This window comes from Haemorhous mexicanus, chromosome 12, assembly GCF_027477595.1.
Source record: "Haemorhous mexicanus isolate bHaeMex1 chromosome 12, bHaeMex1.pri, whole genome shotgun sequence".
Classification (NCBI taxonomy): Eukaryota; Metazoa; Chordata; class Aves; order Passeriformes; family Fringillidae; genus Haemorhous; species Haemorhous mexicanus.
Window position 1 is genome coordinate 3,727,735 of NC_082352.1, and position 142,181 is coordinate 3,869,915.

Below are 142,181 nucleotides of genomic sequence, written 5' to 3' on the forward strand. Positions count from 1 at the left end.
AAAAACTAGAGGGTTATCACTTTGTCTGGACAAAATAGTCTGCCATTACCAAAGCCCTGAGATGATCTCAGTACATCATTTGCTAAGCTTATATTTGGGCTGTTACTGGCTCTGCTCCAAAGCACACAGAATGACCAGGAAGAAACTGCACATTGCATTCTGTTACTTAGGCTACACATCTCAGACTTACATCATTAGCAGCACGCAGGAACCACTCTTTGGCTGTTTCTGCATTGGTGATGGTTTCCTGTGTGGTGAAGGTCTGCACAGTGAAAAACAAATTAGTAAAACAGTGTTCTTAACATGGAAACAACTTCAGGTTACTACAGCATCACATGTTCAGATAATTAGAGCAGAGTGATTCTAGATGTTCATAACACACAGCTGCTGCCAGATTACAGAAAAAAGCAAGCTTATGAATCTAGTAAACACATACTGCTAGATTTACCATCTATTTTTAAGCTAGTATGTATCTGAAATTGGAATAATTATTCCCCACCTCCCACCTTCCCATTCCCCAAACTGTTTTGCAAAACCTTGAGACTAAAGTCTCCTACTTTGATTTTTTAGTAAAAGACTAAAGCACTACTGTTCAACTAAAAACAAACTGAACATCTAAACAGGATAGCCCAGCTGGACTGTCCTATTGTTCTTCAATTCCTATTTTTTCATGGAAGAGCATTCATTTCTGCCAAGACTCTTGTCATAATTTTTCTTTTGCTGATTAGAGGAAAACATTTTCCTGCTTTATGAAGTGTGCACAGAAGTTCAGTCATGCAGTTTTGAAAGTATCTACAACCATTCTGATTTACTCAGCCATCAAAATTTAGCTTTAAGGGTGACCACTAGACTCATCCTACTCTCATCCATCTCCAGAAATACTTCATTATGAAACATAAGCCTGTTATGGAAAGAAAAAAATGCCATTCATCCTCTTCCAAATATATCCAATTAGCTAACTCCAGTCTGGCAAACAAACTCAAGTGTTACTTTTTCAATCTGGCAGTTTTCTAAGCCTTTGAACCGTGATCCCTGGACTCAATTATTGCAAGTGACCATTAGTATTACTTTGTGCAGTTTCCTTATTGCTCCATAAGCTGTTGCTCAGCTGCAGCAGAGCCAAGATAAGCTAATGATTACTGTGCAGAGCACAGCCAGCACTGCACACACGTTCATTTGCTGCAGATTGCCTCCAACAGCAGAAAGATTCTACTGTGCTTGACAAACAAAGGCAACCCAGGTTACATAACCATGAAGTTTGTCTCCACCTCTTTCCTCTGCTCAGACAGAAGCATTCCTCAGAGGGAGAGGGCTGCTGGCAATTATTGCTTACAGACTAAGTTTCTTAGCAAGGCAAGACTTAAAGGCAGCTATTCAGTCTGCAGTCAGAAATACGGGTCATCTTATGAAGTAGCAGCAGACTATCTCTACCTCTTTAAGTAAAGCAGCTTAGCATTTATAGTGCTCAAGGAACTCAGCATTTAAATTATTTAGGTGAAGGTATTGTGACTACCCAATAAAATGGAGATTCTTAAAGTACATGCAATTCATTAAGGCAAAAAACCCAAACGTTTAACAAATACACTGTACTTAAAATAAAGGATCAAAATTTCTTTAGGAATGAAATAATATCCAGACTTTCAAAGAAATAATTACATTGGATCCTACATTCCACCTACAGAGAAATGCAGGAAAATAAACTTTTGTGAATAAAGCTAAAACATGCATTGACTGAAAAATAAACCCCAGACAACATGAAATTGTTCATGTATCTTATTTAGGTTAAGTAATTCTCAGCATTTGACTTACAGATCCCCAAGGATTTCAGCACAACCTAGTACTGCAGGTTTAGAAAGAATCACAACAGGCCTGTTTAGAAATAATCCACACTGGAAGTCCCTGATCTAGATATTCCTGTGGACAGCCCTCTCTTCTGACTAAACTCTGTATCAGCAGAGCAGGCCAAGGCAGTGCTTGTATCAGACATACCTTTGATGCAATGATGAAGAGAGTAGTGTCTGGTTTGAGTTCAGCCAGGGTTTTGGCTATATGAGTACCATCAATGTTGGATACAAACCAGACACGAGGGCCTCCCTTGGAATACGGTTTCAGGGCTTCAGTTACCATCAGAGGGCCCTGGATAGAAGCCACAATTAGATTTTATCCTCACTGTAAGCATGAACACAAAGATGGGCAGGGTGTACAGAAGTCAAGGGCTTACCAAGTCAGAGCCACCAATCCCAATATTGACCACATCAGTGATTGCCTTTCCAGTGTAGCCCTTCCATTCACCACTGCGGACCCTCTGTGGCAAAAAAAAAAACAAAACAAAACAAAAGACACAATGACCATTTAATACTTACACTAAAGCTACTGATGCTAACCCAGAACCAGGAAACAGGCTTTGTTTTCAGATACTGTTGTAGAAAGTTGCCAAAGACAGCTCTCAAGCCTCTAGACATTAAGGCCAACACTCAGAGCTACCTTCTTAGCTAGACATTGTGTTATGTCTAAGATAGAAGCAAAACCACACTGAAACATCAAACACTTCATGAAGTTAAAACTCTCCCCCTACTGTGTGAACTGCTGTAGCATTTACAGTGTTTGCTAAGGCAAGAGACATCTATCCAAAAAAGATAAAATCTTGGGCATTAAGCTATGTGCAACAAGTATTCAAACCTGAAGCCGTTCTATAAGTATCTTTAATTAGAAAGAGCTTCACTAACTAAGCTGGGAGACAGTATGAATAAAGCCACAGAGATAAGAGATTTATTGACAAAGCATTCTAAAAGCTTTTCTCTTGCAAGTGTCCTTTGCATTAGGATTTATTTCTGGGCTGCACTTTAACAGCACATGGTCTAAGTTCCTGCTCTATTCCTGTTCTTTAACTTCACTGAGCATTCCAAAACAAAATTCCAATCATGAACCAAAACTCTACATTGAATTTTGTCCATCATCTACCACCTATGCATTCAATCTGTTCCAACCACAAAAGCAATCTTTCTGGTATCATGAATACTTCCAAGGACATTCCCCAATTCTGCAGCAATTTTTCTACATAGCACTTAGTTATCCTGAAACTGGCTCTCCTTTGCTACAAATGTTTAAACTTCTCATTTTTCCAAAGAGAAAATTCATTTTTACTAACAGCATTCCTGTACCCCATAGATGATATTGCCACAGTCTTAAAATCCCATCTGCTAAGTCAACTGAAACCAGCATCTTTGTTAATATTGTTAAATAAACTGCTTAATGTGATTTTTATTTTGCAGAGAAGACACATCCACATGACAGTGATATTCACAGGTTCTGATCATTGAAACCATAGAGCAAACAAGAGGATGGCACCAGTGAAAACTCTTGTTTTGCACTACCAAAACCTTAATCAGCAAGAAATTCTACAGTGCCAGACACCACAGAATTTCCATGGCCATTCAAGTCTCACAGCATATGAAGAAAGGACCAAATCCACACCAACTGGTGTCAGTTATTGTGGTTTTGGCATTTATCATTAAGAACAGAACAGAATGCAAGCTCATTCAGCATAGATTAGAAGTATGAGCTGGCAGTGAAACAAGGCTCTGCCACCTGGCTAAGACTCACAACAGCAACCAAGCAGGTCCAGGTCCTCACAGCCTTGTTTAAAATGCATTAGAACTACCCAGGTGGGTATTCTGCAAACAGAATAGAATCAAAGTAATTTGACCTAAAACCAGAAGTTCCTTAAACTATTTAAGAAGAGCATAATCAAATTGCAATGGAGCTGGGAACTTCTACCTCCCTTCTGATTTTACACAAATGTTAAGAGGCAGTTTCTACCTGGTGCAGCCCATTAGTTGAAAAATTAGCAAGAAATAAAGTAATATTTGAATGGTACTTAATGATTTACAGGACTTCCAAAGTACACACAAGATTACTGCTGAAGGAACAAAATCTAGGGAGCCCATTAAAGAAAAACCCAACTGGAAGCAAAGAGAGAAAAGTGAATCCATAAAACCAGCTCCAACTCCATGCTTGAGCCACAACTATTGCAAACCTCCAAGAAGGACACAACTCATGTGAGCCAGTTTACAATCCACATGTAAGAACCTGGCTGGATATAAAACAAATACCTAAAAAATAAGCTGTGGTGGTACTATACCTGACAGAAGCGTTTCATTTTGTCCAATACTTTGTTGACTTCTGGAACAACATCCTTCCCATCCACAAGGATTGGCACATTGGAACGATTTCTCAGAGCAATGTGAAGCACAGCTCGGTTCTGAAACAAGGGGAAAAACTGAGATGAGGCTCTTTCCAAGTTACACCCCAGGGCCTCAGATGCCTCATCCAGAAGGCAGTACAGTCATCAAGATTTAAAAATCCCTTAGATTAACTGGGATTAGTAGAGCAGTATTTTCAGGGTGTGTGCATACACACATCAGGGCTACCTCAATCACCTTCTCACTTCACTGACTCAGTGGAGGGGGTTCACAACAGCATTATATGCAAAGTAATAGTTTACTTGGGAGAAAAGGCTCAAAATCCCCTTAAAAGCATTTAAAGATTGAGGTTCAGAATCCAGCAATATTCATGACCCAGTGATCTTTATTTTGGCATGCTTTAGGCATTCAAGAATGAAATTGTTTCCTATTGATGACAGTACTAAAAAAATCAATTACAACAAGCAGCTGAAGTTATTTTCTCAGGCATCTTCTCAATGATCCTGAGTACTCCATTTAATATAGGAAGAGAAATAATTTAAACATTTGACAACAAAAGATACAATAGCCACATCCCTCTATCCACTGCCCACAATTAAATGCTGCCTGAACACTTGCACACCAAATATATGCAGTAGTTGTACTATAAGAAAGAAATCTCTTAGCATGCAGGATTTATGTTACTTCTCCTCAGCTGCACATAAGTCAAAGCACTGAAATCTGCCCTGTGGTTCAGCTGTTTAGGAGCTTAACAGTTTTAATCCAGAATGAAAGAATTAGGCAATACTAATGAACAAATTAAAAAATTAGTCTGCTCTACCTCATTGTTCCCCAGTGAGAGGCACTGTGAGACAAAGATAACACAGACAATATGAACTGCCAAGTTATGATTTAAATACCAAATGCTAATTCAAAAATCATTCAGTTTGTGGTTACTGACTTGGAATACAAAAAAACCTCTTTCACTTGCTAATTAAAGTATACCCACTTAAATTTGGGATGAACAGAGAAATCTTTTTGCAGTACTCAGCCATGGAATGGTATTTGGTAAGTACTGCTCACTATCAGGCTTGAAGGATGCTTTATGTGATCAAGAGGAAGAATACTTGACCTGATCTCTGTGGTTAAGCAGAAGTATTCTCTAAACACCATGCAGGCTATAAAGGCTGTCCCCATGATTGGTCAGATGAGTTACCTTGTAATGCTCTTTGCACCATATCAAGCTCCAAGTTTTAACTCGTCTGGGACAAACACCTGGCAGTGACACACATGGGTGCACTATAAAGAACTTCCACATAGGCACACACCATGCAGCCAATGCCTGCAGCACCAAACACAGACAAGTCTAAAATACTTCAGACAAATATCCAAAGAATGTGCTGAAGCAGATCAAGAGTCGTGGACGAGTCAGCTCTTGCCATCAAAAAGCTCCCTCATGTCTTACAGCTTTAGGTTTATTCATGCTGTTTGACAGCATCCTGCTTAACATCTGACAATTCCACAGTCCACATGCTCCTCTTCCAGAGCCAAAAAAACCCCAACCTGATGAACTGGAAGGAAGTAACTGAGGAACAGCCTGATAAGAAAAGAGACGTTTCTAGACTTACAAGATACATGAAGTGGTATCAAGACAGCAGGAAAAGAGGAAGCTAGCAGCAGAAACCGAACACATCAGAGTTTGATATTGTGTTTAGGTGCTTTCTGTGCAAATTGCACCCTTCTGAGACTTCAATTGCTGCACCTGCTCTCAATACACAATGAAGAACAACTCCATAACATAGTCAGAGATAGGTAAACCCTGGAATAAATTGTGTTGCACGAGGCTAGTGAAAGGCAGTATGAGACAAAACAACCCTCCAGACAGATTTAAGACTCCTCACCCTCTTTCCCTGCTTTCTTTTTTCAGTAGCTACATCTGTGAATTGAAGGCATTAATACATAAAGAAGAGGAACCCCATCTCCAGTGAAACTATATTTCTTTCTGTCTGTGCCTTTTCACAAACATGATTAATTCACAAACAATACAATGTCCAACTGCTGAGTTACTTTAAGCAAACAGCTTGTGCAATAGCTAAACCAGTCAATAGACAAGTCAAAGGAAATACTGGTTTATCTGAATTTGCCTCAAACATACTAAGTAGCCTTAATTTTTAAAGCAGACTAATTAAACCCACTGTACTGTGGAGTTCCCAGTTTCCATCCTATTTTTAATATCAGAAAAACTACAGTTTGCTTTTTATGTGTTTTAGTAAAGATTTAATTGTAACTAGAACCTTCAGATTTACAAAAGGAGGAAGGTACTCATCCTCTTACTGAAATACATGGCTAGTTTCCCAAGACTGTGTATATTCTCAACTGTTAACTGCACCAAAGACAAGCAGCATCACAGCCCGAAAGAGGAGGTCTTACACAATCCTCCCTTCACACCCTTTAGGAAGTTTACTGAGCTTTATAAACACTAACACTAGGCAAAAGCATGTAAGGGATACCTGGAATGCAATACTCTGCTCCGTGTCTTTTGCAAGGTCTAACTCATCTTCCTCTCCACAAAACAAGGAAGAGGAAAAAAAATACCACCAAAATCTCTAAAATAAGATGTACTGAAGGAAGGAGTTATTTTTAGTAAGAGCTGTAAAATTTTCTCTTCAAGTAGTGTAGCAAACATTACAATCACTCAGGATTTCAATGAAGTATTTAAAGTAAATTTTTTCAGCCTTTGCTTCCACAGATGCATAAACATCCATAAAAAGCACAACTAAAGTGGAAAGAACCATGGACAGAAATAGCCTTACCTCAGTGAAGTTGATCTTCTCCCCACTAAACATGCGCTCTCTGGCACTTTCCACACCCCTTGACTTTGCCTGAGAAAGGTAAATATAGATTCCTCTTAAAATAGTGGAAGTCCACATGTATTACAAAGGTCCAGTTACATTAACACAAGACAGGGAAACAAAAATTACGATAGATTAAAAGACCCACTAGATTCTAGGTTAAAAAAAAATCCTTTTCCTTTTTCAAAGCACATTTTTATGCAGAGAAGCACTGAAAAATGGCTTTGTAACTCGGGGCTAGATGACATTGCAAGAATTTGAATCCTGCCAAGACTTGTAAACAGATGCCTTTTAACTTAAATGTTAGCTAACGTTTTTAAACATGCTAGAATAGTGAGTTGCAGGTAAAAGTTATTTTGTTTATTAATGCAAGATTTTAAATAGTTACCAGTTCCATCAGCATTTTCATCACTTCTTCCGTAACAAGGTTCTTGGAGTAATCCAGTAGGATATCCCCATGGTCAGTATTCAGGGTCAAGCTGTCAAAAACCAACAGGTTGTTTAATTGCACGTTCCTGAGGGGTGACTGTTTTAAGGAAGACAAAGGTAACTCTGCTATAGATTACAAAAATCCTAATTAGACTAAGTTAGTAAAGAAGAGTGACCAATTTGCCCAAAAAGTTTCATAAAATGACTGCTGTTTTTTTGAAAACCATGTTTTTCACAGTGTCCATTTTCTGCTTGTCAAAACACAAACACAATTAAGTATATTTGATGCATAGTTGGACAATCACACTGTTTCCACCAGCATTCTCTAGCAATAATCAGCTTTTTCCTAATACATTATCAAAGTAAAAAGCTTTTCACATTCTTCTGCTGCTGGAAAATTAAACTGTCTTCCTACAGATCCTGTCATTCTTTCATACAGAGTCTTGAACAAGACTAATTTAAAAATCTATACAACATTGAGAACAGAAACATTGTCAACTACTATGCAGAATCAAACCCCATTTGTGCATGGTTTAGTCTCACTATCCTCATTGCTTCAGTGGAGGTCTCCAAATTATTTAACAAATTACTTGTAAACTACAGCCTAACCCATCAGAATACAGGCACTCTCACATCTGAGAGGAAACAGAGCAATAGTAGCCCAGCAGAAACCAAGTGAGCCCATTTGTATTTACTATCCTTGTATCTATGTGATAGGTCCTACAGTTCCTCTAGTCCTTTACCATATTGTATTACCAATTTCCTCTTTGCAATAGTTTCCAACCAAATCTTTACAATTACTCTAACTGAAGAGCTGAATTCTGTCAGTCAGTCTGATAAGAGCACATCTTACTCTCCCTGTTGGTCCACACACAGCCCCCACAGGAAATTGCAGCCATCTAAATTCTCAGTGTTTCTGCCCTGTTCATTGCCTCCCCTGCTGCTTCTTCCTCAATACCTGAGCACAGAAACATGCTGTTATTTTAGCCACCACATATGCCAGAGACTTCACAGGGACACACCACAGCGTAATTGCTATTCATACATAACATGACAGAGCAGGCAAGATTCTTCAAAGGAAGAATGGAGCTGAACTCACAAGAACAGTGATAACCAGCAAGGCCTTAACATTTCAGTGGTTTCACTTACTGTTAACTTCATTAACTGCTCATTAACAGTAACATCCTTCTTATGGTCTTAAAGTATAAGTGTGAATAAGGAAAGGAAGGTGACTTCGAGCAGTCTTAGAACCACATTTCTCTAATAAGTGAGAACATAGACAAGCAAGGAAAAGCAGCATCAGTGCTGTTAACAACCCTTCTCCTCAGCAGGCTGCCAACAGTAATCCTGAAACCCTGACCCCCCAGCACCAGGATCCCTGAAATATGGCTAGCTAGTGGAAGGGCTGGTTTGGCTCACCTGCCACAATTATTACTCAGATACAGCATGGAAGAAAAAAAGAACAAGTCTCTGATATTTGATGCAATTTATTTAAAGACATCTCAGACTTGAACACATTTCACTAATGATACAGCAAGACCATCAGCATATTAACACTTTTTCAGTTTTCTTCTTGAAATTCTCCTTCTACATTAAACTGCAGCTGATAGCCTTTCCCAGTGTTCTACTCCACAAAGAAAAGGATTTCATGTTTACTTGAAATGTCTTCTACCTGCAATTCATTACTTTACATATATGAATGAAAATCAATCTCACTAGACCAGAAGACAAAATATCTCATGAAATTATGGCTGGATTCAAGACACTGCTCATTGGAAGAAACTGCAGAAGTGTGCTACCCAAGACTTTTCAGGCAAAGCCAAATCAAGTAATGGCTACCAGACTTAACTTCCCACACACAAGGTGGAGCATAGAGTGTACAATGTAATCCTGGGTTAAGACCTTATAGCAAGGGATCCATCCACCTGTTTAAACAGAAGCCCCAAGCTCTGCAGCTGAGCTGTGCCCTGCCCAAGTACCCACTCTGCAATGCAGCAGCTCGTGGCAGCACTGCTGGGGGGGGACAAGAGCCTTGTCACGTAGGCCACAGCCACCTCCAAGTGATGCAGCCCTTCACCTGCAGCATCTCAATGCTTGCATCTCCCACCACATTCTCCATTTACACCTACTTTCCATTTACTCTTATCCTTGACAATGGACAAGCCAAGCAGCAGGAGTGTCAGAATTCTAACACTTTCTATCTGCACCAGGGGTACCTTTGTCAGCACCCAGACATCCCTTTACCTGCTGAGTATTATGATGGCTGCATCACATCTCTTCTAACCCTTTCAAAACCAGCAGTTTCCAGTGAACAGCCCATGCTGATAAGAACTCCTGTTCCTACAAGGCCTTTCCTTACCACCTTGGGTGGCAAAGAAGGCAAAGATCTCTTACAGGTGTGGCTTCACTCCTTGTCAGGAAAACAGGACATACAAATTCTGAACTAGGAAAAAAAGGTCAAAAGGAAGAAAGGCTCTTCTGTATACATATCTGATAGGATGAAGTTGGTGAGTGTAAGGTTCTTCCAATAATATTAAATAGACACTTGTGCCCAGATATAAAATACTCAGATTAAAAACTATCCACCAGTCTGAAATTCCTCCAGAACCAGTATCAGGAAGCACTTTCACCTGGGTAGTTTCTCTTTTCCTTCTAAAGGAAGGAAGTCAATAATTTTACAACACCTAGCATAACTAAAAGATGCTTTTAAATCTTAATCTCATGTGAGGGAAGTCGCAAACTACACAGGACCACGTGGCCAAACCCGCAGATTACAGTTTTCAACAGATATTAACTACCATCCTCCAGCTGATCTGGCTCAGAGCAGCCAGCACTGGCAGGAGTACCAGTGAAGCTATCAGCTCTGCAACTGTACTTTACTATGAGGAAGTTCTCCTGGACTAGAATGAGATGCCTTTTCAGGAAACAGGACTGAAATAATTAAAAGAAAGGATCAAGACAGATGAAGCAAACTTGAGACACTTGAACTGTTTACTTATGGGCAGCACAAAAGGACATGAATTAGAGGAGCTATTTGAAATAAATAACCACAGTAAAGGCCATTTCACCAAAAAATACTTGAGAGAAGGAAAACTTGCAATGGGAACTAAGTTTATTCATGAGGATCTAGCAGATTTAATAAGATATTACTGATCAATTTCTTAAAAATATAAGAAGTCCCATTAAAAGGGCCAAGTGAAGTCGGTAATTGAAAAATTCAGCATAATTTTTCCATCAATTCAAATTATATTTTATCTCACATATATACGTATATGATATGCAGGACTTCATACACAATCTTTAATTACAATTTTCTAATGAGCTCAAGAGGGGAAAAAAAAATCTCTTTACGCAGGGCAGCAATGAAAAGCTTGATGCAAGCAACAAGTCTTATCACAACACTCTAGAATGGAAGGTCAATTTATCTCTATTACTCAGGCTCACTTTAAAACTCAAATCTGAGATGCATCTCATAATATTAGACTTTTCCGACTGCTGCTGTAGTACAACAACGTAACCACACACGCGCCTTCTCAGCACGGTCTCCAGCAAACAGAAAATACGTGTCCCACTTCACAAGATGAAGGCGCTGAACATCATCACGCTGCCTCCACTTGTTACTTCCTCCTCTACGCGCTGCAAGGCATTTTCTGCAGCAGCGATCGCGTGAGGCGAGGGAGGGCTAAACCTCCTCACCGCCCCCCGCTGCCTGTCTCAGGGCAGGGTCCTACGGGCGGAGGGGGCTCAGGGGGATGCGCGGCCCCTCGCGATTTTATCGCGGAGCTTATCGTGACTAAGCACGGCGTGCGAGAGGCTGCGAGTGCCGCCCCACAGTGCGGCTGTGCGAGCGCAGCGGGCGCTGTGCTGCCCGGCACGTACCCTGCTGCAAGGATGAGTCAAGGGCAGGCGGCGCGGCCGCCCCTCGGGGGCTGCGAGGAGCTCCCCCCGCCGCCGGCCCGGCCCCCCCGGCGCATGTGTCCGGGCCGCCATCGGCCTCGCACCGCCCGGCGCGGCCCCGCCGTGGCAGGCACGGCACCGCGGGCCGTGCGCCATCCGCTCCCTGCCGGCCCCGCTCCCGCTCGGGGCTGCGCGAGGGAGCGAGCGGAGCGGGGCCACGCGAGCCCTGCCCGCCAGGCCCGGCCGCGCCGCGCCCCTGCGGCTCCCCGGGCCTCGTCCGCGGCACCGCCCGGGCGCGGCAGCCCCGGGGCCCGCGGCCGCTGCCCCGCTCAGCCGTGGGGCCGCCCGGCCTCACCTGAACTTCTGGAAGCGATCCTTGTCGGCCTCGAAGAGCTGCCGCAGGATGAGCTTGGAGGAGTTGGCCTTGTGCCACTCCACCAGTTTCTTGAAATGGGGGTCGCCAGACAGCGCCATGTCCGTGGGGTGAGCAGGCAACGCGGGATGAACCGGGCAAGGCAGCAGAGCTCTTACCGCCGCTTCCGCTTTTTATAGCGGCGACGCGGCCTCCGGCGGCCGCCCCGCCCCGGCCGGGCCCGGCCCGGCCCCCTCCCCGCCCTCCGCCGTGGGATTCCCTCCGTGCCGCGCCAGACGGGGGAGGAGCGGCCTGCGGGTCCCTGTGCGCGGGTGGCGGCGGTGGGGACCGGAGCCGGAGCCGGAGCCGGAGCCGGAGCCGGAGCCGGGGCCGGAGCCGGGGCCGGAGCCGGAGCCGGGGCCGGGGCCGAGGCCGAGGCCGAGGCCGAGGCCGGAGCTGGGGCCGGGGGCCCTGGGGAACGCGCAGCGCTCCCGGTTGTACCTCTCGTGTGAGGGAATCGCGGCGTCCCCGCTCAGCGCCCCCCGGGGCCGGTGTCGGCCCGCGGCTGTACGGGGCCGCTGCTCGTGTAAGTGCACGGTGAAAATACCGTTCCTTGTCGGGCCGGTTTTACCCCGGGCCGGCCCGCGGCCCGTCCTGCGCCAGCGCTCGAAGGCGGCCTCAGCACCGCCTGGGACAGGGCTGGCTGACACCCGCGCTGCCACAGCCGCGCACGCTGGGGCAGCGGGTGCTGCCCTGGGTGCCGGACCCCTGCCTGTGTCCCTGCATCCCAGACCCCTGTCCGTATCCCTGTTGCCCTCATCCCTGCCCGTGTCTCTGGATCCCAGACCCCTGCCGTGTCCCTGTTGCCCTCATCCCTGCCCGTGTCCCTGCATCCCAGACCCCTGTCCGTATCCCTGTTGCCTTCATCCCTGCCCGTGTCTCTGGATCCCAGACCCCTGTCCGTGTCCCTGTTGCCCTCATCCCTGCCCGTGTCCCTGCACCCCAGACCCCTGTCCGTGTCCCTGTTGCCTTCATCCCTGCCCGTGTCCCTGCATCCCAGAGCCCTGTCCGTGTCCCTGTTGCCCTCATCCCTGCCTGCCACCCTGTCCATCACACCTGGCTGAGCGCTGGGCAGGCCGGGGCAGGCAGAGCAGCAGCTGTGCCATCCTTAGAGGCAAAAGCTGTTCTGGCCATAAAGTAGGATGTTGTTTAAACATGAGTCTATAAGGGAGTTTGTCAAATTCCAGAGATTGCATTCTGCAGCTTAGGGTAGCAAATCCCAGTTAAATCATGTTTTAAGTACCTAAGCTCCTTTATGGATCTGGGCCCAAATCAGAGTCACAGAGCATGAACTTGACTCAGAGCACTAAAATCACAGCCCAAGTCTTAAGCTGCAGAATCAGCATCTTGTCCTTGTTGCAAAACAAAAAGCATTCATAATTGATCCTTAGCAAAAGTCCTTCCATACCTTACTCTTGCTTATTTCTAAGGTTTGCTTTTTCAGACTTAAAATAACTGTTTAATAGACCAAAACATTTTTCTTTGGCAAAATAAATCTTAATCACTTGATATATTCTCAGGGTTTTTTTACATTTTTGGAGGCCACTCAGCCTTGCCAGTCTTAGGCTTGGACATCTCCAAGACAAAACTGCTTCTTTCATGCACTCAAATCTGCCTGGCCATTTTTCACTGCATGTGGTTCCCTGCATGCCTTCATGTAAGGCAGGAAAATAAAATGGCAAAAATTAAACTTTGGAGTTGATTCCACAGAGGAGAACACAAGGGTCCTGTAAGTCTTTAAGAAGACATATCATGCAGACTGCCATGTCACCTTTACATATTTTCCTTCCTGTCCAAGACCTTTAGGATACAACCCTGAATAATCACAGACTCCTGTTTCACTCAGAAACTGTAACCCACTTGTAACCTGTGATGTAAAGTTCTTTGGCTTAATAAATATTTCCTATTAGTCACAGGGAGAGAGCAAATACCATTTTAAAAAATGTTAATATTACTGACAGGATTTGATATTCAGCCATGAAACACTCCTGACTCACTTGTCAGATTTTTCTCAAATCAGGGGAAGCAGAATTCACTAAAGTGTTCTTCCCACATCCCTATCAAATCCAGGGGTCTCATACACAGATTTTCCAAAGCTTCTCTGCTGTTGTTAGCAGTAGGCATTGTTCTCAGAGCACCTTCACCTCTTTCTACAGATCAGCCAAAGGCCTGCTGTGTTTACACACTAACAATCACTTCTCCTGCAGGTCCTCCCAGCTATCCTGTTGTTTTTTAATTGATAATATCTCAATTTGCACCAACTTTTCCACCTTTATTATTTCAAAACTGGCAATTCCCATCCTGCCTTTCACTGTAAAATTTGGATGGTGTCTGAGCTGCTACTTCATGTTCAGGATTTCACTGTTGGGTTACAAGACCTGCTAAAAGGTCTTTTGACAATTCTTAAATCCTCATTCGTTACTATACTTCTGTTTTCTGGCCACCTCACTTTTCCACTTTCTTTCCAAACTACAGAGCCACATTAGCTTCTTACTGCTCTGATCACAAGAATTGTTTTTATTGAAATAGTTCTTTCCTCTTTCACACAAAATATGAATCCCATGGCCTTGTGCCGCACAGCAGCCCAACTGTATCTCAGTCCAAGTCTGAATTTCAGTTCATTCATTTTTGACTGGGACACAGGTCTCAATTTTGTTTCCCTTTCCCTGTCTTATTTTATCATAGTTCTTGCACTATTTGAATTATCTCAAAATCCTCCATCTCTTAAATAAGATCTTCAATTTTATCTGACTCAATCCCAAAATAAGCAGGATTTTGTAAACTTTAAATTCCAAGTCTACAAGCATTCTTAATTGTATCTGTGCAAGTATTTATAGGTTCAGGTAATCAATAAGGTAATTGATAATCTATTGATTCTAGTCAACAGTTAACAAACTGACTGTGACATCACAGTCACAGGTTTGGTAGTCTGGCTACCAATTCTGTCTTCTAGGACACTGATTTGGTTACCCATTTCTAATGTGCCTGCTGCTCACATAATGTATATTCCGTTGTCTTCCTTTTGTAACATTTTATTCTAAGATTTCTTTCTCATTTCATTAACATTCAATTTTATAAATTGTCTGCCATTCATATTTTCTTTCCTTAGACTCCTTTCCCTAGAATCCCTTGGTTCCAGGCCTTTCTTACTTCCTCTCTTTTTTTTCTCTAGAATGCAGAGAGTTCTAGAATTCAAACTATTCCTGCAGCAGACTATGCAAATTTTATGACATATGAGGAAGATAAGCAGGCCAAGGTCCTGGTTCTAATTCTGAAGGAGCACAGGGCAAGGTTTGTCTCTCCATAAGCTGTGCAACAGCTGAGCACCACAGGGACGGCAAGGCCTGTCCCCAGTGAAAGCACCAGTTGATTTCATTGTGGAAGGTTTGGACTGGGTGTTCAGCAGGTGAACCAGCTGCTCCTTTGACAGCTGAGAGCTGTCATACCACTTCCCTCAGGATTCATTTTCAGGCGGCTCTAATGCAGATAGAAGCAATAATGTGAAGTCAAGGCAAGCCCTTATCTCATGGAAGGCAGAGAGTGTGAACACAGTGGTGCTTCAGCTCCTGCAGGATAACCCACTGAAACACATTCCCAATGCAGAAAAGGCCAAAGGCTACCACAGTGAGGAATGACATCCTTTGGGGCCAAGAAAGGGCATTTCAGTAAAGGATATTCTGTAATTGATGGAGATCAATTTTGTGGCTGATAGGGTACAATGGTGGATTTACCATTCCACAAATGCCAGCCTCTTTAACAACAGCTGCACAATGACCTACTTAAAAAAAAAGACAAGTGAAAATTCCATTTTGGAAGACAGCTGCCTAGAAATTAATATTTCCAAATTAATGTGGAGAGCCTAAATACTACTGCCTCAGGCACTTATGCCAGAAAGGTTAAGTACCACGTTTAATAGATAATCTCTATGATTAATTTATCAGAAAGAACCAAGTGGCTAATTTCCCCTAATTGAAATTTTCTGGCATGATAAAAAATCTTCATATATAATTCCACTTCCATTTAAATCCATTGTACTAACTTATTATATGAAAGCAAACAAAACCACAGTCTTGAATCCTGCTTTCTTCTTCCAGTAATGGAACAAAGTTCTTCCATGGCCTCATAGAAAGTCATAGAATGGATTTTCCTGAGGAAGGACAATAAAAAAGGGATCAAACATTCAAATCCAGTTCCTGGTTTCAAAGACAAAAAAGGACTCAGATTTGCAGAATGCTTCACAGCCATCAGCTTTTGTTTTTAGCTCAGGGATAAACCTGGCTGCATCTCCCTGTGGGGAGTTGGGTGGACTGGGGCTCGCTGAGAACACTTTGGAGGGATTGGAGCAGCTGTGGGGCAAAAGCACAACCTGAGGGGGCTGTGTCACTGCACTAACTCAGAAGTACTTGAGCTGCTGGTCAATGCCTACATTTTTAAGCATTTCTGATAAAGTGTCCTGCATTTTCAAGGGTGGGATGATTTGCAAAGAGAGGTAATCTCTTTTCCCAGACTGCGATGTTCAGATATTAACTCCTCTTCAGATGTGGCAGAGAAAGCAAACTTTATGCTAAGCACAGACATGAAAAAATTGCTCTGAATTTAACTTTGCTTGGTAAATCAGTTAGACAACATGAGGGGGGAAAGAAATGGGTACCTGGCACATGCAACAGTGGAGGAAACTTGCAAGGGGGAAAGTAATGCTGATCTTATACAGAACAGAGAACAGCAGTTCCCATTTCCTTTGGGCCACGAGGTGATTTGTATGTGGAAAATGCCATGTACTGTAAGATCAATGTCTCCATTGTATCCATGTTGTCATTTTTGTTCCTGGGCCTGTCTTTGCAGAATGCTTTTTAAGGCTTTCTTGGTGGTCAGGAGAGCAATCACAGGTGGTGCTTACTTTGATTAAGGCTCCCACTGCTAATTGTGTCTGTGTTGCTCGTCTATTGGAATTAATTTCTGTATGAAATAATTGTTTGGTTCTAGTAACTGTGTTGTTCATAAGGCTCTTATAAGGACTTCATTAGATAACAGAACATTTTGGGGTGTCCAGGTTTAGGAGACAAGGATATTGGTGGATCTTGTGCAGAGTTCAGCACCTCCAGAACTTTGAATTCACTGTACAGATCCTTGGCACTCCTGACACTCGCTGCAGAACAGTTCTGTGTGGCAGTGCTGAGAAAGTGAACCTCTGCACGGTTCTCTAAAGGTTCCTGGTGAGTCACTGGGACTGGGACTCCACATGCCCCATCCCAGTTCTTGCACCACATCTTTTGTACTTAAAAGTACAGCTGTCGATTAGATTAGATTCGTGATAGGTAAACATGTCTTGGCTAGAAAGAAGAGCTGTGTTTTTAATACTCTTTTTATCTATCACAGGTTTTACAGGTTTGAAAACTCACGCAGAGAAGTTCTGCAGATTACACTCTCTCGGAGGGGTGGGGGATTCTTAAATATTCCTGTTACAGACCTGCCGGGTGTCGGCAGGCTTTCCCAGGGAAGCAGCCCCCGGTGTGGAGGAGGGTGTGAACAGTGCGAGCAGAGCTGGAGCCCCGGGCCCGCCGTGCCCGGCAGTGCAGGGCAATTCCTGCCGGGGAAACGCCGCCTCCGGGAGCAGCCGAAGGGAATGGCATCCAGCGAGGCGGGGGAGCCCGGGAGCACCGAGCGTGGGCTGCGGGAGCGCGGAGAGCAAGGGCGAGGAGTGCGGAGTGCAGGAATAGCGAGCGCGGGATGCGAAGTGAGGGATGCGGAGTGCGGGATGCAGGGACGGGATGCAGGGTGCGGGATGTGGAGTGCGGGATGAGGAATGCGGGATGTGGAGTGCGGGATGCAGAGTGCGGAGTGCGGGATGTGGAGTGCGGGATGTGGAGGGCGGGATGTGGAGGGCGGGATGCAGAGGGCGGGATGCAGAGGGATGCAGAGTGCTGCGGAGTGCGGGATGCGGAGGGCGGGATGCAGAGTGCGGGATGCAGAGGGATGCAGAGTGCTGTGGAGTGCGGGATGTGGAGTGCGGGATGTGGAGTGCGGGATGCGGAGTGCGGGATGTGGAGGGCGGGATGCAGAGTGCGGGATGCAGAGGGATGCAGAGTGCTGTGGAGGGCGGGATGCAGAGTGCGGGATGTGAAGAGCGGGATGCAGAGTGCGGGATGCAGAGCGCGGAATGCGAGGCCGCTGCGCTGCTGCGCGGAGCAGGACCGAGAGATGGCGGTACCGCACCGAGAATTCGCCACCCGCGTGTGGAGCCCGCCCGGTCCTTCCCTGCCCGGGAGCTGCCAAACGGTCCTGAAAAGGAATTCCGAACTTCCCTGCTGTCGCTGTTTACCCAGCGATGGTGCTTTTGGATGCCATCAGGGCGGTCTGTCTCGTTACCACGGCAGGTAACGGGAGAGCCGGTGCTTTCACTGGGGGTTCTCTTAATAACAAACATTTTTTAAATATGTCACCCTTAAAATACTAGAGATTTGTCCAAAGCATGAAATTATTTTTTATATATATAAAACTCAGTTTCTGAAGTCTGAAACTGTATTTTTTTTAGCAAGATATTGTCCTGGTTTCAGCGGGGGTAGAGGTTTGGGGGTTTTTTTGGCAGAATGGGGCTATGTTTTGAATTTATGCTAAACACAGAGTTGATAGTATTAAAATGCTTTTGGTTTTGTTATTGCTGAGGTTACACAGAGACCTTTTCTACTTTTTGTACTGCCACACTGACAAGGAATTTGGGGGTACCTGGGAGGCTTAGGGGGGGCAGAGCCAGGACAGATGACCCCAACTGACCACAGGGGCATCCCACGCCTTATGGCATCAGTGTATGAAGGGGGGAAGGAGGAAGAAGGGGGCACGTTTGGAGTGATGGAGTTCATCTTCCCAGGTCACCCTTCCAGGGGATGTGGCCCTGTGGCTCTCCTGGAGGTGCTGAACACCTTCCTGCCCATGGGAACGAATTCCTTGTTTTGCTTTGCTTGTGTGCACAGCTTTTGCTTTCCCTATGAAATTGTCTTTATCTCACCACAGGAGTTTTCTCACTTTTCCCTTCCCCATTCTCTGCCTGATCCCACTGAAAGAGAGTGAGCCCTGCGAGGGGCTTGGGGGCTGCTGGGGTGAAACCACAATGAGCCATGGAATCAGAGACTGTGCTGAGCTGGGAGGGACCCATCTGAGCCATCCAGTCCAGCTCCTGGCCCTGCACAGACCCCCACAATAATCCCCCTGTGCATCCCTGGAAGTGTTGTCCAAACACTCCTGGGGCTCTGGCAGCCTCGGGGCTGTGCCCATTCCCTAGGGAGCCTGGGCAGTGCCAGCACCCTCTGGGGAAAGAATTTTTTCCTGATATCCAACCTAACCCTGCCCTGGCCCAGCTCCAGCTGTTCCCTGAGCTCCTGTCCTGGACAGGAGAGTGAAGAGATCAGAGCTGCCCCATTGTGAGGATGCTGAAGACCCCAGGGAGGTCTGGCCTCAGTCTCCTCTCCTCCAGGCTGAACACACCAAGTGCCCTCAGCTGCTCCTCACTGAGGGCTTCCCCTGCAGACCCTTCCCCACCCTCAGGGCCTCCTCTGGGCACTCTGCAATGCCTTCCTGTCTTTGTCCTGCTCTGGTGCCCCAGAGTGCCCCCAGCACTGAAGGTGAGGCTGCCCAGCCCAGAGCAGAGCAGAACAATCCCCCCCGGCCTGGCAGAGCTGGGGCTGATGCCCCAGGACAGGGATGTCCCTGCTGGCTGCCAGGGCACTGCTGGCTCAGCTCCAGGACCCTGGCCAGGAGCCCCAGGTCCCTTCCTGCAGCTCTCTCCAGCTCTCCCTGCCCCGTGCCCCCACACAGCCAGGGCTGCCCCGGCCCAGGGCAGGGCCCAGCACTGCCCGGGCTGGACGGCACCTGCCTGGGCACTGCCCTTCTCTGCCACTGCCTGGGGCTCTCTGCAGGGCCCCTCTGCCCTCCCAGGGCCCGACAGCTCCTCCCCATTCAGCGCCATCAGCAAACTCCCGGAGGGCTCCTCTGGCTCCCGGCTCCAACCCAGGAATGAGGGGTTGGGCCCGGGGCTGAGGGTGGAGCCCTGCAGAGCCCCACTGGTGACAGGCCCCGGTCTGGTGGCACCCAGCCGCTGCCACCCTCTGTGCCCAGCCCTGAGCCAGCTGCTCACCCACCCCACGATGTGTTTGTCCAGCTGTGGCCTGGGCATTTTGTCCAGGAGGATCCTGGCAGAGATGGCATCAAAACTTTGCTGAAGTCCAAAAAGATTCCATCAAGTGGCTGCCCTTGATCAGCCAGCTGGGTTCCCCTGCTGCAGGAGATCAGGTCTGACAGGCTCTGACTTCGTGGTCCTGGCACACCCTCAACACCTCCCAGAATAAAGTTTTCAGTTATTTTAGCAGGCCCTGAAGTGACACTGACAGTCCTGTAGTCTCTGGGGTCTTCCTTCTTGCCCTTCTTGAAAATCACCAGCTTCCAGTCAGCTGGGACCTCTCCAGATTCCCAAGACTGCTCAAAAACCTTTCTCCTTTAAAGAAATCATTATGTGGGCCAAACCCCCTGTAACATAGGCAGCTAAGAACATAAATTCTACTATTGTGGGGAAATCAATCTGATTCTGTATAATAGAGGTATTTCCTATCAGTTTCTCTTTATTACAGATAGCTTTTCATCTCTGGAAAAGGGAGCCAGAGTAGAAGTGAGCTTTAATCTACCATGTTTTAATTACTTGCCATTCTAAAAAAGGGAATGGCTACTGAAGTGTAAAACACAGGTAGAAAACAGGCTAACTTTCAGAGAGACATAAAATTGTCAAACTAGAGATTTTTTTATATTGGAATTATACCAGCAATTATACTAAATAAAATAATAGCTCTCTGTGATTTAGCATATTTATCACTGGTTTGGATAAAAGTAAGATTTGACAAGGGAGCAGCAAAATCTGTAGATGAAAGGTTATTTATGTGAGGGTTAGAGAGGCCTAGAAAGAATTTCAAAAGACCCACTTGGGTAGCATTACCTGGGCAGGCTGATGGCACACAGAACTCAAATTTGTTAAGTACAAAGCATTGAGTTATGGAAGGCAAGAAGATGAGTTACTTTAAATGGTCCCTACTTAGAGAGCAGACTGAGGTCATGTTTAGCTATGGTCAAAGCAAGTAAAGAAATATTGGTGTGCATAAAAAAATTATAATTACGAAGTTAAAGAATGTTAGATAAATCAGTATTTTCATATGGAAGGAAGTGTAATGATATGAGGGGCAATGATCTCAATAAAGGATACCTCAGGGATAGGTGAAATTAATAAAAGGATGAGAAGAATGACCTGGGCAAGGGAAAAGACAAAGTGAAAGATGTTTGGTTTTTACCCTAAAAATGAATCAGGCATGAAAGGCCTTGATAAAAAAAAAAACCAAACCAAAGCAAACCAAACCAACCAAAACCAAACAAAAAATCCCCCCAAAAAACCCCACAAACAACAACCATAAAAATTGAAGCATATTACAGAAAAGGTAGATCTTGAACCTCAGTCCTTGCTGTCTTGTAACAAGAAACAAAGCAAAATTTGTTGTGAAATGAAAAAATAACAATAATAACATAAACATGTAATTATGTTACAAAACCGAATTCTTAAGAAAAATCATTGAGACCAACAGTTTCACAAGATTCAGAAGAGTTTCAGTGGCTAAATTGCTACCTGTGGGACTGGAAAGCAGTCATTTCTTTGACTAAAAACTTGTGGGAAGTATATGAAAATGTCATGTTTCATGTTTTTGCCATACAAACAGATTTAAGACTGAGATCTAATGCATACAGCACATTATTCTTTACCTATGGGTCTTCTACATCTTTCCTCTAAATTATCTGCTGGTGGCTTCCATTGGAAACAAAGCATGAGGCTGTGTGTGCACTAGGTGAACAAATTCTGTACCCACACTGCACAACATTTCTGGGGTGAGTTGTGTTTTGCAGTGATCCTGTTCTTTCATTATACTGAAACCACAAACAGGTTGCAGCAAGCCTGAGATGCAATGACCAAACAGTGGCTTCCTAATTTGCATATTATTTATCCTGAATTATAAGAGCAGGCAGCTTCCTGGGGAAAAAAAAATTACTTAAAGTGATGCAAACCTTTACATTTCTGCAGAGCAGCCAAAAGTGTCTCTGTTATTTTCCAGAGCATGCAACTTCTTCAAACCCTTAACAACACTGCCTAGCTTCTTAGCTATCAAATTTGAGCTCCCAAATACCCAACACAAAGCTTAAGGCTGCAGAAACATCCTTCTTTAGGTACTGCTGAAATTGTTCCATCTCTCCGAAAATTGTTGCTGTTCATTTTGGGCTGACTTGATTGAAGATCCATGGAGTTCAGTACTGCATGAACAGTTAACATCTCTGTAAATACCTTGTAGGGAACACACATGGAAGAGAACCCCAATCTCATTCTCTCTGGAAAATATAATAATTCCATGCTTTGGTTATCAGCCCACAAAATGAATGTAATGGTAACACTTTATTTGAATGGTAATGAGTTAATTAACATTTCTCAAAGTCCTAGAACCTCAGATTAATAGTGCTCTGGAGTATAAAGACATAATATTATTTCATTGAGCATTTGTCATTTAAAAAGCTCTGTGCCTAAAGCTTTAATCAAGCTCTGTAAGATGAGAGCAATTTCCTTTTTGCCACATTTGGGTCTCATCTCTGCTAAGAAGCATGTGTAGTTAAACCCTGTATTCCTTGGAGAGGAGCATGGGTACCACTGTTTGTATGATCATGGGAGGCAAATCCAGCAGTAGAATCCTACACTTGAGAAAGTTGAAAGAGTTATTTTAGGAGATGCTTTTTCTGAGTTTACAAATTGTGACAATAAATTGCTTCTATTAGCACAGAATAAAATCTCTTCAATTAATTATTGTTTTGCTAAAGTTACCAAGTAATAGAGTTTCTAAAATGTCTTTTTTTCTAACAAAGACTGCTATTTTTTGCTAGATGAAACAAATACTGGCTACCAGATAGAAATCTGTTTTGGTAGCCCAGGAATAGATTCATTTTGGTACAACTCCTCTTTACACAATGGAGTTTAACCATTGTGTAGGAAATTAATTCATAATTTACCATTATATCAGAAAGTAAGGATACTCTTTTGAATAATAAGCACACAGCCACGAATTTTCAATAACACTGCTACAGAAGGCAGAGCTTTCAGTGGTGGTCAAGAATACTTATTTGAGTTGCACAAAGTCCCTTCAGGTATGGATGTGCGACAGGAGGCTGAAATTCCACGGTCACTTGGCAGCTGTGACACCGCCACTGCCGGAGGAGCCCGGCTGAAAGCGCCGCGACCCCGCTGGCTGCGGGCAGCCCAGCCAGTGACACTGCAGCGCACGGGGGCTGCGGAGAGCTTTCCCTTTTCCATAAAAACCTGGCAAAAAAGACACCACAGAGCTCCAGGTGTCACCCGAGTGCCACACCGGCCTGAGCGCACGGTGCCAGAGCGGTGCCTTGGCCAAGCCTGGTTTGCAGGTCTGTGCCCAGCTCGGTGGGAATGTCCCTCCCTCTTGTAGTGTGGTTTTATGTTTTATAATAGTTTTATAATGGTTTTGCCTTTGTATCCCCTTATTTTCCCCAAATGGTTTACCCCAGATTGTATCCCCTCCCTCTACCTGTGTAATCCCTCTCCTTTGCTGACATCATCCCGAAATCCCCACCCTGGCTCTCTGTCAGTCACTCAGCATCCCATCCCCTCCATCTAGAACTTTCGGTCCAGGACGTCGAGTGATTAGCCAGAGGCCAGGGGTCAACCCCCCAAGTGTTACCCCATACGCTGTCCTAAATGTCCATTCCCCCAGTATCCACCCCCTAAGTTTCCTTTTTGGTCAGTAAATGTTATCTACTCTAGGTTTCCAGCTCCCTTGGCACCTCTCTTGGGGCTCTCAGCAGGAGCCCCCTGAGGTTTGTAGGGGCTCCCCGGAGCTCCTGAAATAAACCTTGGATTAGCCCCTGCTAAGAGTCGGCCCCTTCATCTTCCGCCGTTGTCACCAGCGTGTCCTCTGATGCAGGCGATCAGCCTGGCTGCCTTCCGTACCCCCGGGGATGGGGATCAGCCCGGCTGCCCTCTGTATCCCCCGGGATCAGCCCGGCTGCCCTCCGTACCCCCGGGGATGGGGATCAGCCTGGCTGCCCTCCGTACTCCTGGGGATCAGCCCGGCTGCCCTCCGTACCCCCGGGGATGGGGATCAGCCTGGCTGCCCTCCGTACTCCTGGGGATCAGCCTGGCTGCCCTCCGTACCCCCGGGGATGGGGATCAGCCTGGCTGCCCTCCGTACCCCCGGGGATGGGGATCAGCCTGGCTGCCCTCCGTACTCCTGGGGATCAGCCTGGCTGCCCTCCGTACCCCCGGGGATGGGGATCAGCCTGGCTGCCCTCTGTACCCCCGGGGATGGGGATCAGCCCGGCTGCCCTCCGTACCCCCGGGGATGGGGATCAGCCTGGCTGCCCTCTGTATCCCCCGGGATCAGCCCGGCTGCCCTCTGTACCCCTGGGGATCAGCCTGGCTGCCCTCCGTACCCCCGGGGATGGGGATCAGCCTGGCTGCCCTCCGTACTCCTGGGGATCAGCCTGGCTGCCCTCCGTACCCCCGGGGATGGGGATCAGCCTGGCTGCCCTCCGTACCCCCGGGGATGGGGATCAGCCTGGCTGCCCTCCGTACTCCGGGGATCAGCCTGGCTGCCCTCCGTACCCCCGGGGATGGGGATCAGCCTGGCTGCCCTCCGTACCCCCGGGGATCAGCCTGGCTGCCCTCCGTACCCCCGGGGATGGGAGAGTGCACCCCCACGCTGTCCACCGCGTCGGGGCTGGCCGGGTTCCCTCAGTGGCACTCAGAGGGACTCAGTGGCATTCAGAGAGACCAGAACACCTTCACCTTCCAAAGGGTGTGTGCGGCGCTCGTCCCCTGCCAGGGCCGGCTCCGAGCGCTCCGGGGCTGTGCCCACCCCTGGGAGCTCGGCAGGCGGAGCGCGGCGCTGTGAAACCCCTGCCAACTGTTAAAAATAGGTTAGAAGTGTCGTACAATAGCTGATAGATGGTTAAGCATGTACTGTTAGTTTGGTTATTATATTGTAAAAAGGGTTAAAAGGGTAGTTATAAGAAATGCGGTACTCAAGGCACCATAGCACACCTCAGTAAAGTGCACCACCCCCCAGCGAAACGAGCCTGGACAGAGCTGTAGTGGGGCAATCAAGCGCCTTAAACCTTCATGCAAATGAAGGATCCAAAACGAAACCAATCCAAAGGGACAAAAACCAGCTTAAAAAGGGGCATCTGACCCACTGAATTTGTGCCGCTCCCGCTGGGACATCGCTACATCGCTGCTGAGCAGCCCCAGCGCCGGCACTGCAGCACCCTCGGCGGGAACGCTCCTGCTCGGCCCGGGCCCCCCTGCTTTAGGCCTTTCTTTTATTATAATAAATGCTGAAATCACTTTAGTACCGGGAGCCTGCTCCCGTTCTTATCCGCTTGGGGGCTTGTGACAGGTAAGCTCCTTCCGAGGTGTTTTTAGACACGTCACAGAAACTTCTTCTCTTGCAACCCCAGTGTTTCTTCTCCTTTACAAGCAGCGAAGCTGAAATATGATTTTCACTCTTATTTCAAGTGTTTGGGAGAAAAGAAATGGTGGCTTCTCTGATTTTTATATCACATTTTGTTTGTGGTTTCAATTTACTAGTTGTCAGCCTGGCCCATTTAATATTTAAAGTTACTATTGCTGACTTCAATATGAAAATGAAGATAAATTCAGGAAGTGCAAGCAAGAATTCTGCTCCTGATGCAACAGCTTATTCAGTCCTAAATGCATTAGTGGTGACACAAGAACAAGACAAACCTGCAGGAGAGGGACTCATCTAAAAAGAAAGCAAGCAGACATTATTTTCATGTAGAAGGGTAAAATACGTGTACTTTCAGCCTCCATTCACAGTAAATGCACAGGTTCACCTTCCCCAAGCCGGGTTTGCAGGTCTGTGATCCAGCTGTCCAGGTCTCATTCTCATAAGGTGACTCCATCAGCCAGGGAAGTAGGGTTCTGCTGAAAACAATGGGGAATTCATGCTGGTGTTAATTGAATTCCATCAATTCCTATAACTATTACTTTTTGAAGTAATTTTTATATTTATTATTTGTTGTACTAGCATCAATTAAATATTAATCACTGTAATTATTCATAATTATATACATATTACACATTGTACTGATTCTGCACATATACTATACAATAGAGAGTAAAAGTCTTATAACATGCTATTGAGATTAAATGCTACATCTTTCCAGATTAGAGGTATTTTTCACAATGGAAATGCTTTAATACAGACATTTCAGTTACTTTGGTTTCTAGAAAAATAATTTTTTTGCAGTCTTAGGGCCTGATCTCCGCAGCTAAATTTAACATTTAAATTTAAACATGCACATTTAAAAGGCAGCACAACTAAACTCTTGGAATATATTCCTTATTCTGCACTCACTTCTCCAAACGTCCCTCACTGCTGCAGTGAATAGAATACACATCTGAGGATGAGGAATTCTCAGCACCAAACAGGAGGTGACTTTAGCTGTTCTGGTCATGTGCATATTAATTCAAAGCTCTGGCAAATTCCCCACGTGTGATATTTCAATTGCAAGTGGAGTCCCTGAAGGGAAGCAAAGACAGCTTTAAAGCACTACTCACACGCAGTTCTTGGCAGCTGACCCACTAAAGCAGAGCTCTGAGGCTTGGGCTTTGCACCACTCCCATTTCTGCAAGTGGTTTCCTTCCTCCTCTCTTGGTGTGGCTCCTGCTGGGAATGTGACCCACATCACTGGAGTAGGCAGGGATGTGCCAGCCTGCATCTGCTACAGAGCAGACTAAAAATACCCCCAACTGGACAGTGTCATTTGGTGGACAGCAGCACAAAGCCTGGGAATGGAAACCGGGCTGTCAGCAAAGATAAATGATGGCTCAGCTGCATGCCAAACCCATCTCGGGGTCTTAGAAAACCTAGAAACAACCATCTGATATTCTGTTATAAACTTAATCTCTCAAGATTTATTATCATTGCAATTTAATGAATTTGCATCAGTGAAAGCATAATACGAATGTCTCACCCAAGTTTACTATTAATATTTTAAGAAATGAGCCCATCTTGCAGCATGTTTCAGTTCAAGGAAGTTCTCTGGAAATGTAGATTTTGTTCTAGAAGATGCTACCCTCAGGTTGACATTTTTTCCTCTGCATATCAGATGAGCCTGATTTTTTTGCCAGTCTCTCTCTTTAAAATCCCAGTTCTATAGACTGAATATTTTCAAAAAGATCTACATGTTACTGCTGTCCTTTCTACAGATTTTGTTTGAACTACCTGCCTGTTTGATTTTGCTTGTATGAATTATCAGACACTTGAATTTAAAAGGTATGGTCATACAGGGGGCAACAATTACTACACTGCAAATAACTGCAGGTTCTTAAATTATAGATACAATTTCATACCTCATCATTCACCATGCCATCCAATTTTTCAGGGGATAAACTCTCCAGATCTTTGCATTTTTGTGGTCTTCAAATTCCTATTGAATTGGATTTTGAGGATATTTACAAATATTATTATTAATAAATAAATTGGTGACCTTGAACGAACCTCCCACCTTCATTTTATGTAAAATGGGAGTGTGATTAGATACAGAATGGAATAATATTAAATTCAGGTCTCGGGCCTTCAATGAGATTTATGTGCAAATGGATCTCACTGGAAGAGCAGCACCATGGTTTTTAAAATTCATAAGAAAAAACATGACTGAAGCTAACAAGCTTTTGCTAGTGCTACTATAGTTATGGCTGAAAGTCCCCAGATTACTTGTATACCATTGTACAGCTAGAGAAAAGAGCTTGACAAGGATTTCTGTTCATATGTTTTCAGAAAAATGATTGCAGACTCTTAAAAGCATAGGGTGTAAAACCACTACAGACTGAACTTCATTCTTATTATGTTCTGTGCTGGTTTGCCAATTCTGCATGCACAGAAACCATGAGAGAGAGAGAGTTCCAAAGCCTTATGAGCTTGTTTTTCTCAGGAAACCACCATTCCTAGAATTATACGATGAAGCAAAACATGGAGTTGCCTGGAACTTGCAATCAGAAAGGCCTAAATTAGCAACTCTGAAGACTGTCAGTGGTTTTTTAATCCACATGAGGAGAAAAACACAACTTCTGCTAGGGACATGTGTGTCTAATATCCAAATTCAACTTTTCTGTGACCATCCATCCCTGGGATCACCCTCCATACACAGGCAAGAGTTCATTTGTTTAACTCAGGGGTCGAGCTCATGTTTGTGGGCAATTACTCCAGGAAATAGCAAATTGTGTTACCCCATTCTCTAAAAACAATATTGAGCAGATTGGAGGATACATGTTCATGTTCTACATTTTGATTTAAAAACATTATAGGAGAAGTTTTTCACTGCTTTTGTGATTACTTATTGATTAGGTTTTTTATTTCCTATATGACTATGCATTTCAATCTCTTTTCTACTCCTTTTTCTTTTGCTAAACCAAATGTTTGTCAACTATATCACCATGGTTGAAATATTTTCCCATTAAAAAGGAAGAAGAGCTTACCCTGTACCTTATTATTTATTGCCTTCTCATCTCCCAGCTCCTGGAATTAGAACGATCCTTGAGATGTGACCACAGTCTGTTGACACTCAATACCACTATCAAAGGTTAACTTTGCAAGAATTATAAAATTTCCTTACTCTTGGAATTCTGAAAGAAAAACTAACATATGCAAAACTCAACAACAGAAAACAACTGATGTATAGAATTTGGCTTATCTCCCTTATCTTTTAGTAACTGGTGGCTTGATGGGTGTCTAAAAGGATCTGAAATGCACATACTTGACTTGGAGTATCTTGACTCATTATTGTGAAATGGAGAAAAGATGCATCTATAGGTACTGTTTCTCTTGTCTTTGAATTATTTAGCAGTGCACACACAAAGGAAGATCTTCCTTCCCTCAGCTGTCAGTTGCTACCACAGCGCTGTTTTCTCATGGTCCCCGTGCTCACAGATGTGACAACTCACACAAGAGTTGCATAATTCATATGTGCACTTCTGGTGGGACTGATGGTGTGTTTCTTGCCTCTCACACCAGGCACAGCTGTGATCTGATAGTCTGATACAGACTTGGTAGCTGAATCTACCTTCTTTTACAATACTGCAATTGATTCGACATCATGCAAAAGAGCTGGGAACCGCAATTACCAATTTCAACAAAGCTACACACAATTTATATCGACAGATGAACTGTGACCTTTGGAGCCCAGCAACAACAGAGAAGTTTGTAGGTGCCTCTTGAAACAAGGAGAGCACAGAAATTGAGACAGGGGATGCAGAGAGCTCCATTAAGCACTCATTCAGACATCAAGGGCATCTGTCTGGTGCAGCTGAAGGATCTCAGTTCTGTGGGATACCAGAGAAATAACTTCTGGTAGCCCTTAATTTTCAGCTGTGGAATTTCTGGGCTGTGAAGAAGACAACAGCAGAGTGAACCATAATCCCTGTGAGATCTGCTTCTGCATCCCTGGCCTGTGTCCAGCAGTGCAGGCTAGCTGCACCTGATAACACAGCCCTTTGGTATTTTTGCTGAGAAAGCTTAAAGAGCAAGCAAGCAAACAAAAAAATTACTGGGCACTGTATCATCAACTTCAGTTTAGTGATGAGGGGAGCAAGCTGCTCAGACCTGGTATCAGATGTGTGGAAGAGAGCCTGGCCCCGCAGAGGCCGATACAAACAAACCAAGCACAGCCTTGGCAGCAGTTACTGAGAAAGTACAAAGGCATTGGAAGCTGACTAAACAAATCAGGAACCTGAAACCAGCCTGTGAGGTCACCTGTGCTGGTGCCAGGGAGGTCACCTGAGCTGGTTTTCCTGTTGGAGCCAGAGGAAAATGGTCCTCAGCCAGTCAAGCACAGAGGGCTGCACTCTCCCGTGGAGAACAGCCGAGCCTGCATTGCCAACTTTTAGTAGGTAAGTCCCACTCTTCTCTGTCAACATTCTGAATATCTGCTCAAGCCAAAGCGCTGTGGGGGCCAAAGAGGAGCTGATGGGCATGTCCCACTTCAGGATGTCACCAGGAGACCTGGCCTGGTTTGGACAGGACACACCAAAGAGGCTCTGCATGGTGGGTGCAGCAGCGTTGGTTAGGTCAGTCTCACAGGTGGCTCCTGCAAGTGGATTCCTGCCTTGCTGTGAGGGGGGTACTCACATCCCAATCTCAGGCATGGAGGGACCTGTGATACACAGTGAAACACTGAGCATTTCAGTAATTAATGAAGAGTCTACTGCACTTTTCTCTATGTTATCAAGTAATTCAGTAAAGTTTCATCCATGAAATATTAACTTATATGTTTCCCTCCTATCCTTCTGTTCAAACTACTTTCACAACTCCATGTTCTCAATTACAAAATTACTCCTTATTTGGAAGTCTTCCACAATAAAAATCTGTATAGGCAAAAGGTAATAACAGTACCACTAAGGCAGCTGAAATTCAGTTGCCTTTGTTACAGTGCCCTGACAAAAACTAAGTCAATGCAATAGCATTTGGGCCCCTATCCAGTCCCCCTGCAACAATCCCAGTTTACAGGAATTACCACATGGAAATGATTTAAAACTACCATTTAGGCTACTTTCTAGACCACTTTAAATATTTATATGTATTTATAAACATGTATTATTTTGTGTATATTTATATTAACATAAGTTAAATAAAATTTACCATTTGTATGGTAAAATGTTTTGTATAGACCGTTAAAATTACAATTTTATATCCAATCTAAGACAATTACTAAAAAAGTCAAATTTTGTTATCTGAAACACACACAACACTTTAATGGACTCAGTTGAACGAGGTCAAACAAACACAAGAACATTTGGTGGTCAGACTCTAATTTCCAACATTCAGTAGAATGGACACTATTTTTCTATTCCTGTTTATAAATGTTCTAGAATTAATTCTAAATTTTATTTCACTTCTTCATAAATAGTATTTAGACTCTATAACATTACAAGTCCTTAAAACCCTATTAAGAAGTGGGGTCATTTACACAGATTTACATTTTACTTTTTGTCAAACCTTGCTGTGCCATATACTTAAATGCCAAATTAAATAGGAAAAAAAACCCAGTCTAGTTCTCATTCCCACATTTGCAGCATATCTGTTTTAAAACAATATTCATTCGAAGCTCTAGTATGACTGAATATCAACAGCTCTTTTTTCTCACAAATATTCTCTCAGCTCCTCTGTGTTTGCAGCACATCTTGAATGGTTCTAAGGCAACTGCTAATGCCTTAACTGATAATGAATTCACGTTCATTTGTTAATCATCAGAAAGATTTTTTAAATATAAAGATTTCTCCAGTATTGAGATGGCCATGCAAACTATTTTACCACAGCTGGCTGAGAAGTACATTTTTGTGGTTTTGCAAGCTGATTCCTTTTTGTGAAAGTTTTCAAAAAAACAAGGAAAATGAAACAAGGATCCCAGACATCTGAATCACCAGACAGTCAAAAAGAATTATGCATATGTTTAAGTATTTGACTTCCTAAAGCAAAAATATGGCATGCCAGTGACCCCTTTGTGTGTGCAGTTGGGAGCAGCCCATTCCAGGCTGCAGCAGGCAAAGGATTTACCTCAGAGCCTAGTCCTTCATTCAAGCCCAACTGGAAGTCAATTTTGTAAGCAGGACAACAATTTAAAACCAAACACATCTCCTTCTTCTCTGGACTAGGGACACTGACCTTATAAATATCTGAAATTCTTCCACTGCCTGTAAACAAAAATGGACTGCAGGCAGTCATGATCATGTGTCACTCTGACAAAACATTCTTACTCCTTGGCTACTTTTTGGAAAGGTTGTTTGCTGTCAATCAAGTCACAAGTTCTGCTTATAATAATGGTGATGACATCAGACCTGTGGAAGAGAAGATTAGTATGGGGAATCTAAATATATAAACCAGAAGGTCATGGGACACATCCAGTGTCAGTTGAAGTCAGTGGCCTCCGTTCAGTTCGATCACAACTCGACTGGTCCATGCAGGATTAAGAGGTTTATAAACTTCATGTACTTCTTTATTTTCCCCATAACCAGTACGGCTTGCAGCCTAGCATTTTTTAAGGTGACCTGGATCTTTGATTTGTCTGACAAGAAAAGGTGATTGTCCCTCTTTTTATTTTTAGGTGGCCATTTATAGCCAGCCATGCTCAGTCTTTCCAGATGGGACTGGCCCTGTGGAGGCAGTGGGCAGGAGCTGCTCCAGAGAGTGCTGGGGGCTCTGCCCACGCTGCTTTGGCCACTTGCTGCTGTTTACAGAGGCCCTGGGCAAGAGGCCAGCTGTGTGCTAAGCCTCAGGTTGGACACAATGGTGGGCAGAGCACTGAGGGCCCCAAGCACAGGTCAGCAGCTTTCCTGGCGGGCAGAAAAGGACTAAATTTCATTTGTCTGAAATGGGATTTTCGTTGTCCAGGGCTGCAGGACAAAAGGGCTGCTCTCACCCTGACAGCTGGAATGGATGATTTGTGAAATGTATTTTTAGAAGCCCAATTTGCCTACATGTATGCCTACATTGTCAAACATCCAGGCAGCAGGAGTGGGTCAGGCTGTGAGCACGAGGGCTGTGACACACTGTACAGACTGTACAGCACAGCCCCAGCCAGAGCTGTGTGCTCACTGCTGCTCAGCTCCACCTGCACACACAGCCCAAACACCAGGGCAACACTGCTCTGCTCATCCTGCACTTCAGCATGCTCTCACTGCAGCATCCACAGTAATTACCAACCACAAAGGGAAAATCACTGCTGATACAATAGGACATTCGTGGTCAAGTCTGTTTTCCCAAATCACTCTGGTTTTCCCCACATTTCCTTTTCCTAAACACATCTCCATCTGGTTAACAGAAACAACCTCTTGTGAATTAGGTTTTTCCATTAACACACTCTTTGGGGATTATATTACTAACGTTCATGCTCCTAATCTTATCCCACACCTTGCTGATAGGCATATCCTCATTAACATCTGCACATGGCTATTGTGCCAGGGCTGCTCTTTTCCCAAGCTAATGATTCCTTCCTCCTACAGCCCATGACATTGAGTTGTACTCATAATACATTTCAAAGCTGCTTTCCTCTTCTTTAAAAAAACATTGTTACATTTTTTTGTTTAAACTGTGCACTGATTTCTTTTCCTTCCTGTTCAAGGGAGGTCTTGGAAAGCACTCCTCTCTTATATGTAACATCAATGGGGAAAACATAAGTGAATACATCCATTCTATGCTGATCTACATAGGACTTTACTAAATAGTTAATCATACCACCATCTTTCAAAATAGAATTCACAAAATTTTAAAAATAGACTACTTATTTTAAATATTGCATTGTAAGACCTCAGAAAAATAATATACACTCTGTTGAATTGCATGTGCACACTGTTTTCATGCCCTGTGTATATCAGGAAGTGCGAACTTCCTATTTATTTCACAGTCTGTCTAAAATTCCTGCCATCTGGTAAGACATATTAACTTTGAGGCTACAGTTCTTACAGGTCCTTTGTGCCTTTATGCTGTCAATCTATAAATTTAATCTGCAGTAAATTTCAAATGAAATGTCTGCTCATTAGAGATAGTTATGTGCTAAAAGTTGTTATACACCACTGTAAAAAAACCAAAAAAACACCCTATAACAATATATAAATAAACCCAGGGAGTCAAAATAAAAAATATTACTATTGTGTGTAACTCCGCTGTTAGTGTTGACAGAACCACTTTCTGCACACTCCACTGAATACAATGAAATCAGTAGGATAACAAAATAGGAGCAGATTTGGATACCTCCAGATAGTGAGAAAGAACACGTTGGTGTATTGAGCTGTAAGACAGTCTGTAGAACAGACTTCTGCCTGTGAATACAGCGTACTTTAGTCAGCATGGCTCGTGGAGTTTTGGGATCTCTTTGTAAAACTGCATGTTGGTAAAACAGGGTACAGTTAAAAGAGTCGAGGAGAGGAGAGGGAGAGGGAGAGGGAGAGGGAGAGGGAGAGGGAGAGGGAGAGGGAGAGGGAGAGGGAGAGGGAGAGGGAGAGGGAGAGGGAGAGGGAGAGGGAGAGGGAGAGGGAGAGGGAGAGGGAGAGGGAGAGGGAGAGGGAGAGGGAGAGGGAGAGGGAGAGGGAGAGGAGAGGAGAGGAGAGGAGAGGAGAGGAGAGGAGAGGAGAGGAGAGGAGAGGGAGAGGAGAGGAGAGGCGGCAGCAGGAGCTCACAGAGCTGAGCCCGTTGTGGGCCAGGCCAGGCGGGACACGCAGCACCCCCGAGGGGCAGCGCAGGGCTGGCCTCGGCAGCTCCGGGGCTGTGTCCTCCTGCCGCAGGCCCGGCACTGCCCAGCCTGACCCAGCCCCAGGGGGGCCACCCTGCTCCCCGCCGCCGGGGAATAGGAGCATCCCTAAACATACATCTCTGTCTCTGTGTGTTATTATCTCCCTTTCGTTCCTGAAAAAAACCTGAAAGCAAAACAACACTAAACCAAGAAAACGAGGAATTTTGTGAGGGGTGTTTTAGATTACTTTTAGGTCTTGTCTCAATATCTTTCTTGGATGGAAGGAAAATTCATCCCCGTACTTTATTTTCTCTTTCCCTTCCTCTTCAGCTTCTTTTGACTCCCTTTACACTCTGTTTTTCCACTTCATAGCTATACCTTCTTCCAAACAAAACCTTGTTGAAACCTCATCAGTCTATCTTTTTTTCAAAATCAATGTCTCAGCAACCATTCCGTTAAAAGCAGAAAAAAAAAAGGTAAAAAATTTACTATCTCCAGCCCTTTATTGTACTCTTCCAGTACAAAGAATACTCAACACCTCTCTCTCTCTTGAAGGAACCAACAATATGGCAGCCTTCTGTTCCCTTGTGTCTTTCCAAGTATTTCCCAGGTATCTCTTAATTTGAGGACTAAATTTACTAGGAAGCGACATGCTTAGTAGACATACAAGAATCAGAAGGGTTCAGAGGGAAGGCACTGATGAGGAGCCGGGTCTGCCAGCAACCATCTGTTCTGGAGAAGGAAACAAAGCCACAGATTGCTCCCAGGCAGCTCCCCGCAGACGCTACTTGAGAACTATTTCTAGCTTGTGGCTAGAAGGTGTCCAATAAATTGACAATTTCACTTCTTCCCACAGAGTTTTCTGATTAGCAGCACTGAAATTACTGTTATTTTCACTTGATGAGTATCATAGCCAAGTGTGTGGGTTTGGGGTTTTTTGGGGGAGAATGAGAGCCAGATGATTGGATGCTGAGCCCTGTAGGCAAAAATTTTGCTTAGATGTATTTTAACAGTTTTTAACTACTCTCCTACTACTACACATTACCTTATTTTCTAACTTTACTAGACATTTCTGTACATCATTAAATGCTTGTTCCATTTAGAAGGTAAGATTCTAAATAAGCCACAGAAATAAAAAGCAATCACCTTTTTCTAAGCAAGACAGGATTAACAGAGAGTCTTTCTGTAGAAATAGGATTTGAAAATACATCATTTTGTACAGCAAACTTTTCTGTGTAAAACCTGCATTAAGCCTGAGAGATAATATGAAACCAGTTTAAACTCACATCCTAGACCAGGCCTATTTCTCAACAATTCCTAAAGCTGGTAGCACCATGACAGTTATGTCAAAGGGATCAGTTTGGGATGATGTTTGTGCGTTTTACATAATTCCCAAATAAATGCATTGAACACCAGTGTTGAATCCTGCAGTTTGTTCAGCAAATGACTTTAGACAGAAAAGGAAGACAGAACTTTGCAGGTGCTGCCGGCGATCTCCATCTCGGACGGCTCTCCCGAATCGGGACGCTGCATCTGACCCCAAAACCACAGAGTGAGACCCCTCATAATTTTAAGCTCATGTAAAATATTTCCCGATTAATTCATCCCCTTCTCCCTTTTTGTGCCGCCAGGCCGCCCCTCGGGCTCTTCGCCCCGCACCCGGGGCGGGTCCCGGGCGCTCCGCGCCCCCCGCCCGGACCCCGCGGCGCCGCCGCTGCCGTCCCCGCCCGCCCCCTCCGCTCCACCGCCCGCGGCCGGCGCCGCCCGCCCGCTCCCACCGCCCCTTCCCGCTGTCACTCGCGGCTCCGCCCGCCCCTCGCCGGCCCCTCCCCGGCCCCGGCGGAGCCGCCGCCGTTTCCGGAGCGCTCGGCGCGGGGCCCGGGGCTGTCGCGGGCAGGTGAGTGAGCGCCGCGCCGACCCCGCCGAGCCCCGCGGCCCGGCCCGGCCCCGCCCGAGCCCCGCAGCGCGGCCCGCGGGCCCGGCCGTGCGGGCACCGGGCTGGCAGCGCCCGCGGCACCGGGGGGACGCGGCGCGGAGGGCGGCAGCGCCCGGGGCAGCCCCCGGGCCGCTCGGGAGGCGCCGGCGGGGATGGGGCCGGGGGGAGCCCCGGCCGGGAGGGGGCGAGGCGGCGGTGCCCGGGACCGTGGCCGCGGTGCCCCGGCGGGGCCGGGCCGGGCCTGCCGCGGTGTCGGGGGCAGCCCGGGGCGGTGTCGGGGGCAGCCCGGGGCGGTGTCGGGGGCAGCCCGGGGCGGTGTCGGGGGCAGCCCGGGGCGGTGTCGGGGGCTGCGGCCGCCCCCCCGTGACCCGAGTGCGGGCAGCCCTGGCAGCGCGGCGGGGCCGGGACTGCGCCTGCGGGAATTCCTGCGCACCTTCCTGCTCCACGGTGACCCGGGGCGCCCGCCCGGCCCCCGGCACTGGGGCGGCCCCGCCGCGCGGCCTCTCCCGGGCGGCGCCGGCCGGAGCTCCCCGGGCAGCGCGGCAGCGGCGCCGCCCAAAGCCCGGCCGGGCTCGGGGCCCCCGGGCCGCTCCGCGCCCCCCGGGCCAGGCCTGCGAGCAGCGGCGTCCCCGGCCGCTGCAGGGGCTGCGTACAGATTGTTCACCTGATGCGAGCTGCGAGTGCCGCTTGTTGTTGCCGAGCCTTATGTTGTGTGCATACGGTAGCTGCCAGCAGAAGAGCATAACGCATTTTGGGCTGTAGCTTAAAACTTTACCAATGCTCCCTTGCTTCTTCCTGCTTCAGGGATTTTATTCATTTGAGTGGAGAGGAAAGGGTAGAGGTATGTATTTGTCGGGTGAATGTCGGCTTAGGAACTTGAAAGCAGTCAGAAGGTCTTATTTGTTTGTTTTATGTGAGGTTATTAACCCTGTTACAGGTATAAATTGGCCGTTATTATTATCATTACTGATTTTATAGAGGCACAGATGTCTGGGTGTTGTGAAGAGGGCCATACCTCAGTGGTGCGTAGCTGCAATAAACTTGGTGTTCCCGAGTGGCTCCTGCGGTGGCTTCGGAGGCACGTGCAGCTGGCACGGGGCTGAGCCTTGGCTCCCAAAATGGCACTGCATCTCGAACTGCCGCCTGCCTGTTGGACAATCTCTCCTCTACAGCTACTGGATTTTCAGGCTATTGTTGCTGGATGTTTCTGTTTCCTCAGCTCAGTGCTGTCGGCAAAGGGGTAGTGGTGCTCTTGAGGAACTGTATTTGTTTTCTGTGGGCACAGGCGGCTGAAGCTCCCCTTCCCTCACCTCCCTGAGGTATGTGGTATATGTTGTGTGGCTCCTGGCCACATGAAGGTTTTGGTGTGCAGCTCGTGGGATCAGCAGGGTTGGCCCATTTTGTTATGTGCACAGGTGCTGTTTGTGTATCATGGGTACCAACATGACTTTTGCACTTGTAGTGTTCTACCAGGCAATGTTTCTACAGAAGGTAAAGCTGGACCCTTCTGTAAAGAATGGTGAGTTTTCCACCGTCAAGACTTGCGGGAGGTTTCTCTTTCTTCCTGTATTTTCTGTTCTTTCCTTCCCAGCAGACCTTTCTAAGTATTTACTGTATGGTTGTGATGAAGGTGAGTTTCAGGTCAGTGTAGGTGTTCCTGGTGCTCGGAGGAGCCAGGCTGGAGCAGCTCAGAGCCACTGCTTTCTGTGCCTCTTGTGATGCTGCTTCCTTGGTCGGTGTAAGGCAGGAATGCTTCTGCTGGCCACTCTCACTCTGCATAGGGGTTGCTCGGGGTGGTTAGGAAACTGGAAACAATGTGGACGGGGACTATTTTTCTAGTTGAAAGTCTGTTCTGAGTCTCTGAAATTTGGCTAACAGGTAAATAATCCCTCATAAAATGTAATAAGGCAAATGTGTGCTACTGACGTGTAAAAGTGAAGTCTAGGTTTCTTCTGCTTCTTGGGCGTCAACTTGGGTTTGGTCACTGGCATCTTATTTTTCTGAGGGTGTGCTGTCTCCAGCCTGAGATCTTTATTCCCCACTTCTTCCCATTATTTATTATTTTTCTACACCCCTTCTGCCTCAGCATACAACTGGTGGCCAGTTTTTCTTTGCAGCAAAAGAATAGTATTTTTCTGTCCTAAGTAAGCTTTTCGTTAAGCCTGACACTGACAGTCATTTTAAGTGCTGCCACTTGCCTTACTCAAAGCAGGGTTATGTCAAGAGAAATTGTGCTGCTGCTGCTTTTGTTTGTGTGGTAGTACTGTAATAGGAAAAGACTTGTTCTTGGTACAATGAATGCTGGTACACCAGAAATCCTGCTAATGATAGTGATTAATGGGTGCTGCTCAAAATAGCTATCACTGCTGATATGACTAATTGTGCTGTATGAAAAGAGCTCCTTTATTCCCAGTAATCTCAAGGTGTTTCTAGAGTTTGAGAGAAGTGTCTGATCAGCGCAGACAGGTAACTGCACAGGGAGATGCAGAACCTGCTGGAGTGTGGCAGCTCTTGGGAGCTTGCTGCTGTGCTGCAGGACCAGTCAGGGCTGAGAATGAGTGTTTTCTTGTGGTGATTGTAGGTAGATAGAATATTATTACTGGAATTGGGTGTTAGCCAGTGCAACAACCTACATGTTGCAAACAATGCCAGGGTATTGTTAGTAGCTACAGAAGGGGTTTATGTTGTACATGAAAGATGACATTTCCAGCAGCATGGGTAACCTCATCACAGGGTGCTCTGCTGGGGCTGGCTCTGAGGGCAACTGCTGCTGCTGCACTTGACAAAAATCTGTGTTGCAATTACTCTGCTCCTCCTAGAGCTTGGTGATGTGTCTGGATGCCCTTTGGGCATCGAGTGATGGTGACAAGCTGCAGGCAATCCCATGCTTCTGGGCCATGCTGCATTCCAGGTTCTGTTTGGATTTTGTATGTGCTGGAAACTTAGTGGGGACTGTGGGTCTAAACCATAGGAGGTCCTGTGTCTTGATACCTGTAAAATCTGAAATTCTGGCTTGTTGGATGAAAAAATGTATTGAAAATTCAGTGGAACATGTTAAAGATGGGTTTCACACTCACTGAGAAGAAGCTTGAAGTTGTGTTTGTTGCCCCTCTGGCTTTGTGTTTCTTCTCTTCTGCTGTTCATGTACCTCAAGACAATTTTACATTAGGAGCTGTTTAGACATTTGTTCTTTCAGCCATTGAAGAAACCTTTAAGGTGTGTGTGGGTGAATAGGACACATTCCATTCACAAATTCTGCTTTGCAGGTTAATTGCCAGTTTGGTCTGATAGGATTGCAGTCTTGTAGTGTTCTGTGGATAAACTGGTTTAGTCCAGTCCTTGAATTTTGTCAAAATGGTGATTAAAACAAGGAGAGAAAAAAAGAATTTTAAAATGGAACTTCAGAATGATAATTTTGGTGGTAATGAGGTGTGTTTCACTTGGAAGAGCTCTGATGTGACTAGACAAATTGTTTTGAGAAGTGTGGTCTTGGAGTGTCAGTCTTGTCTTACCCTGCTGTAATTAATGAATTAGTCTATTGGTTACTTAAGATAAATTTTGGGGAATTGATCTGTGTGATTCTGTTAAGGTCTCAAGCTTTGCATGAGGCAAACCAACTTCCAGGGATTAAGGCTGGAGAGCTTTGGAGTAAAAGAAAAAGGAGTGAGTGTGTGTGAGAAAAAGCAGAATAGAGGGTTTAGAAATGCTGGTTGGGCTTTGAAGAATGCCAGGAAAGGGGAATGCCAAGGACCCCAGGTACAGCTGGGGGAGTTCTGGGATGTCTGTGAGTGTATGGGTGGGGCTGAGGTGGGAGTAGCTGAGGCTCTGTGAGCCTTTCAGGCCTCTTTGAGAGGCTGTGCAGCACGTCAGGCATTTTCCCAGCTGTGATACTGCATTCCATTGATGGCAAATTGGCTTCAGTCTGGTGATAACATACGGCAGCTTATCCAACTCCAGTTGGAAGTGTGATATTCTAGGACTTGGCTTTGAAGAACCGTTTGAACTAAGGAAATAAATATTCTTCCTTCTAAGGAAAGCCCTCATAGGAGAACACAATAGCACTGGCAGATAGAATTTTTGCTGTATTAGCTAAAAAGCAAACCAAAAACTTTAAAAAAAAATTTGCTGTAGAGTAACTGCCCGTGTTTTACTGTTAGGGTGATATTGACAAAATAATTCCTTAGGAAACATCTTTCCAATGCATCCCTAAGTTGTGACCAATTCCTGCTTATGTTTTTTGTAACCTTTTCTCCCTGAAATATCTGATGAGTATTTTCTAGTTTAGGCTGGCTAGATTTTCATTGTTCCTTCTTTGTGATCTTTTGTTGCTGGCTTTCCTAACAGTTTTCTGCTTTCTCGAGTGGTTGGGGGTTTGGGGTCAACAGGACTCTGTGGTTTATCAAGTCATATTACAGTGGGGTACTTGTCAGGCATTAACATCTTCTGGTAAGCATTTCTGTACAGCAGCATTGCAAAAGAGAGATTCTTTGGGAAATTTCAACAGGAGAATTCTTCCACCACGCTGTCGGTCACTCCTCATGTTGAGCTAATCTATTTTTGTTCTTTCCTGACACTACCTCTGTGCTGGTTAGAATGCTGTAAGGGAACATGTCAGCTGGCTGTTTAATAGCAGTGTTTTAGGTGTGACTCTTGTTTAGTTGTGCACTCAGAGTTGACATTTAAATGGTACTGTCCAATTATAGAAAATTCCTCGGGCTCTGTGTCGTGTACTCTGCAATCTGGGAGCAGAATAAATCTTCTCAACCTATACAGCTTCTGAATGTAAGAGCAAGTTTGTTTCCCTTGACAGAAATAATAATATTGAACTTAGTTTCTTTAATGCTTTATTTTAACACATTTTGGGAACTCTAAAGCAGAGTTGTAGAGGAGAGGGCAAGAGAAGAGCAGGAACAAGAGACTTCCTATTTTCCATTTCTCCACAGGCCTCTCTAGTGTGATTCATTCATGTGAGGGTTGTCTACCAGTGAAATTTATCTCTAATCCTGTCAGTAACTGAGTGGTTTTAGTTTCCCAAGTAGATTACCTGACTGTCATAAGTGGTATGTTTGTGAGTTTCTGGGTGGTGTTGGGAATTCCTCTGGATTTACTGGGGTAAAATTAGATCCTTTGAAGCATGTCCACATGATTTGTCTCATACCAGGATATTCAGGGCAATGGTACTCAGTATTTTTTAATGAAAGTTGAACTTCCTGCTCTTCTGTACATATTACAGAAGTTGGCTGTGTACCTGGGAACACTTTGAGTCCAAGCACAAGGACTTCCCTGGAGAAAGATAAAGCACCTGCATGTCTGCAGCTCACATTCCAGGAAAATCTGGAGATCTTTCCTAAGAGTCTAAGTACAAGGTAATATTTTTTGAAGTCCCTTAAAAATATTTGTAGCTGGTAATCTCATCCTGAAGAAGCCAGATATTCTTTTTATATAATCATGTAACAAAACTGCTGAAAAGCAGAGAGGGCTGTAGTGCCTAGGAAGGACACAGAGAGAAACACTCTTCTTCTTGGAAGACTCTTCTTGTGGCTGCATCCTCACAGCTGCAGTGACAGACTGGGGAATCACAGGGGAAGGATCACAGTGGTAAATGTAGTTCTGTGCCAGACTCCAAAAGATTTGAGGAACGTAACCTCTTTCTGGTGAGTATTTCAAAATGTTTCTCAGAATGTTATTTGCAAGTCTTGCACCAGATGGTATTGTATTATGTGGAAGGAGGAAGGATACAAGGAGGAAGAGGGTACCTAAAAATGCTTTTCTTCCAGTTCTGTGTGTTCTTCTTCAGGAGAACTTCAGTGTAGGGTGAGTTTGTAATCTGCAAATACTCAGAAGAAACCATGTTTGTCAAATGCAGGTAAAAATGAAGGCAGGTGTTCATCATTTGTTGGAGGCCCCTGTGTTTGTAAAAGAGTGAAAGATGCTGAGCAGAGAAGGTACTTGGTGGGAGGGGAGAGTAGCAATGCTGATTGTGTTGAGTGCTCTGCAGCTCTTGGTCCAAGCAGGAGTTAAGGCCAGGTGATGTGGAATAGCATTAACTAAAACTGTGTGAGGACATTGTTCCAGAATCCTGCCTCCTCAGTGCATGTTTCTGAGCTGCAGAATAAACTTTATTTAGCCTCTTACCAAACACATAGTTAGGTGTTTATTTGTGGTTTCTCAGCTGAGCAACACAACTTGCAATATTTAAATAATAAGGCAGTAAGATCAACCCTTTTTGCTATATGAGATGAGCATTTGCAAGCAAGTGATTCAATCAGAAACTTTATTATGATGATGAAAAACAGATCGTCTCCTAAATATGCATGTATTTTTTAGGAAAAATAAAAACCTTTAATTTACTAAAGAAACAAAAGAGAATGAAGAAACTTGGTAATGATCAGAATTTTATTTCACTGAGTTCATTGTGAGTGGTGCAGATGACACCAAGACTGTTGTTGGCAGGAGAGCAGAGGTGTGAGTAGGTACTTGGACATTCCTTATGGACAGAGAATAAACTGGGCATCCTTCAGTAACTCCTAGGGCAGTACAAATAAATTGTCCTTCCACCAGTGTGAATAGATCACATCTTCTGATAGAGACAGGGTTAAGGCTTTGGTAGTGTTACATTTGTTTTGGCTGTTTTTAAAGAGAAGTTGCTGAAATTTATGTATAGAAGAGCAGGGTAGGTCAACCAAAAATTACATTTCTTAAAGTAATGCAAGTGTATGTGAACTTCTCATTCTGTGGCTTATTTTTGTTTCATGCTGATGAAAATTGTCTGTAGTCTTGGAAAGAAATATTAGTTATTAAAACCAAACCCTGAAAAACAGAGCATGTTATAGCAACATTCTGCTTTTGGGAGCATGCTTGGTTCTGTATTAAAATGTTGGAGAAGTCCTTACTCAGAGGAGTCTTTCTGTCTGTCTTGTATTGCTTTCAGAAGGAGAATGAAAACATTTTTTTGAGCAATCCTATTAGATCTCATAATAAACTTCTTTGTGTAAACATTGCAATAATTTCCAGGGCAGCAGATTGTGATGTTGAATTCAGCACTTTGACCCCATTCCAGGCCCAAAGAGAAGCAAACCTTGTAAAGTTTAAGGCAGGTATTACAAAATAACTTTGATAATTTGCAAATTTTATATAAAAGTTGGCTATGAATTTAACACAGACTTGTTCATACCTTCTTCTCAGCAAAGATATTCTACAGATCCAGATTATCAGCACTAATTTAAATGTTGTCTTTCACATGAATGACTGTTTCAGTTTTAAGACCAAATGCTGGGTTGTGGGACATGTATGGTCTGGTTTGGCAGTCTCTGGTCAAGTGCACTTACAGCTTTTTCCATGTGGAAAAGTGGTACATCTGACCTGTGCTATTTTGAAGTAAATCTGTTGCTTGCTTTAGTGGTTAGCAAAGTTCCTTGACTGGTTAAGTGAATCCGTTGCTCTGCAGATGTTTCTGGATATGAAATCTGTTGAAAACCACTAATGATACATTTTTTGTTTTTGTATAGGAATGTTACATTTTTGTGGTGATGAATTGGTATGATAGATTAAATCTGTAGTTGACACACAAGCTTTAGGGAAATGTTTTTTTGGTGAAGTGCATTTTCTTCCTTTGAAGATGCAGCAGGAAAGGAGTTTGTTTGGGTTTTCTTTTTTTCTAATCTTAGTTTCTGGAATGGCTGGGTTGTAGGAGGTTTGACTGGGATTGTCTGATACAGTCAGACAAATGAATACCAGACCATGGCTTGCTCTGTACTTGTGCTGAACATGGGTTAGAAGATGAGAGCTCCTGTGTGTGTGCCCTCCTTTTCCATATTTCAGTGACCTTCAGGTGCCTGGCAGATGCCAGGAGCTGTCCCTCAGCTGCCAGGAGGTGCCAGGTGGGTGCTGTGTGTTTGGGTGCTTCTGCAGGGTGCTCTTGGCCAGGTGTGTTAGGTGAACTCCGTGGTGTGGGAACTGCTCTGGCTCAGGCTAGCAGAGGGCAGGGCTGAGGAGCTCCTCTGCCTTTAGAGGTACAGAGTCTAAGTTTGATTTGTTGTTCAACAGCTGCACAGTTGGTTGTTTGTGCAGTGCATTGACTGGAGGGGGGGTTGTGACAATTTGCAGTGATTTTTAAACTAAGCTTCTGAGGACATGTCTGTAGGTTGGCATGCTGCTGTTCTCAGGTTCCTCCATCCTTACTCTCTTATTCATGATTCCCTTGCACTTAGGGGGATTATTGATAGAAATGTCTGTCTAGATTCTCTTCCCTTGTGTTTCAGCATCTTTTGCTGTGTTTCACTTGAAAGGCCTTCATGGCCCTTAACTTTGTGCAGTGTGAGAGATGAAGAGTGCTGCTGGTTTTATATGACTTGGCTTTACATGACTTTATATGACATTTGGCTTAATGTTGTCATTTGTTCTTTTTCCTGAGACATTCACATTTTTATGGGCTTTTTTTCAGCTTCACATTGCAGCCAGTGAGTGCTTTCCCCTGTCTGATGTCATATGTTGGTACTGGTATTTTAAGTTCTGAAACAGGAGAAAATGACATATTTTAGTCAGCTGCTTTCTGCTAAAAAGTTGTATCTGTGTTTTGTTCTGAAATTGTTGTAGGACAGATGAAGCAGTTTCTTTCCAAAAACTCTTGTGCTTTCAGGGAGGTGATATAATGTGTCTTCTTTGCATATGCTGTTTGATATATTCTGGTCTGGAGCATGAGTTCTCTCTGCTGTGTTGATTGCATTTTGCTGCACATGAAATGAAAGACCAAGAAAAACAAGGCTAAGTATAGTTTACTAAATTTTCTACACTACATAATGATTTTCCTTTTCCTTTGGACTTAAAGCTTTGTAAGTGATCCAGTCTTCATAATTACAAGTGTTTCCAGGAAGGTGTGCTGTGTTTTGATTCAGGTGTTCAGTGTGTTGAAGAATAAATTATAATATGAATGGAGGGCATCTTGCATATTGGGTCTATGCTAAATATTTTTCTCTAAAATGAATTCTAATGTGAGCAAAGTTAAACTGGTATAATTTGGAGCAGTAGACTTTAGGCAAAATTGGAAGTAGCTGTGTGTGAATATTGATTATTGTGCTCAGTAGCATGTGAAAAACCTCATTGTGCCTCAAAGCACTGTTGCCTTAGTGGACTTTATTTAGCTGTTGCTAAGGATTTGTGTTGAGGATTTTTAAAATTTCTTCTTTTACATCACACCATTGGAGTATTTCAGTGGCTTTCCCTGGCCTTACACTGTCACAGGCAGGTGGTGTTTTGGCCAAAGGATGGTGGGTTTCTGTCTGAAACAGCCCAAACCTTGTGATCTCAGAGGACCCACTTCATATATTCTGAAAAAAAGCAGGGAATGGTAATTGCAGCTGCAGAATAACCCTCAGAGGAGGGAAACACTTGACAAATTGACTTACATGTGTCAGTGTGTGTCCTCAGGTGTAAGATGCCTTTGTCTTCACTGCTGGCTGTTCCATCCTCTTTGGTAAGAGCCAGCATTTACAGGACTAATAGTTCAAAAGTGATGCTTTGTAGATGGTGTGAAGGGAAGAACTGGTTCTTGTTTTCTCTAAAACTGCTGCTTCATGTCCTTCCTTCTGGAAGGTGCTGCCTCATCCTGGACTGGTGGTGAGCTGAAGGTTGTGTGGCAGTTACTTGAGCTTACTTGCACTTACACTGCAGTGCCTCTCCTTTTTATTTGCTTGTTCTCTTTTCTTTGTTCAAAATGTTGGGTTTTGTTAAATAGGAGAAGGCTGTGGTAAGAAACACAGCAAAGCAACTTCTCATAGTCATGAACTCAATAGGTAATTGAGACTATTCAATGTAAGTGTTTAGAACTACAAATATTAGGTAAAAACCTCTTTATGAATAACAAGCTTCTGTCTGTCACTTTTCACAAAAGCAGGTAGTGATAGGACAAGGGAGAATGGCCTTTGCTGAGGGAGAGTGGATTTAGATTAAATATCAGGAGGGAATGATCCCCTGTGGGGGTGCTGAGGCCCTGGCACAGGTGCCCAGAGAAGCTGTGGCTGCCCCACCCCTGGAAATGTCCAAGGCCAGGCTGGATGGGCCCTTGGAATAACCAGGGATAACTGGGATAGTGGAAGGTGTCCCCACCCACGGCAGGGGTGGGACCAGATGGGCTTTAAGGTTCTTCCAACCCAAAACATTCTGTGAATTCAGGATAGGATAAGTCAGATATTGACACTGGTGTATGGTGAAAACCTCCATGCCACAAGATTTTTTCATTGATGCTTTTTCTTGAGTAGTTATCTTCTAGGTGCTTACTAGTAGAGATTGCTGAATTTAACATTGAAGTGGTTTTTATCACTTTTAAATAAGTGTCAGTTTGGACTAATAAAAATTCATTGTTGTGACCAAAGTGTGGACAAAGAAATGACCCCTAAACATGTTTGTTTCAACTTCAGAGACAAAGAAATGCCAGCATAATCACCTAAAAAATATGAAAAGCAGTCCATGGAATAATTTTCTGTTCCAGACAGAGAATAAGACATTAGCTCTAAGAGGAGCTAAGGTTCCATTTTACAAGTGACTTTGCTGTTTAAAGTGATTTGCTGATAGGCATGGAGCAAGTCAGAAAGCAGCTGGATGCCTCACTAATAGCATTTGAGAGCCCTAAAATATAGTTTCATCTGAATTTTGAATATTGTTATATTGATATGCTGTTAAAAAACCCCATCAGTTTCATTGCCAGGCACAGAATCATCTTATTTTTTCATGCTGCTGAATCCAGTCACTCTCCTTTCCCCCTGTGCTTATTTTTGTTCTTACTTTTAGTTTTAATTTTTTTCCCCTGCTTTAAACTTTAATTGCCATGTAAAACTCTCCTGATTGTATGTGTTACATAGTGAGGATTGGAATGTTAGCTGAAAGATGGGGAGAGGAATCTGCCGTGCTGAAAATGCAAAAGATTTCCTGTTATTGTTACTCAGTTTGGTGTGAGTTAGTGTCCCTGGGGCAGCCAAAGCACTGCCCAAAGTCTCCTTGCTTCATGGACATGCACAAGTGGTAGCAGAGGATAAAACCCCTTGGTGTATGCAAGAATACTCTGATTGTGGTTAGTCCCAGTTCTGTCTTTAGAACACATTGTTCCTAATAAAATAAGTGCACATAGTGGTATGGCCTGCTCCAGCTGCAGAGTGTTACTGGATGCTTTGAAGGAAGGTAGTTATTTGATGGATTTCTAGACTTGAAATTTTGAGAAAATGTCTCATTGAAATTCAGCTCCCTCAGTGGGCAGAGCATGCATTGTGCAGCATGCACGTAGCAGGCATTGTTAGGTACATGCAGGAAATCCATAGTTTGTATTGCTGTGCATAAAAGCAAATCTATAAATACCTCATTGTGTGCTAAGGGTGCTTGTCTAATGCTGTGGGGTTTAAGCTGGCTGGAGTTAATCTGAAAGTAGGAAAAGAAATTGACAGTGGACGGTGTTGTTGAATTGCAAGTAGAAAAAGCAGGATAATGTTTTAGAGTTCAAACTTTGCAGGAAACTCCAGACTTCATGTTGTAAATAGAAATGCAGAAAATAAATGTGGCATCCCTGTGTTTATGCATTATAGTGTTCCCTGAGAGGTTTCTACAGATACATAGGGTGGACTTACATAAAATAGAGATTTTGTAATTGCCTAACAGAATAGTTCTGAAAGCAGAGAAGAATCCTTACAGAGCTGTAGAAGGAAGGAGTATTGGTGCAGTAGGAGCACAGCTCCCTCTTTTTTCCCATCTGGCACTGTGGGGCACAGGAGTGGATGGAAATCCTCCTGCAGAAGCATTTGCTGCTTTGTTTGGTTGTGCTGCAGCCATTGGCACTTTCTGCTGCCATTCAGGGGCACAGGACACACAGGTTCAGGTGCTTATAAGAGCCTGCCTAATGGGGAAAAATGTGGAAGAAGGGGCATTATCATTAAATAGAGAATGTGATAAAGAACTGCAGTGGAAGTTGGAGCCTTAGATGTCAAGGTCCAGCAGCAGGGCTCTTCCCAACCTCTCATTGTTCCCTGGGCTCTGTTACTTTGCTCCTTATCTTAAAAGCAGATGGAAGGAGAAATTTTTTCCTAAATGATAATTTCACTTACCTTCTCCAGAGCCATTGTGGAAGTTGTTGTTTCCATAATATTGATTATGAAGAGCGTGGGCATTGACTTCTGTCCAAACTGAGCCTGCCTGAGCCATAAGTGCTGTGTGGTGGTTCCACTGGGGCTGGAGGGATTTGGAAGCAGTGAGTGTGTGGGAAGGTCTTAGCTGAGATCTGTGCTCAGCTAGAAGATTCCTGCTGTGGTTCTTGAGGGGGTGGATCTGCAGTGTCCTCCCAGCAGGCTCCCTGGCAGGGAAGCTGTGAGCTCAGCCAGGTGTGCCAGGAGTTTGTGGCAGGTAGCAGAGTCACAAGGCACAGTGGCTAATTCAGTGTTTACTAGATCATGTTGGTGTCCTTGTAGATCTTACTTGCTAGTTTAAATGGAGGTGTTAAATTAATTTTTAAGGGTTAGTTTAATGACTGTTGTTAAGAATCAAAGAAAACCATCAGGCACTGGCTGCTCAGTGTCCCTTTCACCCTGCTCCAGCATGGGCAGCAGTGATAGCAGCATTGCTGCCAGCCCCTGCTGCCTCACACTGCTCCAGTGCTCCAAGGCAAAGGCTGATTTTTCAAAGAATAGTTCTCAGGTTTTCTTTCAGAAATTAAAAAAAAAATTGCTAAATTTTCAGTGAGCTTCAATGCTTTTCATGTGCTCATTAGTGTTTGAATGTTTCCTCTAAAGGATTGTGTATTGGAAGGGTTGTTTTGACTTAGTTGATGTGCATTGCATGCTCTATTGGAAATGAAGGCACAGATCAGCATGCAGCTCCAGCCTGCATCAGGGACTGTGCTCCAGGAGCCCTTTCCCTATGAAGTAATGATTTTAAAATGGTGTCACGTATGGATTCACTCTGGTACAACTTGGGTTTCATCCTTTATGACTAATGAGGAATATTCTTAGCATAACTAAAACCACCTATGCTGTGTTCCCACAAGTTTGTGAAAGATGGGAGTGGAAACAGTGCTGAAAAATTAAAGACTTTACTGCTGTCCTTGATGAAGACTTAGATTTGCTTCAGTACCTTTCATAGTAAAGGCAGAGACTGTGGGAAAATTAACTTATATTTACATTGACAAGCAATATTATATTAGTTCTTTAAATGATGCATTTTATAACTCTGGTGTCCATAAAATGCTGAATTAATTCAGTATTTTGAAGTAGCTGGACAGTGCTGTTGTGATACTCTTTTTCCATTTGACTAACAGTATCCTTTTGAAAACATATTTTCACATATTTTCCTAGTGGCATGATAAATTTTTGTGGCTGTCATTCATTGACATGAGAATGTCAGTGAGGTTTTTTAAGATGCTTTGAGTCCTCATTTTGAGGTGTGGTAAAGAAGTTTTCAAATGTTGACCCTTAAGACTCAGTGAAGTTACCATTCAGAATATGGCTTTATAACATCATGTTTTTGCTGAGGGATAAGGCAGTCCTGCCTTGTGTTTCTTTATGTTGACAGTGTAATTTTATCTATTTTTTTTTTAAGAAAGAAAGTATTATTATCCTCCAGGAGTCCCCTAGGAATGAATCTCATGGGCTGCTCCTGTCATTGATAACTTTTGTTTCATGATACCCAGTGGTGGATGAATATGTTAATGAGGTGACTCTTGGCTTCACAGTTTCTCTGTTGTTTTTCAGTCCATTCCAAAATCCAGCTCTGCTACCTTAAGAAGTTCTCACACTTGATTTTCTCTAGTCTGGTATGTGTTCACTTATCTACTTCTATTCTTAATTGCTGGAGGCAGTCCTCCCACTTACACTGTTGGATTTGTGTGGAGCTGGTAAGAAATTCAAATGGTGCCCTGCTGAGAATAGGATGGAAGCTGAAGGAGTGGGAGAGAGGAGCAGAACAAACTGATGGTATTTACTAGAACTGCCTGTGCAAAATGGTGTGAAACAACCCATACTGATTGTCAAGCACATTGATAAGGTATATATGTAAAAAAATTAACATGTGTCATAGCAACTAATGTCATGGTTCAAGGATCATTCCTCTTCCTTAATTTTGCTTCTGTGCTCAGGCTGTCCTGTAACTGTTCATGTCTGAAATACAATTTGGAAAGTAATTTTGAGAAGTGCTGGTGGCAATTTCTTTGCTGTTAGCATCCTAGGCTGGCTAATTCTCTGATTAATCAAGTCATATCAGTATAGCTGGCCTTGTTGTGAAAAACCTGCTGCTATCTTGGTGTGTTAGAAGTGTTTTGGGGTGTGGGTCCATGGGAGTTCCCTTTCCCCCCAGTGTCAGTGAGGGTGCTCCCCAAGGGGCAGGGAGCAGGTGGGGTGAGCACAGCCCTGGCTGGGCAGTGCCCAGCTCCCCTCACTCCTGGGGTGCTTCCTGGGGCTGGAATCCTCCCTTTGGGGTAGGCAGAGGCTGGTGCAAACCCAGCCCTGCTTGTACCTCTTGGCAGCTCCTGGCCATGTCAGGCTGCAACCTCCAGGCCTGGGATGTGTCCTGGAAACTTCTTGTTTTTCAGCACTTCAGAGACAGAGGAACCTTTTTTCATTCCTCTGGGAGCTGTTCTGTATCAAAGTGCTTTTGTGGGAGAATTTGTTCATAGAAAAACATTTGCCCTAGCAACTGTACAGATTGAGTAGAATTGGTAAAAATAGGAAAGAGGGTTATGGATAGTGATGATTAATTAAAAGAGGAGATCTTGAGCACTGCCATTGTGGCCTAGATGGGTGTCTGGTCCAGCAGGGCACTTTTAATTGCCTTTGTTTAACAGAAGTTACAGAATCAATGGCAAACAAACAACATATTTTGTCATTGCAAAAACCCAAACAAGTTTAAGCAAAGTTCTCATAAGTAGATGGTGTCAGATGAGATTTTGTAACAAACCCCTGTAATTTGTAAGACTTTACCCTAATGTCCATAGATAGTCTCTCAAGTATGAATAATTGCTGGAAGTTAATGCTCTGCATTGCAGACTGCCCTGAAGTGCAGATCTGTTGTATTTTAAGGTCTTTAGATAAACCTTCCAACAAATTAAGCTGTTTCTTTGCAGTGGAGTACTGACAGCAGTGTTTAATATCTTTACCAGAGAAAGCTTTAAACCTATATTGTATAAATACATTGTTTCTAATGCTCTTAAAAGCAATGTTAAATTGTCCTCAACAAGAAACATATGGCTATAAATTCTGACATACTCCATGCTCTGTCCTGACTGTCGGAAGCAGAGTGTGCGATGTGGAGGATATTTAATTTAAAAAATTGGGATAAGGGTCGTGAATTGTATGCTAGAAATAGAAAATAAGATTAGAGGTTATGTTTCAGGCGTGGAGCTGTCTCTGGGGGGGGAACAGAACAAGGTTACTTCAAGGTTTGGAGCCTGGCTGGGGGATGGGAGAAGGGAGGAAATCCAGCAGTGGCTAAAAATGGTGCCTGGGGGAGTTTGTAGTAATACACACAATAGGAGTTGCCTGATGCTGAGCCTTGTGCATTGTAGCCTTCTCCTTGCTGGTGCCAGATTAGTCATGGGCAGTGCTTGGTACCAGAGGGGGGGTCCTGGCAGCAGCACAGACTGTCCTGGTGCTGAAAAGGTCACTTTCTCTAAACCTGATACTGGGGAAATGTCTTTGGAAGGTGCCTGGCCAAATCCGTGGTAGATGCATCAGCTGGGATTGAGACATTGAGACACTTAAATGTATTTGGCATCTTTGCAATGTCTCGTGGCTGGCAGAACTTTCCTGTGTCACTGTTAGGGCAGCAGAAAAGCCCTTTGTCAATAAAAGCTGCTGGGAAGGAGAGTCAGCATGGCTTGAGTCACCTAAATATCATTTAATTGAAGCTTAGTCTTTCATGTTGCTAATAAATTTTAAGTAGAATTGATGCATCAGAAGATGCCACTTAAAATTTAAAATGTTTCTGTCCTATCTTAGTTTGTGAACAAAATCCAGCTCTTTTCAGGAGGATGGAGAGGTGCCCTAGCATGTATTTGGTTGGGTGTGGGCTTGGGATCTTCCACTTGGGTGTGGGCCACTGTTGGGACCTGGTGCTTCAGGGGGAACACACCTGAGGTTTCAGAAAGATTTAACAAATAATCAAAGTTTAAGTCTCCAGGTTTGCCTCTGGATGTTGTATTTCTACTGCATAGATCAATGCCATTGTGTTAATTTGTTTTATGGATTAAAACGTTACATTTGTTTCTCTTTCAAAATGCATTATACCAGCATAAATATCCCATTGTATCCTCTGCTGCACAAAAGAGTTCTTGCACAACCCAGTGCAGAAATATTTGGCACATAACCTGGTGACAAATCATGCCCATGATTGAGGGCTGAGTTGTTTATATAAAACTCGCAGTACTTTTCATTTCAGGACATGGTAAAGTGGTGGGACTGTGTTTTATATGTTGTAGATTAGGATTGATAATTACTGAACTGCTGATGATTTTATTGGGAAATATTTGAGAGTTCTTTGGTGAATAACTTTCAACCTAAGATCAAGGCAGTTTTTTTTAAGGGTAAAAATCCCATTCCATCAGTATTTCTGTGCACATCAGTGTGACTGCTGTGTGCCTTTCCCTGCTGTATAGTTACTGCAGAGCTCAGGGCTGGGAGGGAGGGGAGTGCCAGCAGAATTCTGTGTATGCATTTGTTAGCAAAGAGCTCCTGGGGGAAGTTATTTATACTCCTTGGTAGCATCTACACCAGATTTATTTTCCAAATGTGTAAATTTATTTGTATTGAAAGAGCTTAACTTTGTTTTTAAGAATGTTAACTCTGTTTTGAAGGAAGCAGCAAAACAATTGTTAAAATATTAAAATGCTTGCTTTTCTTAATAAGAGGAAAATAACTTTAATCAAGCTAGTCTTCATAGGAAAAGCATATAAAATGTAAACCCCAGGTAACAATTGCTTTTGAAGAGAGAAATTTCTTACAGCTTTCTCTGTGTAAGGAGTGGATGGAGGAGACCCAGAGCTGCTGCAGAGTTCCTCAGCATGCAGCTTTTGGATGCTGACCTGTGGCTTTTTTTGGCATTTACGTTGTGTGGATGAAAGGCACCAAATGATTGTGTGGACTGAAATAGCAGGTGGGATTACTGGAGCAGCTAATGGAGGGCCCTGGAATCTGGATCTCAGTGCTGGGAGCTGCTGCTGCTGTCCCTTGGCTGGGGCAGGGCAGAGGATCCCCTGTGCCCAGAGCTTGTGCCTGAACCAGCTGCCAACAGCACTTGCAGGAGGTTGAGCAGCTCTTAGGGGAAGGATTTTTTCAGTTGTGTGCTGTGTAAAGCAGGCAGAACAGCTGGATAAGCACTAAGCTCTGGGTGGTCTCACAGGGGGAAATGTTGCAGGTGGCAAGTTTGGGCTCTGTTTTTTCCTTTGAATTTGTATTAGAGATTTATTAACTGGGAGGGTGCTATATTTGATCTTATAACTAATCCTATTTTGGCCCCAGCTATGCAAGATGAGTTAGGGCTATTTTAAAAATTTCATCTATATTTAATTAAGCTTTAAAAATTCTGGCCTTTATGAGGAGGTGAATTCTGTGCCCAAGACACACAAGCAGCTTTTTTGATCAGAAAAAATGAGGAAAGGTTATGAAGTATGCATGCTACTGCTCCTACTTTGCTAATCTTTATGATCTCAAATTACTTTGTCACCACTGTTCCTTCATCAGCTACAGAGATTAGTTCTGCATGTGATGATATATTACAAACCCTAGATTTGTTAGAAATAAAGCATTTTGCCAGTACCAAAAGTCTCCTGTTACAGAAGTCCAGTTCAAGAATGATTTCTAGAATTAAAGTGAAAACCACTCAGCTACTACTATTTATGGAATTGCTATTTGCAGTAGTATTATGCTTTTATAGTATTGTGTACACACGAATGTTTGGTTTTGTTATGGGGAGGGAGACTGTAATTCACACTGGATTGCTCTGGTTTATTCATATCCTGTGACAGTGAATCAGATACTGCTGTCTATATACAGACTGAATTGCCAGCCAGCTTTGGGCCCAAATATGGTAAACATAATTATGTTCATTTGCTGTAAAAATACATTCTCCTTAGTTTAACATTTTCTTGATTACAGTTTTCTGGTAATTCCATAATTTTCAGCATGAGAGGGATATGAAAGGCGTAATCATCATGTCTCTCTCTTCAGTGTAGAATATAGTTTGTTTTCCTGGGCAGAACTCCAGCTGTTCAGTGATGAATTTACTGCTGCTCAAATACAGTGAGCCCATGAAGCATTTGGAAAGGCTGTTCCTGGGACAGGAGCTGTGCTCTGGAGACAGAATCTGTGCACAGACAGCAAAACCCCGTGGCTGCAAATGTCCCGTGGCACTGAGGGGATGTGCTGCTGCTGTCAGTTTTTCTGATATGGACTCCTGTTCCTTATTTTTGGAAATGAAATTAATATCATTTCAGAATGCCTAATACTTCCCAAGTAGGAGACTTCTAATGAATGAGCTGGGAGAGCATTAAGATTAAGCTCCTACTCTGTACTGAAGGGAATAAATGTTGGTAAATATTGGATTAGGTTTTAATTTCAGTCACAAAGGAGTGTTTATAGTAATAGTTATTAAATGAAAAAGAGGATGGTTCCCTCATGCTAGGTAGTACATGCTGGTATGCCACTTCATTTATACAAGGGGGTTAGGATTAGTGCATTTAATCTGGCTAAGAAGGTGCATTTGTAGGGTTTTTTCATTGCTTTGATGCAGTCTGGTATCAAGAATGTTGTAGATGAATTCTGTGGCAAGTGTTGAGAATTCAGGAGCAGCAGAGTAATTTGGGTGAGGAAAGATTGTTGGTGTTGAGTTACTCCAAATGTTTTGAAAGCTTTCATCATCCTTGCTGCAAACAGGCAAAAAAAATCACATACAGGCTTTACAGGATTTGCTGTGCATAATCTGTCTCATGTTTCTAGTACTCAGAACTTCCTTCTGCATAGAAGAGCTTTAAATGTGTGGATGATCTATAATTTTCTCTGCCTTGAAATACTACTTCTATCTAAAAAAAATACAAACTTTTATCTGAGTTTGGCTTTTTTAAAGTTGTATAGCATCACAAACTCTTAAGGCAGTTTGGCTTAGGGATGTTTATTTCAATGGGAAAATTCAGATGTGTGTGTGCTGGGAAGTGCAAGTCCTGGGGCATTTCTGAAATGTGGGATCTGTGTTTGCAGGAGCAGCAGAAGGGCTGCAAGTCTGAGAGGGAACAGCTGAGCTGGGGTGAGGAAATGTTTCTGTTTGCAGAGGAGTTGTAAACAGTGTGTCCTTGTGGCACTTCTGTCGTTGGGACTGTTCACTGCCTTCAGTGCCTGCTGGGGCTGGAGAGAGTGACAAAGTAAAAGTGGCTGATTCAGGCTCCAGAATGGATCCACCTCAACCTCCTTTATTTTATCCCTTGGAGGTTATGCATGGATTTGTAGGGAAGGGCAAGAGCAGGGTGAATTTGTGGGCAATACTGATTTGAAACTGTCCTCAACAGCTTGCTGCATCTGGGGTTTCCTGAGCCTGTGGTCAGACTGTTCAGTACCACAGGTGAGCCCCTCTGGCAGGGAGGTGGTGAGAGACCAGAGCTGCACACTAAGTTGGAAGTGTGGGTAAGCCATGGATTTGTGCAGTGGCATAAGTATGTGTCTGGCTCCTCCAACAGGGCTGTTCCCTTCCAGGTCCATTTTTCTGACTCTGCCATTCAGCATCAGGCTGATGTTCAGCAAACCCAGTCAGCTGTAGCACTGAGATCCCCTTCCTCAATGGTAATGATCATACCAGAGCCCATCACTTCTTGTGTGAGGTTTGGTTCTTTTTCCATGTATGAGTTGATAAATTTATCCCTAATTAATCTAGTGTCTTTAGTCCCTTACTCCTGTGTGTGTATATTTATATATAAATATATAAATATATAAAAAATATATAAAAATATATAAATATAAATAAATAAATAAATAAATATATAAAAATGTGTTAGAGCATGCCTGAGTAGTGTAGTATTGACCTGGGTTCTTATTCCTATTTGTCTTTCCAAGTCTTGTTTAAGGTGTGATTTGTTCAGGACAATGCAAGCTTCCTCAGAAGAACCTAACTGTTGAAGGAAGATGTGTTGAAGAATGTCTTCCATATATTTCTCTGTGTGCTTGGTCAAAGAGTGGGAATTATTCCCATTTTTCTGGGTGTGGAAGCTTTTTCTGCAGGGTTTGAGTCCATGGACAAATCCTTTTAAGCTGATGAGAATAAAGCTCTACATGGAGCCTTCTGCCTGGTTTCTTGGTCTGCACTGACTCAGCAGTAACAAAGCTCTTCAAAGTAATTTCCTAAACCTCTTTAACAAATTTGAGTAGAAATTTCTAGCATGGATCTTTAAAATGTCTATTGAAAACATCTCTTCCCAGTTACTGAAAATGAAATATGACATTTTCTTGTGCTGGAAAGCTGCAATGGATGGTGTAACAAGGAGTTCAACTCTTTCCTGACTGTGTAGGAGACACCACTAGCTGGACCTGGAACTAAACATATGCTTAAGTTCATTACTGAAGTGAGCCCAGAGGTTTAAGATGTCTACTGTAACCTGATGAAAATGTAGGATGGTTTAGTGTTGGACTTTTTTTTTTTTTACTGTTTTTTATTGTGTTGTGTTCACCCCCCATGTGAAAGCTGGTTTTCTGCATGAACTTGGAAAATGGTGATTTTTGGAGTTTTCAGTACACAACTGAGAAACAATTAAACTTGGTTTTTTAATGCTGGTTTTTCCAGTGAAGTTTTAAAAAGAAAACACCATCCTAGACTCTGTGTTTAAACTTTTGAGTGCAGTAATCAGGAATGACAGGGTGAAGAAGAATTGTGGGTGGCTTTGGCTTAGAAGGACTTCAAGTGTGGATGTGATGTGCTGCATGGGGGTGCAAAGACAAACTTGGGAATTGTCTCAGGTGGCCATAACTGGACCAGTGTGCACAAGCCTGACCAAGTAATATTCCTGTTCCACAAATTATAATTGAATATTTCTCTAGCTCAACCTTTCCTTCCTGACTTCCGTTCAGCAGGAAATGAATCTGTGGCCTAAAAAGATCATTTACAGGAACATGTTAATTTAATCTCAGGATTTTCTAGAAATTGTCAGCTGACTGTCCCTGGGTTGAAACCCTTCCTGCAGTTTTTGCCTCTGGCTGGAAGGGAAGTTTATTTTCCCAGGGATGGCTGTCCATGTGCACAGGTGTCTCTTCCTGAGCAGGCATGGAGCATCAGGAATCCTGTAGGTGAGCTGTTCTGGGAGGCAGAGCTGGGCCTTTTCTACAGAAATTTGTGCTGCTTATGCTTGTTCACAGTCTGGTCCCACAAAGTTTTTCCTCTCCTAGCACATTTTCCAGCTCTGCTGGGGGAGTGTGGTGGTGAGTGCACCCTTTTGGGAGATGGGAGATGGAGCCTGGAGCCTCCCCTGGCTGACAGTCATGTGTGGAATTTCTCTTGCTGTGTGCAGGGGCTTTGTTAGGCTCTCTCCCAAAAGAATGGGCATTGTTTTCTTTCTGTTTTCAAAGGGGAGCTGGTCCTGCTTTCAGAATAGGTACCATAAGCACCTATTGCCGAGGCAGGGTTGAAGCACTGATCCTGATCTGACACAGGCATCTATTTTTGACATTGGCTGAGGCACACAAGGCTGAAAGAAGCTCTGATTTAACACATTCCTTTCACCAGCTTTTCCTTTTGCTGTCATGTCTTACTGCTGAGACTGGAGTGAGTGCTATTTCAAGTGTTATGTGTTTTACTTCAAACAGAGTGCAGGAAGTCTCCTGATGGACTCTAGGCTCTGCCTTGGAAAAATCCAGTTCACTGGGCTGGCAAGTCTGAATCTGACTGAGGGACACCTACATTGCATGTGTGTCTTTTAGGGAGTGTAGTTACACAGGTTTATAGGGCTTTTGTCTGAAGGAAGTGAGGTGGGGTAGTGCTGAGCAGGCAGGACCCTCAGTGCTTACCTAACTCCCCAAATGTGATGTTCTTCAGCCTTTTCCAGTTCCCTCTATTTCTGAGTGGTTTCCACGACAGAATTGTTGGTTATTTGGATTTTTTGGGCAGGGCACAGACATTTTTTTGTCTTTGCTTGTTGTTTTGGGCACCTAACAGAAATGCACCCTGACAGGATTGTTCAGTACAGATGCAGAAGACAGAAATAAGCACAAATAATTTACTGTCATTGCTTTAAGGAGTGTCATTTTGAAGGGAAGAAAACTCCAAATGAAAGCATAATAAATTAGTTCAGAGACTGTCTATAAATACTAGGTGGATATATCATCAGTGAAATTGGTCTTTTGAGTTAGTAGAACCAGGTTGTTGGTTTAACAGATCTCAGTGCTTTGGTTGGTAATTGCTTCTCTGCTAAGTGAGAGCAGGTTCCAAATAAATGAAAACAATTTGGAAATTTGAGGTGCTCAGTTTGATTCTAGTTGAACTGTGCTGACTGCACAGGCCCTGTGGGGCTCCCTGGGAGCTCTGGTCCCCAGCTGAGGCAGGGAGGACATGGGGACATTGCCAGGGTGGCTGCTGGCACCCCTCTGCCCCCAGGGAGCTGGGAGGGTGGGCTCAGGTGAGCTGGGACACCCTGGGAGAAGGGACACCCTGGGAGTGGGAGAAGGGACACCCTGGGAGTGGGAGAAGGGACACCCTGGGAGTGGGAGTGGGACACCCTGGGAGTGGGAGTGGGACACCCTGGGAGTGGGAGTGGGACACCCTGGGAGTGGGAGTGGGACACCCTGGGAGAAGGATGTGTCTAACAGGAGCTTCATGGATTCACTGAAGATTTGCTTGACTACTTTTTTGTTTTGGTTTGGTTTTTTTCCTCCAACTGTTCTGGGCAAGCAGCCAAAAAGGAATCCCAATGAGCAATTCATGAGCTAACAAGAGCTAAAATGATTTTGGTGTAATGGTGTATTTCTGACTTTCCTCCATCCTCCTCTAATAGGAGATTTTTACAACTTGGGTGACAAAAAAACCCCAGACTAAAAAGCCCATCCAGGAGGTGCCTGGGTCTCCTGGGGGCTGCAGCCCACCCCATTAGGAAGCCTTGGAAGGCAGTGCTGGTTTTCCATCCTGGATCTGTAGCTCCAGCCCAGAAGCAGTTGGGGTTGGGTGAGGAGAGTCCTCTCCCTGCTGCCATTCCTGGGCTGCTGGGGCTCTTGTCCTGTGCCTGCATCCTGCCAGCTGTGGGAGTGAGTCTGCAAAAACCTCAAGCCTTCTTTGCCCTGCTGGTGAAGATAATCAATACTTGTCAACCCCTATAAAAGCATTTGCATGCTTTAAGTATTTATGATGTGTTGGTAAGAAATTCCAGGTGCAGAATAACTTGGTTGCTGTCAGAGGTGGATGCATATTTTCTGCCAGCCAGCATTGCTTGAAGGTGGCTCTTCTTGTTGATTTTTGAAATGTAGTTTCAGCTCTTGTATTATTCTGAAAAGTTTTGTGTTCACAACAGTGTTTGAAAATGAAAACAAATTTTAAAAGCCCACATACATTTCATTTGATGTGTTTGCTCTTCATGGTTGGATTGAATGTATTAGACAGGTGCCATTCCTGTGGCAATTTTAATAATAATAGATGTGGTATATTGATGAGAGTAGTGGAGAAGTTGCAGTCAAAGTCAGAATTTAATTTATCAGGTTGAGACTTGTTGCTGAAATTAGAACTGTTTTTTATATTGAATCCCAGACCAATTCCAGTTTCTAGTAATTTCAAGTTCCAATTTCTAGTATTTTTGAATAGATGCGTTTTGTAGCTGTTCATCCATCTTCAGTCTGGGAGAGTGTAAAATCAATCAACTCCCAGTTAAAAATGTGATGTCTGTCTTAAAATACCTCCCAAGAAGTAGCTGGGGATGCCTGACTGGTTTTTTAACCTGATCATTTATGAGGATCCTGCAAGGTTCACTTGGAGTAGCTTCCACCACGTGTCCCAGTCCCCTTTTGTTGTTGCCTGTGCCCAGTGACCTGTGCAGGAGGAGGAGCAGGAAGGTTCCAGGTGCCCCTCCCCAGCCCTGCTCTTCCCTGGGGATGCAGGCTGCCTGGGGCTCACCTGGGCACAGGTGCTGCCCTCTGCCAGGGCCCACCTGGGCCTCCCTCCCACTTCTCCTGGCTCAGTGATGCCTGTGCTTTCAAACCACACTGCTGCTGTGAAGCTTGCACAGCCAGGGCTCTGTGCTGCCTTCTGGAGCCCTGGCTGCCCCCCTGGCCAGCCAGGTGCTGCTCTGTGCCAGCCAGGTGCTGCTCTGTGCCAGCCAGGTGCTGCTCTGTGCCAGCCAGGTGCTGCTCTGTGCCAGCCAGGTGCTGCTCTGTGCCAGCCAGGTGCTGCTCTGTGCCAGCCAGGTGCTGCTCTGTGCCAGCCAGGGGCTGCTCTGTGCCAGCCAGGGGCTGCTCTGTGCCAGCCAGGTGCTGCTCTGTGCCACCCTGGGCTGCTCTGTGCCACCCTGGGCTGCTCTGTGCCAGCTGTGCTTTCCCCACCAGGCTCTTCTGTGCAGCTGGATGCCCACACACAAAGTGATGTTGCCTGGTCCCTCTTCCAGCCCTGAGCCAGCTGTGCTGGGGACAGAGGGACACTGAGCAGTCCCAGGAAGTGCTTACAGGTTTCCCTTGCCCTCCTGCTCCCAGCTTGCTGTGCAGGTGTTGAGGACCATTTGGAATATCTTTGGTTTAAGGATTCACCTTGGACCTGGGGTGGCCTGGCCAGGTGATGGATGGGATGTGCACGTTAGTGGCAGGAACCTGTGAAGGTGGGATGCCACCTTTTCTGTGCAGTGACTTTTGGATTTGCACCACATTGGTATCTCTAAATGGCAGAGAGACTTCTGTGTGTTTTTGACAGGAGGCCCTTGGCTCTGGCAGCTTCCTGGCCTTTTGGCCTCACCGAGGGTTTGTTTGTTCAGGCTTTTCCTGGGTAAGCAATCTGGCTGCTCTGGCTTGTCTCTTTTGGAGTTAGCTTTTTTTTTGAACATTAATTGGATTTAGTTTGTTTTATATAAATGGTGGGTGCAGTGTTGAGTTCATCCTGAGATTTGGAATCTGTATCTCATCTAATTAAAACCAGCATGAAATAGCATGAAGAGTTACATTCAAAAAGTTGGCTCAGGTGTTTTGGGCTATCTTACTCTTCATTGTTTTATTGCATATTCTCTGGAAGGACAACAGAATCCATAAAGAACATCAACTGAAGGCAGACTTTTGCCAGTTTTTAAAGTTGAGGTCAGAACCTTTTTTGAAGGTTCCTCTGCTCAGTTTCTTGTGTTGATTCAGGGAAAAAGTTGCCTTCTCTTCTAGCAGGGTAATCCAAACAGGACAGATGGGGGACTGGACTCCTCATGCTGGTCCAAAACCAACTGGGGGGTACCAAATTCCACTTGTCTGAAAGTCTTCCCTGTTTATTTGTATCTCTTATGACAGGTGCTTAGGAAAATGCTTAGGAAAAAGCATTTTTTTGGGAAGTACCTAAGCAAAAATATTTGGATGCCACATTAAAAAAAATTAGCAAACAGATTTGCATTTGCACTCATTTTCCTGCAATTTCTGTTTCCTCTATGCAATTGGGGCCATTTTTAGAGGAGCTTGTGCTGCTGATTCTCTGGAAGTTCAAACAGTCCAAACTGTTAGCAGTTCCTTAACTTTGGCATTAACTCCTTGAAGTGGGAATGCAAACAGCAGCTTGGGCTTTTCCAGTAGTGTTTTGCCAAGCAGGGTAGTGTTCAGTGTGCAGCTGGGTTTATATTATATTCTATTACAGTTCTAGTGCAGTCTTTAATAGTACCTGAACAGCACTGTTTTGGTTTTGATTCCATAAAAGAAGGACTAAAATCCCTTTTTGTGTGGTATGGTAACTTTCTTGGTAGTTCTTTCACTTGGTTTCTGTGAATATTTCTGTTTTCCACAAAATGAAGGATAAGCTTAAGGTTATATTTTGGATGATAACATGCAGTTCCTGTATCACTAGAAGGAGACCCTTGGTTACTTTTCCCCCCTAAGGTGGCAAGAGGTGAATTGGCCTGAAGTCCCTGCAGGTCAGTGTGGAGCCCTCACTTTCAGTGCACACACCAAAAGCAGTGGGGAAGGGAAGGGAGAGCGTGGGAACCTTCTGTGCTTCACTTTGCAGGAAAAGATGCAAAAGGAGGAATGTTTATTTTGTATGTAGCATGTCAGAGAGCTCATTATAGAGTTTCAGACATACTATTCAGACACATGTCTGGTGTTGGGGCGTGCAGCTTTCCTCTCTCTGAATAAATATCAGCTGAAGATACAAGCTGTCCTCTTTCAGCTTCTGTGTAGGTTTTGTTACAAGGGAATTTTGAAGCTGAAGAATTGAGTAAGTACCTGCAAGTTTGACTACAAAATTGTCTAGAAGTAAAACACAATGATCTGTCATTTTTGCTTATAGCTGTAGAAAATATGAAGCCACCATTATTTTCCTATTCACTGCATTTATGTTCTCTTAGGATGCAGCAGGTTTATGTAATGGCTGAATATCTGAGCATTCCAGATGAGTTCAGTGTGTTTGATCCTGATGGCTCTGTGTGTAATCACAAGCACTGAGCTGAGGTGCATCTCTGATCATCTCTTCTAAATCAGTACCCTAGAGCTTGAAAACCCTTCCTTCTTCGTTTTTTCTTTCATAATCATTTCTTAAGTTCCTCTGCAATGAGAAATTTCATGTCTACATAGGAAAAACAATCACTAATTTACTTACATGTTGCATTTAAACTAACCAACTCTCTTATTCCATCTACATCTATGTGCAATCAATTTAATCATGCTCTCCACTGTAAGACAGCATAACTTGCAAAACAAGGAGAAAATTGCTTTCAGCTGTGCATGTGACATCAAGACTTCCTAGAAAATTAGGATTTTAATGAGTGTCTTGCATTTTGGCACATTTAGTGAGAATAGTGGGAGAAGTAGTTAGGGAGGTAAGTAGTCAGCCTGGAGTACTTCAAGGTTGCTGAAATGCATATGGGAATTTCTTTGAGTTTTATGTTTTAAAAAGTGCCAATATGAAGGAAAATTTGCTCTAGATCTCTGAAGCAGAACCATCTGCAGCACTGATTTCCTGAAAAACTTGTGTCCTGTTTTAGTGAGGGTGAGACTACCCTCACTCTGGATGTTTAGTCCTGCTGTGTCTTGCCTTCTTCTTTATCTGTGGGATGCTTGTATCCTACATATGTGCAAAAATGGGAATGAATGAATGAATATTGTGTATGTTCAGACAGATGGAAATAAGAAATTTTCACTGAAAATAAAATCTTTCTTCCCCAACCATTCTGACAATATTACTACAGATTTCATTGCTCAAATATAATAGCTGAAGGAACATTTGGTTGTTAAATGAAAGGGTTCCTGGGTTATTCTTCCAAGTGCCTTTGACATTGCAATTGCTGCAGTAAGGAAATGGATGTCCTTGTTTGATGGAATCAAGTGGGGTGTGTGTAGGAGAGGGAGAGAGTGACCTGAAGTGTGGCTGGAGCTAGGAGTGGGCAGAGTGATGGGAGGAGTTGTATCCTTCTGATGTTTCCTGACACTGTGTGAGTGTCTGGTGTTGAACACCTCGTGCTCCATCTCGTCCCTGTCCCACTGCTCAGGCTCTGTTCACCTTCCTGCAGACGCCCTCATGGAGCCCTTGGCTCTCCAGCTGCACCAGGCTTTGCCAGGAGGAGCAGGGCAGTACAAAATGTATTTCCTCCCTACTTTGATGTGTGCTGAGTGTTATTTAGAGCAGTCAGATTTTGGGCAGTTGTTCCTCGTGTACCACCTTGTGTATGAGAGATGGATGCTGCCTGCCCATCACATGGAATGGGACATGAATGTTGCATTTCTCAGCTGATCTCAGGTAGGATTAGGCAGATTTGTCTGTTGTTGTACTAAATAAAAGACTAGGGACCTGTATCTGTTGACTTAGTAAACTATTAAAATAAATGGGAAGTTCTGCAATAAATTATGGTGCATGGAAAAAAGTTTTAATTGATTTAATTTTTAAATTATTTTTAAAGGATAAGATTAGAAAATGTGATTAACTCCCCTTGAGCCCTGCAGTAATAACCTTTCAGTGTTCTTAACTGTGCAAGACTTGCACTGGGGATTAAGTAGACTCTTAAGTTTGACAGCCTACAACAAAAGAATTAACAAGAAAATATCCCAGTGTTGAGTTTAGCAACAGGATGACCCTGGCTTCTCACAGCCTTTCAAACTCAGTGCAGCTCTCTCCCTTTGGATCTTGGGTGTTGCTGACAGTGTGTGCCCAGAAATGTGAACTGGGACACTGCAGGAGTTAACTTTTCAAATCTTCTCATTGTTCTCTGATGTATAACTTTTTTTTTTTTCCCTTCACAGGAAATGACCTAGAGGCCTTACAAATACATTTGTGCATTTTTGTTCTGAGTCTGCAATTGAGGGCAAACGCAGTCTGGAAGCACCACTTCTGAAAGTTACAACGGAAACAACTACCTCAACAAACAGGGAAAGGGGAAGAAGGCTTGCAATAAGAAACACTCTAGTTTTTAATAGCTTATACTTGCAAAGTCTTCTGTGAAAAGTCCAGATTTTTTTCCCCCCCTCCAATATTAAGAAGAGACACTACAAGTGAACTGAGTTGGCAGACTGGATCTGTCAAGACATTTGAAGATATTTGATCTGCTGACATAAGGATTTGCTTTTTCAAGGAAAGAGCCTCTGCACTGCTTTTATAATCGCTGTTGATCGGTGGTTTTCTCCACTTTTCCTGATACTACTACCGGGAGAATCGTGTTAAGGTTTTGCTTCTAAAGCTGTTACTTGCATTGACAAAATTAACTTTTGTAGATGCAACGGCAAGGGACGACGTTGCGCTGGTGAAGACCTTGGAGGAGATCCCTTCTCTGCTCCAGTTGGCTTTTCTGCCTGCAGAGGGGACAGAGCATTACTGAGATACTTGGGCTTGCTTTTTGAGTACAGTTTATAACTGCAGCAGGGCTGCACCCAACGTTGAAAGCACGGAGTCAGCAGATCGGCTGCCGTTCCCACTGCTGATACAGATTATAGAGAGCTTGCCTTTCTGAAATGCCTTTTGTGAAGCCTACGTACGCAGTCCTGCGCCGTTACTGTACATAGATACCCGGGGAAGGACTTTGACAAGTGATTGTTAATTGGAGAACTCTCTGGACGAGCACTCACTTATGTATTGCTGCAGTGCACAAGAAAGCAAAATGGACTACAAGCGGCGCTTTTTGCTTGGCGGGTCCAAGCAGAAGGTGCAGCAACACCAGCAGTACCAAATGCCCGAGCTGGGCAGGACCCTGAGCGCGCCGCTGGCGTCCCCCAGCACCCCCCTGGTGTCCCCGGCTGCTGCGGGCGGCTGCTCCCACCCCGCCTCCCACACCACTCCCATCGCCGACATCCAGCAGGGAATCTCCAAGTACCTGGATGCGCTCAACGTCTTCTGCCGAACGAGCACTTTCCTCACGGACCTTTTCAGCAGCGTGTTCAGGAACTCGCACTACTCCAAGGCAGCTATGCAACTGAAAGACGTGCAGGAACATGTCATGGAAGCGGCCAGTCGACTCACAGCAGCAATAAAACCAGAAATAGCAAAAATGCTGATGGAGCTGAGCGCGGGAGCTGCGAACTTCAAGGATCAAAAAGAGTTCAGCCTACAAGACATTGAGGTGGGTTACCCTGGAGGATACTGTTCTGCACGTGAATTTGTGAATCGTGCCTTCTTAACTGGATTTCTCTTCCAAATCCCTTCTACACCAAAAGTTTTCTCCACCTTGCTGTGTGTTTGTGGGTAATGCTGGTGGAAAAAGAAACTCTTCATTTCTTACATACTAAGAAAGTACTAAGTCATTTGTGAGATCTGACCTCCATCTATGTTCAGTTAGGTATTTAGTAGGTATTTCTGTAGAAGAAGCAACTAGGCAAAAGTTTTAAACCATTTTCTAGTTTATGTTAGCTAACGTTTCTAAAACTGTTATGCCATCAGATTCTGAATCAGCCTACACTTCCCTCAGGAGAAACCTGAGCGCATGGGAGCAGCCTGTTGTCATCAGTGTTTCAGTAAAACTACATATTCGTTGACTAAAGAGTGATTTTATTACTCTTTAGAACCTTTTTGTCTTTTTGAGCTGTTGTGAGAGGAAAATAACACACTGTGTGAGAGACGAGTGCTGTAAAAATCTGTCATGACTTTGCTACCATGTTTACATGCTGGCAGTGAGCAGTACCCAAGAGTCAGGATTCAGAGAGGATCCCCAGCTTCCTGCTGTGCCTGCCTGGGAAGGCCTGGGTATTTCTCCTCCAGTACATGTGTTACCTAGCAGGCAGAGCCAAGGGATAGTCACAGATAAATCCCTGCAGTTTTAAGTAGCTCCTTGTGTTTTGACATATTTCTTCACTTTGCAGCAATCTGCAGAGTTATTCCTTCAGAACTGTATCCTGAATGGAAAACCTACTTCAGGTTCTCTTGGTTTTGATTCAGGTTTCAGGTAGCTTTGTAAGTGAATGTTTGTGCCTGTCAGGCATTATCTGCCTTCTCTAACTGCACCACTTCCAGATGGAGTCCTTAGGGAAGGTGCAATTTGTCAGTCACTGCTCTCCCTGCAGTTGTGTACTACAGTTCTCAGTGTTGTATACTTGATAGAGAATGAATATTTGTATATCTGCTATAAATGTCTTCTGTAGGCTGGTATTTTTAAAGACAGTTCAATAAATAACATCACTCTTTAACGCTATAGCAATGTATATAAGAAAGAGTGAGTTTATGTAATTAATGGATCTTTATAATTGATGTGCTGAAAGGCTTTCTGAATTAAAAAAAAGCAAAAACATATGAAGCAGTAGATGTCTTCTAGGGGTTTTTTGTGGGCTTGGAAACGCTGTCCTTCCAGGTGTTGGAGCTGCTTTTGTCCCATGGGCAGGCAGAGGTGCTGCTGGCTCTGCCCTGTGCTGTGCAGGGAGGGTTTGCTCAGCAGGAGCTGAGGACAGAGCAGTGTTTGTGTCAGGTGGGTGCATGTCCTGCCAGCCTAAAGGCAGAGAAACTTGCTTTGGTCCCAGCTTTGCCTGGCCAGGCCTAGCCCTGTTCTGGGCTCTGTGTGCACCTGCAGTGCCCCCTCCCCTGCCCAGCAGCTCCCTGGTGGGACCAAGGGTGTGGGGAGTGGCAGCAGAGCAGCTGCTCCTGGGCCTTCCTGCTGCACCTCTTGGGCTGCCCAGCACTTCTCATCAGACTTTTCTCTTATCTTTTATTAACCAAAACTGCATCTTGCACGTGGCTTTGAAAAAAGCCAATATGTGATTTATGGGCACTCCTGTATGATGAGAGAAGTGTTGTGCTTGCTTTGGCTTAAGCAGCAGCAGGATGGAGGGGTTTGACAGTGACTCCCGTGGCTGTTCTGTGGGTAATCAGGGCTGTGGATGAGTGAATCTGCAGGCCCAGGGGTTGGGTGGTTGTGCCCAGGGAGCAGCAGCTGCTCACTGTTGAAATGGACCCTGGCAGAGGCCAGTGCAGGAACATGTTTGTTTGTAGGTGACTTGAAAGCACAGGATACAAGTATGCTGGGAGACCTGCTGAACTAAAAATAATCTTGGCCAAATGAGTTTTGCAGTTGGGTCGGAATTCAGAGGGGAAAGAGGAATGTTGCAATATTTAAATGGACTATTTCAGCCTCAGGAGTGGAGCCCACTAGGCAGCAGTTCTGGAGAGCAGTCCTAGGGCTCGTGGGAGTCATGTGTTGGGGAAGAGCCAGTGTTGTGCAGCTGGAAATAATAAATCACTGCTGCTGTTGTGCAAAGAGACATTTACCATGTATTTAACACACCCCTAACCTGCAAGAGCCATGAACTGAGCCCTGAACTCTTCACTGGTTATTAAGGCCTTAAACAGCAGTGCAGGTGCACTTGGAGAAACAGGGAGCCAAAGGAGTGGAGCAGGAGTAGTCAGATATCCAGGAAATAGGACCTAGGGCACAGATTGCAAAGATGGACTCTGCAGAAGAGGAGGCTGAGAAGGAAAATCAAAATTGCTCAGGTATGTGAGAAGCTGCCAGAACATGTCAGTGTCTGTTCTTCATGTCCATGTAAGGTGGAGCAAGGAACTTAAATTTCAGAGGGAAAGATTCACATTAGATGCTGTGGAAATCCTTTGTAATGTCAGTGGAGCACTGATGTGGATTGCTACAAAGGGTAGGGAGCAGAGCTGACAGAACAGGTTAAACCTGCCTCTGGCAAAACTGACCTAGGTGAAATTTCTCCTTGCCAGGGACAGAAGGGTGACCTGGTGAGATCTTCTCCCACTGTGCTTTTCTGGGATTTGAAAACTCGGCTGTTGATGCTGAAATTCCAATTCTAAAAGTGGTTTGCTTTTTTTCCCCTGGTGGATAGAGAAGTTAACATTTCATAAAACTGCCAGCAGGATTAAAAAAACTCACAATGTAAGCAGAAAAACATAAAGGGCTTGCCTGACTTCATCAGAGTTTACTGAGCAGGGAAGTGATGGGGAAGAGTGGGAGGCAGTGGAGTTGTTCCCTGGAGAATACCAGGAGGGGAGTACAGGTGTGTCTGAGGTTGCTTTGTCAGCTTCTCTGGTGGGTGCCTGAGAGAGCTCACAGCTCTGAGAGAGCTGGCAGGGGGTGAAGCCCCCGAGGGCAGCTCCTCAGCAGGAGCCAAGGAAAGGCTCTGCAGGGGCTCTTGTTTGAGGGATGCAGGCTGGTGTCACGGAAACAGGGGGAGGTGAGGGGTGGTGCAGGCTGCAGTGGGGCAGAACCCCAAATTCATGAGAAGGACCTGAGAATGAGGCTGTGTGTGTGTGAGCCCAGCTAAGAAAATGCAGTTTTCCTAAGCCTGCCTTCACACAGGCTGCAGTTTTTGGGTGGAATGAGAAGTCCAAGCAGAGCAGGTTTGGCTGTAGGAATGGAGCAGAGAGCTGTGGCTTTTCTCAGGTGCCACAAGTCTTTATCTCCTGTTGTGGGCTCTGTCCCCAGGGAGGGCAATATCAGGAGAACTTAAGTTTTGGTGAACAAAACTGACTTGAATTTGGACTGAACACTGCTGTGCACCCTGGACTATAGCACCACAGGATGAGGTTGTTAATTTATTTATTGTTGCTTAGAACAAAGCTTGCTAGTTCAGAACTGTCTGCCAGGCTGTGTGAGAAGGTGACTTCTCTTGATCAAAGTGTGGTGGCAGATGGAGTTTCCCAAGGTTTCTTAATTTCAGAAATGCAAATGCTAATTTTTGTTTTCTTCTTTTTCTCTTCCCCTTTCAAACACCTTTGAATTCTCAGGTATTCTGTGCCTGTATGGGTGAGGAACAGCTTGGAAATCAGGGTAAATGAGAGGGTGTTTTCCATATCTGTTTGTCAGCTGGGGGAATGCACTAACTCTACTTCTGTTAATAAAAACATTAAAGCAAATCCATAGGGAGGAGGAAAACTGGTAAAAGTAAATCTATTTCTCCATCTCTTGTGAAGTTTTGCAGAAGCCTCAGTACTGCAAAATATAAAGAATTACTTTCAGTTACCCAGGGCTTGTGTATTGTCTTAGAAGTGGTAATAATGAGAGGAATGTCCATGTTGCCTTCCTGTACAAAAGGCAAGCATGGATGGGCACCAGGTGTATTCTTGGGCTCTGCTTTGTATTAAATGCAGATAATTTTTGCCTTTTATGTGTAAAAAATAGCCTAAGATTTTTTGAACAAGAATCTTGTGAAACAAAAATATCTGAGTAAATATTAAATGTAAGCTTTCCTTAGCAAACACTGTAAAGCCAATTTGAACCATGTTTTAAAATTATTCTTTCCTGGGATTTTCAGGGATTGGCTCCAGACTCTTCGGTGTTGAGGAACTGTTGGTAGCAAAAAAATATTTTGTCTTACATTTTAATTGCTGCTTTTAATTTTTAAAATGCTTCACACTTAATTGTTTTCTGCTGTGGTGACCACTTCAGTAGCTGTCAAGATCAGATTACCATGAGTGGCTTTTAGGGTCACTGCTGGAAGAAATGAGTCTGTTGGGTTTCCCAAGTCTTGCAGCTTCTGCTGGAATCTAGTTCAGCCTGCAGGTGATTCCAGCCCATGGGCAGGACTGAGCCTTCCCTTGGAGGTGTTCTGTTCATGAGATCACTCTTTGGATCTGCTGAATCATATTCTGTAAAAATGAATAATATTCTGTAGTAGTAAGTAATAATCTGCCCACATCTGGTAATGCACAGGAAGGTTCTTGGCTCATAATGGGGCACACCAGTTCAATGGCAGCCAGGCTGTGCCACCAAGGACACTTAGAGGAAACCCTGAATAATTCTGTTGTGGTTTTTGGCTTTTTGAGAATTCTTGTTTAAGGAAATAGCCCCAAAAAAGGGAAAAAAAGAAAAAAGTTTTCCTGCATAAAATGGCACTTGGAGAGCTGCAAGCCAGTGTTTGTATCAGGTGTGGGGGACTGACACCTGCTCTTTGCTGCTTCCTTACTGGTAGTGTTCTCTTCTAAGGAATCTGTTGTATGGGATTTTCTTGCCAGGCAATTTGTATGGCATCCCTGTTTGCAAGAAAACTGGCAGTTCTGTGTCCCCTTTGTCCAGTGCAACATTCCAAAGTTGACTGTGTGCCCCCATTAGGAGGATAAAGTGGGGCAGAGCAGCCTAACACCTCATCTCACCTGCTGCTCCATTGGTAGGGAACCAAAACTCCCATTGCTTCCAAGGGCCTGAGCAGGAGCAGAGAGATTCCTTCAGGTGAGGCTCTGCTGAGACAAAAGCTGACAGAAGCTGTCCTGCCTGGCACAGGTCAGGGAAGTCAAGGTGCTGGAGCTGTGCTCTGGGGGACAAAAAGTTTGGAAGCTGAAGACCTCATGATGCAATAGAAATGGATCTGAGAGATGAAGGAAACATCCCCCCTCCCAAGGATCTCAGTGGCTGGCACCTGAGATGATTCCAGTTCTGCTTGGGTTCCTGCACAGTTTGGAGGGTGTGAGTGTTCTGCTCTGAAGGAGGACACTCTCACACTCTTGCATGGCAGAGTAGGGCAGGTAAACTTCAAGAAGACCTGGTGGTGTCTGAACAGTGGGAAGCTGCATCCGTGTGCAGAGGCTGCTCAGGGCTGTGCAGAGGTTCCCTGGCTGCTCTCACAGGGGTCAGTGCCCAGCCCTGGTGGGGCTGGGAAGGCAGGGACCTTCCCCATGGATAAGGCAAAGTTGGGGCTCTTTGGTGGAAAATCTGACCAAGTGAGCTCTTTAAAGCCTTAAAATGAATTTGGCATCTGCCATCCATCCAAAGGGAATGTTTAACAGTGCAAAACTCCTCCACCACTTGGATAGTGAAGCAGTTTAAATGATCCTTACCCATTTTGGAGGAAGGCTGAAATGGATTTTTTTCAAACAAAATGAAAGTTCAGTAAAGCAGATGTTACCAGTTATCCTCACTGTTTAACATTGTAAGTTATAAGTAGGAATGTTGTGTGCTGCCACTTAAAACCTAAATAATTTGTTTATTTTGAGCATTATTCCCAGGCTGGGGAAGCTTCAACCTTTGTACCTTAAATATTCTTTGAAATTTAATCAGCTTGAAATTCCTAATGAGTGCTAGTTTCATCTTCCCCTGAGAACTGCATTCTTCCTACACAGAAATAATTCAGATCACCAGTTGCCTCTTCCTGCACTTTTCTTATAAATCTTTCTAATCTCATACCCAGGAAAGTTGGAATTTTCTTCATTTTATCATTTGATGACTGTTGTTTTTAATAAGGCAAGCTCCACTTTCAGAGGTCAGTCAAAGTACCAAAAATGTTTAATTTTATGCCTTGTACAAAGAAGGGAAGTGATTGAACCAGAATGGAATGTCAGGAGGAGTCTGGATGCAGTGGAAAGAAGCATTGCCACCACTGGTTCTTCTGAAGTAGTAAATGCATCTGACTGCTGGTGTGACTGGAGAGCCCTGCCAGGAAGATACATTGTGTCTGAATAGTTTTATTGCAGAAGAATGTAGCTGAAAATAAGGCAGATGATTTAATGGCTCCAAGGCACGATGGCTTTGTACATTATCTGTGTATTTTATGAATTATTCCTAAAATGGAATTCAAGTGGAGTCTTTTTTAATAAATCAAAGTCAAATACACATTTGAAAGGCTTTGTGTGCTAAACTCCATAAAAGAAACACTTTGAATAGCTTTTAAATACTTTTTACAGTGATGTGGAGAATCCTCTTTTCCCTGCAGCTCCCTGGTTCTACACTTGTCAGCTTTTCCCTGCCTGGGGCAGAGGGAGCAGCTCCTGCTGGAGCCCTGGCTCTGCAGGGGGTCCCTGGGGGTCCCTGGGGGTCCCTGGGTGCTGGCACTGCTGTTCTTGCCCCAAGTCCTCTGGCACAGCAGCTCTGCTGTGCTGGTGGTGCCCGAGGTGGCCGAGTGTCCCTGGGCACAGTGGATGGGGGTGGCACCTCCTGCCTCAGCCCCGGGAGCCCCTGCTCCCTGCCCTGCCCTCCTGGGAGCATGGCAGGAGCCAGGGCAGTGCCCAAAGGCAGCTCTGTGCCACTGTGCCCCTTGGGCATTTCAGCTTTGGGCACTGTGTGTGGGGTCATGGGGCCAGAGGCTGCTGATGGCACTGCCTGCCAGTACTGCTCTGCCTGGGGGGAACTGCTGGCCAGCTCCTGCATTCTATGGTGATGTTTTAAAATGATTCTTGTTTTGTTGTTGCTGTTTTGGGTTTTTTTTTCAGAAATTCAGCCAGGGCTTTGTGCAGGTGGGTTTTGGTGTTGACTTGGTCCTTGTGATAATATGCTATTCCCATTTTTGTGCTTGATTTTGCCAAGGAACTGAGCAAGCTTTTCATTCCTCAAGTAGTCAGAACTTGAGTATAGAATTAAAAATTACTCAGAATTATTCTGGTGTCCCCTTCATTCATAGAAACTAATGCTCACTTAATTATTAAGTAAATGGTTAAATATCATACCTTTCTTCTGATCTGAAGCATTATTTTAATTTAAAAAATCAGGGTTTAACATAGTTCTTTTCCCCAAACACCAAACAAAAAGGAAGAAGGGAAACTTCCATGAGCTCTTATTTTGTGCTTGAAGCTGGTTTGTTTGTCTCCCACAGGTGCTTGGGCGATGTTTCTTGACAGTGATGCAGGTCCACTTCCAGTTCCTGTCCCAAGCTTTGCAGAAAGTCCAGCCAGTGGCCCACTCCTGCTTTGCTGAAGCTGTAGCTCAGGAGAGGAAGAACATTAGTGGGACTGGAGCCTCAAATATAAACCCCACAAATGAGCTGGAAGATGCAATAAGATCATGGAGAGGAGCAGCAGAGGTATGGAGGGCTTGCTGTAAGCACAGCAGATTTAGTGAAACCTAAAGTCAGCCTGGCTGTCCTAACAAAGGAAAAAATACCTGATTGTAAAGACATGCTGCATTTGGAGGGGGGAACGTGGCTCACTTGGTTTCAGACAATAAAACTCATTTTACTCATGTGATGACTGCACTGTCTTTGCCCTGTGTAAAGTTTTCTTTGTTGTACATAAGGAGCACACACACAGTGCAAACAGATTTTTGTTATCAAATAGGGCAGACTGAGAGAATTAAAAATAAAACCCTCAAGTCTTTGTGAAAACAGAGCGAAATCTTGATGAAAAATAATCTAGATAAGGGCTATTTCTCTCAAATTTTGAGCACAAATTCTATTCTATACTTGAAAATCTTTGTGGTAATTTTTAACATTTTTGTCTTCAGTGCTGTTAAGCTTGATCCATCCATTGTTGGAATGTGACCCATGTTACTGAAATGTGCCACTCTCTGGACCTGTGCTTTCACAAACACCTCTCCTCTGCAGAATCCTTACTTTGCCAGCCAAAACCAGTGCTTTATGAAGACATTCAGTTTTATGAGGTTTTCTGCTTTCCCTGGCACCACTGAAGCCTGGAGGCTGACAGCTCAGAATGGACTCACACCCAGAGTGTGTTTTCTCCCTAAATCCACGTGGCTGGAGCATGTGCTGGTGCAGTCTCATTTGGCCCTCATGGCTTGTTACTCATCCTGAGCAGAAATCTTGTCAAGGTCTCCATTTCTCACTAACATCTGCAAGGAAAGCAAATGAATTACATGGATGCAGAGGGATTATTTGTATTTTTACTGCAGCATAAATTTATTTCACTGCATAAAACAGGGATTTGGGAGTGCTTTAGGTGTATTACAGATAATTGTAACAGTTGTAATCCTGGTATAGCTGTACTTCTTTGGCATAAAAGTAGTTAATTTTATGTGTAATTACTTAGCTTCTTAAAACTACTTCAGTTTCTAGAAATTGCTATCAAATTTATTAAACTGTGGTTAAAATTAAACTTGGCTTCACAGAATCAAGGGCCTTAACTTTATTTTTTACCTTTTGAGCAACCCACTTCACCTATTTCTGTTTTTCAGAAATACAAAGCCTGTATTTCAAATAGTTTTGTGCAAGTATTGTACTAATAAAATTCTGTTTTAAACATACATGGGGAGGAGAGAGATAAAATAGAGATTCTCCATAGTTCCAAAGTAACAATAGAAGAAACTTCTCAAGTTTTGATTGACTGAAATGACTGATTTGGAGTATTTGTGTAGGGTATCAGGATAGCATAAGAAAAATATGTGGTTTCTAAATAAATAAAATCTCTCTCTCATAATTAGACTAATATAAATAATTTTGATAGAAGGGGATTTGAAATACTCAAATCTTTGCCATTTTTTTCCTTTGGAGTGGAAGGCAATGCACTGTTTTCCTATAAAATCAGCCTCTCTGGCAGGAGAACACTGCTGCTTCAGGGAGACGTTTAAGGTGGAACTTTGTCAGTAGCTCAAAACTGGTTTTACTCCTGAAGGTTTACTTTGGGAAATGCAATTATTCTGTCTGTCAGGTGAGCCCCTGTTTGTCCATTGGTGTAGTACCAGAAGCCCCCAGTTTGGACATCCTGCTTTAGAGTAAGACTCCTTCCTAGACTGGAACATAACCCAGATCTGTTTGCTTTACCCTGCTCAATGGTGTAGGATTTTACAGCTAAAAGCAGACATTTGGCTTATTTCTTGTTTTTCACAATGATACTACACAAAGCTATTTTCTTGCTGTGCTAAGCTGATTTTAGCATTGTGTGGCACTTCTCAAATTGCACCCCAGTAATCACCCACAACTTTATGAATTGTATCATCCTGTGAGCACAGGAGTGTTTGTACACATGATTTAACATATTTTCTGTTTGTGTTGGAGTTACAAGTCTGTCCTCAGGTGACCACAGCCGTGGTGTGGGCTGTGTAACAGGATCCTGGTCCTGACAGGGAGCTGAAATAGTAACAGCAAACAATGCTGAGCCCAAGTGCTTGCCAACACCCGTGTGCTGTACAGGTTACATCAGTTCTGCTTCCAAAGTGGCACTAGAAGTTGAGTAAGTTCTAATAAAGTCTCTTCCAGGTCCTTTCCCCAAGTGCTGCTTTTCATCTCCTGTAGAAGGTTTTAAAGTCTGTGGGCTCTTTGTGTTATTTTTTGAAATTTAATTAAGCCTGACCTGGTTTCATGCTGACCCTCCTCACCCTGGGTTTTTATTTTGCATTACAGGCCACATCCCGACTGCGAGAAAGAGGCTGTGATGGATGTTTGGCAGGAATTGAAGTTCAGCAGCTTTTCTGCTCACAGAGTGTGGCCATCCCTGAACATCAGCTCAAAGAGCTGAACATGAAAATTGACAGTGCTTTGCAGGTGGTTTTTCAAGTCTGCTGCTTTCATGTGCATGTAGTAGAGTCAGTGGGTCAAGGAGTGGAATAGGGAAGGAGGGTGCTCCTGCAGAATTGTGTACCACAGACAGCTCAGAGCATTTGGGAATTGCAGCTTTGGAGTGTGACATGATAAATGTGTGTATGCCATGGAACTGAGTGGGGTAAATCCTTGTACCAGTGCCTGGCTGGACCCAGACACAGTGGCTGTGTGCTTTCTTCCTTGCTGATACACCTGTGCTATCTCAACTTTCTCTTTCATGTCAGGCTTACAAGGTGGCTCTGGAGAGCTTGGGTCACTGTGAATATGCAATGAAGGCTGGCTTCCACTTGAACCCAAAAGCAATTGAAGCAAGTCTTCAGGTAGGATCTGCTAACCCTGCTCTCTTTCATCCCTCCTCACCTTGGAAAGGGTACTTAAAGTACACAAACATTTGGACCCACGTTAGGATTTTCTGATGTCTTCATTTCTTCTGTTGGATCTGTTCTTCTGCACTGCAGGGCTGTTGCAGTGAAGCTGAAGCTCAGCAAACAGGAAGGAGACAGACTCCACCTCAGCCCATTCAGTGTGAGCTGCCCACTGTCCCAGTCCAGATTGGATCCCATTTTCTGAAAGGAATCTCCTTCAATGAGTCTGCAGCAGAAAACCTGAAGCTGAAAACGGTACTAACTCCTGATTAACCACAGAAATGAAGATGGGAGGAGAAAGAGTAGGATTCATTAAAATGTAGAGAACAGCAGTAATCGAAGTTCCATGCCAAACCTGTGTTTAAAAGTGCTTTTTTTAGCCTGGCTTCCTGTGGAAACAGGATGTTGACAACATTGTAGGGCTACACCTGTCTCTGATAGCATTTTGACCACCTGAGCAATTTTTGTCAAATATGAGAGAAGCACAGGCACAACAGGCATAGAGATCTAGGATGCAGTGAAGCTTCTGTGAACTTTTTGAAAAGAGATGTGTTAGCTATGAAGAAATACAGAGGAGAGTGAGCCCTTACAGATTCCCCAGCCAGTGATGCATATCAGAACCTTCATCTTCTAGGTGAACAAGTCAGCCCAGCCTGGTACTAAGGGAGGTACTTGAAAAAAACACTTTGTAACAGAGCTTCTTTTCATGTCATCTTACAAAGTGGAATCAATTTGTTAAAAAGATTTTTAAATTATGGAGAAGTTAATTGTATTTTCAGTATAAACAAATGGAAAGTATGTCCATTCCGAAGTAACTTGGGCAATTTAAATCAGCACTTTCACTTCTTTTAATAGATAACCCCAATTCCTTGCTCCTGAAGGAGTTGAAATAATAATCTAATAAGAAATAATCCAATAAGAAATAATAAGTGCTCAAAATGGTGCTTTTCTGTTGTCTTTGCAGTGTTTTTTGTAGTTTTGATTAAACTGGTGTGCAAGTATAGAAGCAGAAATACTGTTCATGATTTTGGAGCAGTGTTGTGTTCCAAAGAGCAGAGACAATCTTCCATATTTCTGTTCTGCACTGGAGCTCTCCCAGTTAGATAAGACTGTTGAGAGGTTGCAGACATTATAGCTGTTTGAAAAGCGTGTAGAACAATGAGAAATCCATCTGGAAGCCTTGCTGGTCCCATTTGTGAGTGGTGTGTTGGGTAGGACAGAGTGTTTATTCTCTTTGCAGCACACAATGCTGCAGTTGATCAAGGAAGCTGGATGCCACAATGGACTCACCCCCCGGGACGACTCCCCCGTGACTGAAGTGCTGAACCAGGTCTGCCCTTCCACGTGGAGAGGAGCCTGCAAAACTGCTGTGCAGCTCTTGTTTGGCCAGGCTGGACTGGTAGGTGACTGCCAATGCTCTCAGGAAAACAAAGGCTGTGTAAACACCCTGCAGAGAAGCTAGGTGCTTTGGAGTTTAGGAATGAATTTGCAGTGTCTTACCCCCTGTTGCTCTATGTTTAGTGCTGCAGTTAACTTGAGTTCTGAGCCCAGTGTGTCCTTGTACTCTGGGGCTCTGTAGGTGGTGTCCCTGGTTGACAGGAACAGAAAAATGCACCAGGTGCTTCCTGGTCTCCATTTCAAGAGAGAACACAAGAAATGAAACTGCTGCTTCATAGAGAAATAGAAATGCTTTCAAATCTACAGATGACCATATTAAAAAAAAACTAAACAGACCCAAAGACACATCTAGCCCCTCTCAAACTGGCTTCAAAACTTGCCATTTTTTCATTTCCTCTCTGTTTTGACTGGAAGCTGAGTTTCCTGCCCAGCATAAACCAGCAAGTCTCTGCCCCAGGTAATGCTACCTGACATCTCCAACAGTGGACAAAAGAGTTAAATGCCTGCTGTAGACATTGTGTTCTTGAGGGGAGGAAAACCAGTGGAAATTACAGTATCTAAGCAGCTGATAAAAACAGATGCTTGGAACATACTCTGATAAGAAAATGTATTTGTGCTCCCATGACTAATGACTGCAATCTCTGCACCTAGTGAAGTGTTTGTGCATGACATGTAGGTTTTTTTGGACTTCTGTGAGCAGGGAAAAGGCTGCACCTTCAACATAGGAAGGAAATGCTAGGATATATCACTGGAGCCTGTGACAGTTTTGTCAAGTATTCTTTGAATTGTCTTTAACCTACAGTGAGTTAAATGCTTCTTGCTGGTTCTTTGCTGATTCCTTGTTCAGTGTGATGGGGGACCATGAGGGCTTTGTAATTAATTTGTGATTAAAGAACCCAAATAGCTGCATATTTGTTTTTCAGACAAATCACACAGCTGGTTAGGTGACCTAGATCTTCCATCCTAGCAAATTAAACCATGTGATTTAAAAGGTTATCCAGTAAAGTTGAATGATAAATTGGAAATGGTGAATTTGCCAGATATTTCTGCTTTAGTATCCCTTTGATACTAGATATCAGATAGTCCCTTAATAATAGTAAATACCTGTTAGAGAAGGAGGTTGAAATTATACTGGAATTCAACTGACTGTTCATATAATGGCAGCCTAAAATCAAAGGTGCAGACCATCACTGTCAGGACAGCAGTGCCCCTGCTGTCAGTCCTTCACGAGATACAGGGGCTGAGGGCAGGAGGTGGCAGTGCTTTGTCTGAGAAGTTTCACAGGAGCCATAGGAAGGTGGTGCTTTTGCAGGGAACAGAAGCTGTGGAATAGTAGGATTTACCAAATTTCTACTTAGGTGTTTTGAAAGAAAACGTGTATTAAATACTAATAAATAAAGGAGGACTGGAAAAAGGATAGGGTTAAATGGGATTGTGTCTTCAGCTGCCACAGTTGGGGGTGGGATGCTGGGAGTCAGCAGTGAGGTACAGGAAATGAGGCCAAGGAGGAAGGAGATTCTCAGCACTCTTTGGGAGTGTGCTGCAGTCCAGGAGCAGCTGTGGCTCCTGAGTGTCTGGATGAGGAGTGCCTGGGAGGATGCTGCACCTTCCACCATTTCCTTTCCAGGGGGTTTCAGTGCTGTGCACACCCAAGTCCTGCCCCGAGGGGGTTTGAGGAGTGGCACATTTGGACTCAGGAATCTGGAAATCTGGTGTCCCCCAGTCTAGACATAACGAGTTAGACCTGCTGCTAATTGAAGCACTGACATTCTTCAGGTTTGGCATCACTTTTGGACAGTGTCACCGTAAAACTTGCTTACACATTCTCCCAAATGACAGTGCTGAGCTGTGGAGTTTCACTTGTGTTGAATCCTCAATGTCTCCAAAGATTTTTGCATGAACATCAGGTTCTGAAAGTAGCAGCCTTCTCTCTTCAAAGACACATGATGAGCTGTGCACATGCCAGAAGACCTGCAAGCCTGCTCTCCTTCATTCTCACTTTGATTTGTTACAGTTTAGAAGGGAATGAGGGTTGAGGTTTTTCTTTATAAACTGTGTGCCATCTTTTTTTTTACAACATCCAGTTATGCTTGTATGTAGCTTCATGCAGTGACAAGAAATTGTAATTTGGGTCTTTAAAGAGTTCTTTGGGTGGAAGGGAGAGAGGAAGCACCTGTAAAACAAGAACAATGGATGTCTGAGGTACAGGAAGCTGTTCTCTAAGCACCAGCAGGCAGAGAGGGAGGATGTGTTTATTTGAAGTTTATTTTGTGAAGAGGGCAGATGAATGAATCATGGCACAGTATTATGTAGGCTTTGGTGTGCTGCTTTCAGATCCTGGGCTGTCTGCATTCATTCAGAATTGTGTGTGGATCTGTATCTTAAATGCCCAATTGGAAAAAACATTACTTGGCAGTCTCACTGCTTTTAAGCCATCTTGTGCCCTTGTGCCTTTTAAGAGGTGACTCATTAAGTGTGGAAAGCACAATGAGTTGTGACTTAGTTTGCTTGGTTATTTTGGGCTGTAGTTTTTTAACATAAATACTTTGAAGTGCTGGTTTTCAGTTCTTACCTTAGCATGTATATAATAAGAATTGCATTTTGAGATTTGGGTCAGCTGATGAAATCTGTGTTTGAATAAAAATAATGTGCATTCAAATAGCTGAATTCAGAGGATGAGCAGAAATAAAACTTCCTATTGGTCTCATGCAAAGAGGTTAACAGATAAAACTCTTTTTTTTTGGTGCTAGTAGACATAGCAAACACCAACATGCATTGCAGGAGCACTAAGTCCCCTAGTAAAGTTTAAATCCCAGATGTCCTGACTCTGACAGATGTTGAGAAATGTAAAGGTTTTTGCAAAGGGAAGAAATGAAGGTTTGTCCTGGGGGAGGAACACCCAGCAAAGCCAAATCATGGGCACCAACCATGCACCACAACCAGAACCTGACACAGGCCTGCACAAATCAGTTTCACCTCTGACTTCAGGTCTGAGGTGCAGACTGTATTTTTCTTGGGAGTTGAGAACAATCACTCCTGAGTTCATCTCTCCTTACCACAGTTATGAGGAGTTAGCTGTTAACAGTTATTAACTGTTACCACAGTTATAAATTACCCCTGCAGTAGGCCTGAATTGCAGATTACCAAATTAAATAAAATTAAAATATACAAAGACCAAGAAAAGACTACTGGAATTGTCCTGTTACAAAATGAGAGGTATTTTCAGGGGTGGATGATGGTGTGGCCTTTTGTCACCATGTTTAGACATGTTTAAAATTGAATAAACCTGGGCAAAGGCTTAGAGTCAACTAAAGAAAAAGGAAGACTTTATGCTAAAATATTTAAAAAGTAGGAAATAATTCTGTTCCAATGTTATTTGATGGTTTTGTTTAAGTGAGAGAGAAGAAACTCAGCATTATGTTACACATTTTTTCATACCCAGTAACAGACAACCAGTTAGAACAGGGCCAGTGTAGGTTAGATGATGGCAACAAAGTCAATGATGTCCCTTGAGGCTGAGTTCTAGCAGAGGACTTTTGCCATTTCAAGGATAAATGGTACAGCTAATCTGCTAGCCACTGAAGCAAGAACTGCTGACTGCTGCCAAAAAGCTGCTGTTTCAGCATGACCAAACTAGGAAATTATGGAAATGATCAAAAAGGCCAGCCCACACAGCCTGGACAACAACAGAAAGCATGAACCAAATATGGAACTTACTATCACTGAATTAAAGGCTAAATGAAGCTGAAGTGAATCCATTCCTTTTCCATTGTCCAAAAAGAAAGGCTCATGGCACAGGGTTGGTCTTCAAGACTTTCCTCTTCCATGTGTCTTCATCATGTCTTACAGGTGGCTCAGAGTCCAACAAACTGAACAGTCACTTTTCTTCTCCTTATTTAATCAGGAATTAATAATAGTACAGTTTCATTAGGTAGAATAGAGAAATGTTGGTGTGGAATTTTATAGCCTTAAAAGGGGGGGGGGTGTTAGGAATTTTGGCTGGGTATTACTTCTCTATATCATACCATGCACTCCAGTGAAATTATTTAAAACATTTGGCTGAGTAGGTGTTTGAGAGCTCCTAAAGTACTAACTGTGCTAAACTTCTCAAAAATACTGAGAACTATCAGCAGGGAGGTAGAGCAGCTGGTAGTGACATAGTGATGCATTACTACAGGATGTAATACAGGTTTCTGTACTAAACTAATTTTATATTAAAATAGAAGAAAATTAAAATGATTTTGTGAGTTGGTTTGGTTTTATTTGGTTCTTTTGGGTTTTTTTTGTACCTGTAGGTAGGGGAGGGGAGATTATTAGGGTTTACAGGGGTAATAAAATAACTAATTCTTAATTTTTTCCCCTTTTATTTTATTTACTAGGTGGTTGTGGACACGGCACAGATTGAAAATAAAGAAGCCTATGCTCCTCAGATAAGTTTAGAAGGATCAAGAATTGTGGTGCAAGTTCCATCAACATGGTAAATGAAAATCCTGTATTGCAGATTGTGAAATACATGGGGAAAATTGTTGCAGTACAAATGGAAGAGAGAATGTGCACAATTATGGCACAGCTTCCTTGAGTTCCTCTGTCTGGACTGTTGAACACGTCCATTCCTGACAGGCTCCTCTGTAGGAGGCAAGGCAAGAAAGGCAGTGCTGGGGCACTGAGACTTGTGGGAAATGTAAAAGCTGGATGGTAGAAGAGAAGGTTTCAGAAATAATAATCTACCAGTACTCGTGTCATGCTCCACCCTGGCAGGTCCCAGCTGGGGCTCAGGAAGGCCAAGAATTGGCTGAGTAAATGTGAGAGCCTTTGCTCTTTCCTCTCTGGGCTGTTCTTTGGGTGCTCCTCTGACCCATGGACCCCTGGGCTCCAAGAGATGCTGTTCCTGCCAGGTCAGGTGTCTGCCTAGTAGAGAATGGTTGATCTGCAGCTTGTGAGGATTTCTTCCAGTGCAGAGCAGTGGGAGCAGGAAGCAATGGCAGCCCTTGTCTCTAACTGGGAAGGAGGCAGTGTTGGGAATTTCAGTACAACACATTTGATTCACTGGGCTCCTTACAGAGGCAGCCTGTTCCTAATGGTGCTGGCAGGGCCGGGGGGAGGAGAGCCCCGGTGCTGAGTCCCGGGCAGGGGAGGGAGGGAGGGAAGGAAGGAATGTATGTGCGTGCATGGTGCCTGTCCTGCTGCTGTGTCCCGGGGAGGGGGAAGGAAAGGAGACGATGGTGTTACGTCCTGCTGCTGTTTCCTGGGGGAAGGAAGGAGTGTCCCAGTACTGTGTCCTGGGGGAGGGGAAGAAGGAAGGAGAGTGTGTGTCTGAGAGAGTGTGTCTGTGTGTCTGTCCGTGTCCGGTGCTCCGGGATGTCCCCGCTGCCGGGGGCAGCGCCGCCTGCTGGCGCTGGGCGGTAGCGCGGGGAGCCCGTCCCGAGCCCGGTGCCGCACAGGGACCCCGGCCCACGCTGGGGGATGTGCGGAGCCATCGCCGCGCGGACCTGCCACGCTCAGCCTCTCGCCATGGGGGGGTTGTGTCAGGCTCCTGTGTGTTCTGAGTGTTCTGTGTTCGCTGCTGCTGTGCCTGAGCTGTGCCTGCCAAAGAGCTCCTGTCAGTGATGAGTTCAATACGCTGTACTGCTGAACCTCTCAGGTAGGTTAGCTCTGTTCCACAGCAGGCAGAGCTCAGGCTCCAGCCCAGGAACCCCCAGGCATTCCCATGTGGTTCTGCAGAAGTGCAGCAGTTGGCCTTATGCATTCTGACTGATGTGGTAGCATTGTTTAATGTAAAAAAATGAGCATTTTGATTTCTGATTTAAACTTAATGATGACAGGTGTCTGAAAGAAGATCCAGCAACAATGTCTTTGCTACAGAGGAGTCTGGATCCGGAGAAGACTTTGGGGCTGGTGGATGTGCTCTATACTGCTGTGTTTGATATACACAGGTGGAAGGAAGGAAGGTATGTCTCTTTTCTAGTTCAAACTAAGCTGTCATTGTTGAATAATCTGTGCTGAGGGATTTGATAGTGCCAGCTCATCAGAAGGGGAAAACAGGAGTCAGACTGAGAGTGAGACACTATTAATCCCCACAGATACCTTCTGGATACATCCAGAGATAAAGGAGACTGCTTAAAACCAAACCAGCAGCATATCTAAGGGCTAAAAAGTCTTTGCTTCCCTCTTACAAAAACACTTGATTTACATTAAATTGATCTCCATTTAGGTCTTGAAGCACAACTAAAATTTAAGGAGTGGAAAGTATTGCAAATATGAGGAATAATTTGCTTTGTTACCATAAGAAGTAGCTGGTGGACTTGGCAGTCTTTGGTGTCGTTTCTTTCTTGAGCTATTACTGAATTACATATTTTCCCCCCAAGTACAAACTCAGTTATGTATTAGGTGGTTTGATATACATGTTTTTTTGTTGATGCAGGGAGCAAGCTTTGCCTTGTATTCAGATCCAGTTACAACGTGAAATCTCAGAATTTGGGAGCCAAGTTGACATGCCACCGGGGAATGGAAGCAAATCTTCAGGGGGTCTGCAAAAGACATTCTCCAAACTGACTTCACGGTTTACAAAAAAAACTTCCTGCACTAGTACAAGTAACACAGGAAGTTACTCAATCCCCAATACACCTTCCAAAAACGTCTTCATAAGTTCCAGCTCAGAGGAGAAAGCTAAAATGCCCACTAACATGGACGCCCGGCTGCAGAACATCCTGAACATGGGGAGCTTCCCTCGGAGCGCGGATGCCCTGCAGCCAGTGCAGAGCACACCCAACCAGCTCGTCAATGGCTTTCTGGTGGAGAGACGGGACAGCTTCTTCAAACCAGATGATGGCAAGGATGACAAAGGTATGAATTTACCAACTGACCAAGAAATGCAGGATGTTATAGATTTCTTGTCTGGTTTTAACATGGGCAAATCCCAGCAGACTTCTCCGATGGTGAAAAGAAGGAACTCTGTTGCATCCTCTACAGCAGCGGAACAGAAGCCGGGAGCAGTTCAACAGCAGCCACAGTCTGTGTCTCACACCCCGCTGCATCCTCCTCAGCAGGGCTTGTCCCAGCAGCAGTCCCAAAAGCAGCAGCAGCAAATGCAGTATTACCAACACCTGCTTCAACCTATTGGACCACAGCAACGTGTACCTGCCAAATGGCTCAGTAATTCTTCACAGCAGCAAGCTCCGGCTGTTGGAGCTGGGTTGTCTCATATAAATCAGTGGAACAATCCTGGTTTTTCAGATTTAAGCTCTGATTTGTACAGCTTGGGTCTTGTGAGCAGCTATATGGACAATATGATGGCAGAGATGCTAGGACAGAAACCACAAGGACCTAGAAACAACACATGGCCAAATCGTGACCAAACTGATGGAGTGTTTGGGATGTTGGGAGAAATCCTGCCTTTTGACCCTGCAGGTGTGTGTCTTTTCCTTTATTATGCTTTTTGTAAGGGTTCTTTGTGAAAGACTACTGTCAATATGGCTGGCAATGACTGTCATTTCCCCGTGCTGCCCACCAGGTGTAAGGGTGTTGACCAGTGCAAGCAGGGTTTTATGTGTGTGCTTACTTGCTTTTTTTAACAGAAGGTGATCTTACAACTCTCATTAATAAGAATGAGAACCAATTCCTTGTTTCTTGTCCCAGTTGTAGTAGTCTGACCTTTCCTATATGGAGCACACCAGAGTACTGAAAAGAGACCCACAGATGATGTTCCTCCTATACTTAGTTTGTAAAATTGTTTAAAATCAAACTCTTGAGCTCAGGTGTGTTCCCTCTCCTCAAAATTATTCTTCCTGCTCTTTAGCAGTCATGTAAGCTGGAGATACAGCTGGGTTCTGTCTTTCCCATATCCCCACATTTTCCCTCCATTGCTTCCCAATTCCCTGGGAGTCATACTGGTTCCCATTCCACTGCTGGTTCTGCAATTAAAAGTTTGGATGTCAAGGGATTAGAGACTAAGCAGCAAGTGCCATGAGGTTTACCACGTGTGTTTGGGCCACCAGTAAATTGTAAATATAGATAAATTGAGATAAAATTTTAGAGTCATGACCAAATATCTACAGACCAAGAAACTGACTGTGGAATTTAAAAGGAGATGAATTCCCATGTTGGGTCATTGACTTGAGAGCTGGACTTGATGATCCTTGTGGGTCTCTTCCAACTCAGAGTATTCTGTGATTGTGTGATTCTGATGGTGGTATTAAGAACTGACACAGCTGCTACCTTGTAAATGTAACTTCTGTTGGCCTGGAACACAGCTGCAGGAATGTTGTAGTGTGCATTTATGGCAGCTGCCTGAGGGAGGAGCAGAGAACAGGGAAACCTTTTATCAAAGCAGGGCTCAGTTTCCCGTGCTCATTTGCACTCCTCTGTGTTTGGAATGCGTAGGCGTCTCAAACCAGCTCCTTTGCCTCATAATTATGATAGTTATTTTGTCAACTTACTTGATTAATTAGTGGAGTTTCTATGGCAAAAATAGCCACCATAGTTATGTTGTTGCCTACTGACTGTAAGTCTGAATTAGCATCATCTTAGTTAAACAGACTTAGAGTATAGACTTAAGGATTATCACAGCCACTAAGGAAGGAGAAAATTATTCTCAGCAAGCACTAAGTCCATGTGTGTGGGGGGAAAAGAAAGCAGGTACACAAAGGACTGGTATTCTCAGCATTTTAAATCCATTCTATTTCTGCAGCATTTTCCTTTTGCTGTGCAAAAAACTACTTGTTTTGTTCCATTTGATGAATGTCAAGGAGGTAGAAAGTGGTACTTGGAAAAGGTGACTTACTCAAGGTTTGTAAATGGTGCTCAGAGGATTAAGATACACACTTCTGCAGTTGCAGTGATAAATAAACAGTATTTTTCACAGATCTGGTGAAAAAAAGGTTTAAAAAACCAAAACCAAACAAAAATCCTTCCAGATGAATACTCTTCCACTAGAAAGAACTTTTCTTCATAGGACTTGCCAGGTTGAGCTGTGGTGTAGAAAGCTGCATTTTAAGCTTTAGTGTTGTACAAAAACTTTTCTGCTGTAAACCAGAAAACCGTTTTTCCTTTCCAGGGTTTCCCAGGACTGTACATTTCTCATTTGAAACAAAACACATTACTTTTTTGATAAATACTTTTAGTCTGAAAATGATGTCTCTCTTCAGATGCAAAACTGCTGATTAAGAATTTGTAAAATTGAAATTTATGGCTTTTCATGTTGAAGGCCTAACTAGTCCCAACAATGTATTTTGTAGTACTTTAGTCAGAACCTGATGAAGGAATGTTGCAGTAAGAACTAATAGAAGGAATGTTGGTAATTCCAATCTTTTGGAGTAAAAGACTATCTGATAAAAACCTGTTCACGTGATGTTTTCAGTGAGGTAAAAATTAAAACAAGCTTGTATTTTGAATATACCAGCACTTTAGAACTTAATTCTGTCCACAGGTAAAAAAGCCTGGATGTACTTCAGAATCCATCTAGTCTCTATTCTTAGATCTGAGGAACTGTCTGGCTTCCAGCCTCATCTTAAATAGACATAAAGGTATTTCAGAGGGAGAACAAGCACTGCTGGGGATGTTTTGTTCCTAGATAGCTCTCAGATATCCCTGGCTTAAAAAAGGAGGCAGAGAAACAAAGTTTTCTTTGCTGTCTTTTTAATTTGCATTCAGCAAAACTTTGTGGAGGTCTTTTCTGGATGTGTCAAATGAGTACAAGGAAACATATCTTCCAAATGCAGTATTGAATGTAGGGAGCTGGCAGATGAAAGATTTCTGCTTTGTGGGCTGTGCAGGATTGTTGGATGTTCTTCAGTCTTCGCTCCATCTCCAACTGAGACTGGCAAGCCAGCAGCTCAATACTTCCCACTGCAATTACTGTGCATGCAGTCTAGACATTTTCCATAAATCCAGTCAGACTGCCAAGTTTTTTCTCAGGGAAGAAAAAAAGGCAAAAGAAAGAGAAGCTGTGGAAACTCAGTTAGTGACTCATTATCAGCAGTCTTTTGAATACAGCAATTGCTTGCTCTGATCAATGGAGCATTTGAAACACTTTTGGATTAAAGCTTTTGCTGTGTCTGCTCAAGACTGTGCTTATTCCTTACTGGATGCTTGGGACACAAAAAGCATGTTGAGAATTGAAAAAATCTGCTTTTTTCTGTAAATATAATTCTTATTCTGAAATATTTTGTAGTCAGAATCAGAATGCTTTCAGAATCATCTCATCCTTATAGGAAGGAGGCAGTTTTGGTGCTCTGTTCTAGTATGATCCAAGCAGGATCACAGCATAGCTGGAAACCAAGTTGCACTTTGGTATCAACTGCAATAACTGTTCTGCTCTTTTTCACATGTGTGGATAAATGTACAGTGTCCATTTCATCAGTGTCTGCTGATACTGGTCCTTTCAGCATAGACATGATCATAGTACAAACACAATTTCCCTGATGGAATGCGAGGGGCAGGTGTACTTCCATGTGATAATTATTATCCACCATGGATGCTGTGTCTCTCATCTTTGTAAAACATTTCCTGTTCAGTGATCTTCGCTGCCCCATGAAGACCCATCCACTGCTGGCTGCCATTTATCATCAGGGGGGGAATGGCTGTGGTGTGGGGTACGGTCAAACCTAAAGCATTGGAGGTGCAGCAGAAATAGCTGAGTGTCAGCAATGGACTTGTTGGTTTCTTTCCTTCAGTTGGCTCTGATCCAGAGTTTGCCCGCTATGTTGCTGGGGTGAACCAGGCTATGCAGCAGAAGAGGCAAGCACAGCACGTCCGGCGTCCAAGCACCACGCGTGGCAACTGGCCTCTTCCTGATGATCCTCATAAAACCTGGCCCTTCCCTGAGTATTTCACAGAGGGGTAAGAGACTGGACAGGCTGGATGTTTGTACTGAACTTTATTTTGCACCCAGACTTGGCAGAATGTGGGAATACTGGGTGTTTTTCCAGTTGCTGCTGCATCTGTGAAAGCTGCACTTCACTGTTCACAGTGAGCAGTGTGACCCTGCCTGCTTTGCTGATCCCAAGGCACTGACATGCTTGATGTCATCCTTAGAGTGACATGGATACTGACTGGGACTCCAACAGAGGAAATAAGGAATCTGTAGCCAGATGTATTCAGGAGAGTTTTCTTGGAGTGTTTTAAAAACAGCTCTAAGGCCTAGTTTTGATGAAAAGTGATGCTGTCAAAGTTGCAGGGCCTGATTGAATTCAGTTTTCCAGATTTTAGCCACTTAATCCTGCTACTAAAAAGGCAGGTACCTCACCGGAGGTACATTTGTAGTTTTCAATATCTTCCAAATCATAACTATTTACTACACAAGAAGTGTTTCGAGATTCTGTGTCCATTTGTCCATAATGTAAGAGCAGTGAATCTCTAGTGTAAAACCAGTAGGATGGATATGTGTTCTAGCTCAGTTTTGCAGTGAAAAAGTCAAGTACTTAGTGATTCCAAACCTAAGGATCACTTGTTTCTCCTTCCTGAACAGGAGAGGTGCTTCTAATTGGTATAATTATTGTAGTTATATATAAAGAGGCTGTAACAGACAGAGCAGTTAATGTGACCACTCAGAACTAGTGAAAGTACCTGTATTACTGGCACATTTTACCAAGTGCTGAAATGTTGTGCTCTGAGGTATCACCTGTGACAAAGATTGAGCACAACTGTGGCACAGTCTGGACCAGGCACAGGAAATACAAGGACTAATACAACTTTCTGTCTTGCAGTGATGTGACAAACAGCTGGTCTGGTACTCAAGGAGACTCTGCCAGCTCAAGTGATGAGACCTCCTCAGCTAACGGAGACAGTTTGTTCTCCATGTTCTCAGGGCCAGACCTTGTTGCTGCTGTAAAGCAGAGGAGGTGAGCAAAATGAACAGAAATAGACCACTTTGTAAGATTCCTTTTGTTTATATGTAATTTCATTTGAGTAGCCAGACATAGGAAATTCCTGCAAATGAGCCAAGTCTCCACAAACATGGCTTTATGTACTACACTGGTGATGTGGACCGGGGCATTCCCAAAGTGAGTTGTATTAGCAGCTTTCTCCTTGTACAACCAGCTCTGTGCCAACAGCCAGCCCTTCACTGAGGGTCACTCTGGCTAGGAAGGATCTGATGCTTTCCTTCTTGCATGAGAGTCTCCTTTGGATGCCATTTCCTGGAGCTTTATGAGATCCTCACTGGTGTTGTGGATGCCTGGCTGCAGCTGGGCCATGCCTTTGGGTGCCTTGGCTGCAGCCTGTGGCACTGGGGAGAAGCTGCTGCTGACCTGGTGTGCACTTCTCACCTCAGCTGCAGCTGCTGTTCTGGGAGTGGGAAACCCAACCCTGCTTAGTCTCTGTTTCTCACAGTAGGAAGATGCTCTGTTTCTCACAGTAGGAAGAGGAGGCCAAACTGCCTTTGTAAATAATTTCAGTAATGGAAAAACCAAGCTAGGATTTTTCAGCTATGAACAGTCCACTTCTCTCAGTAGTGTGAATTACAGCAATTCTGCTTTTCTGAAGGGCTGGAGACTCGGTGTCTTTGGGACCTCAGTGATTGCACAGCAGAGGGTAGTTAGGACAATAGTAACAAAAGGCACAAGATGAAGCATGAATACCAACCCAATTCCAATCTGGAATTGTTCTCTCAAACTATTTTTCAGTCTTTTCTAAAAATGAAATAAGTGGCCAAGTATTTGTTTACAGTCAGAGTAATTTGGAGTTAATACATAGATACAAGATTGTCTGCCTGCTTTTTGGTGAATGAAAAAAAAAAAAATCAATGCCAGTTTCTCACAGATTCTACCTGGATAGCTATTTTTGTATGCATTATCAGAAAGGAATAAGAGTAGCTACTTCGTAGATCTTTACACTTAGCCAAGACTTCATAGGGAGAGAAAAAAAATTGAGCTTCAATGAATGTTAAATTGAAATTAATGGGAAAGAGCCATCTCATAAACAGTCACAGAAAAAGTAGTAATTACTTGTATTAAAAAAAAAAAATAGCAGGGAAGGAAAACAAACACATAAGGGTGACTTAACATGCCAAGCCAGTAGATAGCTAGAGGCTGATCATGGAGCAAGAAGAAAAGCCTGTGGTTTATGTAGTGCTCTAAAGGGCAGAAGAAGGTTTCCAAAGAGGGTGCTTCATTGACCAAAACCTCAGCTGAAGTAACAGGACTGCTGTCTCCTGTTACTTGTAGGAAGAGCAGTGTTCTGCAGGTCAGGGCCTGACAACATACCAGAGCTAAAGCTGTGCTAAAGGTGGCCTGCAAAGGGCTGCTGACCTCTGGGAGCCTGATTGGAGTATGCTAATTTGTTTTTTTACAAAAAGGATGAAATAAAAGATTCTGCTTTAATCTAAACCCATACCCTTAATCGCTCCTCCTAAAAAAACCCAACCAATGAATCAAAAAAGACCAAAAAACCCAAGAAAAAAAAAATCTTCCAGAATGCACATGGGGTCAAGGACTTCTATTTGATAACTCAGTGTTAGGTCACAAATTTAAACTGAAGGTAGAACATTTTTCTTCAGTAAAATTGTTGTGCTTCAGCAGATGTTTCACTTCCTCAACTGGTCTTTTGTCTTATCTGTAGGGTTTTTTCAGAAAAGATACTTAAAACCTAGCCACACGAGCAGGTAACAGAAGAAAAAAACCACAATTTCTGGCAGATTTCTTGGAAGTGGGCAAAAGTCTATCCCAGGTTCCTTTCACCTCTACAAAAATGTTGAAGCTGTAGCTCCAAGAACTACTGCATTTTCATGTCCCCGACAGTTTCTGTATTGTTGCTTTTACCTGTACTGAACAAAAAGTACATGAAACTAGATGTTTCTGAAAACAGTACTGTAGGCTGCCTGATCTGTGCCAGTGGCAGATTAATGAGGGTGACTCATTTAAAACCAACAAGTAAATGTCTCTCTTTTTCTGGGCAGAAAACACAGCAGTGGTGAACAGGAACCCAGCACGCTGCCATCGCCTCCACTTCTTTCTGCAGCCGATGACCGCAGTCAGGTGAGCTCAGCGTGGCTTTGCTCAGTCTCCTCTGCTGCTGGCATTTGGGGGTGGGTCTGCATGAGGCAGTCAACTGGAAAAGCATCTGTATCTCCAGATTGCTTACTTCAGTGAAAACCTAAACCATCTGCACGCAACTAGCATGAGGTCCTTTTGTCAGCCACCAAGCTTAATATATTAAAATTGGAAGTCATTTACTTTTTCCCTTTCAGTGGGGCCACTGTGTGTCAAGCTGAACTAAATGTTTTTTAATGGGCAGATATTTTAAGAATTGAGAGTGCTAGATGTGTGCATCAGTTTGGCTTTCAAATATAAACTACTCTTGTGAAAATATCTCAAGGAGATGAGAAGGTGACGTGTTAAGTATTGTCTCAAAAAAGCAGCGTTCTGTTGTTAAACCAAAGCAGCCCCAACCGATTTTGTTTCCTCAGGATAACAAGACCAAAACGTGGCCTCCCAAGGCCCCGTGGCAGCACACGTGCTCTGTGCCCAGCACGCTGCCCAGCCAGAGCACGTCCCTGTACCCCATGAGCAGCCCCGTGAGCCAGTGGAGCGACACCATGCAGATGCTGCAGTCGCCCATGTGGGCCAGTGACTGCGGCCCGGCAGGCGGCCTCTCCTCCGGCTTCGCCTACGCGCAGCAGCAGCAGCAGCAGCCCCAACAGGCTTCCCAGCACAAACAGATCAACAAGGGCTTTAAATCCTTCCCAGTAAAGCACGAGCGCAGACCATCTTATCTGCACCAGTACTGACTGCTTCTGGTACTGGAAAATGCAGCACAGGGCCAAATGAAAACTACATTACTTTGATTCACAGTGCTGTGTTGGCTATATCCTGTTCCTCTCTTGATGTGGGATTGAGGGGGTTTGGGTGAGATAGACAAACTCTCGGATTCTGAGTTACAGTGCTGAGCAAATATGGCCAATATGTTTGGTGTACAATGAAACAGCCCAAAACTGTGATGTAGAAATGCTTTTAAAAATGTGTAATTGCCTTTACTTTCAAGACATTTTTTTTTTTCTAAAAAGAACTGCTGAAGGACTACCATACAAGAAACACTGTATTTTATAGCTATTTTTCATATAGATTTATAGTTAAAACATCTTACTGAAACACATTGAATATGTTGAAGCAAATATATAGTGGTCACTTTGCTCAACACTGTTTGTGTTTAAATTTATAAAGGACAAGCTGTAGAACCTTTATATTCTCCATTACAGCCTGTGGGCAGCTTTTTTAAAATGAAGTGCAACAGCAGCTTTTCCTGTGCCACACAAGCGAGTTCATTTGGGAACTGCTGCAGAAACAGTCACAAAACTGAGTTTTGTGGCAGTTTCCTTACTGTAGGTGAAAATCAGCAGAACCACTCAGCCTTGTGTTGTCAATGTGACCTGAGCTGCTTGACATAGATGGCACCTGTGTGGACAATGGGGCTCTGGTTCTTACACATCTATGTGGACAGAGGGACCCTGGTTCTCACACATCTGTGTGGACAGTGGGGCCCTGGTTCTCACACACCTGTGTGGACAGTGGGGCCCTGGTTCTCACACACCTGTGTGGACAGAGGGACCCTGGTTCTTACACACCTGTGTGGACAGAGGGACCCTGGTTCTCACACAAACTGTGTGGACAGTGGGACCCTGGTTCTCACACACCTGTGTGGACAGAGGGGCCCTGGTTCTCACACACTGTGTGGACAGAGGGACCCTGGTTCTCACACACCTGTGTGGACAGAGGGACCCTGGTTCTCACACACCTGTGTGGACAGAGGTGCCCTGGTTCTCACACACCTGTGTGGACAGAGGGACCCTGGTTCTCACACCTGTGTGGACAGTGGGGCCCTGGTTCTCACACACCTGTGTGGACAGAGGGACCCTGGTTCTCACACACCTGTGTGGACAGTGGGGCCCTGGTTCTCACACACCTGTGTGGACAGTGGGGCCCTGGTTCTCACACCTGTGTGGACAGAGGGACCCTGGTTCTCACACACTGTGTGGACAGAGGGATCCTGGTTCTCACACACCTGTGTGGACAGAGGTGCCCTGGTTCTCACACACTGTGTGGACAGTGGAGCCCTGGTTCTCACACCTGTGTGGACAGAGGGGGCTCTGGTTCTCACACACTGTGTGGACAGAGGGACCCTGGATCTCACACAAACTGTGTCCTATGGCTGCATTTGGCCAGAGGCACTATCCACAAGGCGCTCCCACAGTGTGTGAAAGCAAAGCCTGAGACTACTTGCATTTATTTAAAGTCTTATTTCAGATGCTACAGTTGATTAAAAATTGTGAGCTGGCTCAGAAGATAGTAAAACTGAAATGTGGGGTAGCAGTTAGTTAAAAGAACATTATTTTTTTTAAAAGGATAAAGTAATTATTTGCAGTCAATATGTGCCATTAAGTGAACCTGTGGAATTAGGAATAATCTTCCAACCAAAGTGGATGGGGGCGAGTGACTGGTGCTTACAAATTCAAGAACAATGGTAAATATGTATACCTATCCCACTGTATATGAATTGAGATTACAGAAGATTCTTTATATAGTTAGAGCTTATTTAAATTTTCATATTTCATCTTTGAAAGAGTCTAAAAACCACAATATTTTCTGGTATAAGAGTTTTGACAGTATTAATCTTATTTTTGTATTTTTCTTAAGTCATATCATTCTAATATGTTAACTACTAGTAAAATGGGTTATTAGTTCTAACAACATACTTTTTCAATGAAGATAAAGCACATTTTTTGGTTTTGGTTTTACAAACTAAGTACATCTATATCTAAAGATACCAAAAAATATAGACATTATATATATATATATATATATATATATATATATATATATATATAAAAGTATACACAACACTAAAACTATTAAACATTTGGGTATTTAAAACCCATCCACCTTTTTTGTTTGTATGGTGACGGGCTCTATTTGCAGGCCCAGATTGTTACTTTTTGTGCTGTTTGAGGATGCCAATGTTGCCTGTATTTATGATATTGTCACCATGTTTTCTGAAACTTCATACTTACCATGTTTACAAAGATTTGTTTGCTGTACATAGACTTTTTACAGTAATGTGCTTTGCACAATCAGTGTGGCTTCTGTCTGTAAATTGTTAATGGTCTGTACTACTATAATTTTGAAAACCTTCCACTGAAAATGTTAGTGGTTATTTAACTTCATGATGGTTTCAAGTTTCCTAAATCTTGTTGTTTAGATCTAATATTAAATCCCGAATTTGGTTGTACTTACTTGGTTATTCATACTAAGACCAAAATGGAAGTTAATGAAAACAACTTAATTTTGAACTTCTTTTCTAACAAGTGCCAAAATGATTGCTATAGTTTTTGCAGTTTATTCATAATTACAAATGCTGGCAAGTTTCTGGACCTACATAAGTGAATTGTGAACACAAAGAAAGTTTGTCTGCATTTTGACCACGTGGGTGCTACTCTGTCCTTTGCTTCCGATTGTTCTGAACACTGGTAATTTTAAGAATTGTTGCACTTGGCAAATGAGTCTTGCCCTTAAACTTCACTTACACTGCCAAGTGCAAGGGTTTGGTGCTTAGTTAACTTACCCTTATTGCAGTGCTTCTTGTGAATAGCTAACGCTTCTGAACTGGAACTGTACAGTTTGTATTTTAAAGCTTCTGTAAAAGTAAACTATTTGCTTTATTAAAGATATACATTTAATAGGTCATACCTGTTTAAAATATGCACCTTGCTGAAAACGAGCAGCACCTTAAACTGTAACTTCGGTTTGTAAACAAAGATCTTATCACATTAACATGGGATTATTTAAGAGTTTGAAAATTGTCAACTGCCTACTTACTGACTCTATCACATAAAAATGAACTTTATGTACAGTCCAATCTTTAAAGCTGCTTTCTCAAGTGATGTCACAGAAAAATGTGGTACAGACAATGCCTCAGCAGGGTCTTTGAACCGGTAGTGTAGGTATACATGGCCAAAATCATGTTACTGGAATTTTTAGGAATCAGAGTCAGTAACTTTGATGGTAGTAAGCAAAAAGTAAACTCTGTCTCCCTCCCTGCTGTGATCAAGGCTGTTAGGTTAGTGTGTGTTAACTGTGGCACTGGAATGCCGTATGCAGGGTGTGCAAAGCTGCTTTCTTCCTTACTGGATAGGAGTACACATGCATGCAGCTGGCCAGCAGTGCTGACAGTACCTAGGGGAAACACATGAACCCCATTTTGATTATGCGAGAATTGACTTGTTTACAGAGCATTTCAAGAACTGAGAAAAAGCCTTAATAAACTTGGGCAAAAGCTTGGTTTCTCCCTCACACATAATTGCTGAGTGGTGTGGCAATCCCACCAGTCCTAGGAAAGTTAGCATTTCTCTTTGACTAAATCATGGAGCAGCTCTTTTGTTAATGTATTATATTAATTCAGAATATACTACAACTTACAAAGAACATCTTTAGTTTATTTAGTACAATTGTTCTGATACAGGATACAAAAGTGTACTGCTTTTGTATATGGAACACATGCACAACTTTGCCATGTTGGAGACAGAAGTCACCTAGAGTAACATCTACCTTGTTATTATAAAATCTTATTCATGAAATGGGCTCTGCTTCCCACAGTGCTGTCTTGACAACCAGGCTATTCCCAGAAGTACACTGAACTGAGTTTTTCAGAGGGAAAAGGGAATGTGATAATTATCATTCTTAAGCTGTGTTAGTTACAGTAACAGGGGAAAAGCTGGCCTAATTCTACACTGAAAACTACATTCACATTTTAAACAGAATTACAGATAATTTTTTACCTGCTTTTTTCAAACCCACACCTTCTTGGTTTTCAAAGTGGGACTCTAAACTATTTCTACAGCCTCTGAAAGCAGCACTGTTCACGTCCAGGTATTGCTGTCAGTCTACAGGCTTCTGCGTCCTGGGTGGAGTGGCATCAGCAATTGTAGCTAAATAAATGAGATTCCTGTGCAGGATTTGCTGGTACCTATGAGAGGAGGAAACACAGGATCTGGGATATGTTCTTTTCCAGACAACTACCCACTGCACTCGTGTACTCTGATTAGTATTTGCAGTTAGGGAAATAGAAAGCAAACTAGAATAAAAAATCAGGGGAAACAGTGTCCTTCTCATTCTGAAGCCCGGTATAATGCACAGAGCTGCACTCGGTAGCCGAGCATGTGCTACTACCCAAATCCGATGGGAAGGAGGGCACTGAGCTCGCAGCCCTGAGAGCCGCAGAACGCAGCGGAGCAGGAGGACAGAGCTGCCTGCCGGGCTGGTCTGAGCAGCCGCAGCGGCTCCCGCCGTCTGCCTGCGACACCGCTCGGTGTGCCACACACGGGCACGGAGGGCACAGCGGGCGTCACAGGAGCACCGGGCAAACACCCTGACCGAGGCGGCAGGGTCCATCCGTGCTTTATACGTGTCTGAAAATGATTCTGGGGAAACCCCTTCGTAAGCCCAGACGCAATTTCCTCGTGGCGGCAGCAAAGCTCGGGGAGCTCGAGCCGCGTTTCGCTCCCGTTGCCGACACCTGGGCCTCCAGCGCTCCGCCCTGCCCGCCCACGCCGGTCACTTACTGCACGCAGTCGGTGGCGCGGCCCTTGTTCTGGTACTCCACAATGCACCGGATCAGCTGGTCGTTCTCCTCCAGCAGCTGCGGCACAAACACCGTCACCGCCCGCCCCGGCCTCCGCCCCGCCCCGGCCAGCTCTGCCCCAAGCGGGGCCTGCGTCACCGAGCGGCTCGGTCTCAGCCCCGTCCCGTCCCCGTCCCAGCCCAGTGTCGCTCACCCGCTGCAGCGTGTCCTGGTTCACCTCCGCCGTCCCGCGCAGCCGCTCGGGCACGAACGCCACGGACATGGCGGCTCCCGGCTGAGGGCGCGGCCGCCCCGCCCCTGGGCCGCGCGCACGCGCCCGAGCCCAGCCCCGCCCGCCCCGCGCGCAACAAACGAGCGCCGCCGTGCCGCTTTTACTGAACAGTTTATTCTGGTTTAAAATAAAAAAAAAAAAAAAAAAACAAAAACAGAAAGCCTGGGCGGGCGGGCCGGGGCTACGCAGGGTTTACCCCCGCCCGCGGCTCCCGGCCCGGGTATTTACAGCTGGAACACCTCAGACAGTAAAGAGTTATTGCAACAAGACAGCACTTGCCTCTACGGTCAAAAATCTCAACAGGTGTTCAGAATCATGACTTGTGGATCCCAAAAGGCATTGTTAAACATGCAAAAACATTACTAAACAATATTATCTAACTTCTACGGCTGTCAAATACTTGACCTTAATAAGGAAACCAATTACAAAATACTTCCTTGTAGTGCTATACAAAAGTTATAAAATTAAGATTCTATCAACCACTTTTAAATATTCCAATTTTTCAACAGTGCAGTTTTTCACGTCTTTATCACCACTGAACATTCTGAAGTAAAAAACAAACAAAAAAAAAATCAGCAAATTAGATCAAAGTGATGTAATCTTTGGATCCCTTTATTCCTGTGGCCTTCATATACATACACAGACACAAATGACCAGGTTTCTATTTCAGCGTATCAGAAAGTTGCAACTAGTTATCCAGAATTGGCAAAAAGTCCATACTGTCATTTGTGACTTCGTGGTCTTAGAACCAGAGTCTCAATGTCTCCAAGCTACGGTCTATCAAAATGCAAACAACTTCAAACACTAAGAATTCTTTAAATTGCTCATGTCTACAGGTATTACAACAAAGTTAACGTTTCAAGAATTGACAAATGGAGACAGACTTTTATCCCAGGCATTCCAGGAGAATCACCAACTCGTGTGCCTGGTCCATTATTAAAAAAAGTTAATATTTCTCACTAAGTAAAATTAATTGCAAATCTTGACATATGAAAATTCCTTTTCTCCTTTTTTTGAAAATATCTCCTTAACTTGGTCAAATCCTGTGATATACCAGAAACTACAAAATCAAATTCTTGCAAGAGCAGTGAAGCGTGTATCCAGTTTTGTGTAATGGAAGAACATTTTCAAAACTTCATTATAGTCCAAATATAAAATCAAACATTTAAGCTTGAAAAGCTGCTAAAGAAAAAGAAACCCAACTAATTCAGTGTTCTTCAGCATATCAACTTTCTGCAATAACAGTATGTTTACCGACTTAAAAATGTTTATTCTTTAAAAAATTAGTTGCTTTTTATACAGCTATACAAAGTTTGTAATGTTTCTTTGGCAATGGGATATAATGGAATTTTACAACTATATAAAAACTTTCCTTTGCCTAAGAAACAGTATTTACTGTGTGTACATATCTGACTGACAAAGCAAGTTTTCTACTGTCCAGCACCCTAGTTGATACAAGAACAACTACCTCAAAAGGGATTTTACAGGATTTCCAAAAAACAACCTTCGGTGGGTCAAAACACTCACAGTATCGACGGCCTTCTGCATACCATTGTCCTTACAACTTGAAGCAATTATCAAATACAGTTTAGTAATAAGAAAAATCCTTTCAGTGATGAAAAAATACTTAAAACTCCATCGAAGTACTGCTTATAATTAACTATACATAAGAAATTACTTATCCTTCTGTCTCAAATATATTTAATGCTTACTGTTTTCAAAGATGGCCATTTCTCAAAAGTAACTGCATTACACCCCTTTGAAATTAAATAGTTAAATCCCAGTGCTGGTGACAAGTATACAGCAAATTAACTTCATTCTTTGCAGAGATCAAAACTAATTCTCTGATTCAAGAAGATCTAGACGTTCACCTGGTTTGTAGCTTTCTTGTAGACTACGCAGCAACTTTGTTGTCTTTCTGGAGGGAACAAAAGAGGGAACAGGGTTAAAATTCATTCTGCAAAACCAACCCTACAAACTAATCTGGGCAACAGCCCTGGGAGCAGCTGTGCTGTGCTGGCTACTCCCCATGTCCTGCAGCAGAAAGGAGACCTCAGGAGGAGATCAGGTTGGCATCTGGTGAAACCCCCTCAGTCTGGCACTGAGCAGAGCAGCTCATCACTCCGAATACAAAGCACAGCACAAATCCTCAGCCCTTACACCGCCTCCTACTCAACTGGAAGGCAGCAAAACTCTCATTCAGAAATTCAAATTGCTGATCTCCAATCCCTCATTTCCATTCACGTTCAGCTACCCAGAGTTTCTTTAAGTCATAGGACTAACTGTTGAAAACTAATCAAGGAACAGGTGAGGGATGTCTCACAACAGGGAGAAATGTGCTGTCATATAACCCCCCATTTTTTTCATTTAAAAAATTTAAAATTTCTATTTAAAAAAAAACAGATTCTTGTTTGTGAAACTCTAACTGCTCATGCAATAAACTAGCAGAATTCTAAAAGCCTAGTTTATCTGAACCAATCTGGATAGCTGTCTGATTTTAACCAGTACACCAGTCTACAAGATTTGCGCCAACTCATTCACAAAGAATTCAAAAGTTGGTTGCACAATGGAAGCAAGTTAAATTATTCCCTCTCATCCTTTATATTTTACAATATTGCTTGGAAAAATGCTTGCAATTTACATCTCTAACACTTGCATTCAATCTGTAGAACTTTTTTCCCTTTCTTTTTCTTCTCCTCCCCAATAGCAGCTATCAAATAGCTACTCAGGGCATGTGACAAAAGGCAACCTTTATTTTTGGCTATTGATAGTAAAATGATGCCATGTAACTAAAATTTCAGCATTAATGGACTTCCAAAAAAGTAGCTCAGAGCCCCTGCAAAGTAGTTCTAGTTCCAGCAGAAAGTTCTAGTTCAACATCAAATCTAAAAGCAGGAGATTGTGACAGCTCCTTTCCCAGAACAGTGGGCTGGGTCAGAGTAACATGAAGTGCACTTTACCCTATATTCGAAGTCAGCGAACTCCCTGCCTCCACGGCCCCCTCGGAATCCGCCGCGGAAGCCGCGGGGGGCGGGGAAGCCGCCCCTGCCGCCGCCCCGGCCTCTGCCCCCTCGGAAGCCGATGACGCCCCTGCCCCTGTAGCCGCCGCGGCCGCGGTTGGGGCGCAGGGGGATGCCGAAGGTCTCGGCGTTCAGCCGCCGCTCCTCGGCCCAGGTGGGTCGCCGCTCCCTGCAGCACAGAACCAACAGGGATTGCTGGGAAACGCTTGGGAAGGAACGGAGAGGCGCCCCCCGCGAGAGTGCAAAACGAGACATGAATCACACGGTAAATCTCCACAGTATCCCTTCCACAAGAACAGAGGTGTCTGCCACAGCTCACTGGGCTCATCAAGAAGGAATATGCTACAGAGTCATTAATTAGATATTATTAATGCTCTAAGAGTTTGCCATATTGAAAAGCACACTCTGCACACAGTATTATTTGAAGCAAGAAACAGTTTGCAGTTACAGATGTTATTTTATCTGGCTGTGAGTACAACCAACAACTCCCCCTCCCCCTCCTGCAAGTCAAAATAGGTCAGCAATCCACATCATCGTGTCTAATAAAAAGGCAGCAGCAAAAGATAAGCTTTAATTTTTCTGAAATGCTATCTGTCCATTTGAACAACACCACTGGCCGAGACAGTTATGAAATCTGCTTAGAAACCATTACCAAAGCAGTGTTATAATTGATTTAACTAAAGTGTTAATTTAGCAGCAAAGCAAAACAAACAAACCCCTTCACATCTTAGTAAATCTGGAAAGGAGATTCTAGAGCCTGTGCATGAAGTTCTAAGAGCCTGTGCATGAAGTTCTTAAAGCATGGCTCTAAAACACCCTAAAATACCTTCCCATGACCATATTGCACTTGCCCACAGAGAAATTTTGCACTTCTTATTCCCATTTTATTTTTGCCAGCTGCAAGAGGAAACAAGCTCTAATCACCTTTGACTCAGAGTTGACTGTAATGAGTAGCACTGACAGTACCTTATGATATAAACATGCATGAAGCAGACTAACAAGCTTCTCCTTGCAGGCCATACCTATTGTCATCACAGGAAATGTTATCAAAGAAGGATTTGGTTTTGTCATAGTAGCAATTGGGTCCAAGTGGATCTTCCTCATCAGCATTCCCTTCGCTATTTTGGGTATCAACACCTGAGTCACCTTTGTCTTCTCCATTTACAGGCTTCTCTGGTTTCTCAAGTTTATCTTCTGGAAAACAAAAAGTAAACAGAAGCCTAAAAAAACCAGCACTGTTAAGTTATTCCCAGTCAGAGAGGAACTATATTGAACGCTACAAAAATAATTTAATGTGGAAATCAAATAACTGGACATGTAAATTAGGATGTATTGCTGTCTGGAGGTTTCTATGCTTCCTGTGGGTTGTTACCAAAAAACCCTGCAGCAGAACAGATTTGATACCCATCTATTTTCTCCCCTCTTCAGCTACCTCCTTCCCAGGCTTAAGAGCCTCATTCAGTAAATCCTCCTAAAAGTCATCCCATTGTTTTGTTCATCCCTGTTGTCCTTCTCCTTTGCCTTCTGGTTTTGCTGCCATCTCCTCTGAGAAGCAGGGCCAGCATTCTGACTTTGTGATGTATTTATTTCCTAATAATGCCTCAAGTTCAACTCACTGTTTTAACCAGTACTGAAAACAAAGCTGCCAGTTCAACAGTAGCAGCTATTGCTATCTTCAAATCTCATTGCTAAATGTCTACAGCTAAAATCTCACAAACATTTCAACAGCTATTTATGTTTAGCATTCCCTTTTCTCTTTATTATTCTGAAAAAACAGTATCAACAGCAAACCACCAACTGATTGAAAAATGATCCAGAAAACAGGTGAGCACCACAGGACAGATCTTATGGGACTCAACTGGTGTTTTTACTCTACATTGAAATCTGACCATTTATTCCCACCTCTTGTTTCCCAGCTTTTAGGCAATCATTCACTGAAATAGGGAACTCACTGTGTTAACCTGCAACAATTTTGTCCAAAAATAGTAGCAGCAGTGTAACAAACAGGTGGCTGGTCACAAGAGAATGAGGTAATCAAAACAGAAGCCTGCTAGAAAACGAGTGCTGGCAGCATGGTTTCTAACTACTCTTGTGTTCCTCTGGAAAAGGATAAAAGCAAGGAAATGCTAGAAACTTTCAAACAAACTCTCCTACATACTACAATGAAGTTCTGATCCCAAACTCCTTTGCTTTTGACATTAGAATTTTGGTCTAATAATTGAAAACCTAAAACATGGATTTTCTTTTATTGCATCCTTTCCAGAACTTTAAAGCAATAAACATTATTGTGAATTCTAGTTAAATAATCTGCATTTTAAACGACTTGTTAGAACTTCACAGATGATACCTGCTACTTAAAATTTGTTAAATCTCAAACATGACCCAAGTATTTAATTAACATATGACCCCAGTTTACTTATTAATTGGTTTTTAAATTTATTTTTTAATGACTGCGAACAAGACTTAATACTATATGCCTTTTAAGAGCTGTTCTCCAAGGCAGGATCAAAACAGCAAGACAGAGTTTTTCCAAGCTCAAATCTAAAGCAAAAATTGTTTTACCTTTTAATTTAAGTTTATTATGAAATTCTCTATCAATTTCCTCCTTATTGAATTGTGCATTTGCACTTTCAAAGTCAAAGTCCTTCTCAAACTTCATTGGACCATCCCTCCTAATACCAAATCTTCCTCGGCCCCCTCTGTGACCTCCACGGCCTCTCCGTACTGCAGGCGCACCTGGAACTGAAAAAAGGAAAATTCTGATTGGTTTTGCTTTGTGGATTGGCTTTTCTCTGAGGATGGTGGAGGGTGTTTGTGTTTTGGTTTGCTTTCTAATGCCTGGGGTTACAGGCTGGGACTTCAGAAGTGCACGAAGAGAATGCCTGTTGTTTTAAGTCCCATCAGAGCAGCTTGTAATCTGTGAATTCACTTACAGTAATGATGAAAGTGGCACAGAAAGCATAAAAGAACTAAATTTGTGTGTTAAAAGACTCTCTAGAAGTCATTAAAAGCTTTTGGAAGACAAGTTAAAATATTAGTGGCTTTTCAGTCAAGTATATTTCTAGAAAGGCTTTTATTTCATGCTATTATGTTTATAAATCCATTATATAAACATATACTTGATTTATATTTCTATTTAAATTGATTGCTTAGTATAAAAAAACTAGAAAAGATTTTTCTTTCTAATGTTGACTTCATTTGCTTGTATTCTTCTGGCTCAATGCGAAGTTGTTACCCTCTCAAAGAAAAATGTGAAAGAATTTATATATTTTAGTAAATTTTAAAAAAATGTATTGTTCTGAAAGCAATGATAGCTATTTCTCAAAACATGATTTACCAATTTGTCGTTTGTTTTCATTTCTGAGTTCATTTTCTGATCTTGAAACCTTGTGTGCTTCAGCTAAAGTTGGAAATAAAAACATGATTTGTTTATCCAATTAGGTATTTTTGATCGCACTTTGTATATATAGTTCAGATTTTTAAAAAAATCCAAACCTATAAATGTAAATCACATGTTTAAATCATAAAAGAAAAAATAAGTAATTTAGAATATATGCTTAAATTTAAAAAGAAATATGTATCTAATCCAGGTCTCTGCTGGCCAGCCTACCAGTAGTAGACAGCAGGAAAATTCCTGTGTACTGCCCTTTAAAGGAGCACTTTGTATGTGTATGGAAGGAATTAAGCTGTATGAAAACTGTCCAAAGCTACCTCGCCTGTGCTCTTGGTTCTCTAGGGATTTTTGGCTTGCAGACACCAAAGGTCTGGTTTGTACAGGACTCCTCCTCCCAACTGGTGCTGGAGTGGGCAGGTGGGCTGAAGCTGTTTGTACAGCTTGTTCCATGGTGGGGCTCCTTCTCAAATGGTCCATCTGAGGGCTTGAACGACCTGGGGAAAAAACCAAACCAAACCCCACAGGGTTATTTCTCATCTACAGAGGTGAGTTACTGGAGTTACTGGTCTCAACCAATCTAGACTGACAGGTATATCTGCCTTAGCAGTTAAGGTAGCTGTGTCCAAAAAAAAAAAAAAAAAAAAAAAATCTGCACCATCAGATCCACTAATTCAGAATAAGAGATGTTTATGAATACCCCCTCCCTCAGTCTAAAAAGAATAATGGGTAGGACACCCAATCCCTACCAACCCATTAATGATGTACATTTAGCTGTAGAATCAAACTTTGGCATTGATTGGAGGAAAAAATGCTCCTTCTGCCTCCCTGGGATGCCAAGTGGGAAGAGGCTGCTGCCAAAGGCAGCTGTGATGCTGCTCAGGCACTGCTGCAGGATCCCTGCCCATGCAAGGACAGAGGCACGGGCTGGGCTCAGAGCAGGGAAGGAGCTGGGGGAGCTTCCCCACACAGCCCTGCTCACACAGGGCCATGTGCAGCAAGGGGCTGCACGAGAAGCACCTTCAGAATGGAGCCACTGATCCAGCCAGACAAGCTTACAACATCAAATAGGTAAATCTACTAAGAAATTAGAATAAGACTCAAGTCTCAGTAAGTGAAAGAACAAGGTTCTATCTATCTCATTACAAAACTAGCAAAAAGAAAACAATAAACCAAACCCATGAACAAAACAATAAATCCAACCATACCACACTTGCAATTGACAAAGACAAAAAATATTTTTAAAAGCAAACACTCAGATAAGACCACAGGAAATGTTGTGGCAGAATGTATGTTCACCCAGAGCATACCTCATACATGTCCACAATCATACAGACTTTAACTGCAGAAAGTCAAACTTCTGTTTCAACAGAGAAATGCTCAGCATACTTTTGCCCCTTGCACTAATCCAACAAAGTAGAACATATTTTTGGCAACCCACTCAACTAGTCCTAGAAACACCCCCTATCAGGTATACAAACCTCACCTGGAATTTAGGAGAAACTGTTTGCTCTAACTGTTTAGCATTTTAACATGACTGCATAATTTAAAAACAGCATTAGGAACGTATCTAGGCACACACTTTGACAGCAAGGAAGAGTAGAAGAGCAGGAAATAATGGGGTTTGGATTCTTAAGGAGCAATGTTAACAACATCTGCATGAAGGTAAGGGTGAAAGTGTTCAGTGTTTAGTTTCTTTTTTCTTTGCCATTCAAATATCATCCAGAATCTAATTTTTTCCAATATTACATAAACTGTCCATACAGTTCCTCTTAATATTAAGCTGATTTAAAAGTAATGTCATCACCTCTACAGGAAATCAGGTCTGCTGTTAATATCATCTATGTAACTATGCGTGAACAGAAGAACTACAGTTAGGAATAAAGATTTTAAAATTTTAAGCTGAAGGACTTCCCATTTCACTCAGTATGAAGTATCTGCAGTTCTGCCATGTTATTAGCAAAACTAAATACTGAATTCCACATGTATCTGTTTGCTAACACTATTTCACTTAATTAAGCCCTACTTCTCAGTAGAGGTGCTTTAAGGATAACAATAAATGTGTTACTACCTGCAGAACTCCAAGATGTAGAGAAAACACATTTAAAGAGCAAACACAAAACCTCTCAGTGTCTCCTGGGTTTAATACCAAGTGTTTTCATGAGAGAATTCAGTTGTTTGGCTGGCATTTCTGGCAACCACCAAAATCACATGGACACAACTAGTTAAAAAAAGATTGAAGTTACTAAAAAGACTTTACCTTGAGACATCTGTGTTTTTAGTGATCTTGCATCTGTTGTAAACGCAGAACCAACTGCAGTGCCTTGGGACATGCTAGCACTGCCTGAAGAGTCTGTTCCAAAAGATGTTAAAGAACCTCCGGCTTTGAAAGAAATAGTATAGTTGTAAAATCTGGTTTAGACTTTTTTTTAACTAGCACTAAATGATTAGTGAAGCTTTATTAGGCAGTCATTCTAGAGTACATGTAAGTCTGCCCTTCCCATACACTTTTAGTTTATTCTAACAGATGTATGCACATAGGCTGGTATCTTGATTTTTTCAATCTAAAATGAAAAACAAAACAGCACTTCTAACTTCACCATCACAAGTATTAACAAAACACATCTTATGGAGCCATACATGTTATTGGTATATATTTCCACTTAAGAACCTTTCAGCAAAAATATGACTGTCACATATTATTAACTGATATCAAATGATGGCTAATTCTAATGTTTTCAGTACCAGGAGTAACACTGCTGCCAGAACAGTTATGAGACTCTAAGTTCCTATGAGAAAAACTAAACTGTGAAATAAACTCTCAGGAAGAAAGGAAAGTTGGTTGGTGAGTCTCAGAGAAAATGTGCAGTCTAAGGGAGCAACTTGCCCATGCAGCTCACAAATACTTCCAGCATCTATTTCCCACCTAGACAAGACCTCACAAACAGCTGGAGGATTGCACTGGCACATGATTGCTGAATAATCATAATCCTTAGTTAGGGCACACAGCACATGGTCAACCAATGGCACAGCTATGGGGCTTCTCTGGAGGGGCTGCCTCTACCACTTGTGAAATATAATGAATACTGGTCCCTCTGAGATAGGTGTCCAGTTCTCAATCATAATTACTTTAAGATGCAGACTACGAAGAACTCTCTACTTTTGAGCTAAACTGCAGAACTAACAGAGATGGAAGACTTGGAATCTGCCTTAGGATAAGACACTGATGAAATTCTAAGCAGTGGTTACTGCCTGTGCACACAGAGTGCTTCACTCCCAGGAAATCACCAGATAACCAAAGTGAACCTACCAACTCCCACAGCGCCGAACTGCTGCCCCACCAGCGGGCTCGGGCTGAACTGACTGTACGCAGGCATCCTGCCAAAAGGACCATAGGACCCCACAGACTGGAATGAAGATGTAGTCGAAGATCCTAGTGAAGACTAAAGACAAAACACACAACACACTAGCAAAAATTCACATTTACACCAAAATTAGGAAATAGTTCTGTGAGGCAAGACATGCAGAAACTCTAAAATAAATATTTTCACAACTACATACGGCTTAGAAAGCACTTTTACCCTTCCACCATGACAGACCTGTGGAAACAGTAACACAGAATTTTGCAATCTTTTCCCTATAACCTCAGACACCAGACTCTCCTGTCCAACACACACATATAATATTTGTTGGTAAATTAGGAAGTGTCCTGTCTTTTTCCCTGACGTTTCAAACCCCATAGGTACAATAAGACACCCAAGCATACTGGAGGAGGCTGGGGTTATCACTATTATTGGGGTTCACAGTAATCCAACTTCACCACTCTTGACTACAACTGACAGAGGGACTTGCACCAAATTTAATAAAAGTCCTTGGAGAAATGCAAGGGTACATCATAAGGAAGTTCAAGGATTCTATCCTACAGAATAGATGAAGTAGAAGAATTGTATTACATGGGATTATCGACCTCCATTTGAAGCAAGAGATTTCCTCTTGCTCTCAGGGATGACTTATAAGATGCTCCATAAGCACAATCAAAAAGCCAACAAATTTCTGCGAAAGCTATTTATCAGTCTGTTTACTACAAAATGACAGACTGATCAAATCTGAAAGCTTCAAGTTGTAAGTTGCTTTCCCCTCAAAACCAAGTATTCACTATTCAAATAACTGCCATATAGTATGAAGCCTGTTTAAAACATAGCCAAATGAAACACTTTAAAGTCAAAATTAGCAAAAAATGTTGAACACTAAAACAAAAATAAAACTAACAAGCAAACAAAAGCCACTAATTATCTGGAGATATTTCATCATCTACTCCATTTGATTTATACCCAGTCTGATCTTCCCAAGAACTATGTGTCCTAAGCCAAGTCCCTTTCAAAAAAGGCATCAAGACCTACAAAACATCATTAGTTGGCTTTGAAAAGACAGAAGCTTCGGTATGTAGTGCACGGTGCTAGTTAAGATTTCAACATTCATTTTCACAGTTAAAGAATGTGAGAGGAGAAAATCCTTCCAGAGTTCTTTACATTGGGTTGTGAACCTTACAGTGATGAGCAGTTTAATTTTTAAACACAGCTAGAGAGCACTTAAGCTAGCAAGCCACCAGTTCAGCAACAAAGATTTACACCTCTGTTGTGACTTACCTGAACAATGGCAGGGTCCTGTGGCAAGGAGCACTGAGGTTTTGGTGGCTCACAGACAGTCAGGTCTTTAATGTCGCTGCCACGGAATATGATGTACTCGAAGACCTCATCGCGAGGTGGGATGGGTCTGTCCGTTGGTCTGTCTTCTGTACCAAAGGAGCGCACTGCAGAGGTGGGAAGGGACGAAAAGAAGGAAACATCCCACATTCAACAAAAGGGTTTCAAATATACTGCAGAGACCAACAGCTTTAAATAAAAAGGATAAAATTTCATTGAGAAAAAAACCCTTCTTGAACAGGCATCATATTCTTCATCAACTCTCCTCAGACAAACGAGTAATTTAAGCTAAAAAATCTGAGTTAAAACCCAAGCAGAAAGACTGAGACGTCACTTATGCTGTTAATTACATGTTGAATATTTCGATGTTTTGTGAGGGTAAGGGGAAGCAGCAAGGCAGGTTTTTTTGGCTGCTAAGTCAATCCTATGAATCAAGGAATAAATGAGTTTACATACTTCATATTCTGCATTTGCAAAACAGGAAAAATATGCTAATACTACTAAAATCTGGAATATAAAGAATTACCAAATGTGAATTTCTCAAGAGATTCAAAATTTAATAAAACAACAAGAATTCTGTGGTCTGTGTATACAATTTTCCCTAAGCAAAATGCATTCTTCTTGCTGGTGTAAGGTTCATATGTTATATGATCTCTGCCAAACTAAGCAAACTCACTGGGGCATAACTATCTTCCTAGTGTGCACCATACCAAGACATCAAATTCCTTGTATGAATTCCAACAGCCTTCTGACTGCAGAGCAATGAAGCAATCAAGCTCTTCCTTTTGCACTACGGATAATCACCACCACTGTACATGGATACCACCACTTTGCTGTCACTGCCCTCTCGGAAACTTTTCCCCACCCTTAGACTGCCAACCCTGGGGGGCAGTATCAAATGAAACAAACAAATAACTGAAGAAGAGAATTGTCTCCAAGGGCTAGTTGTGTAAGCAGAAACTAAACAATGGATTCAACCAGAGAGGGCAAAAAAACAAACCCCCAAAATCATGACAGTCACATTTAATCACAATCTCATTAACATGTAGGAGCTTAACAATCCCTCATGACTGTTTTTGCTCCAGCCTTTTAGAAAGTGTTGGTTTGCTTTGCAAGGTACAGGTTATGCTGAGAAAAAAAAAAAAAAAATCTGTATTTTGCTTTAATTTACCAGAATTAGATTTCCCTCCATTTTCAGATGCATCAACATTTTGGAGACATCATTAGGCACTTATTTGCAGCCACAGAATCATTAGTCAAGAAAAGCAGAGTCTCCCGTAGAGATGTATAAGTGATACTGAGTCATTTCTCAGGCTGCACCAGCCATCTTCCATCACTTTTGCTTCTTGTGATACTGCATAAACAGAGCTTAACATCAGGTATTAAAATCTTTTTAAGAAGCATAATTCAGGGGTAAAGAGATCATGTCCACACTACAAAGAAAAATATCATTAAGTAGTTACAATTACTTTGTTCATGTATCATCTAGTGAGCTGACTTTCATTATCTTCTCTGTTTCTGTACATCTGAAAGTCTGCTCTGAATGGTACTACAAAGTGTGAGCAATGTAAAAAGGCACACACTGTTCAGTTAATGCCAGTCCTTGTTAGGAAAGGAATCTGTCTTGTTTTCCTCTACAGAAAAAAAATGTCTGGAGCTTAAGAATTCACAGAAATTAACTCAAAGCAATGTACAGTAGCTTAATAACATTATCAGTTGGTCATGTGCATTCCTGGGTCAATTCATTGCATTGCTTTTTATTCACCAGGCTTTTCTATTTCACTATATTGACCGTGGATCTACCCTCACTTTCTGGCCATCTTATACTCTGTTTATCAGATAACTACTAAATTATCTTAGACTTCCATTCCATCATTTGACCTGCTGCCTTAGCAAGTAAAACCAGTGGTGATTTTGTACTGCTTCTCTCTGTTCCACATTGAAATGGTTTCTCTAGTAGCCATTTCTACATAGTCTACAAAGGTGCACAAAAATGGCCAGAGTGTGATCAGTTAGTTACCAAAGGATTTTACTTTCCAGCTAAAGTGAAGAAACTGCTCTACAGAAACACCACAGAGAAAGGGTAGTAAGATGGAGGGTTGCATCTTGCCATTACATGGAAATAAAAATCCAATGAATTGTGGAAGAAATATGCTTTGAAAGTATTTCTCTTAAGTCAGAGCTACACTACACAGTAAGTATTTTAATATTAGTATCAATGTCCCATGACACATATAGGAACAGTTCTAACACCTAGCAATTACCCTTACCCATTCTAAACCAATTAAAAAAAAAGGGAACCACCAGACTTACATCTACTGATGTGCTGAAAGGAGTAAAGGGATTTCAGTGTATGTTAAAAAACAGTGTCTTTCTCCACACCATGAAATTACCATAACATCAAAAGGAAGCCTTTCAGGAACAAAATTTAGAATTAATCTTTAGGATATTCAACTGTCTATGCAGCTAACTCAAGACACTGATAGGGTTGCCAATAGTTTATCAATAAAACACATCAAGGCTTGCTACTGAAAGGCTGACTCTTCCTTTACTTCTCCCCTGCCCCAAATCAAACAGGTTTTATCACAGCCTTCTGCAAAATATAAACATAATTTCATGCAATGAAGATTTGCTCTGCTGGAGAGGGGTAAGCAAACACCCTGATTTGCAGCTCAGAGTCATTCTCTCACCACAAGCAACCAAAATAACCACTCCAAGTCCAACTTCCCTTCAAAGCAGGAACCAGAACTGCATGTGTGGTGATCTAAGAAGGGCTACCAAATGAGTCTACCCCAGTCAGGTCCATCAGGGTAGTGCTAAGGAGTTGAAAGTTACTTTTTGTATATTGCAAAGGCACACCTACCTTTACAGTTTGTGTTTTCCTCACTTAGATTAGGATTTAACACAATCTGAGCTCATGAAAGTAAGAAGTCTAATATTAGAAGTGGCCAGTATAGCAGGATTTTAGAAAGAAATAGTGTTTCTGAGTATGAGAAAACATGATAAAAGCTAAGTTGCCAGAGTATCAAATGCACAAGGTATTGGAGCAGCCGGAGGCTTAGAGCTCTGTCCAGCTCTGACTCATGGAGAATTTCCTCAGACTATCTCCTTCCTCCAGAACAAGGTGCCGTAGTTCATTTATAGCAAAATACTGAAGAGAGAGAAGATTAAAACAAGCACAAAAAGATTGTCTTGTGAAAGACAGTCTTACAACTGCAGTAAATCTAACTAATTTTACCTTGTCTATTTCAGGATTGTTTTTTTCTTTTGTTTTTGAAAGAACTAAACTGGCTTAAGGACTTGCAAACAAAAGGGCAAGCAGTACACGTTAAAAGCAAACATTTTTTTGTCAGTGTAAATATACACAAGTCAGGAGCTAGTTAAAATAACTAACTCTCTTGAGCCTATTAATCTATACATTTGTGCCCAAGTAGTTCCACCAGCTTCATATATTTGGATTGTGGTATTACTACACTATGATATTTTAATGTATATTACCCTAGCATACTACTGTAGCATTCAATGGCAACACTGCAACTTTCCCTGTCAGTTAGTTAACAGATACACTACTTGTTGATTAACACAGGGGATCGAAGCAGAATGTTAATCAGAAGTGAAGCCACTGACTCTGCTCCCCCACAAGGTGAATTCCAGCAAAGAGGCAGGTCAGGCTGCACAGCACTGCCACTCTGCTCCCTGAGGAGCAAACACACACAGGCACCAGGAGGAGCATGACCACCGAAACGAGAGCACCACAAGTGAGCACTTATTTCAGTCGCTACCTCCCTCCACACATCACAACCCTTCCACTGCAGACACGCTTTGATGCCTGCACACCACAGCAGCTCGTTCCTCCAGAACAATTGCCTCAGCCTGCATTCCCTTACTTGCAGGGAGATGGAGCAGGCTTTGACAAGAGGAATTTTTCTGCTGTGACATACTGTGCCCAAGTTTGGTTTGGCACCCAGGCCCTAACCTTCAAGACATGCAAGGAGCATGTTACTTAACTGACTTAAAAATACATTCCTAAAAAACTGATAGAAATTTAACCCTTCCCTTTCCTGCTCCCACCCCTGAATAAGCTCAAGCTCAGGATTTCAACTTTCCTCTGTCTGCATTTCTGAGTCACCTGCCAATAACGCTCTGTAGAAGTCTGAAAGGGAAGTTTTCCTTTGGACGTGTCATTATACCATGGACAACACTATCAGATGGCTGAAAATGCCAGAAGTTTAACTTCTTAAAATTACCAAAAGCTGTTTCATTAGTATCTATCAATTATCACAGGCCCCAATGCAACTCTCAATGGTCCAAGAGTTGCTAAGTGAGAACTGATGCCTTATAGCAGAGACAATATATAATTTTGTTTCTTATACTCACATACCTAAGGATTCCCTGTTGTTGAAGGAATCAAGCTTTTTCTGACACAATATGGCTGTTTTTACACAGCTTACCTCCATTAAAAATAACTCTCTCTAAATCAGTGCCTTGAAATAGAAAAGCATTATGTATAACTAATATGAAAGATCACATCTCCCTTTTAGTGCCACAATATTTAAGATCAAGCACTTTGATTATTCTGTAAATGCCCCAGGTAGGACAGCAATCATTTTTCAGCAAGAAAACTACCCATAGCTTGCACAATCCTCTTAAATTGCTTGGGCTTAATGATGTTTTAAAAATTAATAACGAATTCTTTAAAAATTAAGTGTTAACTAGAACCATGAACTAGAAGGACATTTCAAGTTATTTTAACGTGAGGCTTGACAATAGGAATGAGTGGGTTTTGGTTCCACACACTGTCTCTGAAAAGCTGTTGATCCAAAGAAACATGCACCAATAACATTTAAGAACCTCAAATGTCTGCACAGTTTGCTTAGTGTTTGGAATCCACTATGGACGGGTGTTTCCCCTGTTATTTCAATAACTATACACTTCACACACTTTGTGAAAGGATGCATCACTTCACCCTATCAGACTCCAGCTTAGGATAAAAATGTTATGTTCAATATTTAACAGTTCCTATCTTTCTCTAACTGTGAGACAGAGGCCACAAGTTTTGCTCAGTGAAAAGATCACCACGTTGTAAACAAAATGCTGATTAGAGAACTAGAGCAGATTGCCCCCAGTAAGGAAGGACTACAGCCTGTGCTGGCAGCCCAAAAAACTCATTTCTGTCAGAAACCCTCAACAATTTAAGACAAATGAAGTCATTCCATGAACACAACTCCATGAGATTAATCTGAGACTTTGGTTCAGCCCACACAAATCCTATGGTTGGGCAAATCTGCAGTTATTCAAGAACAGACTCCACCTCTACTTTTGCACCTTGTGTCACCGTTTCAGTATCCTCAGTTAGAATATGAATAATGCTAAGGTGCCCTGCATTCAATTCAGGGAACAGCCATGTCACACACACTACACAGCTCAGCAACTGAAAGCATCAAGTCGTTTGGGATGGTTTTTTTTTTTTGGTCTCTTTCTCTGGCAAAAAAAAAAAAAAAAAACAAAAAAAAAAAAAAAAAAAAAAACATTTGTAGTCAAGATTCACAGTAAACAGTTCTAGTGTGACTTCTGGACTCAGCACAAGAAGAGGAGGTAGCTGTTAGCTGATCAACATATTTACAGCTAGAGTACAAGTTGTTCTTCTTTCACAAACAGATGTGGCCAATAACTAAGCACTTCTGCCACCTTGCATATACACTGTCATAAGCATTCAATGGCCTGAGCCTGCAGAAACCTGAATGCTCTCGAGTGGAGCATTCTGCTCATGAGCACAGAGAGCTGCTCCACAGTCTAACATGTTGTTAGCAGCTCCACATTAATCTCAAGATTTTTTGTTCCAGGTGGCCTAGAAATACTGGTTTATTCTCTTCTGAATCATAACACTATTACAAAATACACATTCTTCAGCTAACTCAGCCAAGTTTTATTAAAGTAAATTCAGTGGTTTAGATTTACATTTCTAATGAGAGCTATGAGAAGAGAGTAGATCAGACTTGTAACTGTATGATCCATCTTAAATATAGAGATACAATCCACTTTGGCAGATACACCGCAACATGACTTAACCACTCTCGAGAAGTCATAAAAAATTGGCTTGGTCAGCACTAAATCAGTCTAATTTTGGACAAGACTATCAAAATGTCCTCAAGGATAGGATTCTTTTTCTATGTGCTTTTGCACAAACCTTAACAATCACAGCATGCAACTGGAATTTCTGAACATTTATATTTAATCACAACATCCAGTTTTTACGTGTATAAACCAAAACCACCGTCCTTTCAATGCAACTCCAGCCAGGCAATTTAACCTAAAGGCAACTTCAGAAATAAGTCAAAATCACACAGTGAAAGCAAACTCTGCCCAGTAAGCAAAATGTGCAAGCCTGGGACCAAACCCACCATAAGGTGTTTGAAAGCCCATGTATCACAATTTACAAAACAGAGTAACTTATTTCTTAAACAATAACGGGGGGAGGGTGCTGCTTGCGAGGAGGGAAAGCCTTAAAGAGACACAGCGCACAAACAAGAATTACCACAAAGGCCAGCGAAATGAACACACTCACAGTACGCAGCAGCACCCCGGGCAGCTGTGCAGAACGGACCGGACCGGCGTTAAGCCTTTCCTATTGGCCAGGAACCGAGCTCTGGAATCCTCTCTATCCCAAATACTTCATTTACAAGGACTAATTTTTCCTCTCACCTAATGGCTGCATAGACTCTCTGCTTTTACATATGGATTTGGATTACTTAGCAAGACTTCAGAGATGCAAGAAGTGCAAAGGAAAAAATGCTGAGTGTTGCAGAATCTATTATAAAGAGGTTATTAAAAGTTCTGACTTAATGTTTTACCTTGAGAATGAATTACCATGCATGAGAATCACTGAAGTCCTTCGGACGCCCAGTTTCAAAAATTCTGGTTTTTGCCCCCAACTCTCTTCTCAGTAAACCTGTCTTTCTAACTTTCTTATACATTCACAAAGAATCCTCTTTCCCGATATATATAAAAGTGCGCGTGTGTGTATATATATATATATATATATATGTGTGTGTGTGTATATAAATCTTGTGGCCGATAACATTCTAGTAGCATTTCGAACTACACTGTGCCATACACCTCCAAAATTAACAGCTTACATTCAGCTTTTGTCGGTAATCCAGCACTCAGGATTCCCTTCAGACCCGAGCTGTCTGCCGTCCTAAGACGCAGAGCAACCCAGCCATACACAGCCCTATAGCCTGTAGGTCTGGAATTCTTAACGTCGCGAAGAAAAACCTCTTTCTAGCCTCCCCCTCCTACTCCCTTTCTCGCCCTAGCTCTGGACCGCTTTCACCGCCACGGGTTTCATACTCGCACTCTACTGAGAACACCTCCGAGCAGCCCCCGGCACGGAACCGCTGCCGGCTCCTCTCGGCGAGAGTGCCCTCCCGGAGCGGGGGGAACACGGGGAGCGGGGCCTCGCAGCGCCGCCGCTCTCACGCCAGACCCTCTCTCGCTTCCACCTCCCCCGCAGACGCCCCACCGGGAGAACGGCGGGACGAAGCGGGCTCTGACCGAGCTCCGCCGGGCCTCCGCAGGCTGAGGCCGCCCGCCGGGACTCCTCAGCGCCCGGCCAGCGCCGCGACTCCGGCTCCTCGCCCGACCCCGGTTCCGCGGCCTCGATCCCGTCCCGCGGCCGCGCTCCCCTCCCGCCCCTCCCCGAGCGCCGCCGGGCCGCTCCCGCGCCCGGCCGCGTCCTTACCCTTGGCCAGCGCCACTGTGGAGTTCTCGGTGTCGATGGTGTACAAGATCCCCTCATAGCGGATCTCAGCCTTGGAGATGAGGCTGATCTTGCTCCCGATGTAGGGCGTCCCCCCGCTCATGGCGCTGCTTCTCGGTCAGGGACACCCCTTCGCCGCTGCCGAGGGCTCCTTAAGCTAGGCCCAAGTAGCCAAGCAAGCCCGCCCCTGAGTCGTAGTACGCGCTATTCTCCTGTCGCCCCGAGCCGCCGCTCCCCACACAGCGGACCCCCCGGCACAGCCCTCAGCGGAGCGCTCAGCACGGCCCGCGCCCCGCGGCTCCCAACATGGCCGCCGCCTTCATCTTCCCTCACAGCGCCCCCCCGCCCGGCCCGCCAGGTGCATGCCGGGAGCGCGGCTACTCTCGCGAGAGCTGCGGGCGGGGACGCTAACTTGGGGGCGGGAACGTCACGGAGCGGCGTCGGGGCTCCGCGCGCCACGGCGGGAGCGGAGCTTCGGCACCGCCGGGCCCCGTCCGGCCCCGCTTGGCCCCGTTCGACCCCGTTCGACCCTCCCCGGCCCCGCTCGGCACCTCCTGGCCCCGTTCGGCCCGGCCCGGTTTGGCCCCGCTAGGCTCGGCAGCCCCCAGCGCTCCCGGCCCGGCGGTCCGGTGTCGTCGCTGGGCAGCCCCGGCCCTGGCGCAGCTCGTGAGCGGTCACTGGGCAGGTGACAGCAGCTTTGGTGGTTTTGGGGGCTGTCGGGGTGTTTGAGGGGCCCGGTCGTTGAACGGCAAATGCCGGGGATCCCCGTGGGCGGGGGGAGCGCAGGAGAACTGCAGGAGCGGGGGGATAACATCGGGTCGTGTTTCACGGGGATTCCCTTTTACTCTGCTGAGCTGAGAGTCACATCCTGGCAGCCAGCACTGAGCAACACAGTTGTTGATGAATTCTTGACCAAAGTGTGGGACTAACACTGAGAAAACGCCCTTTTAGTACAAGTGAACACACACAAACGCCTCATGATGTTATGATTGCATTTGATTTGTGCACCTTAAATAAGAATCACAAATGAGGCTTCTGTGGGAGGCCCCTGGAAAACACCACGACAAAGAGCAGCCTCTGAAAAGGTGGCTTAGCTTTTGTTTCACCAACTGGACATTATCATGTTGCAAAGATTCAGCAAGTATGCCATTCAGAAAAGGCTTTGAAATGCAATAACAAGCCAGACTTTCCAGAAGGGCCTGCAGGTGCCTAAGCAGGAGCCAGGCTGGGCTCCTGGAGGCTTTGTGCCCAAGCTGAACTGGTTGTGACGTTTCAAGGAGGACTGGAGTGCCCAGGGAGCTTTACTGGAACTGCTCCCACCGTGCCCTGAACCACCTGAAAGATGGTGAAGCAAAGTTCTGCTGTAAATGACTGGATAGACCCTGTCAGGTCTGTGGGATACCACTGTTGAAAATCTGCATTTGTAATTCAGCTCAAAGTAAAGGTCCTGTTTAGAGCAATAACAAATATTCTGTTACAAGGAAAGAGGCTGGTCTGTGGCTGAGTCTCAACCTCTGTTGGAGGAGGTGGAGAGGCTTGAAACAGTGGAGAGCATCAGCTATAGCCTGTGTTACACAGATTTCCTGCTGCCTTGTGCAAGACAAGGGAAAGGAAAGGAAAAAGGGAAAGGGAAAGGAAGGAGGTTAGTTCTGGTGTACATTTTCCTAAGACTTCTATCATCTGCCTCTCAAAACTGGAGATGGTTTTTATGGAAACACCCAGTTTACTGCCACAGTATTAGAAAATGGACACTAAAATTTATTTCATAGTCAGGAGAAGTTGCAGAACCACATGTCTACTTTCCATGCTAGATTTATAGAATTAGGGTTCCAAGATTATGTAGATGGAAGAGGAAATAGAAATGGACAGTTCTTTGAGCTTGGGACACAACAGATGAGCATTTTAGAAGAGAAATCAAACAAAAGACTGAGAGGGTTTCTTTTTCACAGAATCCCAGGATGGGTCAGGTTGGAGGGACAGTAGTGGCTCATCTGGTGGTACCTCCCTGCTCCAGCAGGGCCATCCCAGAGCACAGGGCACAGCAGTGTGTCCCTGTGGCTCTGCAGTGTCCCCAGGGAGGAGCCTGCACAGCCTCTGTGCACCATCTGCTCAGGGCTGGCACTGCCCAGGGCAGCAGTTCTGCCTCCTGGGCAGGGGCAGCTCCTGGGCTCAGGCCCTGCCCGTGGCTCTGGGGCCATGGCTGGGCCCGGAGCAGAGCCTGGGCCTGCTCTGCCCCTCCCTGCACACAGGGACACCCAGGGGGACACAGGACTGAGGGCCTCTCTCAGCTGTCCTTAAGCTGAACAGGCTTAACAGCCTTTTCTGAAACAATCTGTAAGTTTCTGGAAGAGAGAAGTTGGCCAGAATGAATAACAAAAGCAAAACAAAACCCAAAACAGACAAACAAAAAATTTGCACAAATGCCCAGATGCCTAGGAATAGAAAACTACCCCCTTGAAACACTTAAGGGTTAAATTCTAACCCTCGTGATGACAAATATTCCTAAGTCTCACCATCAAGTCTTGTCTAGGTTATTAAACAAGTATTTACAATTAACTTTGCAAGCTCCAAAATAAGCCATTTTTAAAATGAAATTCATTTGCAACTGAAGCATATGAAACTAAATTTAGACATATTCTGCCTTCCAAGGTAGGGACTCAGGTTTGGTGAAAGATCTAGAGCAGAAATCTTATGAAGGCCAGCTGAGGGAGTGGGAAGGGGCTCAGCCTGGAGAAAAGGAGGCTCAGGGGGTCCTTGTGGCTCTGCACAGCTCCTGCCAGGAGGGGACAGCCGGGGGGTCGGGCTGTGCTCCCAGGGACAGGGACAGGAGCAGAGGGAACGGCCTCAAGTGATGCCAAAGGAGGTTCAGGTTGGATATTGGGAAACATTTCTTCATTGAAAGGGGCTGTCAGGCTGCCCAGGGCAGACTCCCAGTCCCTGGAGGGAAAAACATGAGGGTGTGGCACTTGGGGACATGGGTTAGTGGTGGCCTTGGCAGTGCTGAGGGAATCTTAGAGGTGTTTTTTAACCTACACCTATGTTATTCCTAGGACAGCTCTTAGTACTCTAGTCATCTTTGTGCTCTCCAATTTTTGGAGTATATAATTTCTATGCCATACTTAAAATGTGCAGCTGAAGGAATATTTTTATAGTGTAAAGTGAATTTCAAGAATATAGATAAAGACTTCTTCATTTTAAGAAGTGATCTCAAAATCTTATCTGAATTGGTAGGTAGCATCTTGATATTAAACTTAAGATGGTTAAATTGTATCTTTGAAGGCACTGAAAGTGTGTATTTGAGACAAACTCATGACACATAAACAGGAAAATAGTGCTCCTTTCTAAGCACTTTCACTTCTGTAGAAGTCAATAGATGACTTCTGCCCATGCCCTGTTCTCACTCCACACAGCTGAACAGGGCAGGGGGACTTTGCTGTTATTAATATTTTATGTTACTGAGTTATTAATGACAAACTTGGGCTGGGGCAGGGCACAGACCTGAGCAGTGCTGAGAACTGAAGAGCAGCTCAACAAGTTCTGTGGTGGATTTTCTTTACAGGCAATTTTGAAACCATGGTTGGAAGTTAACTTTTCTAAAGACCATTCTCTACTTCAAAGAAAAAATAATTCAGGAAAGACTGTATCTTAAAAGATCAGATGAGATGATCACAGATTTTTTTTTTTTGTATTCTGCACATATATAACTCCAAAAAAATGAAAGAGCAACAAATATATTCAGAAATTGTTTTTGGGATGAAATGCATGAAAATATTTGGAAAATATCTTTATAATAGAATGAATACCAAAGTTCACAGAGATTCTGTAGTTTACTAGAGGTACTTTTCCCTATGTAAAAGCTGAAGCCCAAAGACAGTTTCAGCAACAACTTTATAAACATTCTTAGGTATATCCTCACCTCTTGACTTGAAGGATGTCCAATATGAGTCAGTATAAATCATGTTTTTTAAATAAAACATTCTATTACACTTCCTTACCCTCTGTGTTTATATATATATAAAATGGCTCAATTTAAAAGGACTGGGGAGAAATATAAATTAATGTTTTACAGATGACCCACGCACAGATGTACATTCAAATTGTAATACTTGCCATTTTCTCTGTCCAGTCAGGAGATAACTTTAAGTTTCTGAAGTTACAAAGCAATTCAGTTTTTTCCAGGGTGATTTTTATAGAAACACCCAGTTTAATGCCACAGTATTAGAAAAATGGGCACTAAAATTTGCTCCATAGTCAGGGCTAATTGCAGAATCATATGTCTAGTTTTCCATTCTCTTGTGAAAACTCTGGAGATGGTTGCATACAAACAAAGTTCACAAGCAGGGCAAGTAAGTGAGGACTGCATGGAATTTTCTCTGATAAAATCAATAAAGTTTGTGACTCATACAAAAGTAATACTGGATAGATTTCTATTTTTCCAACCCAAATAATTATTCTTTATATTTGCACAATAGCAGATTGAATTTTAATATCTACCATGTTTTAATTAAACTTCCAGGTAAAAGCATTTGTTAAAAATCCAAATTTTATTTAGCTGTAGCACTCCATCCACTAAAGCAATGCTCATTTTCTAAGCAAGTTTTTGATGTATAGATCTCTTGTGCACATTTAATTCTGCTTTTCATAAATACTGCTGTACTTTCCCATTCATGCACTGCACCATCTCCTCTCATACACCCTACCACGCCTTTGGACCTTCAGTATTTTCACTGGCTACTTTCTTGAAGAAATATGCACTGGTTTAATTTCAGGAGACATTTAAACTTATCCTAATTAAACTGGTACAACCTATATTTAATGCATTTTCAAGGTGGTTTCTTTGGATGCACCATGAACTTGCTCCTAAAGGGCAATTAGGAAGAACTACCATGAATAAAAATGTAACTTCCTTTGAGAGGAAACAGAGCAGCCAGGAGCAGTTTGGTCTTGTGAGCCCAGTGAGTCATCCACGGTAGGACCGAGCAGATTGAGCCAGGACTGGAGAGGAGCTGAGCCAGCCCCCGCTCCTTCCCACCAGTGCATGGAGCAGTTCAGTGTCCTTATCCACTGAGGCACCTTTTCCAGGTTTTTGGAAAACCCTGAGAGATCACAAAATAAGGAATGATTCACCATTTCAGAGCAGAGCAGCAGCTCCAGTACATCCCAGTTTGCAGGCTGGCACAGACAGATCTGGAACCCGAGCTGCTGCCGGGGTCACAAATCCATGATTACCCCTTGTGTGTCATTCATACGAGAAAATGTTTGTATTTGCAGGGTCCTCTCGAAGACACTGTCATTAGTTAAAACCACGATGATTTAGGACCACTGTCTTTCTCTTAAGGTATTTCAGAGTGTGTGAGAAAGCGCTGGTGGGAAAAGGGCACACTGGAGTGCGGTAACAAAAGCGTTAACAGCAAAATTAACTACCTTGAATTTCCCGCGAGGATGCCGAGGGAGCAGCACGCCAGGGCAGCTGTTCTGGCCATGCAAAGAGCCTTATTTTTGTTTTCCAAATCTTCTGAAATAGCGTCCCCGTTAGGAACTTGTATCACTGCAGCCATTCTGGTCCGGCTGGGGCAGCAGCTGTGGATCCCGGTAACCGCAGAGCGGAGCAGTGAAACCGTGAGCTGTGCGTGCCTTCGGCTTTGGGACAGCTCATCCCACTGCACATCCCAGCTTTGGGACAGCTCATCCTACTGCACATCCCAGCTTTGGGACAGCCCATCCCACTGCACCTCCCCGCTTTGGGACAGCCCATCCCACTGCACATCCCAGCTTTGGGACAGCTCATCCTACTGCACATCCCAGCTTTGGGACAGCTCATCCTACTGCACATCCCAGCTTTGGGACAGCTCTGCCCGCTTTGGGACAGCCCATCCCACTGCACATGCCAGCTTTGGGACAGTTCATCCCGCTGCACCTCCCCGCTTTGGGACAGTCCATCCTACTGCACATCCCAGCTTTGGGACAGCTCTGCCCGCTTTGGGACAGCTCATCCCACTGCACATTCCTGCTTTGGGACAGCTCTGCCCGCTTTGGGACAGCCCATCCCACTGCACATCCCAGCTTTGGGACAGCTCTGCCCGCTTTGGGACAGCCCATCCCACTGCACATCCCTGCTTTGGGACAGTTCATCCCACTGCACATCCCAGCTTTGGGACAGCTCTGCCCGCTTTGGGACAGCTCATCCCACTGCACATTCCTGCTTTGGGACAGCTCTGCCCGCTTTGGGACAGCCCATCCCACTGCACATCCCTGCTTTGGGACAGCCCATCCCACTGCACATCTCAGCTTTGGGACAGCTCTGCCCGCTTTGGGACAGCTCATCCTACTGCACATCCCAGCTTTGGGACAGCTCTGCCCGCTTTGGGACAGCCCATCCCACTGCACATCCCAGCTTTGGGACAGCTCTGCCCGCTTTGGGACAGCCCATCCCACTGCACATCCCTGCTTTGGGACAGCCCATCCCACTGCACATCTCAGCTTTGGGACAGCTCTGCCCGCTTTGGGACAGCTCATCCCGCTGCACATCCCTGATTTGGGACAGCCCATCCCGCTGCACCTCCCCGCTTTGGGACAGCCCATCCCACTGCACATCCCAGCTTTGGGACAGCTCATCCTACTGCACATCCCAGCTTTGGGACAGCTCATCCCACTGCACATCCCTGCTTTGGGACAGCTCTGCCCGCTTTGGGACAGCCCATCCCACTGCACATCCCAGCTTTGGGACAGCTCATCCTACTGCACATCCCAGCTTTGGGACAGCCCATCCCACTGCACATCCCAGCTTTGGGACAGCTCATCCTACTGCACATCCCAGCTTTGGGACAGCCCATCCCACTGCACATCCCTGCTTTGGGACAGCCCATTCCACTGCACATCCCAGCTTTGGGACAGCTCTGCCCGCTTTGGGACAGCTCTGCCCGCTTTGGGACAGCTCATCCCGCTGCACATTCCTGCTTTGGGACAGCTCTGCCCGCTTTGGGACAGCCCATCCCACTGCACCTCCCCGCTTTGGGACAGCCCATCCCACTGCACATCCCAGCTTTGGGACAGCTCATCCCACTGCACATCCCTGCTTTGGGACAGCCCATCCCACTGCACATCCCTGCTTTGGGACAGCCCATCCCACTGCACATCCCAGCTTTGGGACAGTTCATCCCACTGCACCTCCCCGCTTTGGGACAGCCGGGGCAGCTCGCTCGCTTCTCCCGGCGGGACTGGAAGGGACCCGCCGGCCGCCGCCGCCTCACCGGGACGCGGCAGCGGGGCGGGGAGGCTGCTCCACACCCCGCGTCCGTCCCGACGGCAAATCCCTGCACCCGCTGCCGCCCCGCGGCTTCCCCAGGGGCATCGCCGCCCTCTTCCTGGGCGGCCGTACCCGCTGGGACGCTAGTGCTGTCCCGGTTCTGAGCGCGCCCCCGCTCGGGCTGTCCCGGTCTCGGTTCCGGGCGCGCCCCCGCTCGGGCGGTCCCGGTCTCGGTTCCGGGCGCGCTCCCGCCCTGGCGCTCGGGCGGTCCCGGTCTCGGTTCCGGGCGCGGTCCCGGTCTCGGTTCCGGGCGCGCTCCCGCCCTGGCCCTCGGGCGGTCCCGGTCTCGGTTCCGGGCGCGCTCCCGCCCTGGCCCTCGGGCCGTCCCGGTCCCGCCCCGGGGCGGGGCGGAGGCACGGCCCCTCCCATGGTGCCCCGCGCGCGGCAGAGCCCCGCGCATGCGCCGAGCGCCGCCGGCTCCCAGCTCAGCGCAAGATGGCGGCGGGCGCGTCGGACCCACTGGAGGAGATGCTGCTCTTCTCCGAGGAGGTGGACGAGAAGGCGCTCAGCGACCTGGTGGGATCCCTGGAATCACAGCTGGCTGGCGGCCGCGGCCCCGCCGAGCCGCCCCCGCCCAGGACCTCCGCCCCGTCCCAGCAGCCGCAGCAGGGGAGCCTGGCGGGGGGCAGCAGCCCCGGCCGGCAGCAGCACGGCCGCCCCGCGCCCCCTCCCGCGCCCGGGGCAGGGGAGGCGGCGGGGCGCCCCGGCAGCGCGGGGACCCGAGCCCCCGCCCAGGGGCCTCTCCCGTCCCCGTCTCCCCCGGCGGCGGCGGCAGCGGCGGCGGGGAGGGGAGCGAGTGTAAACAGTAGTAGTGTGCAGCAATCACATGGAGCGGCTCCCGGCGGCGGCAGCCCCGCCGCTCCCGCCCCGCCGCAGCCCGCCGCCCCTGCCCAGCCTGTCAACAACCATGTGGCCGCTGCAGCCGCCGCCGGGCGGGACGCGGGGAGCCCCGGTCCCGGCCCCAGCCCGCCCGCCGCCGACGGCGCGCCCGGGGCCGCGGGGGGCGGCGGAGCGGCGGGAGCGGCCGAGGGCGCCGCCGCTGCCCCCGCGCCGCGCCCCGGCCAGGCGGCGCCCAACGGGGAGGGCGCGGGGGCCCGGCCGGCCGCGGTGCCGCCCGTCAGCGGGCACGGCGGGGCCGCCGCCGCGCAGCCCCAGCCCTCGCCCGGCGCGCTGCCCGCGGTCACCGCGCTCGGCGCCTCTGCCAGCCCCGCGCCCGCACCGCCGGCCCCGGGCTCGGCCCCGCCGGCCCCCGCGGCCCCCGCCGCGCCCAAGCCCGCAGTCACCGCCAAGGCGGGCGCTGCCCTGCCCGCCGCCCCCCAGGCCGTGTCGCCGCGGCCGGCGCTGGGCGCTGCCCCCCGGATCGTGGCCCCGCAGCTGATCGTGCGGCCGCCGCCGCAGACCACCATCCAGCTGCCGCCTGGCTTCACCATCCCGCCCGGTAAGTGCCGCGCTGCGCTTCGGCATCGCCGCTCGCTCTAACCTTCTGCTCTTGGCCGAGGGCTTTCCTTTCCCCCAAAGCTGTCATGTCCCCCGCTGCTCAACCTGCTGGAAACCGAAGAAGAGGCACCTGTCTGAGGGCACCGTCTGACGAACCGGCTGCCGCTAATTAGGGTGTAACTGGTACGGCTAATGCAGTGTAATTGCAGCTGTTGTTGGGTGAGTTACTGGTTTTGTCCTGGGGAGAGCGGCGGTCACGGTGAGTTACCCTGTGATGGTGTAGTTGGACAGCGGATAAAAAGCTGGAGAGCTGGAGTGGACGTTAAGGATAACTTTAAATGTGTTTTAAAGGACTTCTGCTTTACACTTGATAGTCCTGAAAAGTTTTTCTGCTTGAAAGAATGGTTTCTGCTGTGAACCAGGTGTTAAATGTGTGTAATCTAAAATTTATCATTTCAGTAACTACAATAATGTTGTTGTGTGAGGGTAGTCTTCACATCACCAGATTTTATTTCAAACTCTGAAGCAGTCATGTTCTCTTTGTACTCCTCTAAGTTTCTTAACTTTAATTACTAAAAATTTTAGTTCAGCAAGGTTGCTAGCTAACCAAGCCAGCATCCCTCCATCCTCATGATTCCTGCTCTTAACCTATGTATTGTTTCATCTGAAGGGTACTGTTAGAAGGGTAGTACTTAGATTTTCACATTGCAAAAACTTGGGTATTTTCATGTCTTCTTGATTTAGGAGCTGATTTAGCATTTAAGCTAATTCTTTTTTTTTCCTGTTAATATAAGTAGCATGTTAAGATGTGGACCTATTGATGTAGTCTGAAATAACTGAGTTCTTCCAACTTACTTCTTGAAATAGTTGATATTTATTAGCTAAGTAAAGTAGCAATGTTATGGTGTAGTTGTTTGCCTCTGAGTGGACTTCTAGTAGTTGTGTATTTGGCCCTAGTTTATGAAAAATCCTCTAGATTCTGCTGCTCCAAACATACAAATCTTGGTGGTTTTGTGAAGACCCAACTAACTTGAAAGAGATAAGTTGCTGTTCAGGCTGTGTGCCTTTAGCCTTTGCCTCCCTCTGCTAATCTGTTGAAGATTGCTCTATGCAGATGATAACTGTGCATTGTAACTTTGCACACAGTTTCTGAAGTTCATTGTGTCAGTTCTTTATCTGTTACTTTCAAACAGAAGAGGGAAAACTGAGCCTTGGTAACAATCTGATCCAGGATTTAAGAAACATTAAGGAAATAATGCACCAGAAAGTTTTAATTCAAATTTGTTTTATTGCAAGATAGTTGGAAATCCATTAAATTTGCATAAACATGAAGATAGTGTGTTCTAAAAGGAACTTATTCAGAAAATACAATGTTATTTTTGAGTTTTTAATTTGGTGGATCATTTATAATTAATCTGAAACTCCCATATAGCAAACTTCTATATAAAACAGAAATTTAGAATCAGTTTTTGAGAACAGGTTATTTTAGCATGTAATGCTCCTAAGTTGTGTATTTCATCTTTATTTGACTGACAGGAAAGTAAAATTAATCTCATAATTTAACTGGCTCCTAACTTGCACCAGCTGCTCAGTAACAGGAATTTGTAGTCCTCCAAACTGAATTAAATATACTGTTGACACATGAGCATTTATTCATTTATAGTAGTAATTGTGTCTGCAGATTTGATTGGGACTGTGTGGCACGTGTTTCAATTCATTTGTCATTTCCACTCAGTTTTTCTCTATTCAGAATTAGGTTTAGAAAATGGGAAGATAAATTAAGAACACACCTGTGAATCTGTGCAATGCAAATAGAACATGTGTTTTTTAATGTGTGGCAGGCATTATCCTATGAGGAGTTTTATGTAAGGTTCACAGTCATCACCAGAGAAGTGATAACCCATTTGGCCAGTTGGCATATTTGGGTGTCCAGATGGTTTAGGAATGGCATATACCAAATACATCAGCTGCTTGCAGGATTTTCTGCAAGTGTAAACTGTGAAGCTTGGTGCTTAAATGGCTAATGGACCTTAAAAGTTACCTTTTAGATGAGTTTTTAATGAGTTTCTTTCAACTTTCTATTTAAATTACTCTTGGCTTTGAAAGTGAGTTATTATGATGGCTTTTGGATGTGGTCCTTGCTGTAGCTCTGTATGCCTGTTACCTTAAACTTGATTTTCATGAGTCTTTAGTTTATAGTGGCAAAAATTTGCCTTCTGTTTGTGTTTGTGGCAGGAAAGGTTGGCTGGGAGCACCCTACTCTGAGTGAGGGCTTTTATGTGTGCTGCAGTTCTCTCACGTGTTCATCCCACAGTTGGGATTTGGTTTTTCCATGTCAGACTGAAAGATTTTCTTGCTGTAGGGTTCTGAAATCTGTTATAAGGGTGTTTGAATTTCTTTATCCTCAGGGTATTGTACAAACTGTGTCCCTTTAGCAAGGTGTTGTAACTGGGAAGTTTACAATTAAAATGGGATGTAAGCTGCTACCTGTAGAATTGGATATAAGATTTTGCCTTCTTCATTTCCCTTTGAAAAGTTAAAAAAGTCTATGGAGCAATTTGTCCATAGAGGTAGATTGTAGAAACAGTGTCTGACCCTGTTATCAGCAGACTGAAAGTGACTTTATAGGTTTTTAGTTTTTGGTTCTCTAGTAGTTGCAGACAAGATGTTTTTCTGTTTATTTGACCTGTTGTATCCTATGTAGGGTAAATTATTAAAATGTATTCTGGAGCTAACTTGGAAATTCTTTTTAATAGTCTGTCTGGAGAGCTGCTACTTAGTTCTGAGTGAACTATGAGAAGAACATTGCATGCTTTGCAGTGACCTTGAATGTGTGAAACTCCAGCATCCGTGGACCAACTTTGCCATGGTCTCACTTTTTCTGACCTGCTGACTCCAAAACTTTGGGCACAGCTCGATGGCCATGGCTCTGTTGTGTAGAATGCCTCTATTTGTGAGGTATTTTACAAGAAAATAATCTGAAAAAATTCTCATTTACTTCCAGAGGGTTAGAAAACACTTGCCAATTTTCTAAGGTTTCTGCCCTGTGTGGTTGTGTGCTGAGGAATCGAGTAGGTTCTCTGGCCTGGCAGTGTTTGCTGTTGGTGTTTAAACCACAGGTAGTGAGTGCCCCCAAAGTGGTGATGCTGGGTACCAAATGGATTCATCTGCTAATGCTCAGTGTTAAGTAAATCTCAGATGTTGTATGCTCAGAAGTGTGTCTGGCCAATATTTGCATGTGCCCTAAGCTGTTGTTTGTTAAAACTCTCGGGTCTTTGTCCCTGGTCTGCATGTACTCAGTTGTGTTCCCAGCAGCTGCCTTGTCCTTAAAGTTTACTTTTAATGAGCATTTATTTCTAATTTTGTTCTCCTGACCCTAGAGAACAAGACTAGATGGCTAGAAATCACTGTCCCCCAAACACTCCAGTGGCTGCTTTTTTCATCACTGCTTTCCATAAGCTGCAGTTGTTTAAATTCCAGACTGAATTGGGTCTGCTAGTGGGGGCTCCCTTTTTTCTTGGAAATAAAATCTCGTGTTATGTGATAATCAAAGATGCACTCCAGGGAACAATGTCCAGTGCCATAGATGACCTTTGCTGTGCATCCTGTGGTCAGATGGTTGTGTCTGTGTTCTCCTTGCCATCATCTGCAGTGCAGTGACTGTTCCTTGCCCTCCCAGGGATGGTCCTGGTGCGCACGGACGCCGGGCAGCTCGTGATGGTGCCCCAGCAGGCTCTGGCACAGGCTCAGATGCAGGCCCAGGTGCAGACACAGGGACAGGGTCCTGCCAACATGTCACCCAGGCTTTCTGTTCCCACAACTGGCCCTGTTTTTCGCCTGTCAACAGCTCAGGTATGTCTGGCTTGATTTACCTTTGGTGCATTATGTGTTACACATGATTACCTCATATGTTTCTGCAACTGTGCTTTCCTCCCCTTTTTGTTGTGAAAACAGGAAATACCTATTCAAATGTAGTTTATTTTATGAGGCCTAGGATTTTTTTTTATTATTATTTAAGGAAAAAATCTGCTTTAGAGAGTCTCTTAAGACTCTGTTCAGGCTGAGAGATGGTTGGAGGCTGCAAAGCTCAGTCTTGGTCTGGACTGTGTATCACTGGTTTAGTAAGTGTCCCTTGCTGCTCTGAATCAGAGGCACTGTGATATCCCAGCATCCTGAATCCCAGGATAGCTAATTTCACTGGACATTAGAAAAGAGAAAGCCAATCACATTCTATCCAAGGATTTGCAATAAATTTAAAATAACTTTTTAAATACACTTTATCCAAAAGAAAGATTTGATTATTTACATAATTTACTTCCGGGTGTGATCTGTCTGCACTGAAAGTTTTTGCTGTGTTGTGAGTACATTTCCCTTTTTCAAGGGATTGATAGTATAAAGTGCTTTCCTGTCTCAAACTCATCAGTGGAATGTGTTGATTTGAACTTGGAGCTAATTTATTTTCTAGGGTGGATGTGGGGTGGTCTTGTGTTTTTTGGTTTGGTTTTGGTGTTTTGTTTTTGTGGGGTTGGTTTTTTTCTGTTTTTTTTTATTTTTTTTTTTATTTTAATTTCTTTGAAGGCTGTATTGGTTTAAAAGTTTGTAGAGAGGCAGTTTAGCTTGGGGCCATTTAGAGCTAGAACTGAGCTATTTTACTAAAATGTGGAGGCAAACATCTTTGGATCTTGCTGTGCCATAGCAATAAGAGGCAGAGTTTAAGGTAGTTTTGCCTAAGGTGTATGCTTGCAGAAGAGATAAGTAATTCTGTGTGGAAAGATGAAAAAGGTGCCTTTACAACTTTTTGGTTGTTCTAGAAGTTGTTTGAAATAAGTTCAACAGGTATTACCCAATACTTACCATTTCATTACTTTCCCTTTATATATGCTTTATGTATCACACCGTGTAAAAGATTTTTAAGGTTAATTCAAAACTGAAAACAATAATAAGCATTTCAGACAAGAAATAAGCTGGAATAAATTTGGAGAACTGAAAATAGAAACATGAGGCAATCTATTAACCACAGAGTAGCCAAGTAGAATGTAAGTTTTAGAAGTGAGTGTACCTAGAAAGACTGTAGCTCAGTGTCAGGAAAGACATAAATGAAAGCCTGGAGTCACTTGGAAAAACTTTGTGCTCTCAAAAGAGAGGTAAGTGCAGTATTGGATGAAATTTGTTAAAGAACTCTTTGCAGAAAAGGCACCATATAATGTTTAAATTTGTGGTATCTGGAAGAATAAGACTTGTAGAGACCTTCAAAGAGAAATGTATTCCAGGAAAATAAACACAGAGATAAGCCTGTGTTTGTTTACAGATTTTTTTTTTTTTTTTTTTTTTTTTTTTTTTTTTTTTTTTTTTTTTTTTTTTTTTTTTTTTTTTTTTTTTTTTTTGCTAGCTTGATGACACCAAAATTGCAGCCAATTCCTGAATTTGTACATCTGCCTTTGGTTGTTGGGGCCTTTCTTTGCAAATGAGTGCAGTCACTTCTTTGGTAATTACTACAAGCAGATGTTGTAGCAATGGCCCCTGAGACAAGTGCATAGTGTAAATGTAAAACAGGTGTGTGGTGGGACTGAACCAAGGATGGGATCCAAGTCTCTTAGTTTTAGCTATTTTTCTTCTATACTGTTACTTTTAATGTGGCCAGTATTAATTAATAGTGAATTAAAATTCAACGTGGAAGCATGCGTAACAGATTTTAACAAATTGTTTGTAATTTGAAGATTTCTGAGGAATAATCTTTACTGCACATGGAAGGAAGTGTGCAGAAGTGTAGACCCCCACTTGGCTCTGGGCTCAGTCTGGGGTTTGGAGCCCAAAGTCAGCCTTAAGAGGAGTGCACAGCAAATGTAGATCATGTTGATCTCAGGCAGCTGTTCTCTACTTGTAGGAAGCAGTTAATGTTGCAGAAGGGGTATAATTCTACCTGATGGATTTATATAAAAATAAACCCAGGAGGATAGTGCATGTTCAGGTGTTTGTTGAGTCAGCTGGAATCTGGAGGAGTTCAGGTGTTAAAAACTTTGTTTTGTGCAGGTTTCTGCCCAGATGAATGAATACTCAGTGCACTGTAGGTGTTCTTTGCACTCCCTGCTGCCAACACACTGGCTCAGAACAGAGAAAGCCAGCAAGGCCTTAGGAATGATCAATATCTTGCAAGATGCAAAGTTGGATTATTTTAGGGTAGGGAGATTAGAATAATGATATTGTAGCTTGTCAGGATTCATCTCCTTTGAAAATCTTAGTGGTAGCTGCCTAAACTGTACTGCATCATTTCTGTATTTGTTGTAATTAACAGGGTTAAGAAATAATTAATATTACCCTTGGGAAATTTACATTGAACTTCCCTGATTCTGCATTTGATCTTCAGAGTGTTCTGCTTATGTTTTATATATATTTGACCTTAGAGTGTTCTTTAAAAACTGTGGTTGACAGCCTCTTAAAACAAGATTGTAAAGATATAAATTCTAAAGCTATATCTAATCAGAACCAGACATGAGACTTTTATTTGATTAGGTGGATGGTTTAAAAGCAGAGACTGTGCATTGGTTTTCCAGATGAAATGTTCAATGATAAATATTATGCTAAGGTTTTAGAAATGTCAGTTATTTGTTTGAGGAGTCATTATAATTAGTTGATTCAGGCATCAAGTCCTAAAATAAAGGAAATTGTGTGTACTGAAAAATAATTTTTTCAGGGAGTTTTTAATTAAGCTGTTTTCTTTCAGGATTTTTTTCTGGTGGTCAGAAAGATGAATTAAAATTGCCAGAAGAGGTTTAAAATTAATCAAAAATAGTGTGCTAGGTTTTTATGTGTATAGAGTATGAATGTTCAGGAGTCAGTGGTGTCCACTGTGACTGAAGCACAGGAAAATTCTGGTGCCATTAGCTCCAGACAGACAGAATATAAACATTAATTGCCTAAATCCTGCAAAGTGTTTTGTGAGATGGATGAACATGCCAGGCCATGGAGTTTTAACCTTTCTTTCTGATATTAGTGGGATGGTTAGTATTTTACTATATAGAGCTCTGCTTAATTCTGTATCTTTATTCATTTATTTTAAGATAGTTTTATTTGGATTAAGATAAAGAACGCTTAAATTTGTAGAGTTTAGCATTGTATTTTAGTTACTGAGTTTGCATTTTATCCTTCTTTCACCTATGTGGAAAGTCAGCACAGGTGGAAACTTGCAGTCTGCCTTAAGGATTCTAGGAAATAATATCTTATGAAGAATGTATCAGAAAAAGACATGGCCTTCATACTTTATGGGTATTAGGGTTACTGTTCTGCAGATTGTCCTAATTTTTAGCCTGTGTCAGGTGTCACAAGTTACTCAGCTAAGTGGTTGTTTTCAGTGTTCATTTGTTTATACACTTTAAATAATTATGGTGGTGAGAAAGTCTGTTGTGAGCTATACAGCTAGATGTAAAATACAGGATATTAAATGCCAAAGAAATTGTAAAAGCTGGCAGTTACTTTTGGCAACTCATTAAAAAGTGTTGAAAGTGCTAACTGGAGAGCATAAAATGGATTTGGAATTACTTTTTTAAAAACTAGAAGAAGGAGTGTCTGAAAAACTCCCAAGTGTTCGTCCAAATTTGAAAGCTCTTTGGTTCTCTCCCCTTGACAAATGTGTAATTTCTCCACTCTCAAAAAAGGAGGGGAAAATAAGGCAATGTTTGAAATGGTCTGAAATAAATCAACTTGGCCAATACATACAGAGCTGCTCACATTCCAAACCCCTTCTGCAGCCTGGGTACTGCAGCAGGATTTTTCTTTCCATACCCAGGGCTGTCATTTGCTCCCAGGTGTTTTGGAGGAAAATGAGCCAGGTTTCCCCTGAAAATTCCTGTAACTTCAGCAGCTGGACTGGTATCCAGGACAGTATGTGAGGAAGGAGGCTCCTTTCTCTGGGAGCAATGGAAGCTGCTGAGACAAGGAAGGTGTGGTGTGTTTCCCTGAGGAATTGGTGTAAGGGCTGAAGCAAAGGCTTTCCTTAAAGACAGTGGCTCTGTCCTTGCCTGTGCTGTTGCTGAGGGTTCAGAAGTGAAACATCTGTATACAGCAGTACTTACCCCTGTGGGGGATTGAGGGAGGCACCCCTCTTCCCTTCCCAAGTTTAAAAGAAGGTCTGTTGGGATTGCAGTGCCAAAGACAAGAGCTGAGAAGACTGAGATCCATAACTTCCTTGCTGTGTCCTGGGGGTGTGCAGTGGGTCCAGTCCTTCCGTGGTGCTGCTTCAGCTGGGCACTCAGGGCACACGATGGAGTTGCACTGCACACTTAAATCTGATGTTTCTTATTCTTTGATTGCTTGGATTTGCAATCAAAGATACTCAAATACTTCAGTCGTTTGACTTCTGCTGTTTATAGTATCTTTGTGTTGTTTTTTGCAGCTTTCAGGGGTAGAGGCAGGTGTACAGCTTGGGTACACTTTTGTGTTAGATTCTTGGGAGAAAAGAGGCAAATCCATTTTGAAAGGAAGACTTGGGTTCTTCTTGACTCTTAGGTGGGGTAATCTTTGATTAGACATTTAGTTATGCTCCTCCTAATTGCTGTTGTGTAAAGCATGAATAAAATCTGGTTGTTTCCATTCTTAGTGGTATTCTGGAAAACTGGCAGATGGGGATGAGCACAGGCCTTGTAGGGAGGGTCTCAGCTGGGTCAGTGTGAGGCTGAGCTCAGAGGGGCTGGGGTTGGACACGTGTCCCAGGATGGATGGATGGATGGAGTCTGCAGCACACAGCACAGAGGAGCACTGAAACACACCCAGGGAATCAGAGCCTGGCAGTAACAGCAGTGGCTGAGAGATGTATTCAATATTTTAATGATCTTTTCCATTTACAGTGTTCCAGGTATCTTTGAAATATTCAAGAAAAACATGAGTATGTGCAGTTGTACCAAGTAACAGTTTTAATTTAGTTCAAATTAGAAGATTGCATAGGATTGTAATGGGAATGTTAATGGTTGGACTCATTGACCTTTGAGACCTTTTCCAACCTACAATCTACAATTCTGTGATATTGACTGCTCCTAGCTGCACTTTTTCTCTGGTGTTTTGTTTAGAGAAAAATTGCAAAGTACTCAGGTATATTAAAAGTATTTTTCATATCAGTGCAGCTACAAGAGGCTTGTTTGATGTTTTTTAATTGGTATCTCAGGGTTTACATGGAAATAGTTGGTCTTCCCTGAGTATTATAATAATCTTTGGATGCATTAAAAAGTGCAAGTTTGTTGGACTGTGAAGGTGATAATGTGCAGCTTTTGAAAAACATGATTTGAATGCTTTTGACTTAGCGGTGCATAATTTTAATTTAACTATTTTGTCTTTGTGATTTTAGTTTCCATTTACTTTTTGGTTGACATTAATTCTAGCTGAATATGAATAATTTTTTCATGTTGCAGAAATTTAATCAGCTTTAGAATAATAGCTAAGGTACAGGATTTTTAGGAAACAAGCCATAATTGGTTAGAACTTAAATTGATCTTAGAAGAATTCTGCTCTGGATTCTTGTACTATGAGCAGCTCAAACAGTGTGGGCTTGCTTGCTCTATTATGTTCTTCAGAGATAATAAATAAATTCAGAAGTCTTCTAAAACTGGGTATTAGATTGCATTAAATTTTTGCCTCCATATCTTGTTTTGAATTTGAGACTTGTGAAATTGTGAAAAATAGGGAGGTGCTGCCATCTAGTTTTCCTTTGCTGTGTTTCTTTTGTTTATCTGCATTTTTAGTTCGTACACTTTATGGCTTTTCATGCTTTTGATGTGCTTTTTCACTGGCTTTCATTGTCTTAATACCCAGGTGAGCTTACATTTATAACCAAATAGCAAAAAAAATTGCTTATTTCAAATTGGTTTTAGTTGCAATTATTTTACGTTAGTGACAAAATTAAAGTGCTGCTGTAAACCAAGAATATAAAGTAAGATATAAGACTATAAAATAGGAATATTAAGTGAATATCATACAGGAAAGACCAGTGTTAGCCTGGCCCACAATATTATATTTTGGAGTATCTGTTATTGGAACTTCAGAGCAGGTGAAAGAGTGTATATTGGAGTTTTCATGGGACTGCTGCTGAAAATGCATTTGGCTTCAGAGTTTACGAATGTTTTTGTTTCAACTTTGATTCAAAATGTGTTTTTCATTACTAAGTTTTTTGTATATTTTTAGTGATCAGAAAAGGCAGTTATGTGTGAAGTTGGATGGTTTAGTGTTTTGTTTTTGTTGTCTAAAACAGCCTGATATATATTTTTTTTTTAAGAAAATTACAGTTTTTTCTTGCTTTAGGCATTTTTCTAACTTCTACTCTTTGAATTGGAATTTTATATAATGAACTTTACTGTTGTGTTTTCTGTGTTTTGGTACTCACTTTCTGTTAAGTTTGACTTTGCCATCTGTTTTTAAAATGAAGGGAAAAAAAGTTTTTTGAGGGTGTGCCAGACACTGCATCCCCTGCTCTGGCTGTGCCTTGTTTTTGCTGTGGAACACACTGTGAGGAGGAGCAGCAGCTCAGGCTGTGCCTTCCCTTGGTGCTGAGGGCAGTCTGAGCCTGGCTGATGGTTCCAAGCTGCTGTCCTTGCTAAATCTGAGATTGGTCTGGTCATACACTTACACCTGGGTTTTCAGCACTGTTTATATTTTTATGGCAGCTTTGGTATTTTTTTCTCACTTATTTGTTATTATTGACTCTTGTTTTTCTTTCTGTTTTCACATTGTTTCTGCTTTTCCAACAAATACTTGTTTTATTCTTTGCAGAACTGCCATCAGATAAACTAATCCATACTATTTCTTTTGTATTGATGGATTTGGGCCTCTTTGCAGTGTTCTGGAGAATTCATTTGTGGGAGTAGGGCAGGTGGGTTGGGAGGTCAGAGAGAGTAAGAAATGTGTGGTCCTTACTGTGCTTTAACCACAAAACTATTTTCCTTCTTTTCCTTCACAATGAGTGATTCTTTCCTGCATTAAGCAGACAATAGGTACTTACAAATGATGCTGTTTACATTTTTGTAGCATTGACACAGCTCTAAAACTTAGAAAACACTCGAATGTTAGTAAGGCTGTAAATTTAAACATGCAAAGATTAGCAAGTGCTGTAAAGGAGGTTCCTGAGCACTGTCACAGTGGCTGCCATGTACATGTGCATGACCACATCCTACTGTTATTTTTAATTTCTACAGTGTGTAGGCTGGACAGTCCTAATAAATGAAGATTTATATAATATTTTTTCCACTGTTCAGTGGGTTGCTTCAGGCTTACTTGTTGCCCCCCTCTGCAGTGGGAATTAATAACCAAGCAGGTTTTTTTGTGAAGCTTATCCCTGTAGCAACTTTCTCAACAATGCAGTTAAGGGGATTACTAGCCTCCTTTTGTAAGTAGGAAATGGAGCCTAATTGTCTCTATTTTAAATATGGAATGAGAAATGCTGGTTAATTTATTGGGTTCAGTTGCAACCATGGCCACTCCTGGTCACAAACTCCACGTTTCAAGTTGGGCACTCAGAAACACATTGATTTAATACAGTAAGAGTATTGATTACAGTGGATTATCTGTATTTGCAGGCAGCACTAAGAACTAGTGGCAGGAGTAGAATCCAACTGAAGTGACAAAATTCAGCTGGTTTTTATTCAGCAGATATTTTGGATGAACCCTAGTGATTGCAGGAGGACCAGCCACGTCACCTGAGCAGAGAAAGTGCTTTGATAAGTATTTGCTTCAGCAGTAGGGGTTCTGGACTTAGAACCCCTGGTTTCTGATGGTTTTCTCTTCTGGCCCCAAGCTCCTCTGCCTGTCCTGTGTAATTGCTGCCAGTGTCTTCCTGCCCTGCTATCCCAAAGGGACACTGCCCAGGAGCAGAGCAGCACCTCCCTGCTTTGGGGTCTGATGCTCCGCTCAGTGACACTGTGGTGGCAGTGAAGGTTCTGCCTCTGCTCTCTGACCTGTTAGAGAAGCTGTTTCCAGTCATTTTCTGTGATGTGTGCAAATGTTAGGCTTTTAAAGGGATAATACTTTGGGTCAGTTTTGCTGTATTTTTACTATGCTGAAAAAAAAAGGAATCTGCTAAAAAGTTTCTCTGCATCTGACACTGAAGTGGCTGTTCATGTGAACTGGAACCAGAGGAACTGAGAGGCAGTCAGGCAGCTTGTGGAGCTTCTCCATGAACTCTTCAGAAGTTTCAGTCTTGGGAAGCAGAGTTTGCTGATGGGAAACATTTAATGGATTAATAGCAGTTCAGGCTGCAGCCATGCCTGGAGGAAAGGTTGTATGAGTTAGTTACTGAAAAATTATGTGGTAATTGACCCTGGCTGGACACCAGGTGCCCACCAGAGGCTCTCCATCCCTGCCCTCCTCAGCTGGACAGGGAGAGAAAATGAAAGGAAAGTCTTGTGAGTCAGGATAGAGATCCCTCACCAGTTACTGACACAGCAAAACAGGCTGGACTGGGGGAATTAATTCACTACCAATCAAATCAGAGTTGGATAAAGAGAAATGAAAACTAAATCTTTAAACAGCTTCTCCTCACCCCTCCTTTCTTCCTTTTAACTTTACTCCACCTCTCCCTGGGTGGTGCAGGGGGATGGGGAATGGGGGCTGTGCTCAGCTCATCCCAGGTTGTCTCTGCTGCTCTTTCCTCCTCAGGGGAAGGGCTGCTCACATCTTCCTGTGCTCCAGTGTGGGGTCCCTCCCACAGGGGACAGTGAGCTCCTTGAGCTTCTGCAGGCTGAGAGCTTCCCATGGGTGCAGTCAGTCCTTCAGGGGCTGCTCCAGCCTGGTCCTTCCCATGGGTGCAGTCAGTCCTTCAGGGGCTGCTCCAGCCTGGTCCTTCCCATGGGTGCTGTCAGTCCTTCAGGAGCTGCCCCAGCCTGGTCCTTCCCATGGGTGCAGTCAGTCCTTCAGGAGCTGCTCCAGCCCAGTTCTCCATGGGGCTCACAGCTCCTGCCAGCAATCCTGTTCCAGCCTGGGCTCCTCTCTCCACGGGGCCACAGGTCCTGCCAGGAGCTGCTCCAGTGTGGAGTTCCTGGGCTCAGAGCCTCCTCCAGGCACCCCCTGCTCCTGTGTGGGGGCTGGGGGGGATGGATCTCTGGTCCCTGCTGAGCCCAGGGCTGGGGGGGATGGATCTCTGGTCCCTGCTGAGCCCAGGGCTGGGGGGGATGGATCTCTGGTCCCTGCTGGAGCCCAGGGCTGGGGGGGATGGATCTCTGGTCCCTGCTGGAGCCCAGGGCTGCAGGGGATGGATCTCTGGTCCCTGCTGGAGCCCAGGGCTGGGGGGGATGGATCTCTGGTCCCTGCTGGAGCCCAGGGCTGGGGGGGATGGATCTCTGGTCCCTGCTGGAGCCCAGGGCTGGGGGGGATGGATCTCTGGTCCCTGCTGGAGCCCAGGGCTGCAGGGGGATCTCTGGTCCCTGCTGGAGCCCAGGGCTGGGGGGGATGATCTCTGGTCCCTGCTGGAGCCCAGGGCTGGGGGGGCACAGCTGCCTCTCCCTGGGCTGCCCCTGGGGCTCAGGGGAACCTCAGCTCCAGCACCTGGAGCAGCTCCTGCCCCTCCTGCCCTGGGCTGGGCTTTGCAGAGCTGCTCCTCTCCCACACCCTCCCTGCTCTCAGCCAGCTGCAGTTCCAGGGGGATTTCCTCCCCCTTGCCAAGTGTCCCCAGAGGTGCTGCTGCTGTCACTGAGGGGCCCAGCCTTGGCCAGGGGCAGGTCTGTCCTGGAGCCGGCTGGAATTGGCTCTGCTGGACACAGGGGAAGCTTCTGGCAGCTTCTCACAGAGCCCCCCCAGCACCTGCACCTGGCCATGCCAGCCCAGTGCAAGTCAGATCCCAGATTTGCCCTTTCCTTGTGCTTCTGCCAGTGTCTGTGATCCCACATCAGTTTCTCTTGGTTAAACAGTGCCCTTGATTGTTTGAGGCATCTCAGGTAACATCTTAGCATGGGTTATTGAGTTTATAAGTCTTCTAGATTAATGATTAGAAATAAAATTGAATTTCATTTCAGATCTTGCAAATTTAAATTTAAATTTAAAGATCTTATGAAAATTGAGTTTTGTATAACACTTAGTGCAGCCATGTCTTGGAAGATGTAAAGAGGAATCACAATCTGTATTGTGAAAAACTTGGTTTTTGTGTTAATGTTTGTTCAAATGTTATTGGGGTATTTTCTTCTTTTTGGTTGATAGTGGCCAAGTTTATTGACAGGAATGATCATGAAAAATGTGTGGAAGTTACTTGTCAGAAGTGAGCTCTAGTGCAGAGCCTGTGCTGCTGGTACCTGCATTGTTGGTCAGTAGGTGGTTCTACAGTGCAAAATACAAGTTTTGCTCCCAAGGTTTTGCATACTAACCTCTGGCAGTTTGACTTCATTTGATAAAGCTGTGAATATGCAATGCAATCTCTAAAATTGGTACAGTCCTGCCTTGGCAGTGACAAATAATCTTTGGTTATTTTGATATCTTTGGTTACTTTGATTTTGTTTCCTCCATGTTCAAGTGACTTGCATTTTCAAATGCAGCCTTGTGTATTCCTTGAAGTACAGAGAAGCTTGTTTGTGCACAGCAGGTGCAGTGAAGGTACAGCTCTCCCAAGCTCTGCCTCCCTATTCGTGTGCCCAGAGCTCTGGGGAGAAGGAAAGCAGAGATGTTGTCTAAGGAGTGAATTTATAGGACACAGTTTTTCTGCAGTGTGAACAATTCCAGTGTGCTCTGACAGCCTAGGTGGAAGTGACTTCAGTTGCAGCCTGAAATCAGAGTCACTTGTGTTACCTGTGTGACTTGGGCAGGCAGAACAAACCTTGGGACCTCCCCTCCCAGGCTGTCCCTCCTGGAATCCTCTTTCCCCCTTGGCTCTGTGCTGGGCTCCCTGCTCTGAGCTGTGTGGGCAGAGCCAGCTCAGCTCTGTGTGCAGATGCAGCCTCCAGGGTCCCCGTGGGCATCAGCAGCAGCTCACTGACTGTGCTCCTTCATAGCCTGGCAGTGCCTGAGCACAGGCCAAAAGGCTCCTCAGTGCTACTTCCTTCTATTTAGGGAATGTAAAAACATCTGATTTATCTAATAAAAAAAACCAGTTACATTTGCAAATGTATTTCTTTCAAACTCTTCTGGTAATTTCAGAGTTTAGTAGCATCCTACCAAACCTCAGCAGCTTTTCCTCAAGGAACACCATGAATTCTTTTAGGTTCTTCCTGAAGGAACTTGACATACTGGGTTGTGATTTTTTGTTAAAATAATGTTGATAATTTTTGTTTTCTCCTTTATGTATTTCTCATGAGATCTGTTTACAAGCTTCCTTCGTAGAAAACAGAGCTTTTTCTTTCTAAATAATTTTTATCAGTTCTCAAAGCATTCATGTTGGGAATCCTTTGAGTGTCTTCTGGCAACTTGTAGCTGTCACTTGAAGATCATTTTCATGATATTTAAGAATTTCTCCAGGCTAGTTCCTTGTTATGTTTCTCATCCCTCCATTTCAGACTTACCTTTTTAACTCTTCTAAATGTTAATAAACCATTGCATTACTTTGTTTGCAGTTCTCTGGTGGTGAGGGATTTCTTCATATCCAGCACTTTAGTAGATTTTACTGCCATTTTCTGTTAAAGGCTTTTGTCACTATTGATTTTTAAAACCAAGGGTGAATTTAGTTTTCAAGTTTCACAGTTTGCTGCTGAGGTTTGGCACATGGGAATACATTCTTAGTTGGGCAATATAATAGTGAGAATTTATATTTTAATTATGTGCAGTTTTATTTTCAAGTACGTTCCTGTGATGAAAAATGGGCTTTTATTAGCTGAGAAAAATTCTCTAGCTTGCAGTCTTATTCTGTATTTGTGGATTTCTGGCTACAGCTCTTGCCTGGAAGCTAATAGCTGCCAGAAGTGCCCCTGGTTATGTGCTTTTTTCCAAAATCCTCACTTCTGGGAGCCAGACTGATAAGGGGACAGATATCACAGGCATGCTATGTTCTTAGGCTGGAAACTGATTGTAAGCAAGTGAACAAGATACACAATATTTATATTTCAAATGCAGCACTCATCAGGTAGATATAAAATTGAAAATGAAAATTCAACCAGTATTTTACAATACTTGGTCATTTTTATAATGCAGAAAAGAGGTGTAGGGTGTTGAAAACAGGAGAAGCTTTATGTGGTACTTCTTACAAAAAACCAGATAATTCTGCCTCTTCCTGATGATGCTGTTTGTTGTCTCTAGGCTATCTCAGGATGGAAAGCATCCCTGGTCAAGATTTTAAAAATCTTGAAAGCTATACAAACAAAAAAAGGGGTTTGTTCACATGTCAGGTAGATTTATTTGATTTGTTTTCTTTCCTCCTTTTTTTCCCCCAAGTACAGAAGATTGATATCCAGTAGATGATGTTGCTGGACTGATTTGTAAGGAATCCTTGGGGCTTTGATTGCCTGCCTGGGCTTCTGTTCCTTTTGGAGATATTTTAGAGTACACTAGATGTTCTTTGGAGAAGTATTTTATGTAAGTTTAATAGAAAATGTAAGAATCTAAAATAAGTTCTTTATAAAATAGGAATTTTAGAGACATATGAATTAAAATTTAAATCAAGGAAAACTAGTTTTATCTTGTGAGGAGAAACATCAGCCATGATTTATTACTCTGTCCACTTAGAAAATTTGTCTTTTTCGAGTGTGTGAATGGAAATCTTAATAAATGCAAGTTATAAGACACCAGTGTGGCCTCCATTTTTAGTAATGTGTGGTTCTCCTTTTGTCATGATTGCCATATTGTGTGATGCATTTCCTTTATTGTGGTATTTACCTTCCTGCAGAATTAAGTAACTTCTCTGGAGACATTTTTTAATTCCTAAATCTTGTCTTTTTGTAAGATGACAAGAGATTTCACTCTTGCAATGAAAGTAAATCACAAAATATGTAATATGGTTGCTAAATAAGATAAATTTCCTGAGCTATAGAATGTACTGCTGACTGAAAGGCTGTAGGTCAGTCATTTTCCTTTATCTGCTCTTCATATTGCAGTTGCTGTCTGGGTACAGACTGTGTTCTATGACAAAGCCTCTCCCAGTGCTTGGATTTTGTTGCTCTGCAAGTTAATTTCTATATAATCCAATCTGAAATTATTTAAAGAGTATTTTTCTGCTTTCTAAATTTTCTGTCCATATTAATTCTCATAAAGAA

The 142,181-nt window shown here is 43.9% G+C and overlaps 5 protein-coding genes and 1 long non-coding RNA gene across 11 annotated transcripts in view; 2 read left to right on the plus strand and 4 right to left on the minus strand.

The window, feature by feature from the left end:
- Positions 1-11,903, minus strand: part of GPI (glucose-6-phosphate isomerase) — a 21,823-nt gene extending 9,920 nt beyond the window's left edge. The window contains exons 1-7 of the mRNA XM_059857792.1: positions 11,715-11,903; positions 7,422-7,512; positions 6,995-7,063; positions 4,142-4,261; positions 2,222-2,305; positions 1,990-2,136; positions 191-262 (exon numbers count right to left, since the gene is read on the minus strand). Coding sequence (XP_059713775.1) covers positions 191-262; positions 1,990-2,136; positions 2,222-2,305; positions 4,142-4,261; positions 6,995-7,063; positions 7,422-7,512; positions 11,715-11,833 — 702 coding nt within the window. The 5' untranslated portion in view covers positions 11,834-11,903. The remainder of the gene's footprint in view (positions 1-190; positions 263-1,989; positions 2,137-2,221; positions 2,306-4,141; positions 4,262-6,994; positions 7,064-7,421; positions 7,513-11,714) is intronic.
- Positions 11,904-35,920: 24,017 nt separating this feature from the next.
- Positions 35,921-95,372, plus strand: GARRE1 (granule associated Rac and RHOG effector 1). Of its 5 annotated transcripts, none has more exons than XM_059857794.1 (15): positions 35,934-36,009; positions 41,282-41,414; positions 64,434-65,743; positions 73,149-73,355; positions 75,627-75,767; positions 76,049-76,144; positions 76,283-76,444; positions 77,430-77,588; positions 81,967-82,064; positions 83,410-83,535; positions 84,009-84,994; positions 88,258-88,423; positions 89,290-89,424; positions 91,479-91,557; positions 91,989-92,576. In XM_059857794.1, the coding sequence occupies exons 3-15, from the start codon at positions 65,255-65,257 to the stop codon at positions 92,307-92,309; spliced, it is 3,165 nt and encodes a 1,054-aa protein (XP_059713777.1). In that variant the 5' UTR covers positions 35,934-36,009; positions 41,282-41,414; positions 64,434-65,254; the 3' UTR covers positions 92,310-92,576. The 5 variants fall into 5 exon arrangements, 4 of the variants coding, with proteins under 4 accessions (XP_059713776.1, XP_059713777.1, XP_059713778.1 ...); XR_009488051.1 differs by lacking the exon at positions 35,934-36,009 and adding an exon at positions 93,694-95,372 and having other exon boundaries at positions 91,989-93,327; XM_059857793.1 differs by lacking the exon at positions 41,282-41,414 and having other exon boundaries at positions 35,921-36,009.
- Positions 95,373-95,987: 615 nt separating this feature from the next.
- Positions 95,988-97,473, minus strand: SS18L2 (SS18 like 2). The gene is made up of 3 exons (XM_059857800.1): positions 97,347-97,473; positions 97,134-97,210; positions 95,988-96,538 (listed from the first exon to the last, which is right to left on the minus strand). Exons 1-3 carry the CDS (start codon positions 97,413-97,415, stop codon positions 96,451-96,453), a joined length of 234 nt encoding a protein of 77 aa, XP_059713783.1. The 5' UTR covers positions 97,416-97,473; the 3' UTR covers positions 95,988-96,450.
- Positions 97,474-98,015: 542 nt separating this feature from the next.
- On the minus strand, positions 98,016-116,648 carry LSM14A (LSM14A mRNA processing body assembly factor). 2 transcript variants are annotated; one of them, XM_059857798.1, is made up of 10 exons: positions 116,280-116,648; positions 108,482-108,645; positions 107,146-107,278; positions 106,096-106,218; positions 104,156-104,332; positions 103,782-103,844; positions 103,007-103,186; positions 101,467-101,638; positions 100,385-100,613; positions 98,016-99,342 (listed from the first exon to the last, which is right to left on the minus strand). In XM_059857798.1, exons 1-10 carry the CDS (start codon positions 116,398-116,400, stop codon positions 99,319-99,321), a joined length of 1,386 nt encoding a protein of 461 aa, XP_059713781.1. In that variant the 5' UTR covers positions 116,401-116,648; the 3' UTR covers positions 98,016-99,318. The 2 variants fall into 2 exon arrangements, with proteins under 2 accessions (XP_059713781.1, XP_059713782.1); XM_059857799.1 differs by lacking the exon at positions 103,782-103,844 and having other exon boundaries at positions 116,280-116,646.
- Positions 116,649-120,822: 4,174 nt separating this feature from the next.
- LOC132333060 (uncharacterized) lies at positions 120,823-123,186 on the minus strand. Its single transcript, XR_009488052.1, has 2 exons — positions 121,722-123,186; positions 120,823-121,393 (listed from the first exon to the last, which is right to left on the minus strand). It is a non-coding gene; the product is annotated as an uncharacterized LOC132333060 (long non-coding RNA).
- Positions 123,187-124,004: 818 nt separating this feature from the next.
- LOC132333061 (transcription initiation factor TFIID subunit 4-like) overlaps positions 124,005-142,181 on the plus strand; it is a 145,297-nt gene continuing 127,120 nt past the window's right edge. The window contains exons 1-2 of the mRNA XM_059857802.1: positions 124,005-125,041; positions 128,720-128,892. Coding sequence (XP_059713785.1) covers positions 124,039-125,041; positions 128,720-128,892 — 1,176 coding nt within the window. The 5' untranslated portion in view covers positions 124,005-124,038. The remainder of the gene's footprint in view (positions 125,042-128,719; positions 128,893-142,181) is intronic.

Coding starts and splice junctions, on each gene's coding strand:
- SS18L2 (XM_059857800.1), bottom strand. CDS start 97,415: ATGTCCGTGGCGTTCGTGCCCGAGCGGCTGCGCGGGACGGCGGAGGTG. Junction 97,211..97,346: donor ACCAGGACACGCTGCAGCGG/GTGAGCGACACT, acceptor TTTGTGCCGCAG/CTGCTGGAGGAGAACGACCA. Junction 96,539..97,133: donor CGCGCCACCGACTGCGTGCA/GTAAGTGACCGG, acceptor CTCCTCTCATAG/GTACCAGCAAATCCTGCACA.
- LSM14A (XM_059857798.1), bottom strand. CDS start 116,400: ATGAGCGGGGGGACGCCCTACATCGGGAGCAAGATCAGCCTCATCTCC. Junction 108,646..116,279: donor CACAGTGGCGCTGGCCAAGG/GTAAGGACGCGG, acceptor CCACCTCTGCAG/TGCGCTCCTTTGGTACAGAA. Junction 100,614..101,466: donor ATTTCCTGTGATGACAATAG/GTATGGCCTGCA, acceptor TCTGTGCTGCAG/GGAGCGGCGACCCACCTGGG.
- GARRE1 (XM_059857793.1), top strand. CDS start 65,255: ATGTATTGCTGCAGTGCACAAGAAAGCAAAATGGACTACAAGCGGCGC. Junction 75,768..76,048: donor AAATTGACAGTGCTTTGCAG/GTGGTTTTTCAA, acceptor CTTTCATGTCAG/GCTTACAAGGTGGCTCTGGA. Junction 82,065..83,409: donor GTGCAAGTTCCATCAACATG/GTAAATGAAAAT, acceptor TAATGATGACAG/GTGTCTGAAAGAAGATCCAG.